At 38.2% G+C, this 144,179-nt stretch overlaps 2 protein-coding genes and 2 long non-coding RNA genes across 5 annotated transcripts in view; 3 read left to right on the top strand and 1 right to left on the bottom strand.

The window, feature by feature from the left end:
* Positions 1–2,404, top strand: part of LOC139147942 (mdm2-binding protein-like) — a 139,334-nt gene extending 136,930 nt beyond the window's left edge. The window contains exons 16-17 of the mRNA XM_070719176.1: positions 1,081–1,194; positions 1,848–2,404. Of these exons, the coding sequence (XP_070575277.1) occupies positions 1,081–1,194; positions 1,848–1,949 (216 nt within the window). The 3' untranslated portion in view covers positions 1,950–2,404. The remainder of the gene's footprint in view (positions 1–1,080; positions 1,195–1,847) is intronic.
* A 30,586-nt stretch (positions 2,405–32,990) lies between these two features.
* LOC139147940 (uncharacterized) lies at positions 32,991–38,641 on the bottom strand. Its single transcript, XR_011555840.1, has 3 exons — positions 38,412–38,641; positions 37,640–37,938; positions 32,991–34,182 (listed from the first exon to the last, which is right to left on the bottom strand). It is a non-coding gene; the product is annotated as an uncharacterized lncRNA (long non-coding RNA).
* Positions 38,642–47,771: 9,130 nt separating this feature from the next.
* LOC139147938 (uncharacterized) lies at positions 47,772–131,110 on the top strand. 2 transcript variants are annotated; one of them, XM_070719174.1, is made up of 10 exons: positions 47,772–48,143; positions 82,129–82,337; positions 105,305–105,409; positions 114,983–115,195; positions 115,916–119,544; positions 120,634–120,835; positions 121,679–121,754; positions 123,243–123,388; positions 126,000–126,155; positions 128,815–131,110. In XM_070719174.1, exons 1-10 carry the CDS (start codon positions 48,068–48,070, stop codon positions 128,878–128,880), a joined length of 4,878 nt encoding a protein of 1,625 aa, XP_070575275.1. In that variant the 5' UTR covers positions 47,772–48,067; the 3' UTR covers positions 128,881–131,110. The 2 variants fall into 2 exon arrangements, with proteins under 2 accessions (XP_070575275.1, XP_070575274.1); XM_070719173.1 differs by having other exon boundaries at positions 47,794–48,143; positions 121,679–121,889.
* LOC139147921 (uncharacterized) lies at positions 73,812–79,849 on the top strand. Its single transcript, XR_011555837.1, has 3 exons — positions 73,812–78,692; positions 79,248–79,299; positions 79,617–79,849. It is a non-coding gene; the product is annotated as an uncharacterized lncRNA (long non-coding RNA).
* Positions 131,111–144,179: the final 13,069 nt, after the last annotated feature.

Genomic DNA, 144,179 nt, shown 5'->3' with positions numbered 1-144,179 from the left:
CGCATTGAATTTTCGTACAGCGACTCGGGATGGAGTGTAATCCTAAACCTCAAATTTGTGCTTGGCAATATAACTCTAACGCTGAAAACATGGACAAAAGCCTTTTACCTCGACCCATGTCATCAGAAGGCGAGATTTTGTTAGCAGCATCGATGGGACACAGACTGTAAGCTACAGTGCATTGTACGTACCGTATACTATATTGATGGGATATAGCTTGGAGCACAGCCACTACTCTGCTTGGAGGTAGTAGCGGGTCCTTGCTTATACCAAACATTGAATGCAATGATACTTACTTGTCTGTTCTACAATGAAAAATTCTCATCAGTCGATATTTTTAGGTACAGATTTGCAGTAACAAAAGTCTACGACGTGTCCTTACAGACCATCATCAGACGCACATTTCGTTGTTTGCATTTTGGTATCATTCGCAGAAAATACAGGGTGTAACTTGCAAGACAGACAAGTCCCCGTTTTAAAAATTTGTTTCCCTAAAAATTCAATTTTCGATCCAACCATGATTTACATGTACCTAACCAGATTGTCAAAGGGTACTCTTATTACATAAATGTCACTACGGTATATACTATAGATGCACTCTGATATCCAAGCTGTCCATTATCACCAGTTATTATTTAAAAAGTGGATTGTCTTTTATGAAATAAATGAATATAAAATATAAATGAAAGATCAATTTTGTGTTGCTTACATATGACTGGTCACGAAGTTCAATGGTACACAGTGTGTAGTGTGTACTCCCTGGTAATGAAATAGTGGGCAATATGTCAATCATGTGTTGCTGCATATTTGCAGCAATAACCTGGTTTGCCGCAAATTTGCAGCAACTTAGTCGTTTACCGCAAATTTGCTGCAAACTGATTTAAGGGTTTGCAGGAGGGTCACAGCTAGCTGCAAACTTCTGCAACTCCTTCCTGCAAGCTATATGCTTGCTGCATATTTGCAGCAAATTTACGGCAAATTTGCAGTAGAAATAATTTTCGGTAAGGGGAATCTCAAAAATTGAGTCTGCCATGAATTGCATTCAACAATGACATATTTTTCATTTACTTTTTTCATCAGAGGTTACGTTACATTGTTGATCTCAACCTGAAGAAACATGGAATATCAAAAGACCATGAATACTATCAGCAGTGTTCAACACGATTATACACACTGAGCAAGAGCTTTCTGAAGGTCAGAGTTCTACTTTGTGAAATTGAGCCTTTTATTAGCTCACATGTTGTACTGATGTTTTTGTGTGTGGGCAAGACATCTCAAGAATGGCTTATTTACAGACAACTGCAACACATACTGAAACATGGGAGCATTTTCAGTTCATATCTGGTTGTCCACACTTCATATATGCTGTGTCTTTATTCTTGATTATTCAATAAGTAAGATTGTTGAATGAGGAGAATATTGGTTTTCATCACAAAAATTTGTCCTCGTTTGTGTTGTCCACTACACAATACACTTTTGAAGCTATTGCCATATGAATTTCATGCTGTTTGCCTTTATTCTGGCAATGTTGAAAGATTTAATTTTCTTTAACATCAGAGGAAGATAATATAGCTTCTTGGGAATGCATGATGTCATCAATTTACTTGGTGATCTTGTCTAATATGGCTGCCAGGCAGCCACCTTTCGTAAATTTCTGTCTCCAAAGTCACCCAACAGTCAAACCAAAGGAAATTTCTTTGATCATCCATTGAAATATGTAATGTGTTTTTCAAACAATCAAGCATGGCTATCAGTACCCATTTTGATGTAATCTTTTTTGGTCAGAGTGCAGTGCCTTTCCATGCCCTTTGGAATGGTCAAAAATATGTTTTGTCATTTTGTTTTAGGATCTGAAAACATCCCATGGACTAGAACAAGAAATGAAGAATGTCGTGGAATCAAATGCAGCACAAGTTGTAACATTTGAAATGAGAAGAGCCAAGCAATAGTAGTCCATTCAAATGACGGGCTTCACTGTCCAATTCTTTGCAATCAGCCTTAGCAGGAGAATTGTATCGAGCAAGTAAAGTAATGGTTGAAGGTTTTGAGAAATTTCACCATTTGTAAGTAGTCTGTCGACCAAAGAACATGGTCAAATAATGTCCATTAGGACAAGATCCAGCTCTTTGAAGAGATTTACAGAAGAGTTAGAAGTAATCAGGAACTTTGAACTTTCTCAATAAGTTGTCATGATCGAATGAAATGAACTCAGGGCGGATGAGAGGTGTTGATATGTTAAAAAGCACCCACAAGATTATGGTTTTCGATCCATTGAAGCTTCTCTTTTGAGTATTTGCAGACATTTTTGAAAAATGTAATTTTTGAAATACATAACAGGGCCTCTGATTTAGGGGTTCAAAGCGTGTCTTTTTTTCCAATAAATGTGAAGAAATGAGCAGATTAATCAAGTAGAACTGCATATTTTTGGATTAACAAAATGTCTATATTTTGTTAACCATATATATTATACCTCTACTGAATAAAATGTACATGTCTGTACAATGCAAGAACATGCTGCATTGCCAGACACAAATAACTTAAGTCATGTTTGACACTGATATACAAATGTATGTTATTAATTATTATCTGCACAGTGTTAAACATTTGTGACAGTACCTGGATTTAACATAGATGGAGACAGTTATGAAAGGCATAAGGGCCATTATAGAAAAAACTCAACTTTGTGATCGACATCCTTTCTACACCTCACTGTTTTTGTAAGACCAGACTGAGTGTAATGTCTGTACTGTGTGTGTAGTGTGTGCAAGAACACAGGGAGAGACACTGGTGCTAACTTGGTGACTAAACTAGAACTAATACAGCTTTGTTGTCTAAGAGTAAAGACTTAAATATATCACTTCATGGATACTAATCTCTGTACGTTGACTCAAGGATGCTTACTTGATAGAAGTGAGCAGATGTGAGATAGTGTTGAGACACTACATCCCTCCTTTAATTAAAATAGAATTATTTGTTCCAAACTGTTGAATGATCGGATGTTGATGTATTGACTGTTTGGTAAAGTTCATCATAGAGTTCAAATCGTTCATAGTTGATGAGTCAAAAGTCACTGGCTATAATTCTGTAAATAATATAAATAAAATTGATCCATTGCTTTTCTATTGTTTGAATGCATTCTAATTCTGTTTCTATTTTAGCTAAGAGATCAGCATGGACTATCCGGTCTCTTCATACATCTAGTCAGGAGATTATTCTGCTTCCTAACAGGACTACTGTATTTCAGACTGACTAAATCTTTTTCACTTAGTCACATAACCCTCGAGGTACTTTGGTACATGTCTTTCTTGTTTCGGATATCCCTTTTCCGCCACCTGGGTTGGTCTCAGTTCTGGTTTTGGCATGTTTTTCTTCTGTTTGCTTGTCCTTGTTCAGCGGTGCTGTATTTATTTGTAAATTCCTCTTCCTCTTCATTGTCAGTATTTTCTTCTTTGATGTTTCTCTTTTGGATTTTCTTTACTTGTGATGAGTTGCGAGTGATGCCTCTTTTGGGCTGATGTGCAGCGTCTTGGAAGCTGTTATACAATTTGGTGGCCAAATCTTACCGTTAAAATTGAATAATACAATCGACTCCTTAAGCTGCTGTAAATGGTACCATTCGACCAATCAGATAAAACCTTCCGAGCACACTGCGCATGAGCAGCCTCTTTTAACTGTAACCATACTTTCTTCTCAATTACTTCATACGGGTGTATTTTGTTCAGGGTTTCAAGCTTTCCTTTCTTGGTGTTTTTAATGAGAACAGTGTCGCCTTGTTCAATGTGACATGGTTTGGTGTTTCTGCATTTGTCAGCATATTTTATTAGTGAGCATGCGTGAGTGAGTGCTTCACGAACTCTACAGCGTGTGGAGCGGTCTCAGTCAGAAAAATGTAACAACTTAGCCGGCTATTGAACCACTCTTTTTGAGAGTGGGGATTTAGCCGAGCGGTTCTCTCTGTGGCCTCTCCGCTAGGCGACTGATGCCGTATGTTGTGGGTTCGAACCCGATAGAAAAATTACCGTATTTTCTACTCTGGGTTGGTAGCTCTGCTGGTGGACAGAATTGTCCCCGAGGTTATCGTTCGCCCGGTTAAAGCGATGTATTCGTTGCTTTGCTTCGATAAAGTTTGTATGTGCGATGTGTGAAAGTGAGCATGCGTGAGTGAGTGCTTCACGAACTCTACAACGTGTGGAGCGGTCTCAGTCAGAAAAATGTAACAACTTAGCCGGCTATTGAACCACTCTTTTTGAGAGTGGGAATTTAGCCGAGGGGTTCTCTCTGTGGCCTCTCCGCTAGGCGACTGATGCCGTATGTTGTGGGTTCGTACCCGATTGAAAACTAACCGTATTTTCATCTTATCTATGGCTTTCGTTTTTGTATTGTTGTAATTCCTGTTGAGGTTTTCGTTTGATGAAAGTTGGAATTTTGATGTTGATTGGTCACTGGAATATTTCTGTCAGTGGTGGTAAACCTGTTTGCTATGTGGTGTTGATCGATAATTTCTTAGAAATGTGTACAGTTCTGTTTTCCATGATTTATTTTTTGCTTGTGCTGTACGTAGTGCCTTTTCAACTGTATGCAATGAAGCATTTGCTTCTGGCCAATATGGTGTGATATTACGCTGTTTGAAACCAAGATAGCTTGCAAATTGCTTGAATTCATGACTGCTGAAAGGAGGTCCGTTATCTGATGTTGAGCCTTTTTGGTATGCTGTATGCGGAGATTCTTCGAGCTCTGGTATTTATTTACTGCTCTTGCTGATGTTGATTTTATTATTTCAACCACTGGATATCTGGAGTATTGGTCTATAATGACAAGTAAATAGTCACCTCAAAGAAATGATCCACACATGGTCCCTCTATCACGGTCCACAGAAGTCGATGCTTAATTCTTCCCAGGGATTGTCCGGTGTTTTTGTCATTAATAATGGTTCACGACTTTTACTGTGTGTTAGTGCTTGACATGGTAGACAGTTTTGTACTTTTTATTCTACCAGCTTGTTGATGTTCGGCAACCATATTTTTCTCCCTTGGTGTCCTTCATGAGCGAGTTCTATGGCTCTGTTTTGTTGAGATGCTGGAATCACGATTTGTATCCCACATAGAAGTCTTCTGTCGTTGTTAGATTCAGCAAGTCTCAAACTTTGTATAACGTTTGTATCGCTTTCCGGTCAATGTTTTCATCAGAGCTTGGGTCGATGACTTGTGACCTCTTGCCACCTACCAGTATTTCTGTTTCTGGCATTGACAGGACAGGGCTCGAAATTAGCGGTAGTCCCGCGTCCATAGACTACCAACTTTTCCCTGGGGCTACGAAAGTCCATGAAATGGTAGCCCACACGGACTACCAAAGACCGGGACATAAAATTCAGTCAGTACTTGGCGTGCCGGTATGCCATGTCCTGTCCGTCATCACTTTGGAACGAGCTAAATTGCGGTCAAACCTAGTTGGACACAGCTACCTGAGTAAGGCCAGACTATGACTTTGTTATGCAAATTACAAAGACAATCGTGCAGTGAAACTTTGCAACTAAGTATAAATATCTCAACTGATTATACCTGTTTCCGTTGGGTATTAGGTGTGCAAGTATTCACATCAAATGACTAGAAAATTAACTTCATGGACAGAATCTTGAAAATTGCTTTTTCTCGTCTGGTTAATGAAAAACAATAACCCTAAACTAATATATGCATGGGCTACCAGCCATTGTCACTGGGCTACCAACTTCAGAAAATGGTAGCCCAAGTGGACTACCAGGGAAATAAGTTAATTTCGAGCCCTGCAGGATATCATGTTGTACATCTTTACTGGCATAGTGGAAAAACAGAGCGCGTTTTCTCGTTTTCCATTATGTTGAAGCCTTCCATAAGATTCTGAAAACCTAACAACCTCTTCCTGTCTTGTTGCATTGGATCCAGCTTCAGCGTGGACTGAAAATGGTTCAGAGATAGGAATAGCTCTGGTTGCCATGATATCTTTGATTGTATGGATCATCTGAATCCACTGTACATGAATTTTCTTGAATCAGCTAATCCTCGTCTCCAATCCAATGTCTTTGTGTGTAGTGTGTGAGAAAACAGACACTGATGGTGCTAGCTTGGTGACTTAACTAGAACTAATACTTTATCGTCTAAGAGTAAAGACTGTAACATATCACATCATGGATACTAATCTCTGGAATGTGACTGTAAAGTCTGTATGTTGACTCAAGTATTTCCACAATTAAAGGAGACTTACCTGTAAGTTGACATTTGATTGGAATTCTACCGAGTGATGTAGTCAGGAAGAGATCACATGAGATTGCACAAATCTCCCAGAAGTCAGTTTTGAACATCCATTGAGTGAATACATTCAGCAAACCAAGTCATTACGTATAAATTAATACAACCAATGGTCAGGATGAGTGTCCCATTTTACTAAGAACGCAAACCCACAGTGGGTGGGAAAATTTCATTTGGGATGGGCATGTGATCTCTTCCTGACTACATCACTCGGTAGAATTCCAATCAAATGTCAACTTACAGGTAAGTCTCCTTTAATTGTGGAATTCTACCTCGTAATGACGTCAGTCCGAGATCCCATGAGATTTGAAAGAAATGTATTCACGAAATGCAATAAATCCCTAGTAACAACCATTTTAATATGACCAACTGATCAACATACAAAGTAGGACATACATGTTACTTGATCTTACAGTATTTCAGGCTGAAAAGCTGCTTAGAGTTCAGTATGCCTTGACATATCCATTCAGTGTCCTTTATTGGTAAAAGTAGCCAGAAGCCCTGAGGCATAATTGTCCTTTTTCTGGATTGGTTTATTGTAAAATTTAGCAAATGTGGATGAGTTAGTCCATCCACCCTTAGTCATAATATCCTCAATAGGAACTCCTCTTTCCTTTGCAGCAGAGGTAGATGCAGATCTAGTACTATGAGCTGAGAACCTCTTTAGGTCTATTCCTGCCCTGGATAAAACCAGTTTAATCCACCTAGCAATAGTGTCCTTTGACACTGCCTTGTATGGTTTGATAAAGCTGACAAGTAGTTGAGTTTCTTGTCCTCTCAGTGGCTTTGTTCTAAGTAAGTATTCTCTTAATACAAAAACTATGCATAAACGCCTATCCGGAGGAAAGGCTGTAAACACTAACTCTGAATTATGTGCTCCAACTCTTGAAGTTTTCAATAACTTGTCAATAACAAACTTGTAAGATGATTTACTAACAGTCATATTTTTAAATTTAACAGCTGTATGGTCTGTACCTTTGACCTGACAGTATAGCAATTAACATCACTAATTTCAATGTAAGATTCTTCAACGTCAACCTTTTACTGGGGATAATTTCCTCAGATAAAACAACACTGTATCGATGTCCCAAGTGACAACATATCTGGGCAGAGTTGGTCTACTCTGAAATACTCCTTTCATGAAACGCACCACTAAAGGGTGTGTGCCAAGTGACAACTAAATGGCAATTGTATCACATTTGATAGAGCTGATCTAGCTGTATTTATAGCGCTATAATGCAGCCCTTTCTGATATAGCTGTGTCAGAAACTCTAAAGCATGCTCTACATTTGTGTAAATGGGATCAATTTCCCTTTCACTACAGAAAACAATCCATCTCTGCAAATAGGGTTCATATTGTCTTTGAGTGGATTTTCGCCATGACGATATGATAATGGATATAGTGTCTGGTAAAATTCTCTGACTTTCAAGTCGTTTCCTGACAAGTGACATGCCAGTAAAGTTAGTCTGGGTAACAGCGGGTGAGGCTTGTGATCCTTTACTGTTGGGTTGATCAAAAGTCTCTGAGTCCTTGGAAGTACTAAAGGTGGCTCTGTCAACAGGCGCATTGCTTTGGCAAACCAACTCTGTGTTGGCCAATATGGAATGATGATAATCCCCTCTGCCTCCTCTATTTCCACTTTCTGGAGGACTGACCAATTATACTGAAAGGAGGGAAAGCGTAAATATCATATTAATCCATGAGATTGTAAAAGCATCTACTGCTTGTGCTTCTGGGTCAGGTCTCCATGAAATATATGGTCTTATTTGGTAATTTAATCTTGATGCAAACAAGTCCATGGTTGGAGTAACTAATTTATCAATTATGGATGTAAAAATATTCTTATCAAGCATCCATTCTGTTTCCCCTTGGAATTTTCGGGAACATTTGTCTGCCACTATATTCTCTGAACCTGGCAAATGAGCAGCTGATAGCCAAATGTGTCGGTCTATGCACCATAGCCATATTTCTCTTGCTAAATCATTGCATATTATTGAGTGAGTTCCCCCATGTGATTAATATATGCAACAGCAGTAGTATTGTCTATTTCTATTCTTATGTGAACTTTCCTACAACCTGAGCAAAAAGTTTTCAAGGCAAAGAACGCTGCCTTCAGTTCAAGAAGTTAATGTGTTCCAGTGACTCCTCATATGTCCACTGACCCCCTGAGCTGTTATTCTCTCTGACTGCCCCCCATCCTTTTTTGGAGGCATCAGATTGTAACCATATCTTAGGTTGTCCATGAGACACTGGCTTAGAAACTCTTGTAATATTGGCTATCCACCAATTTATATCATTTTTGTCGTTATCTGACAGTGATATGCCTGCATCATAATTACCATGTGCAGATTTCAATGCTTAGATTTGCTCATTTCTAAATTACGATAAAATAATGGCCCATATTGATTTCCTGGAAAGGATGATACCATCAAACCTATCACATGAGCTACATCTCTGATCGTTGGCTCTGTATTACTTAACAAGTTTTGGCAACTCTTTACTAATTTCTGAGCTTTCTCGTCTGTCAGTGAAATCTTCATCAAATGAGAGTCTAATAAGAAACCCAAAAATACTAAGATTTGTGTGGGTGTCATAATCGATTTCTCCTGATTTGGAGTAAATCCTAGCTCCGACAAAAGTTGATATGTGAAGTTTACGTTTTGAAGACACTCATGAAAATTGTCACCTTGCAAATAGGAGTCATCAATGTATGGTGCTGAAAGGTGTCCCATACTTCGTATATGTGAATAAACTGGCTTTAAAAGCTTTGTAAATAGTCTAGGTGCACAGGCCAAGCCATTTGGAAGGCAAGTGAAATGATATAATTGCCCTTTCCATACAAATTTCAAGTACTTCTGATGATGATAGGCTATGGGCACTGAGTAATAGGCATCTTTTAGATCTATAGAAGCCATATAACAATCCTTACTCATAAGAGTTACTACTGACAACAAGGACTCCATTTTAAAATGATGATATGTCACATACTCATTGAGATATTTCAAGTTTAGGATAAGTCTGTAATCGCCATTTTTCTTTGGCCTGATAAATATGGGTGAAATGAATTCCCCATCACAATGCCTAGATTTTACAATGACTTGCTTACTGCAAAGCTTTTGAATTTCCGTATCAATGATAACTTGCTCTTGTTCATTGAAGTTCATAACTCTAGTGACAGCCCGCTGCGGGGGTAAAGTATCAAATTCAATTTCACATCCTTTCACAATATTTAGAATTTCTCATCTGAAGTTATTTCTCTCCATTTGAGATATGTTTTTTCAGAGCACCTGCCACAAATGGCTTGTCTGCACTACACTTAGGATCATTTCTCCTACCTTTATCACTGACCTTATTCACATCTACTTGTGTTGCCCTTCTATCCCCTTCTTCCACTGGGCACTGTTCTGTGGTTTCTTGTGGAAGGGGTAGTAGTTTTTTCCCTTTGGCTGACTGTGGTAACTGTTTTATAACCACCTCGTCCATATCCTCCCCTGGAGTTGTGGAATTTCTGGTTTCCGGACAGTTTATAACCCACTCGATTTGTGGTATTGATGTCACTCACTTGTTTTGGCAAGTCATCACCGAATAAGAATGTTGTTATAGGTACTTGTCTAGAACATAACTGTCTGTATTGCTGATTCAAGTCTGGCCTTATTGCAGCTCTGCGTCGCTGGTTTATCTCCCAGCAGCCTTGCCCAAGGAATGCTAAAGCATCTGTTAGTTGTTTCACCAACTTTGGTGCATCAACTGTCACTGAAGGCTTTTTGGTTTCAGCAAATCATCAGTTATCAGAAGCATAGGAATCATTGCTTTTATCATGCATTTTTGTATTGACTGTAATTTAATATCCCGTGATCTAGTGTCGGGTTTCACTTTGTACCATATTTCCTCATTTACTTTTGCTACCACTACCTTGTCACAGTTTTCTGGAGCAAAGTATTGTTTAAATTTCTCCTTTAGAGTCTCTTTCCCGAGTGGCGTTGCCATCATCTTATTGGCTATTTCCGCCAACTTCGTACTGATAGGCGGTCCGACTTTCTGATCTTCTAGATCGAATTCCTGGGCCAGGTCATTTAGCCAGTCACTAGAGGTCAGTTCTGACCCCGTAGAATTCTGGTTATCAATTTCATTGTCCGAACTCACACAGCCCGGGGCTTGCGACTCCTGAGATGAGCGACTCTGCTCGTAGTCAAACAGGCCCGAAATGGCCTTGTCAATATCATTGACCTCGTCATTTGACCCCATATGCAACACTTCCGGTTCTTCGTTCGAGTGCTGAAAATTACGTGAAATTCGCTCCAATTCATGAGGATCGCCACTTATTGGTATTTTCAGTCTTTTTGGTAGTAAGTCTCTCTCATGAATCTCATTTTCTGCCTCTGCGGCGCGTTTTCGATCGATCCTCGTAATGGCGTCAGTCAACGCCTGACTCATACTGTTCGACATAACATGTGCGAACGACTGCATAGACTGTTGTTGCATGGCTGCAAATTGATCGAACACGGTGGTCAAATCCTGGGTTTTTGAATGGCTTTCAACCCTGGAAATATTCGGCGGAGAATCGCACACCGCTGGAAATGTTTCCTCGACTTGTCGACCAGTAACGACGGGTCGTTGAGCCTGTACAGCAACTGCGTTACGGTGTCTGACGAAGCGGTACGTTGCGTCTTGCTCTTAGGCCGTACCGATGTTGTTGGGTCATGCCCCTCTATCGGAGTGGATGACTTAGCACTACATCCCCGAAACACCAGTTTTGGCTCTTCAGATTTCGGTTTTTACCTCCTGTAACACCTCTTGTAGTACTTTTACTAACCCCTTGCTGTGATTTCTCCTTACTGCTGGGTGTAATTGTACTGGTGAGCTTAGGGTCCTCGGCATTAGCCATGTCGGACTCCGATCATAAATTCTTCACAGAAACGAGGGTCAAAATTATTTGACCTTACGTAGAAAAGTTGTTATCTGCAATGTTTCGCTAAGAAACTGCAAAAATTGAGCCCTTTTCCGAAATTTTTCGGGAGCTCAACGTGGATGCGTCTGACTTCTAACGGGTAGAAATTGCGCACTGACTTCTGGGAGATTTGTGCAATCTCATGGGATCTCGGACTGACGTCATTACGAGGTAGAATTGATGGAAGTGATTGAGCAGATGTGAGATAGTGTAGAGACACTACTGCCAGTACTCCAGTTATATTACTGAAGATCCCAGTAAACAGTCCTATGGTTATAAGCAGCTTACGTTATCTTTTGTTCCAAGTTTAATTTTTATTTCATGATATAAGCAGAAATTTCACCAAATAGTCACTTTTGTATCCAAGATTGTGTAATAAGTTTGATTTGATAAAATACTGTGTCAGTTAGGCACAGAAATCTTCGCTGAGTTTTGCTGTCTGCTGGCATGAGATGGTTAAATTATCAAATCTTGTCACTGGTCAATATCATTTTTTTGCCTTTGACAATTTCTTTGGATGTAAATAGATTTTGAAACCAATTTGAGTCGTGTTCAATGACCCTGCATAGATTAGCATAAATTAAGCATGTGCGGCAGAAAACTACGGTCTCTAGTTGCCCCTTCCTAGTATCACAGCAGTTTTATGTAGTCAAACTAGGGGGTTGTACTCAGATTAAAACAGTATGTTGGTGATTTGCCAGACTTTCTGGCCCACATAAACAACACAACTAATCCATCATCTACACTGCACATTACCACCTTGAAATCCCATTAAGGAACCTAAGAACAAGCAGGATGTGTCTTGTCTTCAATATTTTGGAATCTGATTGCTATCAGATACATTTCTGTTGTTATAGAATCAAATTTGTCATAAAGTCTGCAAATGATCAGTTTGAGAGTTGTTTGCATTGCATGGAAACACAAACAACTAATTTGAATACACATCAGGCAACAAGATCCATCTCACAAAACATGCGTAGGTGGTGATGGACAACACCTGTAGAGTAGACGATGAAGTTTGGTTGTGTTGATTATGAAAATCTGGGAATCACAAAGCCTATTCAGCTTTGTCTAGCCAACAATTGATTGGCAAACGATGTTTAGAATGAAAAGTTCACAACAAAAAAAGATTATGTTAATCTTTTGTTGATTAAACTTGGTATTACAATTAAATGAAATTAGTTTGAAGCACAACAAGAATGGCATTCGCGTTTGTACAATTTTGATACCGGACCTGATGTTTGATTGTGTCATGGTGACAATCATGACAGTCTATGTGAACTCTTACGAAAGTTTGACCACGCATTTGGATGACCATGCAATAAAAATTTCTCATGAAATGGAAAGAAACAGGTAAAGATTGAAGAATAAATTATATATCCAGTTTACTTCAGTACAAGAATATGGTATGCATATTGGAATATGTCTTGAGGTCAACAGTTTTGAACATGCAGTATTGTGCGTTTTGTGAACAAACTGTAGATTGGCTGTTATGATTGTCTCAAGGTTTACTTCACATCAATATACGCTTATTGATTGCCAATGGTTCAAAAATCAACAAATTAGATTTTGTGAAAATCCTTACAAATTTGCCCATCTTTAGTGTTTTTGATCAAGAAAACATAAATCACATGTCAGGCTTGATCTTGAGAGCTCATTGTTGCTGGTAAATGGGACACTCTGGGGTGGAGCCATTTGAACCTTTCAAACTTGATGACGTTTAACCGATCAGACAGTCTCCATTTTTCCATAAAATGTTTAAAAAAAATACCAAATTTTCCTTTTACTGTCGTATTGGCAAATAACTTTACAAAGAGTCATCCATCTTGTGTATGGAAAAACAGCAATTTTCAGAACATCTCTCACTTATGCATGGTGTAAATTGATTGAAAAATGGGAGCACACTGCCATTGAAGCTATTTTTATTATAGCTTGAAAATTTCACAATGAGACATAAAGTTCACTGTCCACAATTAGAAGAGGTGGTTGCAAAAGATGCACATCACACCGGTCAGCTATGCCTTAACTAATTTCTCTGGAAGGATCCTAAAAAGATGAATAGCGGATGTTGTACACTTGATCAAATATGAGTGTACAGTTTATAGTGAACTTTACAAGCGTATTCACAGATTTCCCTTGTGTACATGCAGACAGTTTGTTTAGAAGTGTGTTTTTAACAAAACATGACTGAAATTTGCATTTTTTAAACTTGATTTTCTATTCACAGAAAGTGAAGAGATGTCTTTTTGTACATGCAGATAAAAAAGAATTGTGAAATTTCAGTAGATACATGGATCAAACTGCTTTGCACCTTTTGTTGGTCAAGTAAACTTATTTCTCGTAATATTCTTTTACAGGACACGTTTCCGTTCGATGACTATTTTTTTTAATCTTTGTATTAAAATGTGCATAACGTCATTTATTATGCAATTGTGTTGCTATGGTGCTTGATTTGTGTTCTCGTCCAATATTGTCACTTCCAGAGCATGCAAGTATTTAGACATCTACACTGGTAAAGAATTGTCTTCTCTAGCATGTTTATTCATTCCTGAATTGTCTTTACAGAGCCAGCTTTTAGAGTTTGTTTCAACAAACTCTTGAAAGCTGGACAAAGAGGAAAATTTACCAATCTGCATACAATGTTGTATCCAGAACCATTGTGCACCTTGACATCTGTACATAAAGACATGATGTGCATTTGATTTGTGGTACAATCAAATTTGGCCACCACAGACAGTCATGTCGTTGTTCTTTTTCCATAAAAGCCATGATGCAGGTCAGTGTGAAGTTATGTCTTTTCAATGATTTAAAAGTCTTGATATTGACTATGCATCTGATATTCACATCGGTGTTATTTGTGATATCCAATGTTGATGTCAATATCCCCTTATGTATGAAAAATGACATACTTGTATGCTGAGCAAATATATGCACAGTGACCTAGATGCATAATGTGCAATCGGCTTCAAACGTAGACACACACACACACACACACTACATTTAAAAATGTCACTTAGATGACATTATTTTCCTGGATGCAAGGACATTTACTGTCCCTATCTGGCAAAATAATACAGTGGACGACTTTGACATTGAGTGGGGGACCATATGGTTGATATTTTCCAGGTACTTTTTTCAAATTTTATTGTCAAACGCTCAATGAAAAATACAGATGGTTATGTGTTTTGTGACTTTGAGCTAAAATTGCCATACATACATGTACAGAATCCAAATAATTTTCGTGCATGCTAGGTTCAAACTAAATAAAGTGCATCTAGTATTATTAACTAACCACATAAATTACGTAAGCTGCCATGCAGAGACATTGTGTTTTGAACATAGTAAGTTGACACAAAAGATTAGATCCAGTGCTGCCAGGCATGATGTAGTTGGCAACATGCCAACAATGCTTTATCCTACCGGTACAGCAATTATCATAAGACTAAACTCATGCCATCCAGCTGTTCTGTTTAATGCAGAGCATTAGATTCAATTACGTCCATACATGAGTGAAAGGGTTCAGCTATTTTTAGCAAATGCAATTTTAATTGTGGCCTATTTTGAATATCTTGTAATAAAATTTTATGGCATAGTCTGCATGGTTACATACTATGTCACTTAAAGCCATGCCATAGGGAATTTATGACATAGCTGGTAACATATTATGTCATTCAGATTTCATGCCATAAGGCACAGAAATGCTTTATGTAACCATCAAGAAAATCAGTCATCATTGAAATAATAAAGAGAAAAAGCAAAGGGTAAATTTGTAATGGAAAATAAATTGTGAGGAAACATAAATTAAAAATAATTCACAAAATATCACCATTTCTGATAAGCTTTGTACATGCTGTTGTGGCCTATATTGTCACCACAATTGCTTTAATCTTAGAGATATCTTGATGGCAATTCAGGAACTGATCATATAAACAGGAAGTCTGACATCGACAAGCGCAATGTATCCCTCAGACAGCAATCCCTATATGTTACATACCATTATTGTTTAGATATGTTGAGGCCAAAGGTTTATACAATATAAATATGTGTGGGTCTGTGTGTTAATTAGTCCCTACTGATCATGACGCAGTCCTGGGGACTTGTGGATTTGACTCCATGTGTCTGTCTACACTGGTATCTCAGATATGCTTGATGAGCCAATTCTTTTCAAATTTAGTACAAGGATAATACACTACGGCATACATACCGGTATGCACCTCCATTTTTAGGGATGTTGCACACATAATACGTTGTTTTCAAAAAAGAGTTCTGTTTCCAGAGAGACAGCAAAATTTGATGAAACTTTGTACAGATGTTGGTGTGACAGCACTCTAATAGTGCTCAACGACACATGGCAGTATTTTGTCAATTAACTGCTAATTTTGGATTTTTTATTGAATTTGTTAATTAAGATGGTATGTCAAGAAATACTGACTCAAATTTGATGACACTTGGTCCAAATCTTGATATACCAGAGATGTAAAAGTGTGCAAAGACATTAAGCAGTATTATGTCAATGAATTGCTAATTTGTAAGTAGACGCCACTACACATGAATTTTGTATATTTGATGAAATTTGATAGTTAAGGTGATATGTTTAGAAATGCTCCAGCAAATTTGATGACACGTCCTGCAGATGCTGATCTCTAAGTGTGCAATTTTAATCAGTATCGTGTCAATTAATTTCTAATTTGCATGTTTGTGAATTTTGGTAATTGGGATTATAGAAACGGCAGCAAATTTAATGAAAATTGGTACATACCGTATGTTGATCTAACAGTGTTGTCATAGCAGGCAATCTCATTTAGCTTCATCATGTCAATTTACTGCTAATTTGCATATTGAATGAGATGAAGATCTTTTCAGTGCTTTAATAGCGTATTACATTTAGTAATATCATGTCAGTAACTTGCTAATTTGCATATTTATGAACTTTCGTAATTACGCTGATATGTCCAGAAATACTGCAGCAAATACGATGAAACTTGGTACAGATGTGGTTTCACAGTGATAGAGAGCAATGACATTTAGCGGTATTGTATCTTTTAATTGCTAATTTGCATTTTTAATGAATTCTTGTATTTAGGTTTAATGTCCAGAAGCACTGCATCAAATTTTTATGAAACTTGATAAAAAATGATTATCTCACAGTTCTATGACAGCACGCAAAAACATTAAGCAACATCCTGTCAATTAATTACTGACATATTTAATGACCTTCATGTTTAGGGTGGCAGATCAGATTGGCTGTACATTTCCATCACCATGGTTTTGAGCAACCCAATGTTGTCAGTAGTAAAATGGACTTCTGAACAGGGAAAAAATGTTTGTAATCAGCGATCTATATCCTGGATCTATATCTGCTCAACATCCTTAATGACTGCACATAATCTGATGACTCTTGATGCAGACATGGATCATACAAAGATTTAAAAATCAAGAAAATCAGTTGGCAGTATCCATAGCTAATGTCTTTTCTGTAATGAACATGGGGGCATTTTTGGTTCACATCTGGCTTTCTGATTTTTCATGTTAAGAAACTATACTCGGACAAGCCTGGACCAGTTTCTTGCAGATTAGCTGAATTTTGACATTTCAAGAGCCAGTACATGACACATCTAATTCTGTCCAACTTGGACATAACCCTATGCAATTCATACTAATGTCTACTTGTTTACAATACAATCCAATATGGGCATCAGACACAGGCAGGTCTTTTGTACCCTCATTTCTTTTTCCATATGCATATGAACCTCAATTTAGTTACTTCCATTGACAAATTACCAATTACAAGTGGGAACTATGTCATTGTCAATGACTTGTATTTTGAGTAGCTAAAAGACAATCCACCATTATAATTACAGTGCTGGGAGCTACATATGTTTTCAAAGGATATTTTTACCATTGCACATGATAGGGACATGATCTGTTAATGATTTGCAGATGATTTATATTCTGTCAATTGGTTGATCATTAACATTATAGTTACTGTAATGTATTCATGTTTAGAGGCAAGAAATTTGATTGCATTTCAGGTAGCATTGATGCAGATGCAACATGGTGAAACTGCCATGGTCAGTTAACTCAATTTTTGAACATGTTTCATTCTGAAATACCTTTTAGGCCTCTTACAGACAATGAATAAATGTCTAGTTTGCTATTTGATATAAAATAGGGGTGGCATCCTAGGCCCAACCATCTTTATTCTCTCCTACAGACAACGTCTCAGTTTTTATCACATACTACTAAAATTCTTCTTTATCTAATTCTGGATTGGCCATTTCATCACATTTTAACATCTTACCTGTGAAAGGCAAAACACAATCAATGAAGGTGTAGAGATAAAATCGCTGCCCAAGCTAATATGTATGCAACTTCTTGCTTTCACAATACAGCTTGAAGCAGTGAGTGCAATTGAACTGGCCATGTTATAAAGAGATAATTGATTGCCTACATGAGTTTCAGGGATAAAAGGTCTCTAGTATGTGGCCAAATCAGATCATAGTAAACAAATAGTATGCAAAAAATGTGTAGATGGGGAAATTATCTCATGTTTAATCATTGTGAGCATGCCTGTCGTGTACCAGATATTTTCAGTACTCATGACACAATTGCAACATCACATTAAGTCAGTAAACCAATTGTTTTAGGGATTTTGATGTGCCATTTGGTAAACTGACAGTTCTAAGCAATAGGTTATGAAGGTCATTTGGGTAGAATGTAAATGATAACATACTGAGTTTTTTTAGGAATATTGCATCTAATTCAGAACATAAATTCATGAAATACATTGTACGTTTCCTTTTTAGCTTACATTCGGTAAACCAATGTGAGGTTATTGAATAAGCTGAAGTCAGTGGCGTCTGTATGTATGTGTGTATGTATGTATGTATATGTATGTATGTATGTACGTACGTACGAATAGTATATCAATCAACATCAAAGACTCGTGAACCGCTGTACTTTTTAGCTTGGTATTTGGTGTGTTGATGCACCCTGGGTTATAGATGGGATTTTGTTCAAATGGAGTTTGCATTGCCCGAATTATGCAAATGAGCTTTAAAATGTGAAAACGGTCAAAAATTGCTATGTTAAATTCAAGAATTGCTGTTTTGATTGCTTTGAAAATTAGTATGCAAGTACCTTAGGTGGACCTTATACATTTTAATGTATATCGTGTAGATATCTTGAATTTTGTATTTTTGCTGAATTTTTTCGTTATTTTCCTCATTTTAAGTAAAATTCTTCTTCTCTAAAACTGCCAGCCCAATTGCTCTCAAATTTTAGTTGGCTGTCTGCAAGGGTGTAACCCTTCTAATTTGTCGAAATTATGACAAAATTGGCAAAATATTACTGTTTTGGGGCAATTTTTGTTATTTTTGGTCAAAAATATTAGAAAATCGTTTTTCTTTAAAACCACTGGACAGATAGCTTTTGTATTTGGTATACAGATGCCCAGGGATGACAATAGTGGGATATTATGGAAATTGTTGTGAAATAGGGTATGCAAATTTGTATTTTTCAGACAATTTTGTCATTTTTTGTCAAGAAAACTTGTATTCAAAAACCACTTGTCTGATAGCTTTGTAATTTGGTATAAAAGTCCCAAGGGATGTTATTTGATAAATCTTCTACTGAAAGTGCTGGGAAACCCCCAAAATTGTATATTTTAGGTAATTTTCTTAGTCTGTGATGTTAAATGACCTATACCAACCAAGGATATGTTATGGGAAAGAGTTGAAGGCTGTGAACATAACTTATTGTCATATTTGGTATCAATTTGTAGTGAAATTTGATCCAGAAAACAAAGCTCACGTTAATTTTTTTCATTTCGCACCAACGTTTACAACTTTTCCATGTGAGACATACAAGAACTGATAAGAAATCTTATCCAGGATAATTCCAGGTGACACAATCACCCTCCATAGTGGAAGGCATTGACTATCTGTAACTAGCTTAACTGCTGTTTACATTCAAATGATAGCACTGATAACATTAATTAAAAAATCCCAGTATGGGACCAAGTGCAAGAATCATGTTTAAGGGTATTGCGGTTGTAAATAGTTCACATATTTCACATTTCCGGCCATTGGGCCATTGTAACTCTTTACAGGACTCCACAGACTACCAACTTTTCTCTGTGACTACCAAAATCTCTGAAATGGTAGCCCAGACAGACTATCAAGTCCTGAGACCTGAAATTCAGTCAGTATTTGGCATGCCATGCCCGGTCCGTCACTTTGCTATTAAAATGCAGTCAAACCATGTTGGACACAGAAAGGCCAGACTATGTGTGTGTTATGCAAATTACTAAGATGACCGGCCGTGCGGTGGAACTTCGAAACAAAGTTTCAATATCTGAACTTACGTCATGAATGACAGGCAAAGGAAATGATGGCCAATGAAAACGCATTTTTGTTGCATTTTGATCATAATGTATCAATCACAATTACACGGAAATTATGCCTATTTTTAGCCCTGCTACAGTATGTCTTGCTGCTGAGAAGGTCGAGTTATTGTCATGACGACTATAAAATTTGCATACAACTGTGAGTAAAACGGGTTGTCAATAGGTCACCAAACTTTTGAGTATCACTATCGTCCATCATACCTGTTTCCTTGGGTTTTAAAGGTGTGCAATATTGACATCAAATGACTAGAAAATTCACTTTATGGGAAGAATTTAGAAAAATAGCCTTTTCTTGTATGGATAACGAAAAAAGATATCCCTGAACTAAAATATGCATGGGCTACCAGCTATTGTCACTGGGCTACCAACTTCTGAAAATGGTAGCCCAAGTGGACTGCCAGGGAAAAAAGTTAATTTCGAGCCCTGCTTTATGTAAACATGGTCAATACCAAGGGATGGAACATTTGATATTTAGGGGGGTTCTAGAAGATGATGAGGTAGTATTATTAAATTACCTGATCCTTTGTACATTATTTTTCCCCACTCTCCCACCTTTTCTTTTTGTTATGCCTTCTCTGGCTGATTTCTTTTATTGACATTTGTTTATGTATGTAGGATCTGCTTGTCCTATTGCTATAGAAGTTAATACGCATGTTCCTAAAGTTGACCTCCAGTACCTAAATATGTTGCAGACCTTATTTGATTTTGTCATTCTTGTTTTTCTGGTTTAATATTTCCTGAAAGGACCAATTCAAATAGTGTGAGCACAGTATCCTTGACGCTATTTTTTGATGAAGCAATGATATATTCCTGCAAATCATTATTTCTTTACCAGCACATAAATGATGTTCAGACCTCAGTGTTCTACATGCTGTTTTTGGCTTTAAATATATGACAATGGTTGGATGCCAACATTTCTTCCCGCTGGCCATTGCCATCGAAACTGCATGCTCACATATGTTCCACAATGCAGCTCAGGGAAAGGGATGTGTTTTATGCAGTGATATGTCTTAGCGGAGGATACTGTTATAGTTCTCTTGGTTTATGTATACCTATTAACACATAATATCGGATGTACCTTTTATGAACATTTTAATGTATTCAAAATAAAATGATGCACCATTCACTGTGGATAGTAAATTGTGAACACTATATTTTGTATCCTGCATTGCAGGTAATTGTGTGTACCAGTTTATGAGGTTACCATTTAAGATCCAGGTTACTATATAGTGACTGGAAATAATATAATCACATGGTTAAATTGTATTGACATGAATGCCTTTCACAGGCACTGGATGATGCACAACATACTGCTCTTTGTCACACAGATCAATTATTCCCCCCTGAATAACCTACACATTTTACTGTTTGGGTGTTTCCCTGTCCGTCCATCGATAGCATACGCGTCAGTCTAGTTTGTCCATTTATCATAACATGCACTCAGATCTTCTGAATTATTCTTGAACTTCTCTTGACCTCAGCACAATCGATTATAACTGTGATGTGAACATGCCATTAAATTCTTTAGTTGCTCTGTCTGAAAAGACAGTGTTTTTCAGATAGAGTGACTATCAAACCTATGTTGTTTGTCATCTTTTTTCAATCAAATTTTCAACCTTGAGCTCCTCTGTCAATGACGCAGAGCTTATATCAAATAAACTGAATTTTCGTTATCCTCACCCGTCTGTAGTTTGTCAACAATTTCCTTCTCCTCTTGAACCAACCATTCCGATTGCTTTGAAATTTGATATGCACGTCACTTTGGGTGACCTCAGTTAGGTTTATTCAAATTGTGATGAAATTTGTATATATGTATTTTTGGGGCATTTTTTGCTGTTTTCAGTAAAAACATCTCTGAAGCCGCTTGTCCGATTGCTTTGAAATTGATATGCAGTTTACTTAGTGTTACCTCAGTTAGGTTTGTTCAAATGGGGTGAAATGTACAAATTTGTATTTTTAAAGCAATTTTTGTCATTTTTTGTCAAATAATATTTAAAAATCTTCAAAACTCCAGTTCATACAGCTTTGATATTTGCCATATTTGGGACATAGGTCTCTAGGGATGACCTTTTTCAGATTTGATGCAAATTTTTATTTTTAAGGCAATTTTTGGTCAAACATTTATTTCACCAAGCCACTTGTCTGACAGCTTTGATACTTGGTATACAGATTTACAGGGATGATCAAAATGTGAAATACTCAAATTATGATGAAATCTACAATTTTGTATTTTTGGGGCAATCTTTGTGGTTTTTGGTCAAATGCTTTATTTCTCATCTGATGGCTTTGATGTTTGGTAGACAGGTTCCTACAGACGAACCAAATGTGATGTATTGAAATAATGATGAAATCTGTAATTTTGTATTTTGGGGTCAAATTTTGCCATTTTTGGTCAAAACATTTGTTTCTGAAAAAGTGTTTGCGTTATAGCTTTGATATTAAATTTATACGTTCCTAAGGGTTAATCTTAACATGTGATGTATTGAAATAATGATGAAATCTGTAATTTTGTATTTTGGGGTCAAATTTTTTTCTCAAAAAACAAACTACTGATCTCAAAGCTTTGGTTGACATGTTTTCAGGGATGAACTTAATGTGATATGTTCAAATTATGCTGAAATCTTTAGTTGTGTATTTTTGCAGCTACTTTTGCCATTTTTGATCAGGCCATCCCGAAATGAGCTATCAAAGATGTCCACCTTCTTCATCAACTCAAGTGTTACAAATGGTTATTCTCTACAAACACAGCACACAGCTATATAAGCCATCAGGTCCCTTGTTCTCTGAAACCATAGGTCAGAAAAATGTCATACAATTAAGTCCCTAGTTGGATTTATTCAAATAATAACAAAATCTTTTGAAATTATCCTTCCCTCTGTGACTGAAGATCTGACAGTATTTACATTTTATATTTAGTTTCTTGATGGCTACTCTTATCCAAATTTGTTAAAATTTATGTGATCTTTGGGTAATAGATGCTCTGGAGAGGGCCTTACAGATTCATGTAAAGGACATTGATATTTTGGGGTCAATATTAAAAATGGTATACACTAATACACTTCTAATCACCAAATTCTGGTCATGTATATTTATCCTGCCAAGTCCATATTTCACCACCAGGTCAAGGTGGTTAAAATTAATGAAACACAACGTATTCCATATGATGTATTTTAACATAATACTGTACATTTGAAGGCTGTTGAAAACAAAATACTATAAAGTTGTTTTTTTTTGACAAAAGATGCTATAACATACCAAGCCAAGTGGGTGAAAATGCGTCATTTTTTGGCTCAATACCGCTTTTTACTGACCTGGCTGATGGGGAATTGATACAGTTATTACTGTCTGGCAGGAAAAGGGTTAAATCAATAGTCAAATTTTGTATGCATGATCTTCTAGTGACTTCAGTCAGATTTGTTAGCCCTACGGACATCGTCCGGGGGACTTATAGGTTTGGTCATGTCCGTCACGCAGATATCTCAGGTCAATTTCTTTCAAACTTTGCACAAGGATAGTACCCTACCCCATACAGATGCATGTCGATTTGTTTCACAATGCGATCAAATTTGGCCGTGTTAGAGGACTTTTTAGTTTACATCTCCATAGACTCCCATGTACTGGTATAAGTCACTTCTCCAAAGACTCCCATGTATAAGGCCAAGAAAAATAAAATTTAGTTTCTCATCGTAGTCATATTGCAAAAAGGATGCAGTGACACAGTTTTTAGTCCCCACGGATGAAGTCCAGGGGCTTATAGATTGGGTCATGTCTGTCCGTTCGTCCATCCCGTCGTCCATCAGTTCACGCAGATGTCTCAGATATTGTGATATGTCACGTGGCCTTGGTGACCTTTGACCTGAATATACATATTTGTCCATAACTCAGTACCCACAAGTGCTGCACCCTTCATGTATGGTATGATGGGACACCTATGACGCAACATATTGTACCTCATTAATTATGCACATATCTAATTTTGAGCGAGCCAAGAGAGCTAGAGGTCTGATTTTTGGTATATAGGGATAAGTTAGCAATACAATTTTTTGGACAAAATGTCACGTGACCTCGGTAACCTTTGATATATCAAATATACATATTTGTCCATAACTCAGTTACCACAAGTGGTACACCCTTCATATTTGGTATGATGGGAGACCTTATGACACCACATACTGTACCTCATTTATTATGCACATATCTAATTTTGAGCGAGCCAATAGAGCTAGAGGTCTGATTTTTGGCATATAGGGATAAGTTAGCAATACTATTTTTTTGGACAAAAAGTCATGTGACCTTGGTGACCTTTGACCTGAAATATACACATTTGTCGATAACTCAGTAACCACAAGTGGTACACCCTTTGTATTTGGTATGTTGGGAGACCTTATGACGCCACATACTTTACCTCATTAATTATGCGCATATCAAATTCTGAGCAAGCCAAAAGAGCTGGATGTCTAATTTTTGGTATATAGGGATAACTATAGGATAGAAGTTTTTGACAAAATGTCATGTGACCTCGATGACCTTTATGTAAAAAATACGTTTATGTCAATAAATAAGTAACCACAAGTGCTATGTCCTTTATATTTAGTAGGATGGAAGACCTTATGACAACGCTTTACCTCATTAATTATGCACACATCTAATTCTGGGCAAGTGAATAGAGCTAGAGGTCTGATTTTTGGCATATAGGGATTAATTAGCAATACAATTTTTTTCAAAATGTCACGTGACCTCGATGACCTTTGACCTTGATTATACATATATATGCATAACTCAGTTCTATACCCTCAAATTTTGATAGGATATTAGACCATAAGATGTCACATCTTATACCTCATTTATAATGCGCATATGTACTTCTTGGCTGGCCAATACAGCTAGAGGTCTGATCTTTTTTCCCGATTTAGAACCATAACTTAGACATGCCTCATGTGTTTCAAATTGGGAACAACGACATAGACCTATGTGCCCGTAGATCTCAACATATACACTCCAGTGATACTTCCCAATGACCACATTTCCCTGCCCATCAAGACTAATACTCCTATTACAAGTGGGGACTATGTCATTGTCAATGACTTGTTCAAATTATAATGAAATGGACTATATTATCTGATAAAACTACAGTTTGGACCCCTAGTCCTTTCCCATCACTCTACAATTAGACTCCTATGTTAGAATGTTAGACATTCTGGTCATGTATATTTTTATCAATAGTCAACTTGGTATGCATGTGTGATGATCTTCTAGTGACCAATCAGATGTGTTCTTCAAATTGTGGTGAAATGTGTATATTATGAGGTTATTACGAAAATACCGCAAAGGATGCACCGACATTGGCGCAGCGTATCGTCCGACGCAAAGCGGAGGGCGATGCGCAGCGCCAATGTCCGAGTGCATGATCCTTTGCGGTATTTTCATAATAATCTTATTAGTAACATCTTATATTCGTGACTGGGGCATCAAGTTGTCAGAGTAATGACCGTTTTCATGCAATGTGAACAATTTTCCTTCCGATTTTCAGCGCAAGTGTGCGCTCTCTGGGATGCACTTCTGCAAGTTCTGGATAGTATAGTGTGTGTGTGCACTACACACATACCGGTATGTTCAGAGCGCGTGCTAGACATATTCTGGCACTCGGCCATGTCCCTTGAAACCGTTCAGCAGTGAACACATAGATACAGCTGCAGGGATGGGGCGCCTTGAAACCGTACGTGTTACGGAACGGGCGTTCCGCACGGCTTTTTTAGCGCACGCTAAATTGTATTGTTCTCGATGGTAGATTTATAATATTATCCGATATTATGTGATAAAACTATAGGTGTAGCACCTGGTCCTATCGCATCACTCTGTTATTAGACCCTAGGTTAGAATTTAGACATTATTATCGATTTTATCTGATATTATCCAATAAAACTTTAGGTTCAGTACCTGGTCCTTTCCCATCATTCTAATATTAGACTCTAAGTTAGAATTTACATGATAATATAGATTTTATCTTACATTAACCACTGAATAATAGAATTTTCATTAATGAAGACAAACAAAAATTATCTGATGATGAAACTAGTGCCTATGTTGCGCCTTCATGCAAAAAAGGGGTGAACTAAGTGAGTTTGTTCAAATTGTGGTGAAATTTACATATTTGTATTTTCAGAGCATTTTTTCTCACTCTGGCATGCCACATCTAACCAAACATGAGCAAAGTATTATTGATGCTAACCAGGAAAATAGTGAAATTTGCATTTGCAAATTTTGGGGCTGGTTTTCCAATATTTGTCAAAATATGATCTTAGAGCTGTGAAATTCAATCTTGTTATTGGGCCTATGGATTAAATAGGCAGATTAATTTTAAGTAGGGATGGTTGTCCGTCATACATTTTAGTATTTATGTGCATGCCATTTTTCATTGGTGCACATGATATTTTACCTATGCCAGTAATTTCACCAACTGGTTAAAGTCAGTGGTGATGTTGTGGTAGTGAATTTTGTCTGCGGGCTGAATAGATGGCTGGATATAGATAGACAGATAGTGAATACTTAAGACATGTCCGTAAACCACATAAACACAAAACTTTGATCACTTGGGTTTTGAAAGCCAGTGAATATTTAGCTGAAAATGTGAAGATTAGGATTATTATTTTGCATATTTTTGTTAGTTGACAAGCTATGACAGTGTATAGGGAGAGGCGAAATGTGGCTGTAAACAGCATGTAGCGGGCCAAGCCCATTGGCTGGGCCCTATTGGTTTCATTCTTCTTCTTCATCTTCCCCCATCAATTCTTTGCCAGCCTAGATCTTGGAAACCTCTGCATGTACACTTCCCAATCTTGATACAGTGATCAGGGCCAGTAAGAGGTGGTGCACCTAACTTTTGAAGTTTTAATTAGTCACGTGACCTGGTGACCATATTGGATTTTATGAAAACCTAAATGTGGCTTTCCCTTGTGACCTAGGGGTCTGGTCAATTTGAAATTTGGTGTGTAGCAAGCATGTTCCCTTTCTTTAAAATTTGCTAATAAAATCGTTAAAGGTCACGTGATCGACCTTGGCCGCCATATTGGATTTTCAAAAAAGTCCAATTTAATCTAAAAAGGTCTTAAGGTAGCTACATACCTTTTAGACACTTTCAGATTTTTATTTTTTTTCTCAATTGAACACGTCCCAAACCCCAATAAAGTATACATTTTCTGAAAGCCCTGATATAGAGCTATCCGACCAAGCACAGTACACGGTCATTATTTGCATAGGAGTCACGTGACAAGCGTTTTGCTGAAGCTTCAAAAAAACGGTTTTTCCCGCCTTATGCGAACACGCTGCAAGATTTCCGGTTGGAATTTCTTCATTGACAAGCCTTGACAATATCCTTCAAAACCGTGTCTGGGATTTTCTTTATATGCCTTTGTTTTTTTTAAATGTGCTCTTAAAGGTGTTAGATGAAGGTGCTTTTCAAGGAATTTTAATTATCACGCCATATAATTTGAATGGAGCCTCCGGGAAAAAATCGCAGACACGGTTTTGAAGGATATGAAAGGATAAGAAAATGTATACTTTATTGGGGTTTGGGACGTGTTATATTGAGAAAAAAATAAAACTCTGAAAGTGTCTAAAAGGTATTTAGCTACCTTAAACTCCAGAACAAACTGACCCTTTGAATCGAAATTTTACACATGTCATTACTAGTAAGAGTACTATAAAGTGTGTGAAAGGCAATGGATCGGTCATGTGTTTTGCAGCCATATTGAATTTTCAAAAAATCCATTTAAATCTACAAAAATCTTAAACTCTTTTACCAGAACACTATCTTAGTTGCAATTTTGCTCATGTCTTAACTGGTGTAAGTACTATGTTTGTGAAGGCCCTAGGATCAGTCACGTGATTGGCCGCCATATTGGATATTAAAAAAATCCAATTTAATATTTAAAAATCTTAAACTCCAGTACCAGAACCCCATGTTAACTTGTTTGCAAAAGGCATTTGGATTGGTCACATGGCTGGGCTGCCATATTGGATTTTTGGTAAAATCAAATTGAATCTACAAAAATCTTAAAATCCAGAACCAACCCACCATTTGAACTGAAATGTTATTCATGTCATCACTAGTGCAAGTATCGAGTTTGAAAAAGGTATATGGATTAGTTACGTGATTTGGCGGCCATATTGGTTTTTGTGAAAAACATGGTACTCAGCAACTAATATTCAAAAGTCTTTTTCTCAAGCATCATTTGAAGTTAAACTTTACTCATATCATCCTTAGTGTGGGAACTTTCCAGTCTGCGAAAGACATATGGGGGTTACGTAGTTCAGCGGCCATATTTCTTTTCACAAAAAATCTACAATAACCAGGAGATGATATTCACAATTCTTCTTTATGAGAACAAAAAGACCATTTAAGCTCAAATTTTGCACATATTATCATCAGTGCAATTACTTTCGACCATGGCAACCGCTCGAGCCCTGCCAACGCTGCTTGCAGTGTTAATTAACCAATTGTTTGTCTTCATGTGATCTTCATACTGCATGATTGAAAGTACAAGAATTACCATATTCATTTGATAATGAGACCCCTTTAGTTTTTTTTGGCCTTCTGTTCACAAGACCTCTAAGATATTGTTGGTTTTTTTGGCCTTCTGTTCACAAGACCTGGAGCCATGAGCTACTTGCATCCTCCAAACAATGAATAGCGCTATATGCATGGGATTCCAACTTGACATTCAGAGTCACTGAAAATTTACATGTTGTAACCATGTGCCAAGGAGAATGCCAGTGACTCTTGCAATATCACTCTGGCATCCACCATAGCAGCTGCTTAAAAATGTACCATTTAATCCTATTTTTACCAGGCTACATAGACAAACCATAGAAATAAATACCACTTGGGAGAAAGAAGATTAAGGTAGCTACATACCTTTAAGACACTTTCAGATTTTTTTTTTTCTCAATTGAACACGTCCCAAACCCCAATAAAGTATACATTTTCTGAAAGCCCTGATATAGAGCTATCTGACCAAGCACAGTACTTAGTCATTATTAGCATAGGAGTCACGTGACAAGCGTTTTGCTGAAGCTTCCAAAAACCGGTTTTTCCCGCCTTATGCGAACACGCTGCAAGATTTCCGGTTGGAATTTCTTCATTGACAAGCCTTGATTATATCCTTCAAAACCGTGTCTGGGATTTTCTTTATATGCCTTTGTTTTTTTTTAATGCGCTCTTAAAGGTATTAGATGAAGGTGCTTTTCAAGGAATTTTAATTATCACGCCATATAATTTGAATGGAGCCTCCGGGAAAAAATCGCAGACACGGTTTTGAAGGATATTGTCAAGGTTTGTCAATGAAGAAATTCTAACCGGAAATCTTGCAGCGTGTTTGCATAAGGCGGGAAAAACCGGTTTTTTGAAGCTTCAGCAAAACGCTTGTCACGTGACTCTTATGCAAATAATGACCGTGTACTGTGCTTGGTCGGATAGCTCTATATCAGGCTTTCAGAAAATGTATACTTTATTGGGTTTGGGACGTGTTCAATTGAGAAAAAAATAAAAATCTGAAAGTGTCTAAAAGGTATGTAGCTACCTTAAGAGTCACCGCTCCTAGTGTAGTAGTGACACGTCACCATATTATGTCATATGCAGTTAGACCCTTTGACCCAGACAGGTGGCCCAGGCTGACGAGTTAAGGGCTCTAAGCTTGTACTATGCATGTTATGTCACATGCAGTTTGACCCTTTGATCCAGACAGGTGACCCAGGCTGGTGAGATATTAGGGCTCTCAGCATGCAGTTATTTAGTTCAAAGAGGTAGCTGTTTACCCATTTGTAGTTTTAAGCTTTCATTTGTCATTTATATGGCAGACAATTGGGAGCTCTTCTGTTTAGCTTGAAGGTGATGTATGTATGTATATACGTACGTACAGTACCTACGTATGTATGTATGTACGTATGTATGTATGTATGTATGTATGTACGTACGTCCATCAACCACAAAAACTTAGGAAATGCTGCATGTAGGACGTGTTTTTGGTCTGTATGTGTATCATGAGTTGTAGATGGTACAATGTGTTCAAATAAAGATGTCAACTGTAAATATATGCATTTTAGCTTCAAAAATGCGAAAATTGTCAGAAATCGAAAACTCTACCGGTCCAATTACTTTGATACTTGGTATCCAGTATAGTGATTATACAAGTCATGTTTGTTCATATTGTTATGAAATCTGTAATATTCAAATTGTTAGAAAATTTTGGCCAATTTTCCTAATTATAAGCATTATGGCATTTTTATGCACATCAAATCCTATGCTTGCTAATAAGGGATTGGGCTGGAAAATTTGTTTCCATATGGAAAATAGAGACAAAATGTTTCCAAATTTTTGAATGACCCCTTGAACTTTATCAGTGTATCTCAGCAACCACAACAGTTCTGGTATGTAGTAATGTGGTGCTCCTCTTTTAGGTCCTCTCCTTAATGACTAAAAAACCTGATTAATTATGTACATCTCTAATTTTAGACTGATAATATGGCTGGGGGTTTGTCTTTTTCTCACAAATGGACCAGTATGGGACTTTTATTTCCCTAAATATTTTGGTCATTTTCACACTGCAGTATCTACAACAGATACTTCCCTTGTAAAGACTTTTTCTTGCTTTTCCCTTGCATGTGGACCAGGATGGGAACAAAATATATTAACCCACATGCAAATCACATTTATTGCCATAAAAATGTGAATGGGCCAAAAATGGCCTGAATTCATAATGAGGCATCATTTCTCAATGACCCAGGCTTTACATGTTGCACAGCCAAGGGTAAGTCAGTTTGATGCTTGACCTATCAACCTGCCACAAATTTGGTAGGAATTTTGGAAATCAAGAAGCAGCAGTGGAGAAAGTATAAGTTATTTGAAGGCCTGTGCACTACTTTGATACTTAGAGTCGACCCTCTCCCTTATTATTCACTGTTTAGAGAGACTGCCCAAGCAATAATGTAATTGCACATCAAGTCTAACCGTGCAGTGTTACAGCTTTAACCATATTGACTATATTTCTGAGGTTCTGTAATACAATTGCGTGACTTTGGCATAAATACTGATCATCATTTATGATTCCACTGCAGTTGAGTAATTTTGCAAGTCTGCAACAATGACAGAAATATTAAAGTCTTATCAACATGTTCATCATCATAAATTTATTAATATCAGAGTCTGTACTACAACAGCGTGATTTTTGGCTTCCTGACTACAGCTATTTGCATCAGACATCCCTACTGCACTAAAAACAACTGCAAAATGGAATGATCCTGAGATTGACATTGAGAAATTGTAGCAGTTTTTGAATAGTATATATAATGGTTGGTTTATTCGGTATTTCAAGGCCATCGGCCCATATTACATTAACAGTATTGATAAAGGTAAACAAAAAGACACAGTACATTAAGTATTCAATTCATTTGCACGATTTCGGATATTGAAAGCATGAAACATAAAAGCAGCTATACGTTGTATTGTTTCTACATTTTCATGGGTAAGCAATTCAGTAAACTTAGCTTCTGATGGAGGATTATAATAATAATGATCAATATATTTTTTTCTGAAGTGTTCAATGAAAGAGCAAACCAATAAAAAGTGAAATTCATCTTCAACCTCATTAGCTTCACAAAATCTACATAGCCTTTGACTCTTTTCTATGCCATGTTTTCTGTCGGTTTCAATTTGTAAATTATGTGATGAGCACCTAAAGCGTGCAAGCATATGCATATGAATAGGTATTTTAACATGAAATAAATACTTTTCTGGTTCTAGAGACATCTTAAAAGAACGATATGAAACAAGCTTATCTAATGAACAAATTTCACTATGCCAATCTAGATACAAAACTCTCTTAAAATTAACAACAAACTTTTTCACAAAACCTTTTAAATCTTTCACTTCTTGATTTTCCCAGTAATCTTGTAAATCACACAAAAATAAAAGTTCTTTCACCTCATGTACCCAGGTTGTTTTTTCCTGACGCCAGATGTTTCAATATTAAGGAGCATATCATAACATTTCCTAGGATATCTATATTTTGGCATATTAATTAGTTTTGCCCAATATTTAATAAAACGCTTGGCCGTATAAAGAAATATGGGATATCTGCCACATTCCCCCAATACGGCCACGTTTGGGGCTTTACTTGAAACCCCTAAAAATACACGACATGCGAGAAGCTGTATTCTTTCTAAACAATTGTATTTTCTATAGCCCCAAATTTCAGCTCCATATGTTAAAATGGGCAAAACCGTGGTGTCAAAAATTTTAAAATAGGCATCGTAGGTCAGCATACCGGTCTTTTTCGTGGCCTTATATAAACCGAAAAACGATTTCCTTGCCTGGTTTGCAATTGTCTTTGTCGCCACAGACCACTGGAGACGACATGACAACATAACACCTAGATATTTATAATACGAAACCACTTCAACAAGTTTTCCTTTGTAGACCCATTTTTCTAATTTTGACAGTTTTCCACCAGCTTTGAAAACAATAACTTTGGTTTTTTCTAAATTAACAGATAATTTCCACTTGTCACAATATACACTTAAGCTATTTAGTAAACGTTGTAACCCTATTATCGTATCTGAAAAAAGTGCTACATCATCGGCAAACAAAAGGCAAAGAATTTCAACCAAATCAGGTGTTAATTGTATACCACGTAGCCCACCACTTTCAAGTTCATGTGGTAATTCATTAATGAAAAATGAAAATAGAAACGGGCTAAGCATACAACCCTGTCGCACTCCTAAAGGACATTCAAAATAATCTGTTAAAGTACAATCTGATCTAACGCATGCTTTCACATCCTGGTAAATCGCATGTAACATCCTGAACATTTTCCCACTAACACCTCCCTTAAGGAGAACATACCAAAGCCTTTGTCTCTCTACTGTATCGAAGGCCTTGGAAAAGTCAACGAAAACACAGTAAAATTTACCACGTTTTATCGTCAAATATTTCTGAACAACTGACTGAAGAATAAAGATATTATCAATAGTGGAATATCCACATCTAAAACCAGCTTGTGCCTCGTTGACCTTACCAAGAGCCTCCGACCAGTAAACTAAACGATTATTCAGAACAGAAGTAAAAATTTTACTGAACACGCTTAATAGAGAAATTCCTCTATAGTTCTTTGGTGAGTTCAAAGAGCCTTTTTTATGCAGAGGTACTATTATCGCTTTCGCCCATTGGCTTGGAAACTGACCATATAGTTAACAGGGCTCGAAATTAGCGGTAGTCCCGCGTCCACAGACTACCAACTTTTCTCTTGGGCTACCAAAATCCGTGAAATGGTAGTCCAGACGGACTACCAAAGCCTGGAATATAAAATTCAGTCAGTATTAGGCATGCCTTTTGTCCGGACCAATCTAAATACTAAATGCAGTCAAACCCAACTGGACACAGAATGAAAGGGGTTTTCAATACAATGATAGGTCACCAAACTTTTGAGTGTCACTGTTGTCAATTATACCAGTTTACTTTGGTTATTAGAGGTGTGCAAGTATTCACATCAAATGACTAGCAAATTCACTTCATTGGCAGAATCTTGAAAAATAGCATTTCTTCTCTGGTTAATGAAAAAAATCCCTAAACTAAATTATGCATGGGCTACCAGTCATTGTCACTGGGCTACCAACTTCACAAAACGGTAGCCCAAGTGGACTATCTGGGAAAAAAGTTAATTTCGAGCCCTGAATAAGGTAACAATAATTGCTCTGATGATTTGAAAAATTCACCCAACAGGTCGTCAGGGACGGCTGACTTTCCAGCCTTCAAATTATGTATTGCATTTGATATTTCCATATCTGTAATTGGTCCATTTAAAATGTCCCAATCAATTTCTGAAATAGGAGTCAATACGTCAACATCATTCATAAGGTCTTTCAAATCTTCTGACAAGGAAAAACTAAGATCAATAACTGTATTTATAGAAAAAAGACTACTAAAATAATCAAACCAATCACTCGAGCCAATGGTATTATCAGGTCGGCTCACCTGCGTTAAAGGTATACAGTCACCTGTAATCTAAATATGTCCATATATGGTCAAAGGGGCGTTCCTTGGTATTCAAAACGCCCATGTGATGGCGCTGTTTTTAAAAAGTGGCCACCCGCTTAAAATCTGTGATTGGTTAGATTTTCTCTTTCCATGGTTACTGCGGCATAATTGGAACAGGTGACAGTACACCTTAAACCGACACACGGTGGCTCAAAATTGCTTAGGCGCAGTAGAACACGTGTTTACTAAAATGTCCTTTTCTTTATCAAAATAGTCACGTTTTTTGGAACGACAAACTTGCTTGAATCTTTGTTTTGCTCTTTTATATTCTTGAAGTACTCTGTGATCATTTTCTCGACGAAAAGTATTCAACATGCTAAATTTCCTTTCTTTCAAATTTTCACACTCTTTGTCATACCAACGTGGTTGTCTCTTCATATTTCTCTCTGGACCAATTGTAATACATCTCTTCATGCCACATCTTTCCGCAGCAGACTTCAAGAAATCCTCGATCGTCTTAATAAAATTACAAACATCAATGCTGGGGTCAACAACTATAGAGTCAAGTTAGTCGACAATGTCACGTTTTTTTAAAAACTCTGTGTATGTATTTAACTTTTCTGTGTCCCAAACATATTTCACGGTCTTCCCCTTAATCTGCACATCTTCAGTATTGCTAGTGCTGATGCCCGAGTTAATTTCAAAATGCTTTGGAAAATGATCTGATTCTGTACGCAACATAATCGCAAAAGAAGAGATTTTCGAGTAAAGACGTGAAGAAACCAGAGTATAATCAACAACACTTGTTCCTGCATTTGCTATACAAGTAATTTCACCTTGATTTGCATCATCTCCTGCTCTTCCATTTAACATATGTAAATTAAAAGAACAACACAGGGAGAGCAGTGATCGACCGTAACTATTCACCTCTTTATCTTTCGATGTACGAGGCTCATTAAAATAATTATTATCATACAAAACATCATCGCTAACAACATACATTGTGTTATCATCAATAATGAAATCACATTCTTGACCGGTGCGAGCATTTAGGTCACCTGTTACAATAACATAAACATAAACTTCTGGTAACTTACTAAGGATGTTAAAGAGGCACTCCCACTTCGTAACATTTTAAAAACACATTTTTTAATGCCAACGGCCGATATTTGACGTGGCCACTGCGCGCGGATCGCGAGTTATCGATAAAAACATGTCATTTCCCGAGCGTATTTTTCACATCCCGAAGTTTTACGATCGTTTCTGATTTTGACCCGAAATCCTCCGAAGGTTTGTTGTTGTGCTGATTGACGATATTCTAGGGAGTCTACAATAAGTTCTAACGACGCAATTAATTTACTTCCCACTGCAAAGACTTTATACAGCATTATGCCTTTATACCTCAGGTAAGTTTATTAAACTTCTCCTTAGTTTTTGTCGTTTTCATTATTCTAAATCAGTTGTATTATATTTTTAACCAATACCACATAAACATCAGTTTTTAAGGTGTCAAATATTAGCCGCCTCCGATGGCTACATTTTGTCGTCTGCTACACAGTACGCCCGCGCGTGGTATGCGTCTATGCATACCACGCGGCGGCCGCTATGTATCGACCGCACGTAACTGTGCAAATCACCTGTGCGAATTCCGGTGGAATAAGCAAAAATTGTTTTTCGTTTTTACGCCTAGTCAGTGAGACTCAGCTTTCTCCCAGGGGGCATGACCGATCACCGACGCAAGTGGTACTGTGGCGTACAGCAGCGTAAGCGTAGACTCGTACTCCATAGCTTAGTTGACAATGGCCCCAGTGCCGAACGTTCGATGTTTGGAAGCTGAATTTAGGTGGGCCACCGGAATTCAAACTTTTACTTTTTTGAAGACATGTTTTTATCGATATCTCGCGATCCGCGCGCAGTAGCCACGTCAAATATCGACCGTTGGCATTAAAAAAATGTGCTTTAAAAATGTTACCAGGTGGGAGTGCCACTTTAATAAGCTCATTTTCGAGTAGTTCAATACCAGTTTTTGAATAGACGTTTTTTGTATTGTATCATAAGGGTTCAATTGTACTTTTATGGGTGCAGTGTGAGTAAGTGTGTCTGTGAGTTGTCTACGTCTTTCACATATTTTGCAGAGAAAGTGTAACATTGTGTCCTTCTTAGGGGCAGGTGGATTTGTCAGGATTTTTGCAGAGAAAGTGTAACATTCGATTTTGTCCTTCTGAGGCACAGGTGGGATTTGTCAGAATTTGCTGAGGAAAAGATCGAAAAAGGAAAAGAACTATAATAAAGAAAAGGTATCCTGTAACATCTTAATATTTATTTGTCACTGTTTTTGTGAGCTTCAACTCAAAAATAACCTTTTGTGAGTACTTAATGGGTGGCGGTTACCCTACCAAATTAATGTTCCAGGTGTACCACTGACAATTTACTCATTTTTAAGTATCAGAAAAGTCCGATACTTTCACATAGAGAAGGTTCTTGTAATATGACAGGGAAATTTGCTGAATCTTAGTACGAATCTGAATCCATTTTCGATAAGCCAATACATTGACAGATATATAATTAACAGCCCTGCATTTCCCTTTGTGCCCAGTATTTTCTAGTCAAGTCACTTTTTACTCTTGTGCTTGTAAACTGAGCTTCATACATTGCCACGTCAACAATTTAGAAAAATTTACACTGCCTACAAATATATTCCATGTGACAGACTTCTACATCTGTCCACCCATATCACAAACGAATTTTCAGACCTCATATAACCACATTGCAACCTTCAATCACACTCCCAACTTTTTTAGCTCCACTGTCAGCGACATTGAGCTTATCTAATAGGGTGATGTGAGGCATTGTCCATCGTTCATCAATTTTTTACATTGAAAGCTTTAACTTCAAAAGGGTCAGTTCGATTCCTTTCATATATGGAGCATAAATCCCCAGGGATGACCTTAATCAGATTTGCTCAAATTGTGGAGAACTTTGTAAATTCGTATTTTAAGGCTAATTCGGCCATTTTAGGCAAAAGTCTTCTCCTTTACAGTTGGTCAAACAGCTTTAATATTTGGTATACAGGTCCCTGGTGATGAAATATGCAAATTTGGATTTTGAAGGGAATTACTGTTATTTTTGGTCTAAACACCGTAAAAAAGCTGCAAACAACTGCTGGTCTGATAGCTTTGATATTTGGGATCTAGGGTAGGATGCGCTTACCATTTTCAAAACATCTGACATCACTTTTTGGTCTTTTTGCCGGAGGTCCATACATCTTTCTTTCACAGATTTATATTACTGTGTGTACCTGTACATTGCTATCCAATTTGTGCTGCTTTGTGTCTGTTTTTGTAGCAATTGACCATGTATTAATTTTTATCTATTGTTGTTGGATTTAGGTCCGGTATGATTGTGATTATTTCCGTAGGGATAACATATTTCAGATTTGTTCAAATTGTGCAGCAATATGCAAATTTGTATTTTTAAGGCAATTTTATCATAATTTTTGTTAATTTCTTTTCACTAAAACCATTTGTCTGATAGCTTTGGTATTTGTTAGACAGATTCATAGCGATGATCAAAATGTAATATATTCAAATTATGATGAACTCTGCAATTTCATATTTTAGGGTCATTTTTGCCATTTTGGTCAATTTGGAAAGAAACAGAAGCATCCTTTACTGCAGCTTACCCGTGTCGTATGTGTGTCTATCCCCTTACCCTCACTATCTCTGTGTAGTATTTCAAAGAAAACAGTCCGTGTTTGTTAATTATCCTCCTAAATCCGTCATGAACTTTATGAGCTGGGAAGGAGTTGTTTGGTCAGGGCGATAAGCCTCCGCGTTGGTGATCGGTAGAACTATAACAAATGAATGAAGGGGATTAGTGGGGGTAAAGCACTCAAAATTGCCACCAAACAACCCCATTTTAACATGTAAAATTCAAAATTTTCTGTATTAAGAGGGGGACATCTCCTACTCACCATCCCAAAGTAACTGGATTAATTGTGTGATTTCAGTATTCCACTCCTCTATGCATCAGTCTTTTAAATTCTTGGTCGGTTTGTGCCAAAAACATTTAGCCTACTTCCTGGCACAAAATTAATCACTAACAGTGATAGTTCTTGTGGTCTTCTTACAGATTGAGACCTCGATTATTTCTTGTCTGCTCTACGACTACGACGGTAATTCGAGCCCTGTGTCATATGTACCACAAAATCAGAGTAGCAAGGTTGGTACTTCGCACTTCACTCGCTGTCCTCCATTCATTAATAGACACTGTCTAGTGCAAATGGAAGAGATAACAATTGAATGGCAGGTTTAGAAGTTGACATCTTCAGGTGTCAGGAAATTCATAGCTGTTGTAGCTACAGTTAATTCATTACTTTCAAGTTCATTGTAGTAAAAATGCCGAACAATTGATTGTAATATCGCTATTCGTCCCCTTCTGTTGGGGCATCAAGTGAGATGTTTCTGACCAAACTCGTAGTACGTCATCTAGGAATTCATCATATAATTTGTATGGAGGAAATAAGGTCAATCATTCTGTTGGACGTTGTAAAAGCTTGAGATACCGCTACTCCAAAAAAATGAGACAAAGGGATACAACGGAAATCATGCCGCATTGTTTGATTTTACGAATCAACAGGCTTAATCATCAAGGTTACTATGACGTAAACAACCAGATACTGGCATCACAGAAGATAGGATAAAGTATTTCCAGTCAAACAGTATTATGCAAATGTTGAACCTTACCTAATTGGTGGCATTATATTCCCTAGTAATGTGGACCATGAAGATGTCATAACAGAAATGGGTTGAAAGATCTGTTGCACTCGAATTTAAACGTGATTCTTTCATATGTGTGTTTGTTCTTGCATCTTGATAAAGCTTAAAAGAATAAAAGTCGAACAATATCAATATGAATCCGTAATAAAACGTTGAAACAAGCTACGAAACATTAAAATTCATTTCACGTTTTGGAGACCAAGAACACTAACCAAAATGGGCAACAAGACGGGGAATAAAGGGTTCGCATACAACAATACAGACCCAGCTGTCACCGACGTGGTCATTCACAGTAAAAAGGGTCGCAAATTGTCATTAAGCACGTGGCATTGTCATGACATCGCCCGCAGCACTCACAATGGGGTATGCCTCCATTTTCTAATTTTGAATGTGGGTGCTATTATTCGTTATTAAAGTTCGCGCAATTTGCAAAATGGTTGCCCAGATTGTTTTTCTCGCAAGATTCAACCTTACAAGTAATAACGGTTTCGTGAACTTCGTGTCGGTATCTGTATGTCCTCAATTATTCTATCACGCGTGTGTCTTGAAGTTTGATATTCTAAACCAAATTTTGTGCAAATGTGTTGCTTGTTTCTATGAAAGTTTCACGGAGTCGCTATTGTGCAATAAATGTTACATTTTTTGGGATGAGTGTTATAAGCTGCAAGTGAGTGTGGACGTGTCATTCCGCTTATTAAAAATCTTGTTGTATGGCTGCATTTCGTTCTTAGTGTTGCCGGAGTTGCCTCACAACCTTGCACTTTTCCTTGATGTTAACCTCTCAGATGGTGATTCTGCGTTAACGCGAAACACGATACTTGCCTCGTGGGAGAGCCGAAACTATGACTTATTGTCCTCCCTTTACAGCAAAGCGTACTGTGCTTTCATTTACGCACCCAATCAAGGGCGCGTACGCTATACATGCGTGTGATCACGCGGAACACGTATTATCGCGCTCTTTTGTGTGCGGATTCAAGATTGAAAACGGCTGCACCTGCAGTTTTCGCGTACGGAGAAATCAGCCCGCATCGTTTCGCCATTAGTAAAAGAAAAGGGTTAAAGCACAATCGGCTGTAACTATTGATGTATTTTCCAGTATCTTCGCTCTGTTTATAAACGACGGTTTCTTGTTCTACTCCATCAACTTGTCGACACGGATTCATCGCACTGTTAATGTTTACGATTGGCTTTTAGATCTAAACTTTACTTGTCGAGGCACATTGCATAGTGTTCCTTTTGTTAGCAAGACTAATACTTTGAGTCGGAGTACAATACTGAGGAAGTTACGAAACGTAAGCTTACTTACCTCTCGAACAAAAGTTTGAAATTATGTTAAAAAATCACAGTCTTTGTTCATGTAAAATAGCACACAGTCACATGCTTATTATAAGCCTATAAGGCAATCGAAAGTGGTAAGAATTGATCCATTGATGCCTAGTTATTTTGATCGGGAAAAAAAGCATTTCAAGTGATACAGTTCCCACTCGAAAGCCTACCTCTCACTGTTTCATGAAAATACTATATATTATTGCCTGAATACTTGGGTTTACGTGCCCGAGAGAAGGTGACAATTTGCCCAACGCCAGGAGGGCAAATTGTTTAATTTCCTGCTGCGAGGGCACATAAACCCATGTATTCAGGCAATAATATTTTTATTACATGTCTCTTCACAGTTTACGCTATATGATATTTAGTTAGATGCGGGGCATTCGCAAATAATTTACCAATTATGGACATAATCAAACAGATTTTAACGAAAGTCAATATATAAGTGCGCAGATGAATATTTATATCTAGCATTAAGGGTCTACTTTGACGTCCAAAATGTCGAAGGGCTTCACTGAGTAACCATGGAAACCGGTCCGTACATCGTTCACTTGGCCCGATAACTCCCCGGGTGTTCCTATTCTAATCAATCCACTGATTTTCACTCACATAGAGGTATGTAATAAAATTTCCGCATCACTGGCCGTGTTGTCAAATTTTCGATCAGAGAACCTAATCCTGTAGAAAGGCTTTTTTCAGTGTAATGTCGGAAACCTACGTAGTGTGAAAACATGTTATATGTATACGTGCTTGTGTTCTAAAAGTTTACATCGCGAAGCTATTTGTTGGATCCGCTGTCTATGACATCAGTTGGTGAAAGCCGTTATTCGCAGATCATTCCCATTCCAAGCAATGGTTGTGAATTCTGCCATGAACCTCATAGCCCCGAAACCTATTTTTAGGAGTACACTTAATTTAGATGAACTTATCAATTGATATTGTGTTTCCCTTTAAATACAAATTCTTGAGATAGAAGTGTTCCATTTAAATTAATCGGTCTGCCATTTGACAAAATGTCCGCTGCAAATTTCGGGCGATTTTTTTCCCAATTTCGGCCCCTATCATCCGTAATAAGGATGGACAGGTTTACACGACAGATAATTTAATTGTCCTTAAATACAAGTGTCTTTCCCCTGACCCTTCCTATGCCTCTGGATTACTGTCCTTTAACACTTTTGTGATATGTACTGTTGTTGATAATGTTCCATCGCCCTATGGTAACGAGCTACGTCAATGAGACATATGTTAGTTAAAAGTTATCGATGAAACGTTATACGACACGACGTAACATAGGATAAACCTTTATTCGATTCGCTATATTCGATGTCTATTGCTCAACTATGGTTAATTATTGTTGACTGAATGATATTTCTCCGACAAAGCTGTAGAACACTGAAGTCCATCAAAGCCTTATCGGAAAGATGTAAGCTAATTACTTGTATAGTTTCGAAATTTAAAGATTGGGGCCCTTCCCCCTGATGTAGCATTACGAAGCTTAGAAAGTATACTGTCGAAATTGTAATCATAGCTGTTAGCTGAATCTTAGAATAACAGTATGTGTAATTCAAATGTAAATAAAATCAGAAATTAAAATAACATGGCTTTTTGACGTCCTTGTGCTCATATCATCGACGAAATGAAAATAATAGGTATTACACAAGTATACGATTACCGCTTACTGTCTCCCTTCGGGGAATAGCAAGCGAAAGATAACACTGTTTATGTCTTAAACATGGATGTTACATATTGCCAGCGTGTTGTCCCTTTTTCCTACTACCTCCTGCCTTCTTGTACATCCCTATAAGCTGTTTTCGTATTCGTAAAGACACCCATATACAATCTGTCCGATTATTATATACAAGTAAAATATATACTAATATCATCCTCTGTACATTTGGATATTAAGCGTGATCTGACCCCCTCACACTGCTACATCAATATCATTATCATTTTATGGTTTTATTTATGATTTCTTGACTTATTGGGGTCACTAGGCGAAAGGTAACAAATGTAGCTATTACGTAATAACAACAAAGTTGACGTCAAAGTGAATGACCTATTATGTGCAGTACCTATATTTGGCCCTGTTCATCTGAAAACACGGAAAGCGTGTTTCCCCAAAGTTCAGTAACTTATTAGTACTTATCTGCTGTCATTTATCGTAAGTGTGCAAATAGTACACTCAGTGCCAATACAATTTATTTCAGCTGTGAAAAAAATAAACATCTATATTCAGATGTCATATACGGCAATTCTGCCACTCGAATACGGTCATTTATACCCACTGCAACTTATTTATATTTACAAATGTTTACGACATACGACCAACAATCTAAACTGGAATCAAGGTAAAAATGCCTATTCATCACTCAGAATCGATAAACATGCTCACTGTTTGACACACACGGGATCTATGTCGTCCTGCTGTCTGTCTGTCCATCTGTATTTATATTTTCGTGCTTGTCTATTCTGGAGGGAGCAAAAGAAGGAATGATCAGCTGCAGCCTTTCATGTATAAGAAGGCTAATTTAGATAATAAATAGATTACCTTATATCTCAAGCAAAACAAACTGGCGTCAACTAAAATTTCATGCACATGTACAGCAGTGTAACTGGTTTGTGACTCGTTGATTTGGCAAGCATATTTGAGGACTAGGTACATAAATCATTATTTAAAAAATAGGATATTTATAATATTTCAAGAGCGTCAGCGTCAAACTTGACACAAATCGACAAATATGTATAAGGATATCATATCTATGGAAGAAATTTACACGAGTATGCAGTCTAATTTGCATATTAAACAAGCAGTTAATATTGAAAAAAGATTTATAAATTTACCCCCCCCCCCCAAAAAAAAAAAAAATAAAAAAAATTGCATAATTGCTTGGTTCTCCAAATAGTTTCAAATATGTAAGGAATCTTCAGAGTGATGTTTAAGTATGGTACGATTGAAATTAGCAATGTCATACAAATACATATCTCTAATTCACATACGTAGTGAACGCTCTTTTCTACCTTTTCGTGACGTCAAAATGTACAAAATGACGACGGTGTATAACTGCAGCAGTGTCACAAATTACCCATTTGCTGAATGCGAACGAACTATTTGGTTTGCGAGTTCTGACAAAGTTGATTCCGACTTGCTTTCTTACGCAAATAAACATTTCTACACCGTAAGGAAAAATTCTATTCTATTCTATCTGTATGAGAGGCACCGTCAATTAATATTTCATTGCTAAAGCTTGCGTGAGGTCGAAATTTTATGTAGCAATGTGTGTTCAACCATGCATGGCAACACTTGTGCATGGAACCTGAATTTTTTGTAAAGAGCGAAAATGTTTCTCTGAATGTTTAGTCTTGTCTGGATTCAAGCAAAGCTTAGCTTGTGCTCAGTTGACCAGTCTTTATAGTGGCCGAAAACAATACAATCCCTCTTCAAATTGTAATTTCCTCCTTCACAGTGTTTTGACCGGCAGCTCCAGAGACCACTGAGGACACAATTGTCAATCTGCTGTCTGAGGGTACATGGCAAAAATTTTTTACAGCCTTCCTTGAAGCAATTTTCCCCTGCCCATTGACTGATTGAACAGAACGCTTTCCCCCTATAAATGGCCAGCAACATTTTTTTTCCAAAACTCCGCCAATTACACCGCCCCCCCCCAATCAAATGGGCCACCCCTTATGGTTCATCGGTCATTGGAAATCCGGAAGTGAAACATGGCGGAAAATTGCGCTCAAGACTTGTGGTATGTGTAGGACTGATTACAATCAGTTCGGGGTCATTTTAACTGTGGTCATTTGTCAGATAAGGTCAGAAATATTTTGGACAGTCAAGAGAAAATCTGCAATTTACTAATGGCCGTCGGCATCCTGAATCATTGCCTAAATAAGGAAAATACGATTATTTTCGATAACGACCTCGGAAAATTTCACGTTCATGCCATTTCCAGCATATAGGACCACAAGGCATCATTGGTTATAACAAAGGTGTAGAAAACATATATAAATGTAATATTTCTGTCATTCTTGTATACTTATAAACGTATCTAACTGCACTGGAACCCTGAATGATTATAAGCATTTATGCCAAATTCAAGCAGATTTTATTAGCCCTGCTGTCAGCGACGCGGAGCTTATCAAATAGGTTGATTTTCCGTCGTCGTCCGTCGTCGTCGTCCGTCGTCAGTCAACAATTGTCTTCTCCTCTAAAACCGCAAGTCCGATTGCTTTGAAATTTTATATGCAGTTCACTTTGGGTGATCGTGACCTCACTTAAAGTTTGTTCAAATTGTGGTGAAATTTGCATATTTGTATTTTTGGGGCATTTTTTGGTGTTTTGGGTTAAAAAATCTTCTTCTCTGAAATCGCTTGCCCGATTGCTTTGAAATTTGATGTGCAGTTTACTTAGGGTGACTGTAGTCAGATTTTTTCAAATCGTGGTAAAATTTGCATATTTGTATTTTTAAGGCAATTTTTGTCGTTTTTGATAAAAAAATCTTTATAAATCTTCTTCTTCAAAACTACCAGTCAGATAGCTTTGATATTTGGTGCATATGTCCCTAGGGATGATCTATTTCAGATTTGTACAAATTGTGGAGAAATATGCAAATTTGCATTGTTAAGGCAATTTTTGCCATTTTTGGTCAAAACATGTATTTCTCAAAAAAGTACTGGTCTGATAGTTTTGAATTTTGATATACAGGTTTCTATAGATGAACTTAGTAATATATATTGAAATTATGATGGAATCTGTAATTTTTGTATTTTTGGGGCAATTTTTGCCATTCTTGGTCAAAAAATATGTATTTCCAAATCTACTCATCCGATAGCTTTGAAATTTGGTATACAGGTTCCTACAGATGAACTAAATGATATTTATTGAAATTATGATGAAATCTGCAATTTTGTATTTTGGTGGCAATGTTTGCCATTTTTGGTCAAAAAAACATGTATTTCAAAAACTCATCTGATAGCTTTGCAATTTGGTATACAGGTTTCTACAGATCACCTTAATGATATTTATTGAAATTATGATGCAATCTGCAATTTTGTAATTTTTGGGCAATTTTTTCCATTTCTGGTCAAAAAATGTGTTTCTCAAAAAGTACTGGTCTGATAGCTTTGAAATTTGGTATACAGGTTCCTACAGATGAGCTAAGTAATATATATTGAATTTCTGATGAAATCTGTAATTTTGTATTTTTGGGGCAATTTTGCCATTTTTGGGTCAAAAAATGTGTATTTCCAAAACTACTCATCTGATAGCTTTGAAATTTGGTATACAGGTTTCTATACATGAACTAAATGACATTTACTGAAATTATGATGAAATCTGCAATTTTGAATTTTTGGGGAAAGTTTTTCCATTTTTGGTCAAAAAATGTGTTTCTCATAAAGTACTGCTCTAACAGCTTTGAAATTTGGTATACAGGTTTCTATAGATGAACTAAATTTGATCTTTTGAAATTATGATGAAATCTGCAATTTTTATTTTGGGGAGCAATTGTTGCCATTTTTGGTCAGAAAATTTTATTCTCAAAAAACTACTCATCAGATAGCTTTGGTTGACATGTTCTTAGGGATGATCCGATGTGATGTATTCAAAGTATGATGAAATCTTCAATTGTGTATTTTTGCAGCTATTTTAGCAACTTTTTTTCTGGCCACTGCATTGAGCTCTCAAAGATTTCCACCTTCTTCATCAACATGTGTCAAAGATAGTTATTCCCTACATAAACACAGCGGAGCTATATCGGCCGCTAGGTCGCTTGTATATTATAGCCCAATCATGGGACTATGTGCCAAAGGTTAGGTGACCATTTGCCCAACCTAAGTAGAAGAAATGGTCTCCTGCCCTGAGAGTACATATTTCCATATTTGGGCTATAATGTTTTACTGCATGCCTCCCTTACAGTTTTGACTCAAAATATTTAGGTTTATTGGCAAATGATAATCAAATGCTTTATTTCCAGCTTAGACAAAAATCCATTCAAATGAAAGTTTCCATCATCAAATGGCGCTTTGATACATTTAAACTACTGTTATGGGGTTTATCAATTTTTTTCTGCAAAATTTCCCTAAACTGGATTTCCTATGCAATACATAAAATTTCAACATTTCAACAAAAGTTGCAAAGTTGAAAATAGTCCCGGTTCACTTTCTGTCAAGTCATGGCTGTGCGGCCTTGACGACATCGACAAGTTACCATTGAATCCTATGGGTGTGATGTTCGATATACGAGGCATGTAATAAAGGACACACCATAAGAAACAGGGCATATATAATTTGGGATAATTGGATAGTGAAGTAAGGTCGTTTTAACCTGCAAATGTAAGCTCATCTGCTTTTCTTTTTACGTTACACACTTGTTTTTACGAGTAATTTGTAATATTACAACATTCAGCTATATGGCATCTAACACTTTCAAGAAATTTGAAAAATATGTTAATCCAATTTACCCAAATTAGTTCTAATCGTGTTTGATGCTTTTATTTCAGCAACTGAAGCTGACTCACAAGTTGTTTTTTGTTGTAAGCACCATTTAAAATTTCTATTACAGGGTGGCTCACAGTCACTTGTGATCGATCTATTCAGCTTGGCGTCTATGACCCCATAGACGTGTGTACATATGCCTGGCATATGTACAGACGTCTATGGGGTCATAGACGCCGAGCGGAATAGACCGATCACAAGTGACTGTGGGTTGCTTTGTCATGATGTTCTAGGTCTGGATTCTCTTTCTACACTTTAGGCCTAGGCATATTGATGCATGTCACAATGTTTCATGATATGCCCGAAATATGATCATCAAGTGGTCAATTTGTTTCAATTTTTGTCTGTCCAGAGCCATTCCTGTGATACGATTTCAAGACTTGTGTATGACTGTACTTTAGTGTACTTTAATGAGTTTTTAGTGACTGTACTTTAGTGACTTTTTATTCGCATAAAATGTATCAAAAATGCGTATGTACATTAGTTATGTAGGAATCGGTATCTGAAGTGAGTTGGGCGGAGTGTTCTGTAGAATTTAGGGAAATTTTTCTTTTGATGCCCACACTCTATTGACTAAAAACAATAGCCGGGGGGGGGGGGGTGGGGGGGGGTGGGGGGGATGGGCTTCAATGTAGACATCACCGAGCTAACCCGTAACTGCCATAGAATAGGCACTACGTTTTCATGCCGTGATGATGCAGGACTCACATATATTTGTTGAGCAGCCTATGATGACTTCATGTTCAAGGAAAATACATTCTTACTACTGACTCAAAGTATTCAAAAGGTTAACAAAAAGCAAATGATGGTCAAGTCCAGTTGGACCTCAAGAATGCCACCCAACAGAGTCTAGCTTAAAATTGTCACCTGTAAACACTATCCAAATAACACATGAAAAGTAATCATGTTAACTGTATTGTACTGATACCAACATCGTAAACTTGATCAATTTGTGAATTTTTTGCCCCTGGAGAGTCATTGTCTGTACAGAACTTATTGACATAATGCTTTGTGATGATGATGATGAGATACAATAGGCCTATTGCATGCTGAAGTCTAACATGTTGCAATATCACTTATAAATATCACTTTGAAGCAGGTACTTATGTTCTATTTTTGTCCTGCATTGAACCACGTTCAGGCCATGTAGTCAGGGCCAAGTGCACTTGTGTTTGGGATGGGGGATTTCTTATAATTGCGTATTAGTTTACGCAGACATGATTATTTTTGCGTATTTCAAAACCATTTTCTGTAAAATATGAATTTGGTCGTCTGGTGGCCATTTTGTTTTAAATTCGGTCAGGCTGGAGCTGTAACTGGGAAGACGTACAGCTATGACTCTGGTGCATTATTTGACTTCAATTCGCTTACATCCGATAAAATCACCTAAATTATAGGTGGGGGACTGTGTCATTTATAATGACTTGTTTAATCACTTTACATGCAGCATTGTGGGTAAAGATTGACGAATGACCGCCGCGACTGTGCATTGTACGCATGCGTTCCAAACGTCACTGGGGCTTGTAATATTTTGTCACTTCCGGTAATTTCTTTTCGAAAAAGTGGCGAGAATTCGCCGCATCAAGGTGAGTCTTCAAGGATAGCGAGTGTGATAATTGCTGCCCGTATGTTTCCGACAGCGTTCCTGTAAGCATGTTTACCTTATGAACTATCAACACGACCTGAAAAGTCAGCTGGCGAAGAACGACGCGACGTTCGCTGCGTACTTCCGTTTGTAGAGTTGCTGGGGTTTGATCGGGAGAAGAGTTGGCCGCAGCTTTGCCGCCGAGCAGCCACCAATCATGGCAGATGTGTTTCAAGTACAGGGATGGATCTTGGACTACGCTTGCAAACATCGTATGGATAAAGTCATTCATCGTAAGTAAACGCTTTATTTTGTTATTATTTGTTAGTCAAGTACCGGTGTTGGAAAATGGTTTCAAGTTCAACACATCGTACGCGTTCGAACGCATAGCGTACTGCAGAGCAGACTGTACCGACACGACGCCGGTGAGGAGCGGACGGGAACATTTCATTGGCTGTGTGAGATGTACTCTTTCTACAACGACATATATATGCAATTTACAACTACCCTACACGAACGATATGGAATATAAGGTATTCGCTAATCGTGGCAGTTTTCTTGTAGAAACTGGCATTAAAAGTTGTGTACTATGGAAGTTGTACTTGCTGTGTTGACAGTCGTAAACAAAAGACATTGAGGGACAAAGACCATTCGAAGCACCAATGATAGCTGTGCTTTCTTGTGTACACACTCATATGTGACTACAAAAATCGTGGCACTTTAATGTATTGTTATTATTATTATTATTTTTATTATTATCCCGACGAATGGAAGTATTCAAGCCTAGAATGGCGTTAGTTTCCAAAAGCTACATTGAGAGGGTTCAATAACTGCTGCTGTAATACGAAATTGACCTTGCTTCGGTTTTGTTCAGTTCAAAGTATCCTTCTAGACTGGCAAGACAGTCAGAGTCTGTCTGCTAGCTCTCAGTTTCAGTTGCACTCATGTTGATTTTTTTTAACTTAAACAGGAACTTCCCCAATAAAAGCTGGATTATTGCATAAATCTATAAATGCAAATGTAAAAAAGCCATGGTCCTGATTGGATGTTCAGTGTTTGGTCCCACAATCCCATAATTTTGCCATGTTTCAGGTGTTCATTCTCATTGAGTCTTGCAAATGATGTCTGTGAATATGTAGCGACTAAACTTGAGTTGAAATTAAACTGAAATATGTTCCATTTTTGTCAGAGAATGAATATTTCAAAATGTGTTCTGTGCACCACCATTTGACCCCTATTTGCATATGTCATGAAAGTGCCCACCATGATTATTCAAATTTATTATACAGTCAAAGGAATGTTTACCCTAGCTGGTCGAAGCAAACATAGCGGACAGAGGTATCAGTAGACTTGGTTCAAGTCGGTGAATTTAAAAAAAATAAAATCATTTATAATAGTTTCTCTTGTGTGTCTCCTATTTCGTACGAACCTATCCGGAATTTGGCAGCTCACACCAGGTTTTCCCAGCGATTGAATGCGTCACGTTTGAGTCTGCGCAGTAGTGAGTTAGTTTCTGCCAGATTCACCGACTTGGACTTCTTGCAAAGTACAGGCGGTGAGACGGACTGTGTACACAGTGACGTAGAGCAAATACAAAATGATTGACAGCCCCCTCCATTATTCTGGCCAATAAGAAGAACGCATACTAATAAACCTCTTCATGCATTAAAACGTTTGTTGTCATCTCCGTGCAAAGCTAGACATCGAGTACGTTTTATATCTTGGCGAATAGGCCTAATGGCATCAAGTTCGTACATCAACCACGTTTTACAACTGATCGGTCAACCATCGCTAATCATGCGAGATTACCAAAGAAAGCTTGTTGAGAGTTACTTTGAGGGAAAAGCTTTGTTCGACAGCGCACCAACCACAGCGGAAAATCACCGACATATGAAGTCGCCCCAAATTGTTTTGATTTCCATCGCCTTGGGCACGTAAGAGAACAGGCTACAACTGTAAGGACGGTGTCTTTTTCCATCCTTGAATAAGCGGCGACGATTTTCGCATTTTTCGACATGGGCCCCCACAAACAACACCGATATTTTCATGCGTTTTCGGTGATACAACAGAGGTCCTGCTGAGTTTTGTGGGAGTGATCGCACTCGACATTTTGTCAACAACGCCATGTGAGTTTAAGGCACGTCTCGTAGGGTCAGTTGGTAACTCCTCCTAATGTGTAAAATTTAGTGATGTCATCTTATGAATAATATATGAGTAAAGAAAACGTCATCTCATGAATAATATATAGCAACGCAGATCGTGCAAGAAAGCCAAGTCTGTGATTCCGGGTGAAACTCCGCTAGAGCGTTCACTCCACTCATGGCGTTCACCCTACTCATCGCGTCCACTCACGCGCGCGTTTCACATGAAAGCAGAATACAAATCATTGCGTTCACTCCACTCAAACATTCACAAATCACAGACTTGAACCAAGTCTAAGGTATTAGCTAAAAAGGCTCCTAGCAAATTACCCATCTTTCTAAAGGCACAGATTTTTTCAGTGGTAACAAATGATGAAAATTACGTATGCCATTTCAGCGGAAGTATGTGTAAGCTATACAGTATACAGTGTTTCCGCTGCCTGCTCGCCAAATCACAAATGCGAGAATAAAGTAGTGTTTAGCGAGAAGATTTCGGCAAAAATTAGCCAAACTTGCGAATCAAAAATGGCACTATGACGTCATCATTTTGTCCGCGCGCTGTCCTGCATTCAACTTGAGACGTTAATGCTTTAAATCTTTGTGCATCTCTGACCTTATGCGTCAGGAGATCATAATATTTGTAACGCATACAGTAATGAATAAAATTGTAACGAAATAGCTCACAAACCAAAAGTACCGCATGTATACCATGACCATTTGATTTAAATGTTGCTAAGTTTTGGGTTGGACTACGCGCAATGTGTGCCTACAGATTACTTCGTGCAGTTACAGCCATATCGTCGTCAACAATGAAGGATCGTAGTGACGGTGAAACCATGTAGGTAGAAACTTTCTACCTCCATGGGGAAACAAAGCAAAAACGACAAACTTTCCTTTGCGAGTAAGGCACTCCTGAACAGCAAAAATGTTCGTGGTGTATTGCTGCCAACAAGAAAATATCTTTACTGAAGTTAGATTCTTGTGTGAATTGGCTTCCTTAAAGATTAATTCGCGAGAATTTTCAGTGTATTGTGACGTGACATCGTCAACAGATTTTCAGAGAAGGCGCTCGCTCGGGGCTTGTCCGCCAAGTCAACATACTTCGGCATTCATATCTTGCAAATACCCAATTCTTGTCGCGATATTTCAGCTTTTAACTTGATTGTCAGTATAACAAAAAGATGTTTCTCCATATCAAACCCATACATATTTTATATTTTACGGTTCTGTTTACGTAATAGACTTCAACATTTGGATTTATGATCCATGATTCCCGTGATCGGTAGCATGATTCAAGCTGGCCGTGTCTACACACTGACGTCTTTGGTGATGACCCCTGAACCACGCGTCATCGATGTGCTGTGCGCTGTCCGAGCATTACTTGCTAAATTCAAGCGTAAAGCAAATGTAGCGAAAGTCTTAAATGCACACATTTCTTAAGTCTGAGTGTATTTTACTTTGAACTGCTACGAGAATGGATATCTGATTTGTTTGAAAAACTAGTATGCTGAATCAGGTTTCGTGCCATTGTCTAAAGCACAATATGTACAGTACAGCACTGATAGCGATTTCAGGTTTGTTACTAAATATAGCTGCATATACGCCTAACTTTAGACAAGTATTGCTTGAAATTCGAACAAATTTCATGTTGTATTCGTGGCTGATGTTGGCACCTTGTAATCTGAACCATAAATTGGTGTGACTCTTAGTATCCATAGTAGCACTAACAGGGTTTATTTCCGTCATTCTTGCGGACAATGCAGACAAACTTTTTTTTTTACATATTAATAAGAAAGAAATGACATCATTTGCGATCAGTGGTATCGGCTTGGCTATTTGAATATCTGGTTTGGCGAATAATTTTTAGGGCTTCTAGCAAAATTTGCTATAAGATTTTGGAACCCGGGGGAAACACTGGTATACCCATACCGACGTGTACAGATCAAAGAAAGCTTAAAGTGAGGCATTGATCTTCTGATCATACCATACATGTACAGTACTGCCTGAGAAAATTCTATTGGAATATGTCTATTTCAGAGCCATGTTGCATTTCGTTTTACCAAAAGTGAACGATAGATGTGTCTGTTTGTGTATACTTCAGAACATTGACAATCGTTGAAATTCCTTGCTACATAACAGCCATTTTGTTTGTTTGCATTAATCACATTCACAGTCAGTTAATTTGTGACAAATATTACAAGCGATTGCTGATAAGTGGAGCGTGATACGTATGTGATTTTTCCTTTGTCGCAGTGTTAAAAGGCTATCAAATAGCCCTTAATTTTCGTAACTGGATAAGCAAGGACAAAACAGCACTAACAGACAAGTGTCTTTAACCCTTTTCCTGCCAAGTCGGTGAAAATCCGCTTGAAATTCAGTGTAGCCAGAATCTAAGCACTGGTGACGGTTATTCTACCAACCCGGTGGAAATCGGGCCCTTTTTGGGTACCCCCTTTCCTGCCAAGTCGACGGCACTACGTTTTGCTATCCCCTGTGCATTTAAGGGGTCATCCGAGGAGAGGTTTTCTGACAAGGAACGCCTTTTCCCCTCGAAATGGGTTCGCAGGGAGTCGATAGACAGGGAAAGGTGCAGAAACCTGTCCGCCAGTCCCCCACACCCGAGGGGGGCTGGGTTTTTTTTACCGCTTTTTAGCGGACTTGGCAGGATAGCATGGTGACGTTTTCTGGCGGAGTTGGGCGTACTTGGCTGCTTGGCACTATACAGATTGCTGCCGAACTTGACCAACTCGGCAATGCTAATCTAGAAGGCTACCTCTTGCAAACGACTTGGCAGATGGTGCCGATGGTGCAAGACGAAAGTCACTTATTCAGTTGTGCGTGACTGAAAATGAGAACGTATTTTTGACAGGACGGCTCGACTTGTTCCTCCGATGGAACGAATATGAACGACTCGGAAATACCATTACAAACTAGTGTCCGACGTACTAAGCTGGGCTTCAGCTCTGCAAGTTCAAGCCAGGCAACGTCCTTCACCGCCTTGGCCGTGCCATTCAATGGACGTGGTTTTGGATTTTTTATTTATTCCATCGTCTGAAGTATTGGCTCTGGTTTGCAGGCAAATGTATCCTCTTGCCGACGCATTGGTAACTATGTACGCTGTTTGCGTACAAAGAATTCAAAAGGTGACATGAGGTCAATGCTACGGGGATACCGCCTGCACTTAGCAGGGACTGCTTTTGTTATGCAAACCAGCTAGTAGTACAATGGCCGCCAGGCATGTGGACACGTCGATGGCTAGAACAATGGAAGCATATTGCGTTGTACCCGTGCATCGCATAAGTGAGACTGACGACTTGGGTGTAGTGACAGGTTATCACTGGTTAGCTGCAGCCAAAGCCATGACGGTAAAAACCCGTACCTGACTGAGGACCACTCGATTAAGTCGGTAATGAACGGTAACACTCGTAAGCCAACTCCCAAATGAGCTGGCTAAACTACGTGGAGCTGTGCTTCAATGGCTCAGCCATGTCGTTAATACAACGGCAAAAACGTAGTTTTTGTGCTACACTGCCAAGTCGTTGAAGGTACGTATTCAATTGACCCTACCCTGGGAAACATTACAGGTTTGCCGGTGCTGCCGCACCCGTAACATGACCCCCAGGGTCTCTGACAAACAGACGAGTGAGGTGATGTTTGTGCCTAGCGGACGTGCGCAATACTGAAGGAGTTTATTTCAGAAAAAATAAACATGAAACGGCAATAAAATGACGCACTCCCAGGGGCAAACAAAGCCGGTGACCTCAATTTTTTTCTGCAGTAACCCTTGAGCTCCTTCCCTGTCTACGGGCATGTAGAAATTATCGAAGTCTAACACGTATAAGTACGGCTAAAACTACCCTGAAAATGGGCGATTTCTGCCAAAATGCCTGGCAGGATTACGTGCAGGAGAGCCAATCTTTTGCACGCACATATTATGGGGCAATTTTTAGCGACGAAGTTACGTAACTGAGGAAGCTTATAGAGTTGGGAGAGGCAAAGTTGACGTCATTTCCGTCAACAACTTCCGTAAAACTATTTTGTCACACCACGTGATCAGTGTTATCTAACGACTAAAGCATACCATTCACGCTGCACTCTCACTATCAGCGAAAATAGTATCGTGTTGGATTGATTGACATTATAATTGAACTTAGAGTGTACGTGTGAGTGTATTGGCTTACATGAAAATGCGATAGACAATGATGCATTTACGTTAGAACGTCCATGCTCGATCAAATTGTTTTTGTTCTGTTCTGAGATTGGGGTAGCCTACTACCTCCATGGTCTGACATGCATGTCGTTTCGATCTCCTTTTTACTGTGCAGGGGAGAATGAATTACGTTCCTCATGGGTTTCAAATATGTAAAAAAAAATACGAAGTTTTGAGTGGATTTACGATTTCGTTTGCAAAATTACGAGCGAAAATTTAAGCTTCCCATTTCATCGGCGCGACCGTGCAAGAAACCTCAGTCTCCTACTACCTCCATGATCACATGTTGTACCACACGAACATGAAAGGCCTCTGAAACACTCAGTGTGTAAGCCTGTGGAAATTTTCGTAGTGTTTTTTCTCATTTAATTTGGCAAATTATCAGCAAAAACCTCAATAATTCAAGGTAACCCTTTCTTCTCAATCGCTTCCTGGAGTTTCAAAGTGATACCAACGAAAATGAGTGAAAAATTTCGGTGCAAAAATCGTGCATCGGCGAGAGTAGAGACTAAGAGTATTCATACAGAAATAGCCCATGATTCGAGCTTGGTTTTCGTTTGAATTTTGGCCAAATAGTCGCTTTTTAGCGGGTTTTGAAATTTTTAAAGCATCTAAAAACATTAAAATGACTTTTCATTAACAAACGAAATAAAAAACTGAGAAATTTAATTATTTATCTACAAAATAAAAATATTTTTGGCAAGTGAATCATGCAGCTAAAAAGTGAACAATCAATGTTTTGGACGAGTACGTAGTGTGAGCGATTTTCGTGGGGATTCCCCGACCGTTCGTTCATTGCTGTGGCGCTCGAATACGCAGTCAGTTTCTGTGAAACGGCAGGGCTCCCGATACCCGATCGCCAATTAGCCAAATGCTACAAAAAATTAAAAATGGCTACAAAAATTCCAGTTTGGCGAATGTAGTGGCGATTGATTTTCTAGACAGTGCCCCTCAACAGAAAACTACAGCAAACAATCGAAAGTTGTAAGATGTTGAAACATTTTACCCTCCTTCCTACAAAGTTGCAATGTATTGAAACAGTTTACTCTCATTTCTACAAAGTTACAAATTCCCTGGTACGTGAAGCAAACATTGTTGCTGTTCGATACTACAGGGTACAGTACACAGGCTTTGCTTTGGCATGTTTGCCGCTGTACTGTGAGCCCCGTCCATCCTGGAGTCTATCAAAAGTTTTACATACTTTGCTTGAATCAACGTTTGGCCTGCAACTACTCAGTTTGACAGTAAAAACCATAATTTCAAAGGAAACTTTCACAAACGGAGTCATAATACAAAGGAAAAGGAGAAAAACGAGGTTTTCTGAAAGGTCAAGTCAAGGTCATCTCATCATGTGATGTATTGGATGAAGACCCCTTAAGTACACAATTATGGTTCACAAGAAACCACCTAGGGTGGGCCAATAGCTGAAAGGTAATTTCTGTTGCCTTCCAATTGAAATGGCATTGAGCTTGACTGTCAGTTTTAAATTAAATTTTATTAAGAGTCATGGCAAAGGGAAATTGTCAACAGTAATTGCAGTAAGCATATCCATTTTCATATCATAAAGTTTGTGAATTAAAATTTTGCATGTTAACATTAAAGCAACAATTCAAAAGTAGAACTACTACAATTGTCCATTCGGCCTATTTCAAACTGTTATAACTTATACAAGAAATTATGTGATTCTGAATTATTTTAATATTTTTTGCAGATACCTCCAGTTTAATGATGTAGAAGTGAACATCAAACATTTCTTGATCATATCAAAATATGAAATGAAAATATATCTGAGCTAAAATGTTATCATAATCATTAAAACAATGAATACTCTCAAAGATTGAGTAATTTAAATGAACATATATATATCATTGTGTCATTGTGTCTTGTGTTTTACAAGAGTTGTGTTTGGCCCAACCCTTTTTGTCTCAAGAAAAATACATATACTCATGTATATGTGTACAAGCATGTGTACTTGGCTGGACCAATCAAGTTTCTGCAAAAAATCGTTTCACTGTCAATGACAAGCTAAAGTGACGTCTTTAATAAATGTGTCCATTCAATATCCAAAGAAAATCAAGGCTATCAATGACACGAAGAAAGTTTGTCAGTCCCCACGGACGAAGTCTGGGGGGACTTATAGATTGGGTCATGTCCGTCTATCCGTGCGTCCGTGCGTCCGTCCGTTCACGCAGACATGCCCTGGTCAATTTCTTTCAAACTTTGCACAAGGATAGTACCCTACCCCATACAGATGCACGTCGATTTGTTTCACAATGCAATCAAATTTGGCCGTGTTAGACTTGGAGGACTTTTTAGTTTACACCTCCATAGACTCCCATGTATAAGGCAGTTCTCCATAGACTCCCATGTATAAGTCAGTTCTCCCTAGACGCTCATGTATAAGGCCAAGAAAAATAAAAATTTAGTTTCTCATCGTATTCTAGTGCAAAAAGGATGCAGTGACACAGTTTTTAGTCCCCACGGATGAAGTCCAGGGGGCTTATAGATTGGGTCATGGTGTCCGGGTCATTGTGTCCGTTCGTCCATCCTTTCACACAGATATCTCAGACATTTTGACAAAATGTCACGTGACTTCGGTGACCTTTGACCTCAAATATACGTATTTGTCCATAACTCAGTAACCACAAGTGCTACACCCTTCATATATGGTATGATGGGATGATGCCACATATTATACCTCATTAATTATGCACATATCTAATTTTGAGCGAGCCAATAGAGCTAGAGGTCTGATTTTTGGTATATAGGGATAACTTAGCAAAACAATTTTTTTTGACAATATGTCACGTGACCTCAATGACCTTTGACCTCAAATATACATATTTGTCCATAACTCAGTAACCACAAGTGCCACACCCTTCATATCTGGTATGATGGGAGACCTTATGACGCCACATACTGTACCTCATTAATTATGTGCATATCTAATTCTGAGCAAGCCAATACAGCTGGATGTATGATTTTTCGTATATAGGGATAACTATAGGATAGAAAATTTTTGACAAAATGTCATGTGAACTTGATTTTTTACCTAAAATATACGTTTATGTCAATAAATAATTACCACAAGTGCTATGCCCTTTATATTTAGTAGGATGGGAGACCTTATGACAACACACGCTTTACCTCATTTATTATGCACATATCTAATTCTGGGCAAGCGAATAGAGGTAGAGGTCTAATTTTTGGCATATAGGGATTTATTAGCAATACATGTTTTTTTTCAAAATGTCATGTGACCTCAATGACCTTTGACCTTGATTATACATATATATGCATATCTCAGTAACCACAATTTCTATACCCTTCAATTTTGATAGGATATTAGACCTTAAAATGTCACATCTTGTACCTCATTTATTATGCGCATATGTATTTCTTGGCTGGCCAATACAGCTACAGGTCTGATCTTTTTTCCCAATTTAGAACCATAACTTAGACATGCCTCATGTGTTTCAAATTAGGAACAACGACATAGACCTATGTGCCCATAGATCTCAACATATCAATCCAGTGATACTTCTTAATGACCACATTTCCCTGCCCCATCAAGACTAATACTCCTATTACTATGTCATTGTCAATGACTTGTTTAGAATTATATTTTCGTTTTAAACTACAGTTCTTTGATGCAGTGTTGTCGTCTGGCAATCAATCATCACGGCAGATGTAGTGCATGCAATACACAGTCCACACTGTACGTCCAATCATGCGTGCATGTTTTCCTGTTATAATTCAATTGGGTCAGAATTTTGTAGCAAGGAACATACAAAATCTTGCAGATAAATCAATTTGGATGATCTATGTACATGTATGCAAATTCCAAGTTTGGTGGACATGTGAAAATTATGTTTTTTGCCTTCATGTACAAGATGGCATGTTTACCAAGCTGGACGCTCACTGCTAAAAAATCAATAAGTTTTATTACAGTTTCACATTTCAACCCTTTCTGTGCATCTTTCTCAGCAACATTCCCCAAACCTCTCTCCTTGCATCCCTACCGCTAAATGCACTGAGGAGCACAGTGTCATCATTGACGCTATTTTCTACTGACTTGGCAGGATAAAGGACAAGGGCGCTCGGCAGGAAAAGGGTTAAGACAGCTAGGCGCTGCTTCTTGTGTCACAGTGAGGTGAAAATTAATTTTCGAAATTCAAATTTGTCATCTACTTTGCCCTGATAGTGGCAAAGAATTTATACCCTACAGCTGGTAGACGCCATTATTTTCTATAGGACGTGAGTAATGTGTGCTGCCGAACAACAGACAGCGGTAAAAATGTAAAAATACAATAATTTAAGCAAATATTTAAAAATAAAAGCAATTGTAGAACAGCATCCAAAGATTATTGATTTTGATTTTTACATTCGTAGCTGATGAATTAAATATGTTGAAGCACGTGATTGGCACGACAGCGGCGATGAATTTGCAGCCGATAGATGCCATTGTTTATATATTGGGCGCAAGCAATGTGTGTTTTGTTAAACCACAGACGGTGGTACAAATGTAAAATCACAGTAATTTATGCAAATGTTTAAAAATCGAAAAACGATGCAATAGTACGGCATCTCAAGATCTCAAGTGTGAATTTTTGTATTTATGAACGAAGCACTAAAAAAATCAGGCCAGCTATCCTCAAGCTACCGATGACCCATGCAAAAACCATTGTTTACTATGGACATTTTTTGTACCATTCATCTGCACTTGCAATACCTAAAACTCACTGGTTCAATTTTTTCATTTTTCGCACAAAATGGAAGAGAAGAGATAGTCACTCACACGTTCATCGTAACCAAAAACGTATCATTTCGATTTTAAAATAAAGCCCTACCTTTCTTGTACGAATTGGTTTCTAGGCTTAACTAGCAGTAGTGCTGTAACGAGATTAGGACATAACCACTTGCCTGTGTCAGCATAATTTGGATAGACTTTACATAATTTCTTTCATGTATTAGTAAAATACTTACATATACGTTTTTATATGTGTACTATATATTGGGCGAATCTTTAGGACAATGCTAGTGTGAAACGGCAGCAATAGTGTTATATATTTCTGTTGGGTGTCAATATCTGGGAGACAGCGTGTCGCTGCTGTAGTGGGCTCATGAATAATTCATTATATATAGGATGTCTATGCTGGGAACAGTAGAAGGCCCAAAAAACCTGTAGTGTTTTAGTTACATTTACCGTATTCGTCCGAGTGTATATAAGCCCCCTACTGTATATAAGCCCCCTACTGAAACACCTGACATCACTTCTTGGTCTTCTGGCCAGAGGTCCATATATCTTTCTTTCATGAATGTGACTTTGTTTGTGTACCGTCTATTTACTGTCTGTTCTGTGCTGTGTTGTATCTATGTTTACAACTATTGTCTTCCGAATTCCGATCACTGTCATTGGATTATGGATTGGTATGATTGCGATTATTTTTCAGAGGATTTTAGAAAATGCATAATATCTGTTTATAAGCCCCTACTCTAGTGTAACTCAAATACAGAAAGGTTGGGAGAGTATATTTGGTCATTTAACTTTGTAAAATTACTTTTAGATAACAAAGAAACTATTAAAAGATGTTAAAACAATGGGAAACTGGAGTTCCCTTGACAGCATCGTAAGGAAAATGACACGTTTTTCCAGTACCCCTTTTCCTGCCAAATCGGTGAAAATCCGCTTGAAATTCGGTGTAGCCAGAATCTAAGCACTGGTGACCGTTATTCTCCCAACCCGGTGGAAATCGGGCCCTTTTTGGGTACCCCCTTTCCTGCCAAGTCGACGGCACTACGTTTTGCTATCCCCTGTGCGTTTAGGGATCATCCGAGGAGAGGTTTTCTGACAAGGAACGCCTTTTCCCCTTGAAATGGGTTCGCAGGAAGTCAATAGACAGGGAAAGGTGCAGAAACCTGTCCGCCAGTCCCCCACACCCGAGGGGGGCTGGGTTTTTTTTACCGCTTTTTAGCGGACTTGGCAGGATAGCATGGTGACGTTTTCTGGCGGAGTTGGACGTACTTGGCTGCCTGGCACTTTACAGATTGCTGCCGAACTTGACCAACTCGGCAATGCTAATCTAGAAGGCTACCTCTTGCAAACGACTTGGCAGATGGTGCCGATGGTGCGAGACGAAAGTCACTTATTCAGTTGTGCGTGACTGAAAATGAGAACGTATTTTGACGGGACGGCTCGACTTGTTCCTCCGATGGAATGGATATGAACGACTCGGAAATACCATTACAAACTGGTGTCCGACATACTAAGCTGGGCTTCAGCTCTGCAAGTTCAAGCCAGGCAACGACCTTCACCGCCTTGGCCGTGCCATTCAATGGACGTAGCTTTGGATTTTTTATTTATTCCATCGTCCGAAGTATTGGCTCTGGTTTGCAGGCAAACGTATCCTCTTGCCGACGCATTAGTAACTACGTACGCTGTTTGCGTACAGAGAATTCAAAAGGTGACATAAGGTCAATATGCTAAGGGGATACCGCCTGCATTTAGCAGGGACTGCTTTTGTTATGCAAACCAGCTAGCAGTACAATATGGCTGCCAGGCATGTGGACACGTCGATGGCTAGAACAATGGAAGCATATTGCGTTGCACCCGTGCATCGCAAAAGTGAACTGAAGACTTGGTGTAGTGACTGGTTATCACTGGTTAGCTGCAGCCCAAGCCATGTCGGTACAAACCCGTACCTGACTGAGGACCACTCGATTAAGTCAGTAATGAACGGTAACACTCGTAAGCCAACTCCCAACTGAGCTGGCTAAATACGTGGAGCTGTGCTTCAATGGCTCAGCCATGTCGTTAATACAACGGCAAAAACGTAGTTTTTGTGCTACACTGCCAAGTCGTTGGAGGTACGTATTCAATTGACCCTACCCTGGGGAAACAGGACAGGTTTGACGGTGCTGCTGCACCCCTAGCACGACCCTCAGGGTCTCTGACTAACAGACGAGTGAGGTGATGTTTGTGCCTAGCGGACGTGCGTAATACTGAAGGAGTTTATTTCCGAAAAAATAAACATGAAACGGCAATAAAATGACGCACTCCCAGGGGCAAACAAAGCCGGTGACCTCAATTTTTTTCTGCAGCAACCCTTGAGCTCCTTCCCCTGTCTACGGGCATGTAGAAATTATCGAAGTCTAACACGTATAAGTACGGCTAAAACTACCCTGAAAATGGGCGATTTCTGCCAAATGCCTGGCAGGATAACATGCAGGAGAGCCAATCTTTTGCAGGCACATATTATGGGACGGTTTTCTACTGACTAGGGAGGATAACGGACAAGGGCGCTCGGCAGGAAAAGGGGTACTATCTTGATTTTTTGACCCTGCTCACCCCCGTTGCCTAAATGGAATGGTTTCACTCATGTCTGCCATTGTTTATTTTCATTCACAGCCACAATCTTTTCATCCTTTAAAACATGCAGTGTCTTTGTTTGAAGCAATTATCATTTCATTTGTGAAGACTTTTCCTGGTGACTATTACAATTTTCACTGCTATGTTGTTGTTTTCACAATATGTGTAGACAGGTTGATACAGGAATATTGAGTTGCCTTTCCATGTAGGCAATACATGCCTGTTCAGAATCACATTACTGTTGATCAGCAGCATATATGACCTCTTTGTTTCAAGTTTGGGTTTTTTAGCTACTATAGACTATAGTCTATAGAAACTATTGGGATGGGTATCCGTCCGGCGTCCGGCGTCAGTCTGTATGTATGTATGTATGTATGTATGTATGTCCGTTTGTGAGGCGTCCGTCCACTCAAATATCTTGAGAACCGCAGTACTTACTGATTTGATATTTGTTGTGTAGATGAAAAATATGATTTTGAGAAACTGTTTTTTTTTAATTTTTTGATATTGTTGAAAATAGGCAAATTAATGCCAAAAAAGGCGTTTTTGGTAAACAATCTTCTTCTTCATAACCACTGGTCAGACAGCTTTGTTATTTGGTATACAGGTCCCTAGGGATAACCCAATTTAGATTTGTTCAAATTGTGATGAAATATGCAAATCTTTATTTTTAAGGAATTTTTTTGTCATTTTTGGTCAAAATTTGACTTACATTGTATGTAATTCTTGTACTGTTTAAACCCTATCAATTCACCCAGAAAAAATAATTGATATGATTTTAAATAATTGAATTAATTAGGAAATCATCAAAGCCAAAATAATTTTAGTGTAGAATTATCAGAAAGTTCAACTTTTTTTGACAGTTCATAGTGAAATGCTTACCATCTTGGAGGATTAAAACAACTTTCCTGAATCCCAACTTTGACATATTCTGAACCGTCATTTATTGTGCCCTGTATGGTATCTAAAAGAAATTGCTCATAATAGTTTGTCATGATAGGGTGGTCAAATAAATAGAGATAGAGAAAGTTCTAATTTCCATTTATGGTTGACTTGGTAAGGATAAAATAAAATTACTTTTTGAGGAAAAAAATAAAGTGGTCAATTAAAAGAGTGGTCAAAGTGATAGGGTTTTTATGGTAAAGCTGGGCTGTAAGATTCCTCATGTGCTATTTATAGCAATTATGCAATCTGTGTAAACAGTGCAATGAAAGTGTTACATGATGCTTTTGATGACCTTGAACTTCTCAAGTTTCAAACATTTGTCTCTTCAATGTGCTTTCTCTGAGTACCTACAGGCGCAACTTATTCAATAGAACTTACTTGCAATGTTAATTTGAAAGTTAAAATGTGCTTGGTTAATAGGATGAAAATACTGATAAAATAACTAGCTTAAGATTCTTTATAACCTGACAGATATGTTGTTTTTTTATGACGAAAATCTTGATTTAAGCAAGTCTTGTTTACTTTAATTAGAATGTAATTAACTCTCGTTTATTAGCTACTATAGACTAATATAGTCTATAGAAGCTACAGTATTGGGATGGGTATCTGTCCGGCGTGCACTGTCAGTATGTATGTATGTATGTATGTATGTATGTGTGTATGTATGTATGTATGTATGTACCCCGGTATGTATGTATGTATTATGTATCCGTTTGTGAGGCGTCCGTCCAGTGAAATATATAGAGAGCCGCAGTACTTACTGATTTGATATTTGTTGTGTGGATAAAATATATGATTTTGAGAAACTTTTTTTATTAATTTTTTGATATTGTTTAAAATATGCAAATTAGCTCCAAAAAAGGCGTAAAAGACAGCTTTGTTATTTGGTTTACAGGTCCCTAAGGATAACCCAACTTAGATATGTTAAAATTGTGATGAAATATGCAAATCTTTATTTTTACGGAATTTTTTTTTCCATCCTGAAATGAGCTATCAAAGATATCCACCTTCTTCATCAATACAGGTGTCACAAAAACTTATTCTCTACATAACACAGCAGATCTCTGTCAACTGTTGAGTCGCTTGTTTTTTCAAAACCGCTGGTCAGACAGCTTTAATATTTGGTTTACGGGTCCCTAGGATGACCTTAGTGAGATAATTTCATACAGTCAGGAAATACTTAATTTTTTATCCATGTCTATAGAAGCTTCAGGGACTTTGGCCCTATGTTTTTCGATGCTGAAATTTCACCAAAATGTCACTTCTGTATTCAGTGATTGTCCAATCAATTTCTTTGGATGTATAAGTCGATTTTGAAAGCGATAGAAAGATCGAGTGGTGTTGAAAAAAAATCATGTATAAAATTAGCATAAATTAAGCATCCATGGCAGATAACATGGGGTTGCTCAAGTATAAGCCCCTCCCCTAGTTTTACCGCCGTTTAGTGTTGCCGAACTGGGGGCTTATACTCATACGAGTACGGTAATTGGGAAAGCTTGTTTCAAATGTTCATGCTGAAGTCAGCAATGGTATCAAAAATATGAGACTCATATGAGACTCATACATGTCAGTGTTCTCCACAAATGAAAATTAAAGGCGGGCGGCTAATTAGCATATTTATTTGCATAATATTTGCATACAATTTACATATCACCAGGACTATTCACAAGGCATTCCAGTGATGAGATATACTTCTGACATTTTTGATATTTTTCTCCATTCAGCAGTGATAAATGGCAAGCTATACAATTTATTTTTAAATTTAAATCCTTTTTATTTACATTAAATAAATGATAAAACATCAAAAGTGAAAAAAAAATATTGAACAAATACAAACAATACACAATTTAGTAAATGTATTGCACAATACCAACATGAAAATTCAAAAGTAGGCATACATGAGAAGTAATCAGTGTTCGAAATAATCAGTGGCAAATGGTGGCACGATTGCGATTATTTTCATATGATCCTCTGTTACTATATGTTTGTCTGTAGCCAGATTGGTAAAGCCATGAACGTCTTTTTTATGTGCGGCGTCAATGAAAAGTTGATACGGGACTGAATATTTGCACTAAGTTACAATGCGGAGTCAGCGGAGCATGCCTGCAGAGAAACATACGTTGACTTTAAAACTATATTCATAATAAAGAGAGGCCCGAAAAAAAATGATACCAGGTATTTCCAAGAGAAATATTTGAAATTTTATCGACTCATAGTTCGGCAAACGTACAAAACTGACAACTGCGCGGCGTAGGCTGCCTGCCATGCATGTTTGTGTGGCGCTCTTGATCTCGATCACACGCGACCCTTGAACCATACAGTACAGAACCGTATGTACGTAGCTGCTGTATTCGGATGATCACACGAATGATGATTTTAGCTTGTGCAGTTTCTTTTTACTTCATTTCATTGTGCCTTTAATATTTTAAAACGGTCACGGATTTTGAAACTTGATCAAACGCAACTGCTTCTCAAAGTCAATAGAGTGAATCGCATGCAACTTACGAATGCGTGACAGGAAGAGACACACATGGCTTCAACGTCATGTGGACGTACACGGATCTCAAAATGGCTATCTCGGCTCGGATACACAACCACCTGAACACGCCAGGTACCATACTTTTTTGCATCTGATATTTGTGTCAACCAATCGTACGATTTTAGCCACATCTGATCGAAATCACTTTTCCTGACCTTCGGATCCTTACAAGTACGAGACATTGGCGGCAATGGTAGTTGCCTATAGTATAGATGCTTTGACTGAGTGCCCGCCGGCAAAAATGCAACGCCGAGCCTTGTACCATGTCCGTTGTATGAAAATGGACCGTGTCTGTATGGTACGGTCGGCAGCTTAACACATTTCAAGCTTTTTGAATTGAAGTCTTAGCCAATGTTCATCGGCACTATGGCCGTTTCACACTAAAAGCTCGCTGAAATAAAAGCGTGACAAAATCGCCGCTGAGATACAATAGGTCTTCAACCACATTTACTAAAGAGTATCAGCGGATATGAAAGAGGATCGGGCGAAAAAAATAAAGGATCGGGGCCGATCCCGTTAAACAGCCTGGGGAGAACATTGAGGATTGCATGCAGTCGCAAAACAAACCGACAGATGTGTGAACGGCCCCTCTTTATTACACGACGTTGTCAGTTGCTGTCATTTTTATACAATAGGCTTTCAGATATTGTTCGGATAACTGACTGTGAAAACAGTTTAGGCTACAGACAACAAAGGTGGGCGGGCGAGATAAAAGATGGGCGGGCGAGATAAAAGGTGGGTGGCGACAAAAAGAAGCCGGGCGCACCGCCCGTCAAAAACCCCTCGTGGAGAACACTGCATGTATGGTCAATAAAAAAGACCCAATGTATCAAAGATACAGTATGTTCAAAGCATTTGTAAAAAGGCAAGTATGCATACATATAAAATAAATCAGAATGACTTTCAAGCCCGGGTTCAAGTGTTCATTGTATCTAAGTAGAACATGAGAAATTTGTTAATAATTACTGTCATCATCTGAATTGAAGCATGTGGCAAGAATTTCAGCCGCTGAAGGCCTATGGTTGGACTTGGTGTCGGACAATGAGCTGTTGCAATATCGATCTTACACCGTTACTTCAAGTTGGTCTGCTACGCAATCTTGGCTGTTTCTTGGGTGTCAGCGCAGCAATAGAGGTGATCTTCAGAGCTGTCGAGAGCATTGCTGATACCAATGACCTTGAATGATTTCTCAACTGTATCAGGTTTGGCCTGCAGCAGTCTCCATGCTTGCGCTCTATTGTGACACACTCTTGTTTCAGTACAGATTTTGGTCGTTCCCTGGAGCTTGTCTCTGACAGATACTGTTGAATAAACAGGAGCCTCTCATTTCTCAGGTAATCTTTGTACGACTTGTTAATCACAACATAAGTGGTTTCAGTTTCACAGTACACCTGCCTGGTATAATGCTTCGTTCTGATTTGCTGGTTTGCCGACTGCGGGTAACTGAATCTTCAAGATGGCCTCTTAAAGTAGGTATACCACACGAACATGCTACGGCTTCTGAAAACGCTCAGTGTGTAAACGTGTGGGAATTTTCGAAGCATTTTTTCTCGTTTAATTTGGCAAATTATCAGCAAATACCTCAATACTTCAAGTTACCCCTTTCTTCTCAATCGTTTCCTGGAGTGTCAAAGTCATACGAACGAAAATGAGTGAAAAATTTCGATGCAAAAATCGTGCATCGCCGCGAGAGCGGCGGCCATGTTTTCAACGCACTATTTTTAGACCACTGAGCCTGTGTATACACAGCGTACTATCGCATTTGAGCCCAAGCGTATAGAGACTGAAAGTATTCATAGATAGATAGCCCATGATTCGACCTTTATTTTCATGTTTTTCGTTTGAATTTTGGCCAAATAGTCGCTTTTTTAGCGAGTTTTGAATTTTTTAAAGCCTCTAAAAACATTAAAATGACTTTTAATTAACAAACGAAATAAAAAAATAAGAAATTTAATTAATTATCTACAAAATAAAAATATTTTTGACAAGCTGAATCATGCAGCTCAAAAGCGAACAATCATCATTTTGGAGGAGTGTGAGCGATTTTTGCGGGGATTCCCCAGATCTGCCATTCATAGCTGCGGCGCTCGAAAACGCAGTCAGTTTCTGTGAAACGGGATGAAATTTTCTCTCAGCTAGGCGTTTCTAGTTACTCTTTAAAAACGTTACTTATCAGTTGTTGTTTTACCGTTTCATGACATTTTTTTTTTATTCAATCACTTGTTGACCTGAAAAACAACGATGTTTAGTACTCTTTTTCCACAGACTTTTTAGTGAGTAGCTGCCGGTACGGCTGTCAAAATACAATCGTTTTCAAAGAACATTTTGAGTGAACTTTGTAAATGAACATTCTGAACCATAGTGTAATGTTATGCTTGGAATTTTGTTGCTTTTGAGATTAATTCGTAAATATTTTTATAATGATTGTTTAAGTTATAGTTATTTTTTTTGTGTTCCTTTCCATTATCAAACATCGACAAGAATGAAACTACATGTAGCCCCAATCACTTAAATGAGAATTATGTGTTACTTTCTGGTTTTGTAATAGGTAAAGAAAAAAATAAGTTGATTTCTTTTGATCCTTTCTACATATTGGTATTTTTTCCTGGTTGAAAGTTACTAATATCCTCGATCCTTAGTCTCTACAATCTTAGGAAAAAATGAAATGATTGATTTAATAAAAGAAACTTTATTGTGACACAGTTCAGTCATTTTCATTACTCTGAAGTTTAAAATTCAGTGTGCTATACTCCTATCTTGGCAGTGCTGAACTCTTCTGTTGTAGTATCTGCAATTGAAGATTACTTCACAACAGTTTCAAATTCCATTTACTTTCAATTTGATTTTTTCCAACAACCAAAAAATATTGTGGATCATGGTAAGATTGAAACCTCACATATTCTAATGGTACAGTCATATCAAATTATATAATTGAGGCGTTAATAAAAAAACAAAAAATGCATGTTTAGGAAATTATGAAAATGTAAATCAGAGCTGTTGAAGATCATTTAATTTTCAGGGTGTTGCAAAATCATTTGTGTATAAGTATGTCCAGTGGCTGTTCTGAGATGAGCTGTCTTGGCATACAAAAGGAATTTGTTGATAACTGATAATTTAATTAAAAGAATGGTTGCCATGGCAACATTTGGTGTAGGTTATTTTTGCGAAAGTAGATATTCCTTCATCAAAATTTTGATATGAACTTCATAAACATTTCAAAACTTTAAATTTTCATAGCCAGTGATTAACTAACCATGCCATGGCATGCAGGTTCTCAGCATATCTACATATGTATACGCCACACTCATTCAAAGGAAGAAATTTGCATAAATGGGTTTTTCTGTCACATTTTTCCATCATTTAGAGTAGTTTTGTTGCTGAATGTTCATTGGTACTCATAACAAAGGGTTTTCTACAGATAAAAACCCAGAAAAGATGGTCTGACACTATGAAATATTCGCTCAGACTTCGCGTATACATTTGTACATGGTAACTTTTCATATTTTATCACCCAATGTGAATGTCTTTTTAGTCCCCACGGACACCGTCCGGGGGGACTTATAGGTTTGGTCATGTCCGTGCGTGCGTGCGTGCGTGCGTGCGTGCGTGCGTCCGTGCGTGCGTCCGTCCGTTCACGCAGATATCTCTGAGATGCCTGGAGCGATTTCATTCAAACTTGGTACAAGGATTACTTCATATGTCATACAGATGCACGTCAATTTGTTTTGTGATATGATCCAATATGGCCGCCAGGCGGCCATTTTATTACGATTTTTTCATGTACAGAGCCATTACTCAGGCATGTTTCAACGGATTTTATTCAGAGTTGGTACAAGGACATTGACCAATGTCATAGATATGCACGGCAATTTGTTTTGTGATACGATCCAATATGGCCACCAGGCGGCCATTTTATTACGATTTTTTCATGTACAGAGCCATTACTCAGGCATGTTTCAACCTATTTTATTCAAAGTTGGTACAAGCTTATTGACAAATGTCATGGCTGTGCACGGCAATTTGTTTTGTGATACGATCCAAAATGGCCGCTGTGCGGCCATTTTATTATGATTTTTTCATGTACAGAGCCATAACTCAGGCATATCTCAACCGATTTATTCAAAGTTGGTACAAGGACATTGACCTATGTCATACATATGCACGTTAATCTGTTTTGTGATACAATCCAATATGGCCGCCAGACGGCCATTTTATTACGATTTTTTCATGTACAGAGCCATTTCTCAGGCATATCCGCATGTTTCGACCAATTTTATTCAAAGTTGGTATAAGGACATCGACCAATGTCATAGCTACATGTATGCACATCAATTTGTTTTGTGATGCGATCCAATATGGCCACTGTGCGACCATTTTGTTACGATTTTTTCATGTCCTGAACTATAACTCAGACATGTATCAAGCCAATTCATTCAAAAGTATTTTTATCACCGACCTAATGAAGAGGCTTGTATCCTCTCTGAGGACCAGTAATCAAAATACCCATTAACAAGTGGGGACTGTGTCATCAACGATGACTTGTTTTGTACAAAAGTGACATTTTTGGTCAAAATTACAATGATCTGGGAAGAAAGTTTACCATATATCTATTTGAAACTTGTTGAAAAATTGTTTTTCTTTGCTGATAGGCTTTGTTTGTACTTTTTAAATGTCAATGTTCTTGACTAGATTTTGACAAACATGGCTAATTTTCATATTTTACCCTATTTTTGGTTGTCCGGCAAAGGCACATTTTGCAGTTAAGTCAAACTTCATTCTACATTTCTGACTATCTAATTACATTTCCTGCATGAACTTTCCTTTTTTTTAATTACACTACAGTAGTAGTGCATATAGATTAACAATGCTTTGTAAGTTCACCAATAATTTTGCATCAGAATGACTGTAAATCTGCCAAAATTTGTATTTTTCAGTCATTTTGTAATTTTTCTGCGATGCAGAATCAGACAAACTGTCATATTTGGATGCGTTTACGTCAAAGAGTAAATTTCCTTTGGTCAAAGATTTAATTATTTTGTAAAAAGAAGTTACTTTTAAATACTTTTAGCAACATATTTGTTACAGAGTCATGTATTTCAGGGAAAACAAGCCTATTAAAATCTATAATTTTAGCAATTTTAACTTTTTCAATACTGTGACCTTCGGCCGCGAGGTTTTACATACACAAAAATCTTCATAACTTTTGAATGACTGAACCGATTTTGACCAGATAAAAAGCATTTTTCATCATTTCCAAGCACTCTTTGGAAATTGCATTAAAAAAGCAATTTAGTGATTTTAAAATTTTCACTTGGAATACCTACTTAAAGAGTCGAACATGAGGAGAGACTGGTGTTTCTTTGTATGGGGAAGCCTATGCGCCGTAACCAGACTTTCATCACTTCTGCTTGACACCATCCTTTCTTCTGAATTTCAACCATCATCGCTACGGGTACCTGGAGATTAAGTTTTTGAACGCCTTTGAAAATAATCAGCGATGGTCATGGTCGCCAACCCCTTTATTTCGATGGAAGTTTTCAGTAACAGGTCAAAATACACCGGCGTTTCTTCCATGTTACCTGTGAGATTTAGAGGATAAATGGTCTTTCAGTGCTGTTCCACTTCAAACTAATGAAACACAGAAATCTTTGATGCTAAGTTATCCTGTAACCGCTAGGCAACAGATGTTCGGCGGCATCCTGTGAGAGAGTGTCTTCTCATAAACTGGCAGGTCCAGCCAACTGAGCCCTTGAATGAAGGATTGTGAATCTGTACCAGTTCTTTGGCTTTACCGCAAAGTATGTTTGTTGAAACAGGAATTTTGTGGTAGTACCAATTTCACCAACTCCTCGTCAACTTCATTTTTGTTGGTAAGTTTACTGCTGTTGCCAGGGATGTTGCCATACTGCAAGACAAGCTTAATATCAAGCTTACGGTTCTCCTCTTCATTCACCCATTGCTGTATACATGTTCTTGTGATCCATCAAAAATTTACATGCTGCTGCTCACTGACCATGTTGATTCGTGTACCGGACCACCTTCTTTTTTTTGAACAAGTTTGTATTTCTGTCAACATGCGGGCGGGTTAAGCTATAGCTTGCTTGTCAACGTCAGGACAGGTTGAACTTTGGCAGGCGGCATCTTTTCTGTATATCAGCTACATTGCTAGCTTTTTGTGTGGAGCGCTGACTGGCTTCTGAAAAATGGAGTATGTTGTCTTTTGTGGTGATAAGTTGGTCAAAAGTACTGTAGGATGGAGTTGGGTTTACTGCTGCTTGACTTTGCCATTTTTAGCATTGGTGTTACGTTTAAAAGTTTCGAATGAAGCATGTGGACCCAAAGAAATTGAGGGTATTTATTCACTTATATAAACAAAAGGAATAACAAATTTCAAAAGATTCCACAGCTTGGTAAATATCTTAGAGGGATACACTATTATTTTAATGGCTGGCATCACGACAGCACTTTGTATTTTGTAACAAACTTTAAAACGACAAACCAGTTTCACTTTGTCAGCACCAGGACGCCCCATTCATCATTCATTGAATGTGCCTGGTATGCGTGTCGCATTCAGGCGCAACCTACTGCATGGTCTAGGGGCTGGTCTTCGCTTGTATATAACAAAGACATGTGTACATGTATACAAATGGCAAGTGGTAGGCTCTGTCATGCTCCACTGCTATATTAACCCTTTTCCTGCCTGATGTGTTACACACCATCCCACCAAGTCGCGAAGAATTGGTGTCTGATTAGATGTATGTACATTACCAAGTAGAAGTTTGTGTACAGCACCATTTAAGCTGCCACATATTTTGCAGGAATATTGCAAGGAATTGGAAACTGGGTCACCACTATTTATTATGTGAGACTTGGTCAATGTTTAAATCCCTGTCCACATGCAAATGTTAACAACGTTTAGCAGAGAAGACAGGTCATATCGTCAGGGGCAAACTCCAAAACCCAGGCTTGGCCAATTCCTCTAGGTTAGCCATCGAAAAATAATGCTTTTTTGCCCTCAGGCATCAATCCATGAAAAACCCTCAGATGATGACAGCTTAGGAATGTTAATTAATTATGAATATTGATATTGTCCAGCACTTAGAGTGGGAAGATCCCTGTATGACTGCAGTGCACAAACGCTACACTCAACAGCTACATGTAGTTACATCAAGAGGGTAGCACTAGGATTGCACACTTGCACATTTCTGGTGGGTGGGGATTAGTAAAACTTGTACCCATGACTTGGCAGAGTTGCATAGTTTGAAGGTGATGTGATTTCACCATGTTTACTTCCCATTGAACATGAGTAGGCAATCCTAGTTGACATGGCTCTTATGGTATGGTGTGTATGTGCATTACTACAGGTGTTAGCCTGTCTTTAGGGAATCGATAGGTACATGTAGGATGGATACATGTAAATAACATGACATACATGTATTGCTGGGGCAGTGCTACAATAACTTTTTTTGAGTTCTGAGAAATCTCCTCATAGAAGCCTACCGGTACATATTCTCAACAGGATTCAGATCCTATAAAGAAAAATAAGCCATATACCCAGAATTAGCAATCTGTCATCTACTGGCAGAGGCAACTGAATGATGTTATGTGTAGATCATCTCATAGGCAGATTGTGGAGCAGTGTTAAATAATGATAACTGGCTCTTGATATATCAGGTCACTTAAATTCAGGGACAAGGTGAGTTTGTAGTGTACACAATATCTTTGCATTTGCATTGACTACATTTACAATTGTCCCTGATCAGACACGTGCACTTAATGAAATAAGGAAGTTCTACGTAACTATATATGAAACTCCTCACAATGCTCACCAGAGACACTGTCGGAGATTGCCAATGGCTCACCTCATTCCTTGCCTTTCATTCTTTGGTTGATCGGCTGGTGTGCTTCAGGTCGTTATCCTGGTAAAGGCAGTGACCATTTGGAAAATGGGTACAAAGAAATGTCAAGGGACCTTCCTGAAGAACACTTTGGTAGCCTTCACTACTCATACTGTTGGTGAAAATCGCAATGTCTGTGGCTTCATGTTGTGATATGCCTGCCCAGATGTGTAGCAGAAATAAAGTAAACAATTGTTATTTGTTCATGAAAACATTGACAACATTACTTGAAAAAAATGTTACCTTTTTATTTATTCCCTTCATAGTTCTGCAATATGCCACTTACCAAAAACGGGTGTTTTGGTTTCGGCTATTCGATATAAGGCTCATCAGTTTTCCTCCAAGCGGTCATTGTGTATTGCTGAAGGTCAACCTGATTTTCATCTGTATAAATGACGTTGTCAAACTGTTCTCTTGCTGCCAGTTGTTGCAACACCAGTCTTCACTTTGGCTTTGTTTACCTCTGATCAGCTGACAATACATTGTGTTCGCTCAAGTACCCAGCCAAGTTTGTGTCGCAACTTTGAAACGATGCTTGTAGACTGAATCTGTCATGAAACTTTTTCAAAAGGTCATCCTTGGTGATTTCACGATTAGCATAAGTCTGTTGGTCGATAAAATCTAGGTAAGCGAGATTGTACTTTTTGGGTCTGCCCATTCTATGGACGTCAATAACTGTACCGTGCTGGCGATATCTGTTGCAGTTGCAGAATAGTCTGTGTGGTTAAAAGACCGAGCCTCTTCAGCCTCATCACTCAATTACAAATGTCAACTCATAGCCTGCTTACTTTGCATTGAATTTGAGTTGCCATATTGTAGGACTGACTGCAAATAGTCAAATGTACTAGTATGACTCAAAACGAAATTACTCATGACATCACAAATAACATTATCTTGCTGAATCCAGTCATCTTTTGATGGGTATGGTATTGTTATTCATGTTTACACCAGACTGTATTTGCATAACTATTGTTTATGTTATGCAAATACCCACAGCCAGGCATGTGAACATGAGTGAGTGGACAATGCCATACCAATCAGAAGATGCTCCCTGCTATATCATGTGATGCAGTGTTTCATCTCGCAATTGTGCGATTCGTCCTCTTCTGAGTGCCGCTTGCTGCCAATTGCACGCAGAATTGCACGCATACCAATCAGAAGATGCTCCCTGCTATATCATGTGATGCAGTGTTTCATCTCGCGATTGTGCGATTCATCCTCTTCTTAGTGCCGCTTGCTGCCAATTGCACGCAGAAGGGGCGACTTGTCGCACACTGCACTGAGCCCAGGCTGGCATTTCAAATATCAATGGGTGTCACTCTTCGATGTGTTTGATCTGTTATTGGCACCTATTGGCAATGCAACCAGCATTGTTTAGTGTAAAAAGTACATTTAAATGAAAGGGACTAATTTTAGTTCAGTGTTTGACACTTTTTTGTTCTGTTCTTCTACTTGTGTTCATCCCTGTGAAATATGAAATTTGTTCACTTGACCTTGCATGTCTTCGTGCTTATTTTTAGGGGGGTTTAACGTAATGACAAAATGTGCACAGTCAAAGCCACCTGCTCATGGTACCTCTCTCTAAAATTGATGATTGTGGTGAAACAAATGGCTCTTTAAACCAAAGCAAAGTGCTAGGGATGGCTGGGGAACTGCACTGGTAGTGTTGATACAGAGAGACATTGTGAATCTGCACAGCGTTTACAAGAAGTCAAAGATCTACATTCAGAGCGAACATGGAAACTGCAGTTACCATTGTCATTACACGTAAACAAGACGCAGTAATAACAGCACTAAAAGCCGTATACTGGCCTGCAAAAGAAGCCATCTCAACTCATAAGTAAGCATCTTTACTGGCAGCTACTGCAGTTGTCCGGTTGTGAACAGATTGGTAGTCTGAGAGTCAGTGCAGATGCTACTTATCAGTCATCTGCTACCATGGAAGATCTGCAACAAGCGATCAGTGATGTGATCATGTCCGAGCGAGAGTGAGATTTTCAGTATTCTCACAGACGAGAGCACAGACATTTCTGTCACCGGTAGACATGTCTTGTATGTGAGGATGGTTACAAACCAATTTGAAGCAGAATTGCATTTTCTGGGAAATTTCCAACTCGTTGAAAAAAATACTGAGTCCATTTCAATGACACTTATTTCCGCAGTTCGCAACAAAAACCTGAATATTAGCAAAATGATGTGTCTCAGGAGCAATGGTGCATCTATGATGGTGGGGCAACGAGGTGGTGTCAGCACTATGCTAAAAAAATCGAACCTGTTTCTAATGAACATTCATTCTGGGCTCAGTGTTTAGCCATGTGCACTAGCCAAGCATCGGAGGGAGTGGAATACCTGAAGGAATACAAGGGAATTCTTACCAACCTGTTTTACTATTTCAAACATTCGTCACTCAGGTCATCGCGGTTGAAAGATGTTAAAAAGATGTTTGATTGTCCTGAACTCAAAATGATAGAAATACACGCAGTTTGCTGGTTGTCATTCTACTACCGGTACTTGTTGCAGACAGTCTACCACTCTTGGAATCCCATAGTAACATACTTCGACCAGTGCGGCCGCAGCAAGGACCCAAAAGCGCAAATTACTCAGTATAAATTCGTGGCAATGACGTGATTTCTCATGGACGTAATTCCGATCGTTACTAAACTTAACTTAGTATTTCAACACGATGTACTCGACATTGCTTCAGTCGAGCCTGTTGTGGATGCGACACTACAACAGTTGAAAGATGTCAAAGACATGTCCCTTCTTGGACATTATGAAATGCAGTTACGTGAACATCTGAACAATGGTAATGAACTTTTGGGACACAGGTTACAAGGCTGTCAGCATAAACCTTACGTGGAAAAGACAAAGGCAGAATTTCGCAGCGTTCTGATAGACAACATCCAGAGTCGATTATCCGACAACTGAACGAGTGTCGTGTTGGCTTTTGACGTACACGGCACGCAAGAGCTTTTATTCATTCAACCGCATGAGCTACCGATGTATGTAGAGGGTAAAATTGAAATGCTGGTTTGACACTAAAGGAATAGTAAACACGATGCAGGGATCGCCCCATGCCGGTCGGAGGTGGTCGGCGCCGACCGGCACTCTCAGTCGGCGACCATCACAGGAAGGCTGCAAACCACTTCCTCATTGTTTCAATTTTCCAGGTCACACCATCATTGCAGTGCGCGAGCACAAACGAAAACACATTTTAGAAGGAAAAACAATGTGAAGAAATTAAAGTCACAATAAAACCACCATTGTTTTCTTTTATTGTGTGATTATTTCAAGGGTTATACGAGGTGATAATCACGGTGTTCTGTCAGTGCTTGCCGTCAAATCTTCCCCCAGAGCCGGTCGCAAAGTTGTTTGCCGAAGTGGTAACGAGGTGTCACTCTTCACCCTTGGTATCGGCAAAATCAAATATGGTGGTTACTCATAAGATGATCGGCATAAGTTTTGCCAAAGTGAAGCAATCGAAACAATGACTTGTTTCATCGGTGCCGATTTCTAAAGACGATTTCTAAAAGATGCTGCTAGTTTACGAATAAAAACTTGCGAGCCTGATGTGGTACTACCTCTCTTTGTGATCTACCACAGTGCTATACAAATCGAGCTCGCTACCATTCAGCAAGTTACGTCGCCATCAGTTACAACGCAGCATTTTATAGCCATGTCTCTGTACCCGTTTATGACTCCCATAAAACGTAAGAAACCTGTCGATGAAAACCAAGATCCACTGCAGTCGTCTAAGAAAGCAAAGCCCGGTGACAGCGTTGCCAAGAGAAAACAAGCATGTGCCTACCGACACAAATGGGTACAGGGGCGTGAGATGTGGCTAGATATGGACAGGACGAAGGCATGTACTGCAAACTGTGCCAGAAGTATAAAAGCGTCCCTTTGATAGAGACACTTGGAACAAGACACCCTGTCGAAGACTTCGCCCAGGCAGTGTGAAAGAACACGAGCAGAGCACTGGTCACCTGGATGCCCTGAAACTCGAACTCTTATCCACCACCAGCCATAACATCGCCGAGGTAATTCAGCCGGAAGTTGGTCATGACGCGATCGCTTCAGCCTTCAAGTGTCTATACTTCTTGGCCAAACTTTGCATTCCCCATGTCGCAAACTTCGAGCCACTTTTAGACTTGCTGACTCAGCTGGGTTTAACAGTGGAAGACGACCTTTACGTTGCGAAGAAAGCTACATACTGCAGCGACCACTCCGTGACAGAGATGTTACACTTTCTCTCGTCAACGATGGAAGACGACACTATTCAGCAGGTACAGAAATCATACTTTTTTTCCATCATGTTAGATGAAACAACAGACGTCAGCGTAGAAGAACAGCTAACATTTAACTGTCGCTTTTTAGCTACTATAGACTATAGTCTATAGAAGCTATCGGGATGGGTATCCGTCCGGCGTCCGTCGTCAGTCTGTATGTATGTATGTATGTATGTATGTATGTATGTATGTCCGTTTGTGAGGCGTCCGTCCACTCAAATATCTTGAGAACTGCAGTACTTACTGATTTGATATTTGTTGTGTAGATGAAAAATATGATTTTGAGAAACTACTTTTTTAATTTTTTGATATTGTTGAAAATAGACAAATTAATGCCAAAAAAGGTGTTTTTGGTAAAAAATCTTCTTCTTCATAACCGCTGGTCAGACAGCTTTGTTATTTGGTATACAGGTCCCTAGGGGTAACCCAACTTAGATTTGTTCAAATTGTGATGAAATATGCAAATGTGTATTTTTAAGGAATTTTTTTGTCATTTTTGGTCAAAATTTGACTTACCGGTACATTGTATGTAATTCTTGTACTGTGTAAACCCTATCAATTCACCCAGAAAAAAATAATTAATATGATTTTAAATAATTGAATTAATTAGGAAATCATCAAAGCCAAAATAATTTTAGTGTAGAATTATCAGAAAGTTCAACTTTTTTTGACAGTTCATAGTGAAATGCTTACCATCTTGGAGGATTAAAACATGTAAAGGCAACTTTCCTGAATCCCAACTTTGACATATTCTGAACTGTCATTTATTGTGCCCTGTATGTTATCTAAAAGAAATTGCTCAAAATAGTCAATAGAGATAGAGATAGAGAGTGTTCTAATTTCCATTTATGGTTGACTTGGTAAGGATAAAATAAAATTACTTTTTGAGGAAAAAAAATGGAGTGGTCAATTAAAAGAGCTGTGTTTCCGCTGCCGCTCGTTTTTTAGTAAAAATACGATCATTTAAGGACTTTTACGAATTTTTTTCATCGGTAGTTCGTAAATATACGATCCTATCCAGCAGCGATATTTCGATCGTATTCATGAATCATGGTATTCAATCTCATGCTACGGACATGTTTAACATCGATAAGGAGCTATAGAAGGCCCCCCAGCTTCAAAACAATTATTTCAATCAAGACACGTGCTACATATTTTTACATTTGTAAAACACGGCCTGTGATTGGTGTATCTTCCACACTGGGATAGTTATTGACCAATGGTATATACCCAAACAAAGTCAGCATAACTCGACCATATTCAAGATGGCGAGCAAGCGTCCTTGTGAAGCAGGCGATGGCCTCTTTCGTTTCGGATTTTCTCAAAGCAAAGTGGCAATGTCAAATGTAGGACAGAGAAACGTAACCGAAGAAAAGAAGCAGAAAAACAGTAAAGAGTGCCACCAGAAGAAAACGAACAGGACAAAAGCTGCCTTCAACGAAACATGGAAGGTCAGTTTAATATCCCAGACAGTCACTCGACACGATGCAACGCCGGGCCTGTGTGTCACAACAAGAATAGAATCTGGTTGCGACACACAGATCTCGCATAGCGGCGTGTTGAGTGCCCGCGATCGGCGATGCGATGACACATGAATTTCAATCGTAGAATGTTTTTGTGTATTATGTATTTATTATTATGTTGTCACTATAGTCAGGGTTGAATCTCGTGGAAATTTGCTAGATTTTACGGTCATTCTAATTGGAATCAAAAATGTGGTGTCACCGACATTTAGGCCTATATTCTTGGAACGCGATCGGGAAGTTTTCAGATAGTACCAGGGGTTAATTGGAGCGATATCGATGAAATCTGCACTGGAAAATTGATCGGGCATTTGCCTTGTGACGGCACTGTCTCGGACAAGGTTATCAATCGGAGCTATAATCATTGCATTTGCAGCCAATATGCATATCGGAAAATGTGCCTTTATTAAATTAATAAGTATTGGATTTATTTCACAATAAACTTCAGCATGCATAATTTCCCATTTCAATTTTTTATTCCAGTGAGTCAGTGTGTTTACATTTGTGATTCTAGTCCATCCGGACTTGTGGAAAGGTAAATACTGAATTTTCTTTGTGGTGTGTCAAGTTACTAAATTGCTTTGCATGAATGCTGTAGTAGTCTAATGTATGCTAGTTTCAACTTGTAACAATCTTGGTGGTGGTAATGCTAGCTAATGTAGTAATGCAGTGGTCAAACCGAATTGTTTCCTTGTTAAATAATCTAACTCCTCTACACCAGTTCTGTTGTGATTTGCTATCTATAATTCCTGGCATAGTAGTTTAGACGATAAAGTTCATGCTCCTCACCTGTGTTGTAAATGTATATGTACATAGTTTGAGATGCTGAAATCATTTTATGTTTTGTTTCAGGCAACCTTTCCATGGTTGGATTATGACAGAGAAAGGTGTGTCATGCTATGTAAATGGTGTCTTAGGAGTGGAAAGTCAAATACCTTCACATCAGGGTGTAGCTACATCACTAAAAACAATTGTCGGAAACACACCAAAATAAAAGATCATCTTGCATCTTGTGAATCCATGGTATACAGATGGATATCACGGACAACTCAGTGATGAAAATAAAGAACTTTATTGTAAACAGACTAGTGTGTGTCTTTGTGTTGTTTTGAAAAAAACAAACTGAATTGAAAACAATATATATGTGTTAATTATAATAAATCAAAGATAAAAAAGCAGTTAATTGTTGCATTGTAACAGTAATGGCTTTATTTGGGAAACTTTTGCATTTACTAATAAATTTTGAAATTTACTAAAAGTTTTAAAACCCAATTCGTAAATTTGCTAAAATATTTCAGCAGCCAGAGGAACACAGAAGAGTGGTCAAATTGATAGGGTTTTTATGGTAAAGCTGGGCTGTAAGATTCCTCATGTGCTATTTATAGCAATTATGCAATCTGTGTAAACAGTGCAATGAAAGTTACATGATAACTTATAATGCCTTTGATGACCTTGAACTTCTTAAGTTTCAAACATTTGTCTCTTCAGTGTGCTTTCTCTGAGTATGTACAGTCTCAACTTATTCAACAGAACTCACTTACAATGTTAATCAAAGATATCCACCTTCTTCATCAATACATGTGTCACAAAAGGTTATTCTCTACATAACACAGCAGAGCTCTGTCAACTGTTGAGTTGCTTGTTCTTTCAAAACCGTTGATCAGACAGCTTTAATATTTGGTTTACAAGTCCCCAGGATGACCTAAGTGAGATAATTTCATACAGTCAGGAAATACTTAATTTTGTATCCATGTCTATAGTAGCTTCAGGGACTTTGGCCCTATGTTTAGATGAATCCGGCCAGCTTAGCGTGAAATTTCTGAAAATTATTCAGCCCTTGAACTCAAAGTCCAAGGATGAGCCAAATCACCCGCCGACTGTGTCACTGAACGCAGAAACCATTGCTCGCCATGTGACCTCGTACTTCGCGGAATATGGGCTCAATTTTGACAACTTGGTTGGTATCGGGACTGGCGGTGCTGCTGTTATGACTGGCAAACACAATGGTGTCGTGAAACGTCTACACCAGGTTGCAACTTCAGCGACTGGTATCCACTGCTGTGCTCATCGTTTTCAGTTACCGTCAATGCAAGCCGCAAGTTCATTTCCCTTCGTTAAGAAGTTCACCACGACCGTATGGCAGTTGTATGATTATTTCTACAACAGCGCAGTATGTATGGCCGGTCTACACGCAGTTCAGACAGCCCTTGACCAGCGCGTGCTGAATCCGATTGAGCCGTCATCGACAAGGTGGCTGAGTATGGAAGCGTCTGTCGGTTGGCTGAAAGATACTTTTGCCAGTGTGCTGATCAGCTTAGAAAGAGAAGGTGAAGAGCGTGGCAATGTGAAAGCCATCGGACTTTTCCATTTGATGTCGACGTACTGGTTCATCTCGACAATGCTGCTTTTGTGCGATTTGCTCCCTCATGTCAGCAATCTTTCAAAAGCGCTTCAGGCCAGCGATTTCGAGCACTACCTCGTCAAGCCCCTCGTCTCGTCAACAGTGCTGATGACAACGACTTCTTCACCGAACACGTCAAGGGCAAGTACATCGACCGCCTTATGAGTACCATCAAGCAACAGTTTCCAAGCGAAGATGTTGGCTTGCTGTCTCTTTTCGCCATATTCGACCCACATCATATTCAAGTAAACCAAACTGCAGACTACGGCCAGAAAGAAGTGAAGTCCCTCTCAGAACACTTTCTACAGAAGGCAGATCAACCCAACGTAACAGCCGATGCAGTCAACGACTGGACGAACTTTAGAAATTTCGCGAAATTGGATATTTTTAGTCCCTGCCCAAACCGACGAAGTCGGGCGGGACTTATAGATTGATTGGCATGCCACCTTACGTCCACAGTGATATTTCAGACATGCCTGGACTGATTTCTTTCAAACTTGGTACAAGGGTAATACGCTGTGGCGGACATATGCAAGTCAAATTGTTTTGGGATACAGTCCAATATGGCCGCCATGCAGCCATTGTTTCACGTCTGATATTTTAATCCTCTTTCTTTTGTTTATATTTACTCTAAATCTTCCCTCTAAAAATGGCTGAGAATATTGCAAGAAAGATTGAATGAAATAGACCAAAGATTTAGATAAATATTTAGCTGGTTTTTTTTTTCACTGCAAATATAATCAGACAATGAAAATTAATTGTTATAAAAATTGATAAACAATCATGACTACTTCCTTGGAAACACTGTTACTCAGGACATCCCAATTCAGGATGATCATGAGAACTTGATATACCGGTATGTTAATCTTTTTACAAATGTGTATTGGTTTGTGCATGTGTGTTGGCTATAACTAAGTTAATATTTATGTTTTATTTGTTTCTGTGTCATCTCTTTCTGAACAGTGCTGTCCAAGTACATTCCTAATGAATTCACTGACTTCAACGTTCCTCAAGTACGACTTTTGGCTGCATCAGCATGGAGCATTTTAAAGACAGAAAATGTTGAATATTTTGACAAACTGGTGGAACATCTCATGTACCTGTATGAAGCTGGTCCAGGGGTGTCAACATTCAGGCATTTTACAAAGATGATTGTTGGGCTGAAAATGAAGGTAAGGTCCTGGGTACTGTTCCTTTTGTGTTGTTTCGTCATTTACAGACATGTCATTTAGAGACTTTCCTTTGTAAATTTTACAGCGTGAAAATAGAATTAATGGATAAGGCATTTCAAAAAGCACTAGTGGGAATTTGCTGAGCTAAAAGGTAATGTAGAAGAATAAAATGGACAGTAGTAATGTTGAACTGTGAAATGTAATGTGGAATTATGAAACTGTGAAATGATGAAGAAGCAGGAAGATAAGTAGAATGTTCTGTGCAGTCCTCGCAGAACCTGTCATCGTGCCGGTAATTTGGGAGAACAGTGCTGGCACCTTCAAAGCATTATGCTAGAACAATAGAGTGTGAAGTTAAGAGTACTTTGGGAGGACTGTGCCAGCACAATACAAAAGGTGTCAGCACAGCTCGAGAGGGTTGAACTCGAGTTGAAAATATGTGCTCAGAGGCAGCAAAATCTGCTCATGCATGGGTCATGACTATTGATTCTTTCACGATTGTGATATATTGTGCAGGGCATTGGTTGACAGTTTGACTGGACATGGTTTATTGCCGAAATGTCAGCATTTTTTAGTCCCCACGGACGCCGTCCAGGGGAACTTATAGGTTTGGTCATGTCCATGCGTCCGGTGTCTGTCCGTTCACACAGATATCTCAGACATGCCCTGGTCAATTTCTTTCAATCTTTGCACAAGGATAGTACCCTACCCCATACAGATGCACGTCGATTTGTTTCACAATGCGATCAAATTTGGCCGTGTTAGAGGACTTTTTAGTTTAGACCTCCATACAGTACAGTCCACGCAGAACCTGTCATTGTGCTGGCATTTTGCGAGCACAATGCCAGCACTCTTAGCGCATTATGCCAGCACAATTGGGTGTGAAGTGCCAGCATTTTACGAGCACTGTGCGAGCACTTTACGAGCACTGTGCCCGCACTGAACAAAATGTGCCCGCACAATGCGGGTATTGAACTCAAAAACGGTAGTTGTCGGTGACAACATTGCTACACTTGCCTAACTGAAATTGCGGCGGCTGGGAGTAACTGAATAATCTTGAGTCCTAAAACCAGCTCCAAACTCTCTTTGTCTGCTTAAGGCAACTCTAAAATCCATAAAAAATCTCAGTCGTAGACAGGTCACAGTAAGATAATATCACATGCGTACAGTATGCGTAGAGCTCCGAAGAAATCTACCTCAAACTCTGCTGGACCTCGACACTAGACCTCTCACGGATCGTGGTCTAAGGTTGGAACACGGACGTGTAGACCGTGGTTAGACGTGCTTTGTGAAAAATTGCAACAAGTGAACATTATTGTGGCCATTTACAATAAATAAAGTTCATGATACGTATTAGTAATATCACAGGCACCACATTGTTATGCAATATGCCAGGGGAATTTTCTGAATGAATTCGTCAGTCATTTGCCGTAGAGTAGACATCGTACATGAACTAAAGCATGATTGCGAAACCTGAAGCACCAGATTGTAAACCATTTTATATTAGGGAGGGTGAAGAATAACAAGTTTTGAATTGTTGCCCGGTCAATTTGTTGTATTTGAAACAACGCATCCTTTTTACACAGGTAAGGAAACGAGAGCGCCCAGGAAATAACAACTAGCATCGAAATAAAATTTGTTTTTGAAATCAACAGCTTGTATTTTTGTCCTGAACTTTTTACGATTACACGAACGACTTTGCTCTGGATCCGACTGTCTATAGTAGACACTGCAGTTAGCAATATCGAGTCACTATCATACTGAAGTAAAGTCAGCGGTGATGTCGTAGGAAAATGCAAGTGTTTTCATTGGCTTAATGATTTTTCGTGCTAATTCTGCCGTGTTTGTCGCAAAAAAAATCGAACTGAAGTTTCGAAGGTAGCCGAATCGGCGAACCATTTTGCTGAGATGCCAAGTCCGAGTTTTGTAGAGGCACCGTGGTCCATGGATGTCACGTACAAAAATACATCCGCGGTCTGTCCGGTCATAGACCTTAACCCTTTCACCCCCAGTTCCCTGTATACAGGTCCAACTTTATCATAGAAAACAATGGATTTGAGACAAACCATGGTGGTGAAAGGGTTAAAAACCGTTTCTAAAGTCTATGGTCCGGTGCGTGTCCCTTTTCAAAAATATCTGAGCCATCACGCATGCACTGTGTTGAAAGAGGGTCAGTAGTACACTCTACGACTAAACCAGGCACTGAGATGCCAGAATGTGAAACGAGAAAACCCAGTTCCAAAATGACCTATAAGTCGCGAAAATATCCAGACTGCAAACTGCATGCCCTGTCCGATTGGGCATATCCAAGCAAATATGGCTACCGCTAAGCCCGAATCTGCCTCTGTAGTCATCGTGTAAAATACAATTCTAGGTTTCGGTGAATAAATTAAAGCAAGCGGCTTTATCCGACCGGGAAATATGACGATAGAAGTTCTAAACATTTATACAGGTCCTGTATTGTATTACGATGTACCGTCCCTCCACAGTTTGTAGAAAGTTAAAAGCATAACATTTTTTTTGAAAGTTATATCGATGCGATACATACTATTAAATCTGAGACTCTTTCTGTCAGTTTTGGGCTGCTGGTCTTCACAGCAACTTGCGTCTATCGGCTTTAAAAAACGTTCAAAATTTTCGGGGTAGACTTGAGTCGATACTGTCTCCTGCGTGAACGTCCTTGGACCAGAACTGCGACCTTTGTTTCATGACGAGTCAAACATACATTGAAATGTAAATGTACCAAAATTTACAAATTGAAGTGACTTGACTGAACTAATTTCGTGGTCAACATGTATTTGACGTTCAGAAGTGACAGATAAAAAACGTGAATAATTCCATTTTGTCGAATTGAAAGCCCTCTGTGGGACCGTGGTCCGACAAAGTCCCATGGGAGCATAATGCTTCGAGGAATTCGCCTGCTATTCTTGGAAACTGCTGGTTTCCATAGCGACCATGCGACGTGTAGACCATTGACTGTTGACCGATGCGGTCTTGTTCAATAAAACATTTTACATGCCGAACTTTCACTTTGAACCAAAGATTCGAATCATATAAAATGATGGAAATAGCAAAAAATACCTCAAAAGTTGTCATTGTCGGTGTAAAAACGCACCATACATTTTCCCATACATATCAAGGCTATATACTGTCAACGTAATTCAATTCTGCAAACTCAAAGACGACGAACATGTTCTTCAATAAATCGCATAACCCGTGGAGAATGTGTCATAAACAATACATTTCCAGAAGTTCTCCGAATGGTGAAAATTGGTGTCATACATCTCCGCGTTAGTGCCCCGACCAAAACTTTTTATTGCAGTTTTAATCAGGTGTAATATTCAGACAATCGCCGGTTCAGATTTTTTAATTTTTAGGGGGTGGAAATAAAAACATTATCTTTGAAATCCTTGTGTGAGTCTCATTTATTCCAAACTTTTACTCGTAATTCCTTCTTCAAATTTGGTGGCCCTTAAAAGGCCAACTTGTTATGTGGCACATTAACTTAATTCTCTTTATAGTTTTTGAATAGTCAAATGCATTGTCGACATTTAAAACTGCGTCAAACAACGATTTAATCGCAAGTATTTTTAAATCGTACCGACTGTAACACGAACCACAGTCCCTCCACAATGTGGAGGGACCGTGCACGAACCTCGGAAAGTTAGAGAATTTTTTGGTGCTGATCTATCCGTGGATCAAGGCTGATACTTCAAAAAACATCCAGTACGTTAGTGTTTCTACAAGTAGTGATACGTCTGCTTTACTTCAACACTAAAATGTCGCGTTCTTTGACACGTTGATGCGAGAAGCGACATCGTTCTTTTGTTACGACTACCCATTGCACTGAAGTTATGACTGACGTTGGCAGTGGGGAAAATGCCGCCAATGGTATTAGAGTACCCCTGTTTCAGCGTGGTTGAGTTCATCTAAACAATAACCCAGTTGCAGATTCGAAACGTTAAGTTTGTGGCTTTATGATTTCTTCAAAAAATTACGGAATTATTTTTGTAGAAAAATTATATTTATTCCTTTAAAAGTGTTTCCGAACTTGATAGTATACACCAGCAATGTGATCGCAATTATTTAAACAATCATGCCGACGCGAATCTTTACTGTAAATTGTTGCATACTTCGATGACCTTTGTGACCCATCGCCTGATTATGCTGATTTAGTGCGTAGACGCTATTGAATAGGCCGAGGACAATGTCTGCTCTGGGTGGCGATTGCAACCCACGTCAAGTCTTCAAGGTCATCTGGACGACAGTGTAGCAAAATTTGACGTGTTTCCCGGGCAACTCTTCCCGTTTCGGCCCCAAGCTTTTGTTCACAATGTAACCAGGAAAGTTCGTTCTTCTGGTACCTCAATGTATACTTATTCGATGTGGAGGGAATGTCGTCGCCCGAACGACTGTCACAAAATAAAACGACACTGAAGACCTGTGGTGACGTAATAGACTTCACTGTGATATACTAATAACGTTCAGAGTACGATTTAGAACACACTGCACCGCGCGAATTTTACAGAGTTTGATTTGATCAACGTAATTTCGTAAAACACGACATGAAAAAGACGTATTTTTCTGCAGCAAATAGTTGAGGGCGGGAAACATTTGAAATTCGGTTCGTCAGGTGTCGACTCGAATGGAAAATACAATCAGAAACTGGCAAAGTGTTTTAGTTTTCGTCACTAAAAAGTTTGGGTTGGAACAGTTTTTGAATATCGGACTTTTTTGGCATGGTATTGTCTGACATTATCACAAAAAAGACGTGATATTTTTTCAAGATTTTTGGCCCCGATTTCATTCGGAGTGGGAACAATTTGAATATTGGACCTTATCGGGTATTAGCTCATATGTAAAATATAAGCAGAAGCCGTATTTTTTAATTCGGTAATTTTTTCTTTTCAGATGGTCGTAATGACCAGGGAAACAAATTTTAATGTTGGACTTTATCGTGAAGCACCGGTGGCGATGAAAAATTACGCGGCGTCACCATAGTTTGTATGATTGCGTTGGCAGTATGATGATCATGACTTTCTCAACATCGACTACCATGTTGTCCATTTAATATTTTTCGTACGGAATATCCGAGGAACGTATCAAAACTTCATGGAGATTTTCCTACCGCAACTTAGATAATGGTTCGACCAACGTGTACTGTCGCGCAACCTTTCACCCTCTGTAAACATCGGCATGATCGGCAAGAAAACAAGTCGAGCGCTGTCGCCCAAAACGAATATTTTGTTTTCATGTCTGTGGAGAAAATTCAAGTTATTACTTACGAACATGGTCAGTTTACTCCACTCACATTATTCATTTTATTTGTGCCACTAATTGTGATAGTTGGCTAGAATATGCTGATAGAGACATTCGGCTTGTGAAATCATTGAAATTTACGAGGACAGGTTTACGAAGCAGAACCTCAATCGCGATTTTTGTGCTTCTCAGTTCAATCGTTCCGTACATCGAAGGGAAAAACTAAACCATATAAGAGTATGCGTCTTGTAGAATTTTGGTCTTTCCAGGCGTCACACTAAACAACCTCACCTGCATGTACATACCAGTAATATCATTGTGATAGAGGGACCGTGATTACTGTATATCGAGAAAGTATGACGCGCTACAGGGGAGTAAGCAACGAAACGTTATTTCTGACTTCCTTGCATTTAATTGCATGGCATAATAAACATGATAATGTGAACCGAAAATGAGTGTCACGATTACGATTAGGCATGAAAAAGAGGAAGAAAGCCGTGAAACTGTCACAGAAGTTCAGCATTTTTAGTTCTAAATCGTCTTTTTTGACAATTGAAAAAAAGAATATGAGCTCGTATAGACTAGAGTGATTCAAGTTCACAGGCATTCACTTTTGCCATGATAAATCGTCTTCCTGTTATAAAGTACACATTTTGAAAAATAGAAAACAGATCAAGAATTTTTATTGTTGTGTTGACTTGTCTTCTACGATGCGTTACGGTTATGGCAACAACTTACATGTACCTATCGCCACCATCACAGCCTCACTCAGTTTCTTCAACACCATGTCTCACGACCAGTGATGTCATCTTTATTTGAGAAATTCGATAATTTTCGATCGAACTCGATCTTCACAGCGCACCAAGTCAGAGAAACAATTTCACAGGAACAGATCATGCATTGTTGTACGTAAAGAGTTTTCACTTTACCCCAGGCCTAAAATCGTTCTAGTATTATTAAATGACACTAAACGTCGCAACTCCCACCCAATCAGCAATGGGTCAAAGTTTGGCTGAGCCGATGACAAAACCCAGCACTACAGTAGCCACTTGTACGTCCACTTGTTGCAATTTTTGTCCACAAGAATGAAACTCTTACAACTTACAACTTACATTCACATGCAACAGCGTTCAACTCAGCCATACATTCAAGGTCAAGGTGTGAATGTGCCTCACATTGCAACAATGCCCGCACAGTCACGATGCGCGAATTGTGCCCGCACACTGCTGGCACACTGCACTTTATCTGCCCGCATACTGCTGGCAATGATGCTCGTTTCGTGCGCGCACAATGCACTTTTTATGCGGGCATTGTTCCCGCACCAGTGACGGGTTCTGCGTGGACTGTACTGTAGACTCTCATGTATAAGGCAGTTCTCCATAGACTCCCATGTATAAGGCAGTTCTACATAGACTCCCATGTATAAGTCAGTTCTCCGTAGACTCCCATGTATAAGGCCAAGAAAAATAAAAATTTAGTTTCTCATCGTATTCATATTGCAAAAAGGATGCAGTGACACAGTTTTTAGTCCCCACGGATGAAGTCCAGGAGCCTTACAGATTGGGTCATAACCGTCCGTTCGTCCATCAGTTCACGCAGATATCTCAGATATTTTGACAAAATGTCATGTGACCTCGGTGAGTGAGCCAATAGAGCTAGAGGTCTGATTTTTGGTATATAGGGATAACTTAGCAATACATTTTTTTACAAAATGTCACGTGACCTCAATGACCTTTGACCTGAAATATACATATTTGTCCATTACTCAGTAACCACAAGTGCTACACCCTTCATGTATGGTATGATTGGACACCTTATGAAGCCACATATTGTACCTCATTAATTATGTGCATATCTAATTTTGAGCGAGCCAATAGAGCTAGAGGTCTAATTTTTGGTATATAGGGATAACTTAGCAATACAATTTTTTTGACAAAATGCCACGTGACCTCAATGACCTTTGACCTGAAATATACATATTTGTCCATAACTCAGTTACCACAAGTGGTACACTCTTCATATTTGGTATGATGGGAGACCTTATGACGCCACATACTGTAGATACCTCATTAATTATGCACATATCTAATTCTGAGCAAGCCAATAGAGCTGAATGTCTAATTTTTTTTGCTTACGTGTGACACACGTTAGCATATGTCGCAGCGATGTCTGTCTGTCTGTGTGTCTGTGTGTCTGTGTATGTGTCTGTCTGTTTGTCTGTCTGTGTACTCAATATCTCAAAAAACGGCTAATCAGATCAGTATCAATATAGTTTGCAAATGGCAAGAACTGATTAGTGTGGGCGTGGCTTGCTTACTTTTTGCTCATTTGCATAATTAATGATTTTAGAAAAAACTGATATATATTGACAACGACCGCACACAATTTGATGAGATTCGCTACAAATGTTGATCACACCAAGATATATCAGCTTTGAAAGATATTAAGGGGTGACGTGAAGGATAATTACTAATTTGCATGTTTAATGAAATTTCCTAATTAGGAGTATATATCTGAATTTACTCGATCAAAATTGACGAAACTTGGTATGCATATTGAAGATACTATGATTTAACCTTATTGAAAGTCATTAAGCATTTTTACTACATCCAAATCCCAATTTGCACATTCAGTGTTTTGCCCAGAGTGCGTTCTTGCGTCTTTTGACGCAAAATTAGCAACAATGTCCCGCAAAAATACCGGACATGGGTCACAGGGACGCACTAAAATCAGGGCTAGAATTGTAAGTCCAGCGTCCACAGAGAGACTACTTTTTTAGCTACCAAATTACATACTTGATAGCCTGTACAGTTATTTCTTCTCCTGTGAGACAATGAAACATTTAAAATTTAGTCTATTTTTTTCGTCACAATGTAAACACTATTGGAAAATCAGTTAGTCTGTTACAGTTAACGATTCAGGGTATGAGCAAGGCGATGTGCGTCCACTGAGCCCTGCAGCCTTGGGGACAGACTCAAATACCAGGCCACGTACGATCCCGATAACCAGGCAATGATTTTGGAAGCGGAAGGCATGTAAAGAACAACAAACTTTTCACAAAGCAAATTTTATTGACCACCAACTTTGAATGAAACTTTTACTTGTAAATACATGTAGTAATACAGTGAAGTACGGAGAATCAAATTTTCAGTCACTATACTAGCCCGGTCACATGGCATCAAACGGAATTGACTGTACGTGTATTTTGGTGTACTGGAAGCTCATGACTTCACCTAAAAATATCATCAGCCCCACAATTTCGTTGAAACACTATATCCCTGACTTTCAAAGTAGTAATTTGCCTTAAATTTCCCCAGAAGGAATCTCATACAACTCTCCGATCGTCTGCAGGCCAGAGAGATCGAGGTCACCATGCTGAATTCCTTATATAGTCAAGACCCCCTAGCTCGATTGTAGCTGATCTTAACAGAACCACCTAGCTTGTCAAAACAGCTTTATGGCAATGTGCTATTGCTATCATGAGGATCAAGGAGTTCTCTCAGATATTTTTGTCTTCAAACTTTATTTTTTGCAATTTTCAGGGAAAATTGTCAGTCATTGGAGCAATTATAAAAAGAAGAGAACTTTATAGCAGTAATGATAAAAACCCAGGTTACAATGTGCATTAAACTATTGTCTTCAACCACTTCTAGTTCTGGAGTCATAAGCGTAATGAAACATCTTCTTTATTTCTGTTAACACATGTAATGCAGTCACTGGCAAGAATCACCATAAAAGAAAAATACGCATGAATTGATTTTATTATGATGATGTCTTTTTTTACAATTCGAAACTGTAAATACAACCAGTTAAAATGACTTTGCCACAAACCATTATAGGAGACGTCCAGCAATCTTAATTTTAAAATGAATGTATGTATTTATGATATCAAATTTTCGATGGAAAACAACAGCCCTACATGTTTACAATACCTTTCTGCCTTGGTGACTTTACTTTGCTTTGCGTTCTTCGCTCACACATTGACCCCTATTGTAACTCAGTGTCCCCCTATTTTAACAATCATGGGACACTGTGTCCCACCTTTACAATTCCTGGGCAAAACACTGCACATTTAATAAATTTTGAAATTAAGGATATATATTTGAAGTTACATGACCAAAATTGATGAAACTTGCTATGTGCATTGAAGATACTATGATAGAACATTATTAAATATAATTCAGCATTTTTACATCAGCCAATTCCTAATTTGCATATTTTATGAACTTTCCTAATTAAGGGTATTTATCTGAATCGACGAGACCAAAGTTGATGAAACTGGCTATGCACATTAAAGATACTATGATAGAACATTTTTGAAAGTAACTAAGCATTTAAACTTTAGCCAATTCCTTATTTGCATATTTAATGAACTTTCATAATCAGGGATATTTATCTGTATTGACTAAACCAAAGTTGACAAAACTTGCTATGTACATTAAAGGTGCTACGATACGACATTATTGAAAGTCATTAAGCATTTTTACTTCATCCAGCTCCTAATTTGCATATTTAATGAATTTTTGAAATTAGGGATATATATTTGAATTTACATAACCAAAATTGATGAAACTTGCTATGTACATTAAAGATACTATTATGTAGGCTAACATTATTGAAAAGCATTAAGCATTTTTGCTTCAGCCAATTCCTAATGTGTGTATTTAATTAACTTTCCTAATTAGGGATATATACTTGGATTTATTTGATCAAAGTTGGCATAACATGCTATGTACATTGATGATTATACCTGGTTATACCAATATTGGAATCATTTCGCACTTAAGTTTTCATGTCAGCTAATTTATAGTTTGCATATCTAATAAGCTTTCAAAGTTTGGAATATATAGTTTGAAGGACTTGATCAAAGGCAATTAATTACACTTGCTATATATAAAGTGGTGATACAATGATAGCAGTCAAAGAAATCAATTATTTTAATTTCAGCTAATTACATATTTGAATACTTAATGACCTTCAGAGGTGAATCTGTGGTGAATATTGTTTATTATCTTGATCATAATTATTTCAACCAAGTTGCAAACATGTGGCAAAGGTTCAAATTTACACATAACTGCAATATAAAATGAAACACGTGAGCATTTACAGTTCATATCTGGTTAAATATAGGATAAATATAGAAGTTTTTTGACAAAATGTCATGTGACCTCGATGACCTTTTACCTGAAATATACGTTTATGTCGATAAATAAGTAACCACAAGTGCTATGTCCTTTATATTTAGTAGGATGGGCGACCTTATGACAACACACGCTTTACCTCATTAATTATGCACATATCTAATTCTGGGCAAGCGAATAGAGCTAGAGGTCTGATTTTTGGCATATAGGGATTAATTAGCAATACAATTTTTTTTTTCAAAATATCACATGACCTTGAGGACCTTCGACCTTGATTATACATATATATGCATAACTCAGTAACCACAAGTTCTATACCCTCCAATTTTGATAGGATATTAGACCTTAAGATGTCACATCTTGTACCTCATTTATTATGCGCTTGTGTATTTCATGGCTGGCCAATACAGCTAGAGGTCTGATCTTTTTTCCCGATTTAGAACCATAACTTAGACATGCCTCATGTGTTTCAAATTGGGACCAACGACATAGACCTATGTGCCCATAGATCTCAATATATACGCTCTAGTTATACTTCTTAATGACCACATTTCCCTGCCCAATCAAGACTAATACTCCTATTACAAGTTGGGACTATGTCATTGTCAATGACTTGTCTGACTTAGAGGCGAAAGAGGTTCAAGAGAAATACTCAATTGTTCAATGCCTGCAAGTCTATACATGACAGAAATGAGGTCTAAAGACACCCCCACGTGACAGACAGTATAAAATGCGTAACTTTTCAAAGTTGCACATTCCAATTACCATGCCAGAAATTGTCTTCAGGTTCCTGTAGTAGATATCTGGGCCGTTTTATGAATAGAAACCAAGTTGGATCTCATGCACCTGCGTGGGGATAAGATCAGCAAGGGATAAAATGACAGCACTGATATTTTCATTGGGTTTCTAATAAAAACTCCCATGCTCCAAATCTTGAGGCAAAGGATCAGATGTCCAAATTCCTCGTCTGAAATGCTTCCCAACAAAGAATGCTGCAGTGATCTTGTATGTACGTTTCACTTTGTACACAGGCTTAAATGAAAACTAACAGCTAAACACCAAGGGTGTAAATTATTTCAAGAGGCACTCTTGTCAGCGGTAGCAATGAAAATTTATGTGGTGTCCCTGAAGTCTGTATGATTACATTGTCGTTTACATTGTTTGCAGTACAATCGACTTTCTCTACTGTGAGTTCCATATTGGTCATTTACATGTAATATGTTTCGTATGGAATATCCAAGGGGTATATCAAAACTTCAGTGAGATTTTGTCAATCGTAACTTAGCCAAAAACGGGTCTTTTGACCTAAAAAATTCAATCAACTTGTACTGTTGCACAATCTTTCACCCTTCGAACTTTTATGTAAACTTGTAGCTATTGGTAACATAGCAAAAAGTCAGGCACTGCTGCCCAAAATGCAAAGTTATGTTTTGGTGGAGTTGGATATTTTGTTTTTGAACATGGTCAGTTAACACCACTCATATTATTCATTTTATTAGTGCCACTAACAGTGATGGCTGGGTTGAAAAAGAGCTAATAGAGACGCTCTGCGTGTGAAATTATTTAAATTTGGGGGGACATGCTCGGGAGGGACTGTGAATGGAGCAAGGCATATAAAGGCAGAACCTAAGTCACAATTTTTGTGCTTCAATCGTCCTGTATGAAAATTGTTTCAACCATCAAAAGAGGAAAAAGGATCATATGAGAGTGTGTGCGCCTTGTAGAATTATGGTACATAAATTACTGTCGTTGCAGATGTGACACCACCTCACCTAGATTATATCAAAAAGGGTTGATATGGTACAAGGGAGTAAAACGATGAAACGTCCTTTCTGACCTCCTTGCATGACATGTACCTCCCACCTCCCACCCAATTAGCAAATGGGTCAAAGTTTCGCTGAGCTGGTAAGGGCAAAACCCAGTCCTAGTCAAACCTTCACTTGTTGTAAGTTTTGTCCACAAGAAAGAAACTTTTGTCAACCCCAATAACCCAAACTTACATGCACATGCAACAGTGCTCCTCTCAGCCCTACATTCAAGGTCGAGGTATGAATGTGTTGCATCGTTGCAACAATGCCAGCACAGTGACGTTGCAAGGATGCCCAAAAGTGCGTTTTTTGTGCCTACATTGTACTGGCACAGATGAGTCTTTCAACTGCATATACCGTAAAATTCCCAATTGAGGCGGCACCTCTAATTGAAGCCGCACCCTGACTTTGAAACATTGTCTTGGCTCATTGTTTGCCCATTTTGGGTTTTTGAATTGTACCATTATAGAAGCCGCACCCCTTCTCTGAGCCCATCATGAAACAATGAATGCTGAAATTCACACCAGTTGGCTAACGTTGCCTCATTGACTTGTGCTAATGATTGACAGGTGTCTTTCTTACAGAAAAAATACCCAATAAAAAGTTCCTTTTTAACACTACTACCATTGTGCATTTTGTGATTGATAATAACATAAGTACAAACAATGCCACATGTATCGGCACGTTTGTGTGTATGTTTGAACACGGCCGAAGTTTTTGTCAGTGTGGTAAACACCGCCATAGTCAATTACCTGATGCACAACAATTTTGAAACAACGGTGTTTGTGTACAAGTTAATTTAGTTGAGAGATTGAGATACCATGTTTCAAATACGTAGTTTTCTTCAATACCCACGTACCCTTACCGATGCCTGACCTACAACAACACCACCTGCATCATATTGACATAATGAACTGCCTGGGCTATACTGTACTGTGGCTGCTGAATGACCATCGTGGGTGCATATAAGCTTGTACACGTTCCGTTTTTGATCATGAGAAATAAAATTTGACCACAAAACAGTTCACAAAAACATGCCAGTAAAGTTACCAAAGGTCATTCACTTGCCTTTATTGCACTATCCGAGTATGAGCCACCGGTTCGGCAACACAAGACAGCTGTAAATCAAGGGGACCCATCTGCCATGGACGCTTAATTTATGCTAATTTTATGCACGATTTTTTTCAAAACCATTTGATCTTCTATCGCTTTCAAAATCGACTTACACGTCCAAAGAAATTGATTGTACAATCTCTGAATACAGAAGTGACATTTTTGTGAAATTCCAGCGTCCAAAAACCCCAAAACATGAAACAAAGACATGTATGCATGTCATGCAGTCAACATGGCCGACCTTAGTGAGACTATTCTATTTAGGGGACGGGGGTCAGCAGGGTCAGAGAATCAAGAAAGTACTGGAAAAACGTGTCATTTTCCTTACGATGCTGTCAAGGGAACTCCAGTTCCCATTGTTTTAACATCTTTTAATAGTTTCCTTGTTATCTAAAAGGAATTTTACCAAGTTTAACGACCAAATACACTCTCCTAACGTTTCTATATTGGAGTTACACTAGGGTAGGGGCTTTTTATGTGGGTAATTTATTCACGCAGAATTCATTGGTACTAATTTGCATAACAATAGCGATTGCCCCTGCAGTGCTTGGTGAGCATTGAGAAAATATCGAAACACAGGAAATGTACGTAATTGAAGCCGCACCGGGACTTCAGTGCGTGATCCCAGGGTCTCTCAAAAATGTTTCTAATACAAGCCGCGGCTTCAATTGGGAATTTTACGGTAATGCTTTGTTAAGGCACGCATTGTTCCAGCACATGTGACGGGCTCTGTGGGGACTGCACTGTAAAATAGAATGCAGACAGAGACCCAGAAAGTTAAATTGAATATAAAATAGTAATACAGAAAATTCATTAATTTACTAACAATTGGGAAAGGCTGTCGGCTATAGTGAGAGCACAGAAGACGCCTCTGATTGATGAAACAAAGAATACAGCAAATTATTGGGATTGGAATGGCAAAGGTCATCAAACTGTTTACAAGAAAATTGAAGAATAAAGAAAGGTCATCGAACTATCTACACGTCTCTACGCCTGGGAAAACATCCAGATCGGCATGGCCAATTTTTACTCAGCATTGACTACCCTATGATTACCCCTATACGCTGAGCTATATGGTCTTATTGTTCAATGCGTTAGACTGCCGGGGTTTGTTTTGTTTTTCCATTTGACAGAAAATGAAATTCAAGTAAATTGTCAGCCTGTAACTCGCTGGCCGAGTCTGTTAAATAGCGCTGTTACCTACCGTGCATACCAGCGAAATCTGCACCAGCAATGGCTCCTGCTGGCAATTGGACAAGTATATAAGACCTATATTTTCCATTCATTTCACTACATTTGCACCATTTGCATACATTTATTTAACAAATTTACAACAAATATTACACAGAGTTCGCGTTTACGCAAAAAACGTGCGTATTTACGCATTGAAATTGACTCTCTACGCATTTTTTTCATTGTTATGCGTTTTCTATACGCAAAAGATAACAGTATAATGTTTCCGAAAGCACTCCCCGCGACTTTGCTTTGGCGACAACCAGACGAGATGAGTGCCCGCTTGACATTAAATTTGTTGCAACACATTTCTGTCAATCACTCATTTTGTGTGGAACGTTTCGGATTCTCTGGGCGTGGTCTGAAAAAATCGGCATCGTAGTTCAAAGGCACGTTATCATGTCAGCTGTGCCTATGAATTACATTGCTAATTTACAGGCGAGCGATAGTTTCTGAAACTTATGACACAACGTGAGTGATTGACAGAAATGTTGCAACAAATTAAATGCCAATGTGCTCTCTCATCGCGTCTCACTGTCCCCAAATTTGATCAAAGCACACATGCAGCATGGCGTCGAAGCAAACAACTCTGTTTTCTTTCAACTTTGCTCTACGAGTCCATGAAAAAATGATTCAGATCTAGAGGGTCAATCGAAAGACACTACTGGGCAACCCAACATGGAGAACACGGAGAAGCGCAGTGAAATTGAACCTGTGTCGGAATCCACGACGTATTGTCCTGTTGTCGCCGATACAACAACAGGGGATCAGCGCCATAGTGAAACCGTGAGCAGTGATGACTTATAATGTACCGGTTACCAAAAAATCCCGTCCACAACCACACGCAGGCTACCAAGAGCAGTGGAAGACTGAATATCCATGGTTACGTTTTGATGTAATCAACAACAAGACACTGCTGTACTGCCAATTATGTGAAAAAGATAGAAAGCGGAATGCATTTACCCGTGGTTCGGCTGATGTACAGAAATCCGCCGTCAAAAGGCATCTCAAAATCACAGAGATGCATCAGGGTCGCTACATTCACAAAAAGTACTACAGCGTTTCACAGAGAGGGCCCAGTCAGTCTCTGATGATAAAGAGAGTGCCGTTCTAAGAACCATGCCAGGGAGATTTTCATCGCTAGAGCTCGTCGGAATCCTGATAAATTTTGAACACTGCAGATTCGAACTGTCTGGATAAGCTGCCATAACTCTAACTTTTGGGTTGCCCGATGTGTTTTGACGGTCGCATGTATACCCTTTGCTGTTACGTTTCAGCATGTTTGAAACAAGCATGTTTGCCCAGTTGTTCAAGTTGTTCGTTGAACTGTTTTCATTAAAATGATCTTACATCGTACAATCCGAATATGTAGTATAGGTTTATTGAACGGCACATTGTATTTTGCAGTCAGTTTTTATCATCAATCGAGTGTGGAAATGAAATTACGCACTCAAATACAGCCAATACGCAATTTTAGCAGACGAATGCGTATGCCGTACGCAAGGAGAAAAAAGTCACCGCGAATATTACACATGCACACACTCCGCTAACATTAAGAAACGACAAGAATTCATTTTCCGTTTCTTTTTTTATTAATAAAGCAACAACCGTTGGGAATTTCTGTAGGCAGTGTCTGCACTTAAAAATTACAATTAAAAATCTTGAAAAAACTAAACAATATAAGGAGAATTTCTTTAAAAAAATTGCTGGCTACAGAAACGAAATAAAGTTCACTGTTGAATGTTGTCAGATGAATCTGATATCTTCTTGTCATGATAAATCAGCTCATTACGTAGCGCTGCGTTAATACTGCTAATACATCTCTTCCACGCCCTGTCCATTTCTGCTGGCGGTTCGCGATATTCATGGAAGACTGCTCGCTCCACCATTCCAACTCGTGTGGGACTCAATAGCATCTTTTGTCACATTCTTTCCCAGTCGCTCTTCTTTTGAAAAACCAGCAAAGACTAACCTCTTCACAAAATTTTCTCTGTGAAGAGTGACTGCACGCAAGGCGTCTCCAGTTTCTTTTGAAATTTTGCCATCCCGGAAAAGTTCAAGTTCACTTGGTTGATCTGTTGATCTGTTCGCTGGCGGTTTGATGAGAGGTGGCTGCACACGTTGAGGAAGCGGGACGACAGGGACTAGTTGTGGCTGGTCTAGGCCTTGTTGCGGCTGAACGGGAACTTGCTGCGGCTTGACGATGACTGGTTGCGGATGGACGGTGACTGGTGGCGGCTGGTCATGTGTTGGTGATGGTGCTGTGACTGCAGGTTGTTGTCTGGATACGGTGTCTTGTAGTTGTGTTATCTTCGTAGACATTTAAGTAACTTTGTCTTCTTCATTACTTCCATGTCAGCATCCCTTTTCGAACATGGCTCACAGCATTTTCCAATTTGCTGGTCGCCCACGTTCATCAAATCGTTGAACGCTATCAGCTGGCCGTCAGTGAGGTGTTCGCTATTGGTTTCTATGGCTGGTATATCCTCGGGTATCTCATCGGCATCAGGTTGAGCTGGCTCGCCGGAGGCTTCAATAGTTGCCTATGGAGAGAAACATGTAAAAGTTTTAACCATAAGTTGTTGTTTAAAATTACTCAATGAGGAAATGCCTGCACAAAAAAAAATTCAACGATGAAATCTCTGTTGGGGGAAAATGCACATGTTTTCTAGGATCCTCAGCAGCATGCATGTTTGATGAAAAAGCAATACACAAAAAGGGAAAACGTGAAAATATAACGATTCACCCTGACTTTATTGGCTATTTTTCATTTTTCGGGTCTGCTTTCTGCCGTTCCTGCAGTGTTTGTATTGGCGCTTTCTTCTAAGATGTATAAAATTTACTAACCTGTTCACGTGTCTTCTTTGGAGCTTTCTTTTTGTTCTTCTTGCCTTTTCTTTGTTTCTTGTTTTGTTGCGGATGAACAGGGACCAGTTGTGGCTGGGAGGTCTCTGGTTGCGGCTGGATGGGCACCTGTTGAGGCTGAACCTAAGGAGAGGAAGAGATACTTCCTTAAATGAACTGGTTTTCATAAATTACTACATGTACCGGTACCACATAATGTCCATGTTGTGTAATGCTTCCTCTAAGTGTGCATGTTCTGCAAAACGGAATAGAAAGTGTTAAACTTACCAGCTGCAATTTATTCAGTTCCATTATTAATATGTTTTAATGTGTTTATTCATGTATAGAGATGTAATAGATGATTCCTTTAGGTATTTACCTCTTCTGGGCTGCCATTTTCACTGACTTCTGGTTCTGCATTTTCCTGATCTTTGGCAAGCCTCACTTCTAATGCCTTAAAGCTTTCTCGTCATCAGATGTGGCAATGACACTTGCAGATAGTAACTCCCAGTTCTTGGCCCAGGACTCCTTCCATCTTACCATCACTTTCTTCCCTTGGGTTAAGTCCCCCCTCTTGGATTTTTCTTGATATTGTCACCATCGTCTTTTGATCAACATCAAAACATATAAGGGCATAGCCTGGTACTATACTGTAATATGAATTACCGACATGTAAGAGCACTTTCAATAGAATACATGAAAAGCGTAAAAAAATCACCTTTATTTTTTCATACACAAGAGATTCCAAGTTTGTCTATTGGCATCCGTGTAAACGGGACCCATATCCATTTCGACCCGAGTAATTCACACCCTCTTGTCGCTATTTGTAGTCACCTGGACCCAGATACCCTAGTCACTTCAACTTCGCAACTTCCCTCTTCTTTGATGACGTTTTAAATATCGAGTGTCTATTGCCACGCATGTGTCAATAGCTAGTTAGCTGTTGACACAAGTGTGACAACCTTGTTATTGACACGCTACGATTTTAGGAGGCAGATTTTGACTACTGATTGACTCAGACTGTTCCTAATTTGGGTTGACATTGCTGAAGAGAATTTTGTAATTCTTTCAGAGTTCATTTTGTGTTCGGGACGTTGTTCGATGGACCGGTAGTGAAGCGGTTTGGCAGTTGACCCTGCGATTCTATTCAAGCTGTGCGATAAACAGTGTACAGCAAGCTCAAGAATGCATCGTGACAAAAATATAATTAAAATAAACTTGTAAGAAAGCAACTCAAAATGTATTTATTTTCGCGCAAGAGAAAATGGCACTAACTCGAGACAATGAACTGCACTTTTCATATAACATTGCACCATGACCTAGACCATGTGACCTAGCCTGTCAGATTGGCGGCTTATTTCGTGCTACGATGTCCACGTCGGCACATTCTCATAATGGTGATATCTTTGTGTTAGGGACACCCCAGTCAATATATTTTTCTATGTTACATGTATATTGACAGCATTATTGAGGAAAGTTAAGGCAAAAGTACAGTGTTTCACTCTAGAGGGGCATACAAGTTATACCAGGAGGAAGCCATACTGTAACTCAGGAAGTGAATGCTCGGGCTTCAGGTTTGCAACGACACTAAAGACTAGTTCTAAATATTTGTTAATCGTTCTTGTTTTACCAAAAAAAATTGAATGCTCTTTGATCCACGTGAGGCAAAGATCGCTGATGACAAATTGGACGTGCCGATCGGCCATGTTGTACTTCTGCCGAGCAACACATTATACTTTATTTGGATCAGTGACCGAATTATCAGCAAAGGTATGAACTCAGACATGTTAGACGTTATCAGTCGAGACACGTTTACAAGTTTCCCTCCTGAATACTGTAGGGAAGGTTTATCAGTGGATCTAAATGACCACGACAGAAGGTCAAAATGGCTAGGGCTCTCAAAACCACGTAAACAAAAGCTTTTTACCCAATACTTTGCTCTTTTGGCACACTAAGGTGCTTGGTATGGATTAAAATGTAACTGAGCCAATTTCAAAGTAACCGGACAACAGTAGAAACAAGATGGGGGAAGGAGTTTTACAAAATCAGCTCGCACTTATTCTTGTATCTCGACATTGAGACTGTTTTTAATAAAACTGTAATTTATTCAGCCTATCAGCATCGAAATGCTCAGTTCTACGGCAAAATAACAAAGTCCGTAATGGTTTCTAGATGTTACGACACCTAGTCGTTTCAGCCACTCAAGTTCAGCCCAAAGTCGTTTCGGTAACGCGACCCAAGACGTTTCTGTACAGCTTTATTTTTCACAGGCTACCAGGGGGGAACTGGTGCCAAAGTTTAAGATTAAAGTTGTTACAAATCAAAGCACAAAGAAAGTACAGTGTAAACATTCACATCCTTGATACTTTGTGGGAACATGGAATATGAACCATTTCTTGCTTTCAATCTGAACTTCCAGTTACTGTTTGAATCTTTTGTTTTAATTGCCCTTTCACCACCATGGTTTGTCCCAAATCCATTGTTTTCTATGGTAAAGTTGGACCTGTATACAGGGAACTGGGGATGAAAGTTTTAATTGCAATTGTAATTACAATACTGTGGTGATTTATTTAAGTGTGTATTAAAGAGTTTCCATGATGTTCGAACTGCATACTTGTGTGTTACCATTGCATTTTGTTGCGAGTGTACATGTACGTGTGGGTGCATGTGCAAGCTTATGTCCATATGCAAATATAAATTAATGGATATGCAAATGATTATGCAAATTAGTTGTTATGCTTTGGCTTGATCCTGGGGAGAACACTGATGAGTATTTACTAATTATAACGCCAAACTATTATTGTTTCTAAACACAAAAATTGTTGTCTACAAACTTTCATTTCACTTTGATTCGGTGCTTGTTATCGTAAAATGGATGACATTACCGATAAAAACTACAACAGAGAAAATTGCATTTACGTATCGCAGTGTGAGGATGATTTTTATTAGTCCCCACGGACACCGTCCGGGGGGGACTTATAGGTTTGGTCATGTCCGTCCGTCCATGCATCCATGCGTCCGTCTGCTCACGCATATATCTCAGAGATGCCTGGAGCGATTTCATTCAAGCTTGGTACAAGGATTACTTCATATGTCATACATATGCGCGTCAATTTGTTTTGTGATACGATCCAATATTTCTGCCATGCGGCCATTTTATTACGATTTTTTCATGTACAGAGCCATAACTCAGGCATATCTCAACCGATTTTATTCAAAGCTTATAGATCGGGTCATGTCCGTGCGTGCGTGCGTCCGTCCGTTCACGCAGATATCTCAGACATGCCCTGATCAATTTCTTTCAAACTTTGCACAAGGATAGTACCCTACCCCATACAGATGCATGTCGATTTGTTTCACAATGCAATCAAATTTGGCCGTGTGTGAGGACTTTTTAGTTTACACCTCCATAGACTCCCATGTATTCGCCATAAGTCAGTTCTGCGTGAGGCCAAGTAAAATAAAAATTTAGTTTCTCATCGTAGTCATATTGCAAAAAGGATGCAGTGACACAGTTTTTAGCCCCACTGATGAAGTCCAGGGGACTTATAGATTTGGTCATGTCCCTGCGTTCACGCAGATATCTCAGACATTTTGACAAAATGTCACGTGACCTCGGTGACCTTTGACCTCAAATATACATATTTGTCCATAACTCAGTAACCACAAGTGCTACACCCTTTATATATGGTATGATGGGACACCTTATGACGCCACATATTGAACCTCATTTATTATGCACATATATAATTTTGAGCGAGCCAATAGAGCTGGAGGTCTGATTTTTGGTATATAGGGATAACTTAGCAATACAATTTTTTTGACAAAATGTCACTTGACCTTGGTGACCTTTTACCTCAAATATACATATTTATCCATAACTCAGTAACCAAAAGTGGTACACCCTTCATAAATGGTATGATTGGACACCTTATGACACCTCATATTGTACCTCATTAATTATGCACATATCTAATTTTGAGCAAGCCAATAGAGCTTGAGGTCTGATTTTTGGTATATAGGGATAACTTAGCAATACAATTTTTTTGACGAAATATCACGTGACGTCAGTGACCTTTGACCTCAAATATACATATTTGTCCATAACTCAGTAACCACAAGTGCTACACCCTTCATGTATAGTATTGTGGGACACCTTATAACGCCAAATATTGTACCTCATTAATTATGTGCATATCTGATTTTGAGCGAGGCATGTAGAGCTAGAGGTCTGATTTTTGGTGTATAGGGATAACTTAGCAATACAATTCTTTTGACAAGATGTCACGTGACCTCAATGACCTTTGACCTGAAATATACATATTTGTCCATAACTCAGTAACCACAAGTGGTACACCCTCCATATTTGGTATGATGGAAGACCTTATGATGCCACATACTGTACCTCATTAATTATGCACATATCTAATTCTGAGCAAGCCAATAGAGCTGGATTTCTGATTTTTGGTATATAGGGATAACTATAGGATAGAAATTTTTTGATCAAATGTCATGTGACCTCTATGACCTTTTACCTAAAATATACGTTTTTGTCAATAAACAAGTAACCACAAGTGCTATGTCCTGTATATTTAGTAGGATGGGCGACCTTATGACAACACACGCTTTACCTCATTAATTATGCACATGTCTATTTTTGGGCAAGCAAACAGAGCTAGAGGTCTGATTTTTGGCATATAGGGATTAATTAGCAATACAATTTTTTTTTCAAAATGTCACGTGACCTCGATGACCTTTGACCTTGATTATACATATATACGCATAACTCAAAACTCAGTAACCACAAGTTCTATACCCTCCAATTTTGATAGGATATTAGACCTTAAGATGTCACATCTTGTACCTCATTTATTATGCACATATGTATTTATTGGCTGGCCAATACAGCTGATCTTTTTTCCCGATTAAGAACCATAACTTAGACATGCCTCATGTGTTTCAATTTGGGAACAACGACATAGACCTATGTGCCCATAGATCTCAACATATACACTCCAGTGATACTTCTTAATGACCACATTTCCCTGCCCCATCAAGACTTATACTCCCCAATTACAAGTGGGGACTATGCCATTGTCAATGACTTGTTCAAAGGTGGTACAAGGACATTAACCTATGTCATTCATATGCATGTCAACTTGTTTCATGATATGATCCAATATGGCTGCAAATTTTTTAATTAGGCTGATATTGCGAGAAATGGTCCATCAAATTTCATGAAACTTGGTAAAGATGTTAAGCTAACATTGCTTTAACATTGAATAAAGACACTTTGTGGTGTCATATTAATTAATTTTCATTTTACATATGTAATGAACTTTCCTAATTAGAGTGATATGTCCAGAAACACTTCATCATATTTGATGATCAAAGTAACCATTAACAACTGGGGACTGTGTCATCAATGATGACTTGTTGGTTGTATGTTAAGATGGCAAGCTTATTGATAACAGATAATGCCTTTTCACTCTTCATGTCTGTGTGATGAACTACATGTTAACATCACTGCGTTGAGGTATCTAACAAGATGTGCTTATTTCTTCTACAGGCTCTGCTCCATGTCCTGTCGGAAAATTATGACTACACAGTAGCTCTTGCTAAACTGAATGCGTACTTTCCCAAATCAGGAATAAAGATAAAATGCGCACCAGAGGTGAGTTTACACTGTTGTGGTTTCTTTTATTTGTCAAGGAACATAATCCATTACGGTTGCTATATGATAGTTAATGCCAATTTATGTTTGACAATTAAGGAATCTTTATTCTTTGAATTAATTTTCCTAAGCAGTCTCTAAAAATACTCATAATTATAAGTGTAGAGTACAGTACAGCTCAGAACTTTGTTTCTGATGCATTAATGCAGTGCCAACATACAGTCGGGTCACCAGGGCACTAACGTCATGTTAGCACTTCACTAGTGCAGGAATTATGTATCAATTTGGTGATTCTGGCAAGGTTATTTCACTGTCAGCTCAGTTGTACCTTTGTACTCATCCAAATTCAACACTTTTCCTCCACTCTTGATATAAATAACACATGTCAGATTTTGCTAAATTAAAGCCTTGTTTTTTCTGTAAAATAAAATGCATGACATGATTGTAGCCTCACACATTTATCAAAACCAAAGCTCCAGTGTACTCAAATGTTCTGTGTCACTGTTTGCCCTGTGGATATTCTGTTATACTCTCTCCTATTGTTCAATGAACCAGGGGCTAACGTGAAGCTAAACTTCACTTTGCTAATGTAGTTGACAGGAATTCTCAGCTGTATGGGAGTTCAGTTGGTGTGATTATTGTATCCTTGCGCCAAAGGGTAAAAAATGCCAGTTTCATCATTGAATACACTTTATTCGTGTTATTGGTTAGTTCATACTTCAGTGAGAAAATTTACTTCCTTTTTTGACTTGACAAATTTCCTGACTAGTTCTCCCCAGGAATATCTGAAACAGCATCGTCACATTTGCATGACAATGCATATGTAAATTTTGTGCTAATTTTGTTATACACACATCAGTCGGTAGCATCAGAAAAGCACCCACACTCACAGGATAGTCTTTTTTATGCATTTTTATTTAAACATGGCTTAAGTGCGTCATATATTACGTGTATATCTTCATGACAAAATTTTTCCAGTTCTCTTTGGAGTCACAGTTCAAACCAACTGCCTTTCTGGAACCCACTGTTGCTACATGTAGCTTGGTAACACTCAGAGTCGGCATCGCATGCCTGCAAACAAAATTGACAGATACGCTATGTTGACTTTTAAATTCAGTATTGTAAAACTAATCATGGATTTTGAAACTAATCAACTGCAACTGTTTCCCAAAGCCAGTTGAACCAATCTATTCAAGTTGCATGACACACACGGCTTCAACGTTATGTAGATGAACATAGATCTCTGAAAATGGCTCACTTGGACATGCAACAACAATACCATACCTTTTCCATCCAATGTTTGCTTCAACCAATCATACAATTGCAGCAACTTCTGATCGTAGCTACTTTTCCTGACCTTCAGATCCTTACCACTACCAGACAACGGCAATGATGGCAGTTGTCTATGCTTTGACTTCGGGCCCATTGGCAAAGATGCGCAACACCAAGCATTTCGTTGAGTTCACTCCGCATCCTTTGTATAAAGTGAATGTCATGTGAACGAACAAATGGCAGCTGAACACACTTCGTAATATTAGAAATATCCTCCTATTATTATTTCACACCACATTTAACCACTTATTCTTTCCTTTGCATTATGGTAAAATCAGTTCACACTAGTGGGCAAGTGACCCTGGGGCCCCATGATGGCCGAGACTTAAACATCGGTGAATCAGGAAAGGAAATAATAAATCAACTATCCCAAATCTGAAGTTTTCTCTTGTAACAACTGAGAGGTACGGTAGTACGTGTTGCAGAACTTTATTTACCTCTATTAAATACTCAGTTTTTTAACGCCTACTTCTAAAGTCTTTTGATCAAAAACTTCTGAGAAGTAGCTGACGTCCATTAGCACTATGGCCGGCCCATTCATTCTCCTTGGCAAAGACAAGCACAACAACATTGAGTGCTTTGCACCCTACACCCAAGCCACATCGTGTAAAATACCAAAAGGAACAATATAAAAGGGGCAAAGTCTCACATTTAACACATTTTTAGCGATGGAATAAGCCCTTTAATTATCAGGCATGCCATGTTACTTCCCTTCTTTTCAGTTACATGAAAACCGTTTTACACTCAATATTAAAGGGAAACCTAAGTCCAGCGACATTGACCGTTTATCCCTTCCAAAATCACCCTTGAATAAAATGCAGCTCAAATTTGCAACATAATTGCACGCGCCGACGACTACGGAGCGACGAAAAGAGACATTGAAGTAGACGACATTTATGGAAATGAGCTCGGAATTCCATGGGCGCGAAAGGGCTCATGGGAGGAGCGTGCGTGACGTCATCGGCGATACAGACGATTGTAGCTTGCAGCTGAAGGAGTTCTGTAAACAGTTCAGCGCGTTGTAAGACGACTATGGAGAGTTCGGACAGCGATATTTCTGACATCGAGTAATATTTTTCCCCGACTGAAATCAAACCATACTAATTTGAACCAAGATATCATGAAAGCATCTCCACACATCGTTCATATTTGGTTGTTTGCGTTTTGTGTATGATTCCACGAAGGGAGTCACTGTGCTTGTACAGACCCCGAACTGAATTGGAGACACTGAGTGACCCTGCGATCCTTCAACGCTACGTTTCTAAAACATAGTTTTTCTTTACCAGTCGCTTAAAATTAATTTTTGGTTCGTGAATGATACGGAAGGATTGACTGATTGTATGTGTTACCATAGACCCTCGAGGGTCTATGGTGTTACCATGTAAGTCGAGCTTGGCCAGATCTTTAACCCTTTCACCGCCATGGTTTGTCCCAAATCCATTGTTTTCTATGGTAAAGTTGGACCTGTATACAGGGAACTGGGGGTGAAAGGGTTAGGTTGCGAAATCTCCGATATGTATCGGAAAATATTTATTCGCGATTCGACAAATCTATAGTGTCGTCTATTTTTCGAAGTTCGTTTCGAACTTAGGAAGTCGGGCTTACTCAGATCTACAAAGTGATGAAATCTCCGATATAGTGGATATTTGCCCGCTTTTTAAAAAAGACAGTATCGTCTATTGTTGTAAAGAATGTATTTCATACAAGACCAGCCAAAACTCCCGATGATGTCCGATATGTCCTCTGTTCAAGTCCCGATCGATCGCCAAGTAAAAATGTATTACCTGTACAGAATGTAATTCGTGCAAGGCCCTCCCAAACTGCACGGTGATATCCGATCGGCCCTCTCGACGAAGTCCCGATAGTAGTGTATGAAAGTTCGTGTGGACATTTAATGAACAAATGCTTTGCATGTAAAACATGTATTTCGTGCATGAATAAATCTAATAATGTAAAACATACAGTATTCTTGACTACCGGCCATGGATGCTATTTTTGAACTTACAGTCGGACAGAGGTAGTCGGATCTGTTAGGTGGTGAAATCTCCGATATACATCGGACATTTACCCTCAATTTGACAATGTATCGTCTAGTATCAGAGTTAAAGTCCTAAGTCGCCGATATTTATCGGATAAATACCTTATTTCGCAGACCCGGCGTGCCGACACCACACAGTGCAAGTAAATCTAGTGACAGTTTTCGGACAGGGTAGTGAATTTCGCTCAAAGCCGTTTCATAAATGACGAAACACTGCGAAATCTTATACCATATCCTTCGAAACTTATTGCGCTTATCCTCAAACTGTTAACAGACGGAAGTGTTATTTAGGGGTCAAAGTTGCCAAATTGTTGACTCCATGTTGAGTGCGTAGTAATTGGACTGCTATCGCAGTAATCGGACGTCGTATTTCGAATGTGATTATAGGGCTAAATATTGATATTTTGAAACTTCAAACCCCCGATTTTCAATTTCGATGTGTTTAGAAAACTGTTTGTAAAAATATGTGATAAATTAGTTACGTCTAATCCATGGACGACGCAACTATAAGCTTATTTCGACGTGTATGGCGCTTAAATATCGGACATGGGCTGTCTCTGTGTGTTGCGTTCGACACCTTGTATCGAACGGTGTGGCTAAGTTTGTAGCCCGAAATAGCTTCTACCGAAAAAATATCCGAAACGGGACAACAGCGTCACTTGACTTAATATACTGTCACATGACTTGTAAAACACTATCAATACAGAGCGAAGTGAGTACAACGAACAGCATGTCATTAAATGTCCGAAACCGAGGTCGTCCGAAAACAGCCACACTGAATCGTCTGCATTAGCCTAGGAGTCCCGGCGCAATTGATATTTATCGGGTAAATATAATATCGGCGATTTGTCAGACCCGCCGTGCCGAGACACAATAGGCGAGAAGTCATTCCAGTATATCTTGTTATATCAATATTACCAGATATAGTCCCGAAATTGCCTATATTTATTGGGTATATATCGGCGATTTCGCAGACCCGGGCTGTCGCGATAAGAGACGCTTTGTGTAGTTTCCGTCTTCGGATTTTAGAGTCCCGAAATCGCCAATATTAATATTTATCTGGTTAAAACCGGCGATAGTATAGGCTGACTCAGCATGTCAAGATACGAACCGCATTGTGTAGTATAGTCTTGTATCGGTATCAGAATCCCGAAATCCCTTATAAAACAATCATCATGAAAGAAGTAGAACATAACTTTTTATCTTTTAAAGATTTTAAAACTCGCCCGACTTTCTTTTAGCCACTGTCTTCGAAAAAGCTTTCTGTGGGACGACGATAAAAGCTGACTCAGTTTGTTCTTCCTTGAGTGATTTTTGCACTCAAGTGAACAACAGTAATCATTTTTTATGCTACTGAGCATAAAAGAGTCGTAACGTGCAGAACTGCACTGCTGCAGTCACAGACTCCAATGCTTTGGTAGCTGTTACACACGTTCGTGTATCGCCGATGACGTCACGCACGCTCCTCCCATGAGCCCTTTCGCGCCCATGGAATTCCGAGCTCATTTCCATAAATGTCGTCTACTTCAATGTCTCTTTTTCGTCGCTCCGTAGTCGTCGGCGCGTGCAATTATGTTGCAAATTTGAGCTGCATTTTATTCAAGGGTGATTTTGGAAGGGATAAACGGTCAATGTCGCTGGACTTAGGTTCCCTTTAAGCTCACTGTACAATGAAAATAACAAAATCGCCGCCGAGAAACAAAAGGCCTCTGGCCATATCAAAAGGATATTGGCAGATATGAAACAGGATCAGCAGGAAAAATAAAGGTTCTGGCAAAAAAAAATAAAGGATCGGGGCCTGATCCTCTTAAACGGCCTGGGGAGAACTCTAGTATGACACATTTTACAGTATTAATGATAAGGAATGTACAATGTAAAGCTCTATAACTTAGGATGTATGGTATATTCCATAGTTAATTTAGTTGTGTTTCTTGTTAAGCATTTGTTTTGTTAAGGGCAAAACTTATGAAAATTTTTACAGGGCTTCCAAGTCATGTTTCAAGGCTCCCCATCGAATATCAATGTAAGGCCATTTGGAAAAAAGAAATGATCATAGGTTTCCCACATTGCTTATCCATTACCCAAACCTCAGCAAATCACTGAGAACTGACAACTGCATGTGTGTAAATGTCTCTTGTTATTTTCTGTAGCCAGATTTTCACCAGGACAAAAATTCATATGTCAATAATAATTTAGGCTGTTTTACCAAAAGTTAAAGTTATTGCCTCTCTTGTATTATCAGTACCGTGACTTGTATTTTTAGTTCGTACCAGGACTTGTATTTTTAGTACCGGGACTCGTAAATACATATTCTGTAGTTGTACAGTCCACTTTTTTTTAAGGGCAATCGTGGCTGTTCCATACTATTTATAGTTCTTACGATGCAGTCATTAAAATCACAAATTCAGTTAAGTGAAACTCACTGTGATATAAATTACAAACGACCTCAAAAGAGGGATAAAACTGCAGCAGTTGAAAATGAATACAGTAAAATATTGGCCAACCAGCGAGAGCTAAAAGACTTGTTAAAAGGCAGAGGATAAAAAGTGCAACAAGATAAAACAAATACAGTAAAATACCGACCGACCAGCGGGAAATAAAACACTTGCAAATCACAGAGAATAAAAACGCAGACGTTTCGGGTCCAACCCTTCGTCAGTACTAAAACTCACTAGTCCGACTCTACCTGCCATAACGAACAGGCCACAATTTTTAAACTTGGAACATTGACACCAGCCGGAATGAATACATATTTTAATGCATTTGACCGGTCTCTTGTTGATTGGCTGTTTTAATTTTTTGTGTTTCCACGTTTTCCTAGCGAGTTTTAGTACTGACGAAGGGTTGCATATGAAACGTCTGCGTTTTAAGCTCATATTTGGTGTGTATATAAATACCAAAAAGAGCTTATATGGTGAGTCGGTGGCGTCTGTATATCTGTATGTATGTATGTGTGGATGTATGTCCGTCACATGCAAAAGCTCCCAAACCGCCGCACCTACCATCACAGTATTTGGTGTACAGGTAGACCTAGGGATTGAGATGTAACGTTGTTCAAATGAACATGTCAGTGTCAAAAATATGCAAATGAGGTAAGAAAAAGGGGAAATCCTGCAAATGTGCATGAGTGGTGACATTAACTGAAACAGCCCACACATCTGAGTTTGAGATTCTGTAATTTCTAGCATACCGTATTTGTAAGCAGTGTACCTATTATGTGTAGGAGTGGTGGCAGTGACTGAAACAGGCTACTCCACTGACCTTGAGTCATTTCCTGTCATTGTTCATGGACTGATACATATTGGCAGACCTGAACCCATGAAGGACTGTGTTGAAACATTCCTCTGCTAAGCCTGTTCCTAAAGTTGAGCTCTAGCTCCTTAAGTTTCAGACCTTATTTACTTTTGTCATTCTTGTTTTTCTGGTTTAAATATTTGGCCAATTTTTTACTCTATTCACTGTGATATATACCAGTAGTTGCACTATTGATTATTAACAAGATAACATTTTTAAATAAGTTAAAGCTCTGCTTGTTGTTAACTGTGTAATTCAACACTACAGAGGCCTTACAATGAGCTCTGTCAAATAGGTAGTTGACTAATCCTGTGTTATCAAAAGAACAGCCTTTTTTGAAATTACATGAGGCAAGCATTAAGTACCGGTACTGTCAGCACATGTCGACTGATACAGTTCCCTGATTTACATTCAAAAAATAAATTTAAAATGACAAACTGTATATCGATATGCTAGATAAGATATGTGATTAGGTAGGAAAATGTTTAAAAAGAACAAAAGAAGAAATCACCATTTGAATATTTTCCCAGTTCCTCAAACATTCTTTCATTTCTTGGCCGTATTCCACTAGAATCCTGAACACAGATTTATTTTAAATTTTGGTATTTTTTTGATTCAGAATAATAATAGAGTTGTAAATAGTGTAGAACTCTGTGGAATAGAACAGAATATGAGTCTCTGGTACCCACTTAAATTCTGATACCATGACCAAGACAGTTAGTTTCATATGAAGTTGCTATTCGAAAAGCTGCCAGAGTATATCCATTGTCACACATACATTGCAGAACAGAGCCCTCTAGGCTTTTTTACTAGATAATTCAGGTAACTGCACTGGAAACCTGATTGCATGAGTCATACTGTGACTGTCGTTTCCTATTGCATGCAGCATGTTAGGAAGTAATGAAATTCAAACCTTTTTCCTCATAACAAGTATGGAACTCTGACACTGACTCTAACACTTATTGATGATAACAGAAAGTGTTAGCTTGGTCACTCAAACTGAATTAGCATTGCAGTTCTGTTCAGAATTATTGTTCTACCCAGTACAGGTATTTGAAAATTTAGAGAAATAAACCAGAACGTTCACAGGCTATAGACAGACTACTTCACTCATTTAATTAATTCTTTGTTACTTTGTGTTATTGTAAGCCGGTACATTTTATCAGCACCAGCTACTTGTATGGCCAGGTTCCCATTGAGTATCAGCGCAATCATTTAAGGGAACAGCAGGCATGTCACATCAGATCTACAAACCATACCAATACTCAAAAAATTCGGAAAAATATAGAAAGGTGACTTAGGACAATACTGAGAGGTTATTTGCATTACCACTAAATTAGTTTGCATTCTTGCATTAGTTGGGATATATTTAAAATTCAACATTTTACCAGAACAATTAGACAAATTTTACCTGAAAATAAATACCACTTGCATTTTAGTACAGAATATAATCAATTTGTACTATAATAGCGTGTTCAGATACAGTGGTTGATTTCATACCAATAAAACAATATGAGGTGTAGGGTCATGTACAAGTAGTGAAAGTGCTATTAAGATCTCTGTGATATGATTTGTATCATGAAAAGTGGAAGTATTGCATTTAAATTACAAACTCAGATTTTCTCTGCTGTAAGGTTTTTCTAATTTTGTAATTTGATAACATGGTACTATTATCTACTTGCTGTACAAGCTCAATCATTCTTTGGCTGAGGGGGAAGATTGATGAACTGTTCAAAGAAGATGCAGCTTAAGGTTCCAAGACAAGAAATTGTTCATTTCAATCTAACAATTTTCTGGTGGCTATTAAGCTCAGCCCCGCCCTAAATTATACATTTTCTGAAAGCCTAGATATAGGGGAACAATTTGGTAATCATAGTGTCACCATTGTTTACATAACTATCACTTGACAGGTAATTTGCATAACCTTTCAAAAATCTGTTTTCCCTATGTTTTGTCTCAATACTTAAAAATATCTGATTCAAACTTGCTTGAATACAAGCTGTCACAACGCTCTTCTAAAGTGTGTCACAGATTTTTTATATCTTGCTGAAGTTTTTTTAGCACAATTTTAAAGAAATTAACTAGGGTTAAATTCACTGCCTTGGAAGTTTTTCTGGCATAAAAATTGTTTTTAAGAAGGTTTAAAAAATTCTGAGACACTTTTAAAGATCCCTGGGACAGCTTCCACTCACACAAATTTCAGCCATATATCTCAAAGCATTGAAACAAAAGATAGGGAAAACCGATTTTTGAAAGGTTATGCAAATTACCTATCACGTGATACTTATGTAAACAATGGTGACACTATGGTAACAAAAATGTTCCCCTATATCTAGGCTTTTGGAAAATACATAATTTATGGGGGTTCTGAGCTTATTAACCAATAGAGAATCGTTAGCTTTGAAAGGTCGATTTCTCGTCTTGGAACCTTAAACTTATATTTCTGTTTAGGTCAGCTACGAGTTTCCTACCCATTACAGCCAAAGGAAGTAAATTTATGTACTGTATTCTGATTCATTACAATTACACATTTATCTGCTTTGTATGATATTTCATTGTGATGGAAATGTCAAAAGTTAAGTTCATATCACACAACAGTGTTTTTATGTTGTTTGTGATTATGCTGTTGCTGTGTTAAGGACACTGACTGAATGATGTTCCATGATAAATATCAGTTGAGATTTATACATTTGAGTTACTGTGTAACAGTGACGTTGTAATCCGATCACATTTTTGACATCTTAACTTACTTACAACCAAGAGTAAGGAGTAGAGAGAAGGAGATCACATTTTATATGAATTGTTAAATGTCTTTGTTATTATCATCATATCTGTAAGGTACAACTCAAACCTAAAACTTTATCTTAGACCAAAATGGTACTGATTATTCTCAATTCTGTTTTGTGTAGAATAAGAAAGAGATGGCAAAACTCAACCAACAGCAGAAAAAGTTCAGACAGTTTATCATGAAGCTGTTAATGAATGATAGAGACAGAAAGAATTACCTTGCGGAGGAAATGAAGACAGAGTATGGACCAGCATTCATGCAATCCTTACAGCATTTGGTGAGAAGTTACCTGGAGAGGATGGAAAGGTACCTACCCAAGACAGCTGTTGAGCAGGTAGGGTTTCTGGGAAGTGCAAAATCTTAAAACTGGATTGACTCTGAAGCATTTTTGTCTCCTGTAGTCTTGTTTCTGTGCTTGTTAAAAAGTCAACTGCTCATCAGACTACTTTGTGCATCATTCTGCCTTCAAGCAGAGGGAGATTAGTACTCTGGTGGTTGTTCTTTTTTATATTGCTATTTGCTAATAAAATTGAAGAACACTAATTTGTAACTTAAACTGTGGTTCACACTGCACAGTTGCTGTGCCTGCTATTCGCTTGCTGGTATGTGTTCGTAGGGAGGATGAACTAATATAGGATACCAGAGACGCACGTACTGAACATCATAAAAACACTGATCACCCAATCTTCCCAGAAGATTTGGACATTGCAAGATATTTACATTGGGACTGCACAACATTTGTGTGTGAATCACTTCTGTATGGTTGTGACTTGTAGTAGAATACATAAGTAAGGAAGTATTGTGTATCAAAGAGTGTTAGCAGTGTGCTAATTAAAGTGATCTGTGCTGTGGGGCTGCTATTTTGCTAGAATCAAAGACTTCACTATTCCTGATGGTCATGTAAACCAGATAATGATATGCAATTGTGTGATACATCTGTACGCAGAACAACGGAGCTGGGCAGGAGGACACCAGAAGGTACTTCAGTGCTTTGCTCAAACCTGAATGTCATATCTCAGAAATGCGCGAGAGTGAACTTGTTCTTTCTTTGTAGTTTCTTTCAAGAGATCCAGACTCAAGTATTTCAACTGAAGCTACTTCAAGTCAGTCTTCAGCGGTCAGGAAATTAGTGACATTACTTGATTCCGGACCTCCGTCTCAAGAGGCTCTTGTTGATCTGCTCCAAGAAATTGTGAAAAGTGATAACTCCTCAAGGTATAATCTTGAAAGTGGGACATCTGATAGTGGTGAGGATAGCATTCAACTGGGTGATGGCAGCAACAATGTGTTTAGAAGAAGTAAGAGATTGGCCAACAACTGCCAACAAAATAAAGAGGTTGCTTCTAAAGGTAATGACAGTAAAAGCAGCAGCAAATGTAGAAGCACTCCCAATAAAACATCAATGCTTGGAACTGAGCCATTAATCATACCAGTAGATATTTCTAAAAGGACATGTGTTGCAAAGTCAAAGCCACTTGAATTTCAGCAAACGAGGAAAGCTTATGGGAAAGATTTTGAATGTCAAAGTGGACATTCTGCTGAAGTGTCTTCCATGACATTGAGGAGTAAAAGTTCTGACAGTTCTGAAAGTGAAAGGCTTCTTGCAAATATGAAAAGGACACGCAGAGTAGAACATGTCCCCGGTGTACAAAACTTGTCAAGTTCCAGTGAAATGTTTGCAAGTTCAAGTGAGGGTGTCACAGAGAGTGATAACAAACATGAAGAGCAAAGGATTGAAAAATCAAAACAAGAACATGAGAAAATAAGTTCTCATAATAACACCTTTCTTCCAAGTCAAGCAGAGCAGACAATATCTGAAAAAGATATTGTGGCCATCCCAGAGAGTCCAGTGAGTGATGAGGTGTCATTGAACAAGTGCCTTGACAGCGATGAGGAGGTTATCTTTAACATTAAAGAAAATAGTCACCTCACAAGTTCACAAACTTCTGAACATTTCATTAGAAATTCTGATGAAGCCTTTCTCAGTTCTCAGTCTGGAAAGGAAGCAGATATTGAAAGCCTCAGTGAATCTGAAATAGGCTCAGAATCTGCACCCAGAAGGAAGCGGAAGAGGCTCAGTGCAACCAATGAACCTACTAGGAAAAGCCGCAGGATAATGGAATGTAAAGAAGACCAAGAGAGTGTTGATGCCAGGGAAAGTGCAGATCCCCTTGATAACACAAGAGTTGGATCACATCAGAGTGAGCATGTCATTAGCACTTCCTCTTCCCCGGCAGAGGCTGTACAGGTTGAATCACAATCTGCTGTTAGCCATTTGGATGGAAAAAATGAGTGTGAAATGAATGAGTCACTCGAAAAGGAAACTGAAGATAACAGCTCTCCTGAAAATGACCATCTTCTAAATGATGTCACTGCAAGCACTGTCAAAGGAGCAGCTATGCGTGACATTCAAGAGCCTATGGAGGAAGAAGCAATGGACACACATGAAACAGACATTAGTAATGATGAGACAATGTTTGTACCTCTTGAGGAACCTGAAATATATGCAAGGCTACCTCTTGACCAGACAGACTCTGAGAATAGCAGTCTGGTAGAAATACTTCCTCAAAAACCTTCCCAGGAAAAAGAAGATTTAAGTGTCAAAGACAACATGCAATCACAAAGAAGAGATTTTGATCGTACAAAAACGCAGGTAGCCACAAGTAGTAAATCAAGAGTAGGACTGCCTTGGTTGGATTTGTTGCCATGCCATGATAGTGAGGAGGATTTTCAGCCAATGCATGGTAGAAGAAGTACTGCCAGCAAGTCAACTGTTGAGAAAACAAACTCTTCTGTTAGCACTAAGGCTATGAAGGAGAGACATGCTTATCAAGGGGATGGCAATACAAGACATGTTACAAAGGAAAACAGTGGTATGACACTGGTTGTTAACCAGGTGCAAGGGCTGTCAGATGAACTTAACACAGAATCACCATCTTCAAATGATGCAAACCTCTCTTCCTTGCATTGTGTAGCTAAAATCTCTGTTGTTGGGGAATCAAATGATCTTCATAATGATAGTCAGGAGCATGTAGTCTCAGAAAGGAAATCAAGCCAGGATGTTGGTAGTAATTTTACCTCTCCCCCACAAGATATGCAGCAAGATAAACTGCCAGTTATGGAAACCCCTGGAATTCTTCCATTTCCCAAGGTACTACCTCATCTCAATATGTGCTCTATGCCATCGCAAGAGGAGAGATATTGTGAAAACAGTGATAGTTCCCTCAACTTTTCTCCCCAACATCATAGTCAGGACTTCTATGAATATAGGGATGAATGGGTCGGAGCAAAAAATAAGATGCAATCTCAAAATGAAAAAGGCAAATCTGAAAGCAAACTTGATCAAGCGAGGACTTCTCACAAGCCCACTGATACTGAACAGAAGTGTCAGTTCACCACAGCCTCCAAGCGAGGTCTGTGGTGCAAAAATCTCCAGAGAGAGGAGGTAGATATGGCTGTTGCCTTTAGTTCTAACTCCAACCCACCTGCGGAGCAGACAAATTTACATACTACAAGCAGTCAAGACCTTTGCTCTGATGGAGGTGTCAGTACTGAGAGACAAACCAATGAAACTTGTGTCTCTTCTCAAAATGAGGATGTTAATGCTGGTAACAAAACATATCAGTTGTCACCACGATTAGCATCAACTGCTGAAACCTTGGGAGAAGATGCTGCAGCTGAGCCGTGTACTCCTAATAGATTTAGAGCATCCCTATCACCAAAGTTGCATTTACGTACTCTAGACAGTTCAAGTATCCTTGACTCATCGTCACCTTTCAGAACACCTCCAGAGTCTCCAACAGAATTGCCCATGGTAGCAGTTGATGATGAAATAAAAGGCATAAATGACAGAAAGGATAAGCAAAGCCTTATTCCTTTGCAGGAAGGACAGTTTAGATCACAATTGTCTCCAAAACTCCAAAGTCCAAAATCTCCAAAGAAATCTCCAAGGTGCAACAGTCTGTTATTTGACTTCTACAAGAAGAAGGCTGCAGAGTCTTCAGTAAAGAAGCATCTAGATAGACAAGGAATTCCTTATGCAGACTCTGAACCACTGTCCAAGAAATCTCTACTTATGTCAGCACTATCAGCAGAGCCTCAAAAAGATACAAAAAGGGTTGACAATGATATGCTGAGTTTAGTCCAAGATTCCAGTATTTGTACTCTTGAGAAAGAGACCACAGATCAGACAAGTTATATCAGGACAAAGGAAGCTGTTGGTGATGTACAGGCAATGCTGCCAAGCCCAAATCAGAAACAATCTATCCCAGTAATACAGCCAGTAGCTGCAAATACAGAGTCTTCAAAGGCATCACTATGCCCTACCTCAGCATCTCATCCAAAGGCAGTAGATCCAGGCAAGTCTGTCGATCTAAATTCAAATAAGAACATTAAAAAGGTTCATTTCATGAATTGTGTCAGACTTTGTAAGATGTCCACGAAAGCCAGAGAAAATGTTGAAAAGATTCGTTATAGAAATTCTCTTAAGAGACAATTGAGAGAAACAACAGAAAAGAAGAGAAACTCATGGAACTACCTCAACTTAAAACTTGTCGCGAGGTTGCATATAACCAGGATACCGAAAGATGCACTTACCGGAAATGTACCAGTCAAAAATGGAGACGGTTTAGTATATGTTTCCAAAAGAAGTGCTGAGGCCTTTTCCAAAGGATACACACTCAGGTAAAGAATGATTCTTTGTATGCTGTGTTGAAGCGTAGTATTGTAGCTGGTTTTCTTTTTTATTAGCTCTGCTAGGCTGACTTTCCATTGTCTCATCTGTCCATAATCCATAAACAATCGTCTTCTCCTCTAAAACCGCAAATCTGATTGTTTTGTATATGCAGTTCACTTCGGGTGACCTCACTTGAGTTTGTTCAAATTGTGGTGGAACTTGCATATTTATATTTTTGGTGCATTTTTGCTGTTTTTGGTAAACACTTCTTCTTTTGTGAAACAATTTGGTAAACAATCTTAAAAAATCTTCAAAATTAGAGGTGAGATAGCTTTGATATTAGGTATAATAGGTCCCTAGGGATGACCTATTTCAGCTTTGTTCAAATTGCAGAAATATGCAAATATGTATTTTTAAGGCAATTTTTGCCATTTTTGGTCAAAAATGTATTTCAACAAAACAACTTGTTTGACAGCTCTGATATCTGGTATATAGGTTCATAGGGATGAGCAAAATGTGATATATTTAAATAATATGGGACAGTTTTTGCAATTTTTGGTCAAAAAATGTGTTCCTCAAAAACTACTCATCTAATATAGCTTTGATATTTGGTCAACAGGTTCCTACAGGGTAACTTAATGTGATAAATAGAATTGATGATGAAATCTGCAATTTTGTATTGTTAGGGCAATTTTACATCAAAAAATTTGTTTTGCGAAAACTACTCATCTGATAGCTTTGATACTTGAAATACAGGTTCCCAGGGGTTACCTTAATATGATAAATTGAAATTATGATGAGATTGCAATTTTATATTTTAGGGGCAATTTTTGCCATATGTGGTCAAAAAAATTGTTTCTCAAAAACTTCTCAGCTCAAATCAAAATGGGAGCACAGTGTCATTGACACTGCTTTTAGTTTAATCTATGCTTCCTTGGCATACAAATTTGAAGCACAATCATCAAATTTGAGCGTAACAGTACCCGCACCCATAATATTCAATTTGTGATTGTACAGGTCAGATTCATGTACTGATGAAGCCCTAAGCAAGAATGTTACAATTGTGTAAAATGTTCTCTTCATTGAACATTTCGTAGATTATTTCCTGATGAAGTCAAGCAAACGAAGAAAAAGAAAAAGGAAGAGAGTATCACTGACTCTGCTAAAGATGCGTCCAAGAACTCTCATTTCAGGCAGATGTTATTACCATCCAGTCCGTCAAGTCTTCCATTGTCATCCTCCTACACAAACTCACAAGTGAGAGTGTTGCTGACAAATTTGCACTCACATCAAGGCCAAGTTAGTAAACGTTATACTTACATATAGTAGTAGTGAGAAAGGCTACTTTTAACTCATTAGTGCTATAGTGGGGTATTCCCTAGACTTCTTAGCTCTTTATGGTTTATTACCATGCATGATCATCAGTAAAGACTTTGACAGTGATTTTAACTCCGCTGTCAGCAATGTGGAGCTTATACGATAGAATGACTATCTATGGTTGTTCTTCACCAATTTAAGATGTCTTCTCTTAAATACACTGATCAGGAAATGTTCTTCTTTAATTACCAAGTCTCCGGGAAACTGCTTACCTAAATTTGTTCAACTGATGATAAAGTGAACATGATTTTTATGAAAACATCTTCTCTGATACTGCTGGTCCAGTAGTTTTCAAACTTTACATGAAGCCCACGCAGATTGTCCTAACATGGTTTTCTGCAAATTAGCATAAAATATGTACATGCAAATATTTTAGAATTCATTTTTAACTCGCAAGTGGTAGCTCATATATGTATATATTCAAAATAGATCTTAGTATTTGGTGTAAAGGTGCAACCAGGGGTGGAGATATGAATTCGTTCAGATGAATGTGTCAGTGTCTACAATATGCAAATGGGGTGTAAAAAGAGAAAATCCTGCAAATTGCTAAAACTCTGTAATGACAGGCCAGATTTGGTAGAAACTTGGTACAGGTTCTGTATTGTGATTTTAGTTTAGATGTGTTCAAATTTTGGCGAAATTTTTATGGTTGCATTTTTCTTTAGGAATGTTGTTTTGAAAGTGTTTTTCTGACAACAGCGTCATACCTTGCCTATCTTGGCAACATAAAATGTTTAATGATTTTTTATTGAATTACTCAATAAGGTATCGGAGCTTCTTCAGGCATCAAGCCCAGGAAGAAACAGCAGTGTATCCAGACAGTTTGGACAGGGTGTTGATGGTATGTTGCCCATGCATGAACTAGCAATCTCTCCAACTCTCACACCTGAAAGGAGGAAGCAGCCATCTCCAAGAAAAATTACTCCAACAAAGAGTTGCCAACTGAGCTGTTGTAACGTTCCTCAGCCTACCACTGGTAGTGTGTCATTTTATTTTTCTTTAGCCCTTTTGGACACCGTGGGCCGGTTTCTAATGTGGACACAATGTCCATTTGTGTGTGATGTGTGTGTGTGTGTCCGTTCATCTGTTTGCTAACAGATTTTGTTCCAGTCTTTACTTAAAAACAGTTGAGCAGAAAGTAATGCAATTTGGTACATAGCATTATCATCAGAAGATCTAGATCTGGTTAGAGTTAAGAGATGTGATCTGGATAATTAAGGGTAATTTGCATAGTTAATGAATTTGGGCAAAATAGATCAGATCTGAAGAATTACTGAACCAAATTAGATGTAACTTCTCATATACACATAGTGTTCTTGGATCTGACGTGACAAAAGTTTTATTGACATGGCTTAAGAATCATAAGCTCATTTGCATATCTAACAAATTTTTGTATATTAGGCCATATATCAAAAATTCAGTGCACTATATGTTATAGGATCACGATCCTATTGTGGTCACAATCAGGTCTAGTTTAGATAAACATTTAATGAGTGTCACATACTAATGATAAGCCTATTGGCATATTTAATTTATGTATGTAATTAGGCAATATATCCATACTGAATGCTCTCATTTCAACCTGACCTCAAAAATTCATTGATGTTATTTAAGTCTAGTGATACTGAAAGTTTGCTGAGAATGACATTCTGATTATCAGCTCATTTGTATACTGAATGAATTTATGTATTAAGGCCATATGGTGATACTGAGTGCTCTGATTTTGACCAGACCTCTAACATTCATTGGTTTTACTTAATATTGTTTATGCTTATAGTTTGAGATGAGCAGAACATACTACAATTTGTTCACTTGCACTCATTTACAACATCATGCAATTGGGCCTAACATTAAAGCTGAATGCAGTGAATTTGAACAAGTATGACTTTTAAGAATGACTAATGTTTACATCTAACATTATGATCATTATAAGAAACACAAAGGTATACAACATCAACAAACTAATATGAACACCAGTATTTAGTAATTTTTGCTTCTACTCTGTGTTCTTAATGCATTCATGTTAGCACATGGTGTCCGCTTTCGTCTTACTTTGATTTTCTGTAGTGTGGGAGCCAAAGACCTATTTTTCCGTAATGTGTATATGTACGTAACCAATATACTCTACCTTTGTACATCTATATACATCGCATTTACACCATACTGTATAATGTATTAGGTACCTTTCCTATGACATTAGATATTGCAACGTGTTTGCACCATGGTTTTTCTGGGCGTTATAGCAGTTGTTAAGGCAAGATAGTTAGAGTTTTGTCGGTAACCTTTTTTCAGACAAATTAAACTCTGTATTATTTGTCTATTTTTTCAGGGATCAGAAAGTTACCCTTCACAGAGAGCGTAACAAGCTATATGCCAGCAAATCTGTCTACATCATCAATGAATGCTCTTTCTGTCCGGTTAGACCATGACTACTCATTTGTTATCCCTGAATCAGTAACACCACAACATTCACCAGTAAGTATACAGTGGATTTCACTTCGGTGACACAACTCAGTGTATGAGACGGACACATTGTATTTACAAGACAAACGATTAGCTTGGGTATCATGACACATTTTGAAGTCGCTAGCGTATTGATTAATTACAAAAAACAAGCATGGAGCAACCGCTCTGTCTAGCCTAAGAAATAAAAAGTTGATTAAATGTGTTCTAAAAAGTAATTGTTTTTACAATGTCAGCAGAGAGTTGAAGAGCTGAAGGGATTTCTCAGTTGAAAATAAATAAAAACACATTGTTTTGTTTTAGCTTTCAAGTGAAACTGTAAAAAAGAGCTACATTGTAGATAAAGTGTAATCAACTGTTTAGCTCGTCACGTGGTCCACGGGCACTCTGTTGTTCTGAATTGATAGTTTGAATAAACTACCAGCTTATATGTAAATATGAACTTTGATGATAACTTTGATGATAACTATGTAAGAAAGTTATAACAGAATGCCGTTCAGATTGAAATTCCGACTTAGCTACAATACCTGATCAAGGTCTGACGCCAGACGGTGTCTACGTGAACGTCACTAGCGACCACATCGACCGCATTCTTTTGATGCTAAACGCCCCGGCGGAATGACGCACGCATATACGTGTATGTACGCTCGCGCGATATGTGCTGTATCGTTTTACATGGTGATATATATACACAAGGGTATGCAAATCATTCCGGACGATGTATTTTTACTGATGATGTGAGTCGAATTCCGTCGCGAAAACGACGTATGAAATTTGAAATGGTATCGCAGCACACGTCACGTTATGAAAATGACAGACCTGTAGTAGATATACGAAATACGACCGAGAATAAATGTGTCGCTAATCCTGACTATGTGCGTTACAAATTGCCGTTGTGCGGTATCGTCTTTGGATGTTCAAACGTCGCAAAATCCGCTAATATATAGTAAATGCCGTTCTGTGGTTTCATCATGCGCAGAAGAAAGGACATATTTTTTAAATTTTTATTTCTCTTCGTAGTAAAAACCTTCAAATGTAATATTCCAAAGAAGCACATTTAAGTCTTTTTTTTCCAGTTTTCGTAAAAGCCTTTCAATAGAACCCGAAAGATTTTTTTCAACTGTGCATTTCTTATTTACTCTATTTTTGTCGTACTGAACGTGAACAAGCCTGGCAGGTCAAGGGTTACATTTTCACATTTTTTTCTTTGTTTTCATTCTATATTTTACTTTCTATCGTCAGTGAGTTACATTGCAAAAATAAAAAATTTGTTTACCTATTGTAGACGTTTTAGAGGGTAATAGTATCTGTCCCCCCTGTCCCCCCTTTTTTGTAACGCACATCGTCAGGTTCCATGTTCATATGAGCATACCATTGTATATATGTATACATTTCTGAGGCCGGGACATGGACAGCAGACGACAGTTCAGAGGCGCTCGCGTGCATGGCTGTCGTCGCGTGCACGTTCCATTCCAGCCACTGCGCTCATTTACACGGCAGTCATAGCAACGTACCATCGTCATTCCACGCCGCGCCGCACTTCGAATACGCGCTTGTAATACGCGCTGGTAAGAACTCTGTCATGCATGCTGCGGCGGGAGTGAGAGAAAGAATAATCAATCGGGTGAACCAGCAAACTGTGACTGTTTCTATTCCCTTTTGTATCAATGATACCTCATTTTTGTCGACGCTATTATTTTTTTAAATCATGATGTAAGTTCTCAAGCGGCAACAGAAACTAAAATACGAAATCATATTTAAACGCTTATACACCATTTAAGAACAACAGGATGCCCGTGCGTGGTCCAGACTTAGCAGCTGCGCCATGCTAGCTGGTTTAACTGTCATTAATCAATGAGTGATACCTAAGCTAATCATTTATATCGTATGTACAGTGCGTCTGTCTCACATACTGAGTTTTGGCACCAATGTGAAATCCACTGTAAACTATCATTTATCTTCTTATTATATGAAGGAGACACTTGAAAATTGTTCTCTATTCTCACTGGGAGAATTAGACATCTAGAAAATGTTGCATGTGATGCATAAATGTGATTTGTGATATCATATTTTCTATCACTGTCTGTACTTCATCTCTTTCTTGTTGTCTGCCACAGTATCTTTCAGTATTTCAGGGCAAAGTTTTACCCTTCCTTATGATAACATTTCTCTGGAAATCAGAGCCAATATAATAAGCTATGGATACTCAAAAGATATCTTTGATTTAACCCTTCCACCGCCATAGTTTGGCCAAACCCCATTGTTATCAATGGCAATTGTGGACCTGTTTACAGGGAATTGGGGTGATCAGGTTAAGTAATGATCATTTTGATTACATTTATACAGAGCTGGTGCAAATTCTGAAATTTTACAAAGATGAAAGGTTCAGTGGTCAAGTGTCATATAATTTTCTCAGAAACCAGAATAAGCATTTAACACTTTACAATTCATTTCCCAAATTCAAACATGAGGGATACACAAAAGCCTGATAGTTTCAGGGTTGCTGTAGCTAACTGAAATAAATTTATAATAAATGCATTTTTGTCTCCAAAATGAAAACCATGTTTTCATTACAAAGTGTTACTTGAACGTTTCAGCCAGTTTCTTTTTTATTCTGTTCCAGACATCTATTAACATTGTTGAAAGCCCAATGTCACATTACAGTCCTGAAGCTGCGTCAATAGGATTATCCAGAAGACTAGCTTCTATACCTTCTATGACGGAGCATTTGGAAGGAAGTCTCACCAGACCCTGCCTTGTCAAAGTAAACAAGCTATCAGTGAGTGTTTTTTTCTGATGCATCCTTGACATTACTATTGCATTTGTACAGCCATCAAATCCAAGAGAATGTCCTTAAAATTCAAAGACTGAAGAATCGGTCAAATCTACGTTATGGAGATAATATGCTTGTCTTACGCCAGGTCTCATAGCAAGTGAACCATGATTTTAAAGGTCTGGTGAAATGCCCATGTTGCAAAATCACAGAAATACAGTTGATGGTCTATAAAACAGTTACATTCATTTCTTTTTTCGTTTAGCGCACGTGATTATGAAATATGGCAAAAGAAAAATGCAATGTGGGCGTGTCCCCCGAGCCTCTCCAGTCGACTTTTTTCGGCTTTCCGAAGTTTGCCCGACGCCGTATCTCATAACGGGAAGTAAAGTATTTCACACCTCCGTAAGCTCCCCACGGGGGTAACTTCTAGGGTTTCCGCTTACATGATCAGGACAGTGTCCTCCTTCACTATGGGAAGACGTTGTTCTTTTGGTGGCTGTGACAGCGGCAAGAACATGAACGGCTCAACTGTAAACTTTTCAAGTTCCCGTCAAGTGTTGAGTGTTTGAACCATAATGTGCTTGTCTCTTCTGGTTCGTACGATCGGCCACCTGAGCCTGCCTCGCTACTCGCTACACAGAAGGTTGGGACCGCAATGCAAATCAACTGCATCAATACCAACACTGAACGTTGTGACTGCCACTTATAAAATGCACTAGTCTACAACACGGAACGTCGGGACCGCAATGCAAATCGACAGTAACTTAAAACGTAAATGGGACCGTGATTAAAATGCACTACAACTACAACACGGAAGGTTGGGACCGCGATGCAAATCAGCTGCATGAACAGCAACACTGAACGTCACGGTTGAGACTACCATTAAAACAAACAACAACACGGAACGTAGAGATCGCGATACAAATCATGGAGGTAGAGTCCTCCATGATACAAATCGACAGCAACACGGAACGCGTCGTTGGGACGGCGATTAAATTGAGAACAAACGTTGTTCTTTTGGTGGCTGTGACAGCGGCAAGAACATGAACGGCTCAACTGTAAACTTTTTCAAGTTCCCGTCAAGTGTTGAGTGTTTGAACCATAATGTGCTTGTCTCTTCTGGTTCGTACGATCGGCCACCTGAGCCTGCCTCGCTACTCGCTACACAGAAGGTTGGGACCGCAATGCAAATCAACTGCATGAACACCAACACTGAACGTTGTGACTGCCACTTATAAAATGCACTAGTCTACAACACGGAACGTCGGGACCGCAATGCAAATCGACAGTAACTTAAAACCGTGATTAAAATGCACTACAACTACAACACGGAAGGTTGGGACCGCGATGCAAATCAGCTGCATGAACAGCAACACTGAACGTCACGGTTGAGACTACCATTAAAACAAACAACAACACGGAACGTAGAGATCGCGATACAAATCATGGAGGTAGAGTCCTCCATGATACAAATCGACAGCAACACGGAACGCGTCGTTGGGACGGCGATTAAATTGAAGAACAATGGGGAATAGGCTACCGGACCACGACATGAAGGACCGCCATGCAAATCGACCGCAATATGGAATGTTTAAGACCGTGATTAAAATGCACAACACAGAACATCTAGACCGCAATGTAAATATCAACTGCAACACCGAACCTTGTTGCTCGATTAAAATGCGTATGTCTGCTATGTATAGCAATAGTTTCAATTCTCGCGAGCGAGCGTTCCTATGCCAGCTGTACACAAGACAAAATGATGTCAAATTTATCGCGAGGGCTCGATTGCGTGTGTCAAGTTTCAATTCTCGCGAGAGCCATTTATGCATGCTGTAAACTAGATTAAATGATGTCAAATCTCTCGCGAGACTTGGCTCGATTGCAAATACGTACTACAGAAAGAACGCAATAATACGGAAGTAGACACAGTTTTTGCGAATCGCCGAGAGAAGCGCAGATTAAACTAAAGACTAAAAAACCCAGGTTTTTTTCTTTATTTTACCATATTTTTTAAACAAAAATCAGTTTCGCCACTGTGGCGAATTAGGATCAGGAACGTGGCGAATGGGCAGCGCGAACACTGGAACTTAGTGGATACCGGGCAGAGATAAGGCGGCGTTGGACCGCTATTCGATGTAAATGAACACACCTGTGACGTCACAGATGGCCAACCATGATCCCTGCTATGGGCATGACCTGAGTGTCGCAGAATAACCCCGATAGAAACCGCACATAGAAATATTAAAAAAAATAACACTTGCGCGTACTTTTATGTTGCAATTCTGTTGCGAGTGTAATAGTATTGACCCCTTGGAAGATATTCAGTCACACGAACGGGACCATTTCACCAGAACTTTAAGATTCAAGTCAGTTTATGATTGCACCAAGTTGAAACTCAAAATGGGAATTAACAACTCCAAAAAACATTTCATCCAGCAGGGACTATGTCATAAAGGTTGACTTGTCATGAAAGTAAACTCTTGCTATGTGCCAATGAGATGACCTGATTCAGACAAGGCATACTGAAATCTGAAACATTGCATTGTGTTTTAATGAGCCTGCAACTGAAATGTGCTATATTTGTTATTACAAATGTGTATGCATTAGACATATGTGTTTGACAAGTGTCTTCAACAGATCTCTTTCTTTTGATCTTCAGACAGAAGATGTGGTAAGGTTGGCAACACCCGTGAAGGCAAGAAGAAATCTAGAACAAAGACTATAAATTATTGTGTGTGTTGCTAGTTTTAATAGACTTGCAAACTAATTTTAAACTGTTTCAAATTTATAATGGATGTATTTATGAGTTAGATTGTTAGTTACGTAGTTGTTGATGCCGTTGCCAATTGTTTGTCATTGAGGGATAGCAAAATGTAAGGTTTCAAACAAACTTCCATGCAAAGCTTAACTTGCTACATACACAGGGTAAAACTCTACATTTTATATACAGTATCTTACATTTGTAACCTATTTATGGAGAAACTTTTCCATTACTTGTCCGTTAACCAGTCTTTTTTACAGTATGGTATTTGTTTCTCAAGTTTGTTTGACACGTCAGAGTTGTGTTACTTGTCAGTAACATTTTCCAATAGCAGTCACTGTGTAATAAAAGTGGTTAATTAGCTTTGCAATAATGGGGGCATTGTGCAAAATCAATAAAGAACGTTGGTTCTTTCGGCAGAGTTGGCAGTGGAATGGCTCATCAATCGTTTTGTTTTAAAGATGAAACATTCAATACTTAATGTTATAAATCGTAGCAGAGGAGTTTAGGCACTTACAAAAGCATTTCTCTGTGTATAGTCCACCTTGAATATTATGACTCAGAACAATAACAAACCTGTGGACCATGGCTGCTCCAAATTCAGCAAAGGGCTGAAAAGTATTTGATCTCAAGGGTCAGGCCATGGAAGTCAGCAGCCCTCTTCTTGTCTTGATTCTGCTGTATCCAGGCATAATTGTAGGTTCAGATATTTTCTATTGGCTCAAAAAAAAAAGAGTGTGAAAATCAAAGTTACATGAAGAATGCCAGATTAAAATTGGAGTCTCATCGTGGACCATGCTTAAATTAGTACCCCCTCGTGCAGGATAAAACCAATGAAGAAAGTGATGGCAGAATTACTAGCATCTATCAGGTACACATCTTATGAGTTAAATGGGTAATGCAATTGGCGTCACAGATTGTTATGATGAATGATGAAGTTCAAAGCTTGTTGTATCACACATTGACATGAGTTTAGTGCATGGTTAGGTGGGAGTACGTATTACAACTGTTTTGACCTTGTCCTTGTAAGTTTGTGATTTCTGGAGTGCCACTTTTGACATTCAGTTCAAAGTCATGTTTACTTGCTCTTTATCTTTATTTTAGTTTAAAAGTTGCATAGTGTGACAGTTTAGGGCTAATATGCAGATTCTGAGAGGCTTTTATCGGAATAGCTTATCCAATCAGCTACTCAATAACCCTACTGAGATGCTTTATATTGCTAGACAGTTCCTTGCATCATGCAGATAACATTTGGATCTCTCTGCATGAGTTACATCCAATTCACTAAGTGAAATAAGGATAAAAAAAATTTATAGTCATCTGGTCGCAAATACTTGTCCTTTTTAGGTCAGTGTTGTGTCGTACATTCATTACTAATATGAAGAAAACTCACCAAAAAGATACAAACATTTTTGTCAGGGTGTTAAGGGATCAGCTTGTTTATCGGCTTCATCTGTGAAAAAATTGATTAACTGAAGACAAGTTTCAGAGGAGAACAAAGGGCTGACATCACGAAAATGAATGCCAACAAGAATTAATATGAGAACCCGGGACTGAGGACTACTGCTTTAACTTTCAATTATTCTTGTGATACTTGTGCACAATTTTTAATGAATAAGAACCTGTTAAAAATACGTTTGACATTGCATTGAGGAGTCGGAAAACTGCAGTATTGTGGTAGCAACCACTGAACAGAAAACTGTGATAATTCAGTTGATTCAGTGGTTTAGAGATGGTTTTGAGTGCCAAAGACAAACTTTCAGCAATTCACACCTCAAAATTGAAACTTAAAACTTTTGTTTATGCTTTGTTCAAGGAAGCTTTAAACCATTCTCTTCATAATCAAAATGAAAATCACGGGTCAGAGAAGATATACAAATATTCAAAAACTGTCGTGATTCCATGTTGTGATGTAATTGTGATTTCCACAAAAAACAAGATGCTGAAAAGATCATATTCTGCTCAGGCTTAAAAATGAGATCGCAAGCACAAACAGCAGACCAGGAAAGTATTACAGAAATTTGGGAGACCAAACCCCCCATCCACCCCACCCCTGCCACACGCTATCATACACATGCAAAGGAATTAGAGCGGAAGAAATATTATTTATTGAACGTGTGAAGGATCTAGTTCATTATATTTAATCGTTCTAGTTTTCTTTAATTTTATAAACTGTTATGTATCTTGGATCTTGAAACAAAAAAATTTAAAAATATTTATAAATAAGTGAAAAATATGCACGTTGTTTAGTATTATTTGAAATGTTTTAAATGATGCAAATGTTTTAGCTTTTGACGACTGCTTAAAACTTGTCTTTATGTCTACATTCCACTTTCCAACACTGAAGTGGTGATATTTCATATGTGAATTTGAATGAAGCTGTAAATACAAGACCTTAAAAGTGTTATTGTTCTAATTTTATTTGTTTTCCATACAGCCATGTGTAAAGATTTGTTTAGCAAAATTCCATTTAATATGCATCTACTGTTTGTTACATCACTAAAAGAACTTGTTTCGAATTTTGTAGAGGTGCTGAATCAGTATTGACGCAGTTGTGAGTGCTTTGTACTGAATTGCATTGTGTTTGTTTGTGAAAGGAGGCAGAGAAAGAAGCCATTTTTTCCCGTTAAAAGAGTGACTTAAGGTAGAATGTGCCTCAGGGACAGATATTAAGACTCTCAAACTTTTCCAATTCTTTTCTGATCTACAATTTGTGGGGGATTATTTTAAAGCCCTGGAGGGAAGAAACTTTCAGAGTCTTAGTTTTTTGAAAATCGAAAATTTTATTTTTCTCCAAATAGTTAACAGAGAGATGGCGGCCATTTTGAATTTCAAATATTAGTAATTGTAATAATCTTTGGTAATTTGTTTCTCTAGTACTAATATTTTAACAATGACCCCTGATTGTTATTCTTAATTTTGAAAGAGAATGGTTGAAAGATTCCTTGAGGAAAATTTGAGCAAAAGTTTTAAGTCTTTCACTTTTGAGGCGCATACTACCTTAGTGGGACATACAGGGAGATATTTCATGACGTCATTGGTCTAATTCAAGAAGCTACCCACAATGCATTTCATATGGCTATATGAAGCCTGCCATCATGTTTTCTTCAGGTCAGCCCACAATGCATTTTGCCTGTGTTGGACTATGCCGGCATGGTGCTTTGTATAGGCAACAAGAAGAAAAAGCGGAAAAAAGCCTTGAACTTCCTGTATTTTGTCACAAATTTCCAATTCCTTATAAACCTTCCTTCCCAATATTTACATATATAACTTGTAAACAGTGGCAGCGTATGTACTGTGCAAATCCTATTTTACTTCATGCTGTGATTCCTACTGTCAATACCGGTAGTTTGTGTCACACTTGGGTGAATATCCCAATAAAATTATTATAACTTGAAATTAAGTAAACAATAACTTTTCTTATAAATAGTTTATTTACAGTAAATACATTTTATATTTAACCACTAGAATTACTTTATTATTTAATGATTTATGCTGATTTAAGCTTGTCTAACTATATACTTCCCTATTTGTGATACATTTCACTTAATTAATCTAATAGGACTTACTGATAATGAATTATTGCTTAGTCAATGATATTTTAATTAGTTTTCCTGCCATGTTAATGTTTTGAGATGGCAGGATGAATGAGAAATCTAATTTTGTGTTCAAATGATTTTGCCGAATAGAGTTTTGTGTGCGTGTTTTATTTTCTTTTGGCTTGTTTTGTCCTTGCAATACAATGATTAATCACCTGAGGTGTCAGACTCGCAGCTTTTTTAATCAATTTTATTTTCAGTGACACTTCTAAGCAATTTTTTCTCAGTGACCTTTCTGGTGTCAAATGTCATGGCATTATGTTTATTTCATATTCAACTAAATGCAATACATACCTGGAAGATGATTCTGGAGTTTCCATGTTCAATTTGGATCTTCGCCGTAGGCTCTTGATTTTAGATTCTTTAAAGGGAACAGCATGTATGTAATGTATGTATACAACCCTACATGTGTACAGTGGCATGGTAGTATACTGCCATACAATGCCAAAAATAGCATCAAAACTGTCAAATCTCATTGCACTCAAAGACACAGAAATGCCATGTATGCAAATGCTTAGACCATTCGCTGTACTTTCCTTCACACAGTTTCTGTACAGGATAATGCATTCCATCACATGTGCCTGCAGCTGTCAAAATTACATCAACTCAGGGGAAATCATGTTGATAAGAAATGTGGGTGTCAGAAACGAGCCATACGTACACCTTCATGACATTTTAACACCATAATTGTAAATCTTTCTCCGAATCTTCTTTTTCTACATTTTGTGTTCCTGCCTACCATTGTTGAGATCATAATCTGCTGCTCCTCCTGATTACTGATGTGTATAACTAGGTACCATACTTTTTGATGATCAAGTGAAAGAAATTTGTTCAAAGAGGAGTAGAATTTTGAATTGGTCATGAGTTTGTCACTAAAACAACGGTGCATGAAACTTCATCAGTTTATAAAGATAAAAGTAATAAATGAATGGTGATTCTTCAGCTGTTTTATGCAATTGTGTCAACCAATTTTCAAGTGCACAGGACCAAAAGTATGATGGAAAATTACAAGACTGCCCAAAACAATGGTTGAGAAAGTGTTAAAATATGCAGCTTCATCCAAAATTTTCACGTGCAAGTGCAGTTTTGAAATCATGTACATAGAATGCCCAAATGTTGTAGAGAATTTCACTATGGTAAACAAAACTGAATGAATTGTCACAGTTTGTATCTTAGATGTGTTGGTACTTTGAGTAATGTCAAATTTTGTGTTTATGACATTTGCTGTTTGTTTCCACGAGAGAAGAAGATGAAGATATAACAGTTTAACGACTCCATTGGGAACTTCTGAAAATTTTTTTGTGCAAACTTATTGCTGTGAGATTGAGTGCATCTGATAGACAGTATATTTTGCAGTGCACACGGCATTATGTGTCAACGATCTGAAATAAGCAGTTTTCTCCAAAATTAGTTCTTGTATCTTTTTAAAGACACACATAATTGATGGTTATTTGTCTTCATTTGTGTATCAACAACAGTATACAACAACTTGGTAAACCATTGTATTTTTCTGGTAAAGTTCAGCGTTTCATGACTGTGCATAATCAAGAATTACGTCGCATGATAAGGAAACCCAAATTTATTTGTATGATCATGCAAGGTGTATGCACATGTGTCAAGAACATATCTGGTAAATATAAAACTTATTTTAATACCCAGCCTACAGACCTAAAAGTATCAGTTGTACATCGTGTATGATGGTTAGATGGTTTGTTTTTGTAACAAACAATTTTTGTGCAAGAAAGGCATGCTGACAGTGTTTAGAAAAGTGTTCATTAAAGATAAAAAAATGAAAAACTACATTGTATATGAATAATAAGCTATGACACCAATCATGGACATTGCATTTATAAATTTTTTTAGAATGGGCAAACACTTATTGTCATATGTATGTTTATGTGGTTTTGAAAAGTGTACTTTCCTTAAGTGGCAGAAATTGCAGACCTAATCAGTTTTCAAGTGTTAAAAATCTCATTGATCTTGAAGTAATGAATGTTAATTGATAACCAAAGTTTGTGTTTTGATGCAATTTCATTTTTCAAAAGAGATGTCCTACAGTTTAGCAACCTGAAACCTCCTTAGGTGTCAGATCATTATGATGCTGTTTCTCAGTCCGTGGAAATTTGTAATTATTTTAATCTCAACAATTTTATCACCACATCTAAAAGATTAGAGCAGAAGATCTGTTGAGTTCCTTCCCAGTGAGAAAAACAATATTTGTTGTTGATTGCCAAGATGCAGTTAACCCATGCTTGTGGTAATTGACTTGTATTTTTGTCAACGTATTGCTAACAATCACGGGTTAACAAATGCTATAATGGTAATATGGCTACTATCTACAGCCACCGTACCCTCTGGGTACCAAACCCCAAGTTAAGTTGCTCATCTTTTCAAAACCGTAGAGGGAAGACTGATGGTAACACTATTAAAAGCAATAGTTTTGAGAAAGTAGCTTTGTCATGGTTAGCTTTCTTTGTAAGATCATGAAAGAGAAAATGAGTATAGTCTTTGGCCATATCATGATGTCTATTAAAAATAGCACAAGAACGGCTCACTGATGATTACTTCTCTTGCAAGTTTCATTCCGCGGCAATGTTTTGACAAATGTAATCAGAGTATAAGGGGGGGAAATTTTTTCCCCGTTAGTGGCTGAAGTCATAATTTAGAATGTGTCAGCATTTTGTCTTTAACAACCAACAAAATGAACAGTGTGACAAAACACATTATCTGATCATGTACTGCTGATTTAGTGTCGGGAGCAGCCTGAAGTCCTTGACGCTGAGGCTTGTATCAGATCTCTTCAACCACCACAAGGGACATGCATTTCTTAGATGATCTGATCCAAATAAGGTCAAGCTACTTCACAGTTTTTCAGTGTTTAAGTGTTAAAAAGGGTTGTAACTTCTGATGCGTTTGAAACTATTCTTGTTTGTAATGTCAACTATACAGATTCTTGTTCTACTGCCCAAAGCATGTTGAGATACACACAGCATTCATCTTTGACTGTGTATAGACTGTGTAGACTGCATTGTTATTGTTGACAAGTGAACACTGGTGAAGACTAGAATTCAAATGTAAATGACATTTTACTCATATGCACAGTGTTGACAAGCTGAAAACTGAAAAACATGCTTTTGGAAGCAGAACAAGACCTTCAAAATTGACATACAAAACAAAAAATAGGAAAAAAATCACCAAAAATTACAGCTACTGACCCCTTCAATAAATCAGTGTGAATGAGATATAAAAAAATGTACAAAGAGATTGCTGTTGATATGTGTGCTTCAAAGTTTGTTATTGTCATGTTTTGCTTTTTATCTCGATGAACAGGTTTTTCATAGCATTACAGGTATTTAGACGTTATCATGAGCAATATGTTATGAGTTTATCTACAAAGAGAAATACAACATGAAATTTCTACAGGAATGCAAAATTATTGCACAGTGTATTATTATTGGTAAACAATAGCCAACAGTGTATGATTTGGTGAAGTTGATTTATTTTTCAGTAAAACTTAGCCTTTTCTTGTTAACAACTCATTTTCTGTCTGTGTTTTATGTATCAGTATTTGCACAACTGCCGATGTATATGCAACGTTCATTTCAGAATAAAAACTTTTTTTCATCATGAGTCTCAAGTTCTTGGCATTGTAATGTTATACCGTAAAAACCCTATCAATTCGACTGCTCTATTTATTTGACCACCCTAGTTTTTTTCCTCAACATATAATTTTATTTTACCCTTATCATTTCGACCACCAATGGAAATTGGGACTTTCTCAATCTCTAATAATTTGACCAACCAATCAATACACTGTATTAATCATTTCGTTTTTGATAAAATACACAGAACAATACAATGTACAGTACAGAAAATGTCTAAGTTGGGACTTCAGGAAAGTTGCCTTTGTATGTTTTAATCATCCAAGATGGTAAGCGTATCACTTATGAACTGTCAAAAAAGTTGAAATCCCTAATAATCCCTAATAATAAAAACTATTTTAGTTTCATCAATTTTCTAATAATTCAAAAATTTAAAATCGTAATTATTTTTAGCTCACATTTGGTGTACTGATGTGATGTTATCATATAAGCTGAAGTCGATGGCGTCTGTATGTATGTATGTATGTACGTACGCACAGTATGTCCGTCAACATCAAAAACACGCAAACTGCTGCACATTTCAGCTTAGTATTTGGTGTGTTGGTGCATCCTGGGCTATAGATGGGATTTTGTTCAAATGAAGTCTGCATTGCCAAAATTATGCAAATAAGCTTACAAAATGTGTAAATGGTCAAGAATCGATAACTCAAGAACCGCTGTTTTGATTGCTTTGAAAATTTGTGTGCAAGTACCTTAGGTGAACCTTATACAGTTTTACGAATATTGTGAAGATGTCCTTAATTTTGTATTTTTGCTGAATTTTTTTGGTGATTTTTCTCATTTTCAGTAAAAATTATTCTCCTCTAAAACCTCTAGCCCAATCGCTCTCAAATTTGGGTTGGACGTTTGCAAGGGTGTTACTCTTCTAATTTGTTGAAATTATGACAAAATTGGGAAAATTACTATTTTGGAGCAATTTTTTCTTTTTTGGTCAAAAAATCTTAAACAGTATTTTCTTTTTAAAGCCCGTTGGACAGACAGCTTTTATATTTGGTACACAGACGTACAGAGATGACAATAGATATGGTGAAATTGTCCTGAAAGATACAAATTTGTATTTTTAAGACAATATTATCATTTTTGGTCAAGAGAACTTGTTCTCAAAATTACTTGTTTGATAGCTTTGTAATTTGGTATAAAAGTCCTGAGGGATGTTATTAGATAAATTTTCTGCTCAAAGTGTTGCAATGGGAAACCCCCACGTTTGTATATTTTAGGTAATTTTCTCAGTTTGTGACCTTAAATGACCTACACCAACCCAGGATATGTTGTGAGACAATTTCGAAGGCTGTGAACATAATATTTAGCTCCTCAGTTTTATATACTGAGGAGCTATTAGAATTGAAAACCAGGATGGCGGCGTCAACTTTTACTTCCTGCTGTCAAGATTTGGCGTCAACTTCCTTCTGTCAAGATTTGGCCAATTAATTTCCATCTGTGTGTCCATGTGTCATGTGATAAACTGGTGGTGGCCAATTACAGTGTAATTTGATCAAGCTGCAGAACTTCATTAACCAAGGTGTTGTTTTAATAGATGTGTATCAGCAATTTTTACGACATTAACACAGCAGGGTTTGTGTGGTCTTGTTTACATCTTTAATCAGCTACATGCTCTCAGTTACACAACACACCAGGGCCACGTCCATAAATGTCAGACAGAGAAACATAAGCAAATCAACACACTTTGCAATGTCATGTATCTTTCATTTTTATTTGTGATGAACAAGTGAGCATGAAAGTTCAGGTAGCTTTGGGAATTGACCGGCTAGACCAGCATCATATAACTTACATGTTCAAAATACATTTGTAAATGCATTCGTGGAGTTGCTGATGGTGCACGGCAAGAACCTTTCAACATAACGATTCTAATAAAACGTAAAAAAAGACAGTTTGTTACAAGTCATCCTTTTCACTGAAACACTTGCAAACATGATTATGATGTGTTCTATTACTTGTAGCTCATTTCATTTATACCATTTAGACAAATTTTTCACTATTATTTCTAGTTTTAGCTTTAACCCTTAAAGCGCCGCATCGGTTTATAAAACGACACGGCATTCTCGCTCTCAGCGCCACGTCGGTATATAAACCGACAGTGGTTGCGTTCTATGCTTATGACTAACTTAGCTATGCATTGCCGAACTCAGCCAGAAGGAGGGTATTCCTGACCCTTTGAACCCAGTTTAGTACCATATAAGGACTAAAATAATGACATCATGCAGCCTAACAATCGAAAATTCCAGCAATTTATGCGAACTTTCTTTAAAAGAGGTCAGCGGTTTTCATCAGGTCTGCAGTTTCACCCGTACGCGGATACGGCCACAGTGCATTGAACGAAACACGTACGTACGTTTTGAAAGCTTTGCCATGCCGTAGACACGGAAGACAACAATATTATGCCAAGCTACTGCCCCCTGGGTGATAGAAATGACAGATTTTACAGTTTTTTTGAGAGTATTTTACGGAAAATCGACGCGATTTGCTGACCAAATTGATCGCAATAGTGAACTTCGAACGTATCGGCGGCCAAGATGGCGGCACTGTGTGATGCCGAACTCTCGACATGGAACCCGAGGTTAAGGTTTTCGAGCCCAAAACATGCCAAATTGAGAAATTTGTAAGGATTTGGTTAAATTGAAGTGTATTTTGTCGATTTTCAAGCGTTGGACTGCCAATAAGCTCCTTTAAACTGTTGATATTTGACCTCCAGCCGGCCTGGAGCGAGACGGCCATGACAGCCGACCCGGTTTGTAAATGAAATGTAGCTGTTCCGAACTGTTGACATTGCAAGACATTTCCTACGTGTTACGCATTTTTTTAACTAAAATAAAACTTTTTTCTCGATACTTAGTGGTTTCATTCCATTTCGTGGCGGATTTTGTGGCGTGCTTGTCAAAATACGTGATCAAACTTGGCGAACGGATTGACTAGTATTGCATGGTAGTACGAGACTGTGACTCGATAAGCCACAGATAGTTACACACGCGTACGTGAATTAAACTAATGTAAGTTGGGTTAAACACCAAATTAATCGATAAAAGGTCAGTGAAATGTGTTTTTGTCTTCAACTCTTCATTATAATTATACTGGCGGTTCAAACTATACAGAGTCAGTTGAATATGCCCTATAGTTGTGTGCATGTGTTTCACAATAGTTACCCTCCATGTACAATATGGAACCTTGTTGTCTCTGTGTATGCAAATTATTTGTTTGTGTTTACTGGCAAACAAGACTATAATTGATTTCTTCTACCTTTGAAGACATTTTAAATAACAACAACAAGAAATCATATGATAGATAGTAAACTGATGACAAAGTGGATATGTACACAGAATTTTTCTCTGGAAAATCATTTCCAAAATATATAAACAAGCAAACAAACAAACAAACAAACAAATACAATAGATAAGTACTAGACAATGCTTAGGCAATGCAATCATGCCGATGCTCCATACACAGTAGCTGTCAATCTACATTTAGTGTACTGCATGTTTGTATTTTGTAGAGATGCATTTGCACAGGAAGCATTTGTATTATTTTGAAAGACACTAATTGTTTGTTTGTTTTTGTTTATTATTTACGTATGATGTAACATGATGCTGAAATCGTGTACCTGAATTTGTGTCTTTCGATAACACAAAAATTCTATTCAAGTTTGAAGGCCGTTGATGAATTTTATACATTTTTAGAAAACTTTTTATCATTTTCAGTGAATTTTGAACAAAAAACGAGCATTTTAGCCCAATTTTACACCTTCAGCGTGTAATTTGAAACTTTTCATTGTCATAGAGAGCTTCTTCATATCCTGCGCTTTTGAAATAATAGTGGGTTGTTTGGGTTTCTCATCACAGAAAATGAACTGCACCAGTCTGAAAAAAGCGTAACATGTTGAGAAGTTGGTTCAAAAAGTCCTTGGCCTGGCAGTTGCATTGCATAGAAAGTCTATGGCACTTTAAGGGTTAAGGTATTTTTAAAGTTGTAACAGCTCTAGTATTTTCTCTTTCATTCTGTTTTTGAGGTATACTGTGATGAGAATGTTCCCTCACAGTATTTCATGATTCGATTCATTTGTAAGAACTAGGATTGCAATGATTAGACCGTTGTAAGCAACAGATAACTTATCATTGTGTCCAATTGTCTGGAATTCCCAAAATTGTTTAATATGTAGATTCACTGAGACTGGACAAGCGAAAATTTCAAAACCTTCCTGAACTTTCAAGCTCATTTGTTCATCACGAATAAAAAAGATACATGACATTGCAAAGTGTAGTGATTTGTTCATGTTTCTTTGTCTGGCGTACAGTGGAGTGGCCCTGGTGTGATGTGTAACTGAGAGGTGTAGCTGTAAAGATATAAACAAGACCACATCAAGCCCAGCTGTTAATGTTGTAAAAATCGCTGATACACAATACCTAGGTTAATTAAGTTTTGCAGCTTGATCGGATTTCACTCTAACTGGCTGTCAACTTCAATGTGTTTTTGGTACATAGAGAAAACTATGGGAGCAAAGTTTGTCGACAAAATGTCACATGACCAGCTACTTCCTGTGTTTATTATGCATATACCTAATTCTGGGCTTAATAATAGAGCTATAGTTCTGATTTTTGGTATGTAGGGATAACTATGGGATACAATTTTTTTTTACAAAATATCACGTGACCTTGATGACCTTTGACCCCAAATATACATATATGTCCATAGCTCCGAGTCAGTAACCACAAGGGCTACACCCTTCATATTTGGTATGATGGGACACCTAATGATGACGCATCCTGTACCTCATTAATTATGCATGTATCTAATTTTGGGCAAGCCAATAGAGCTGGAGGTCTGATTTTTGGTATATAGGGATAACTATGGGATACAATTTTTTTTTGACAAAATGTCACATGACTTCGATGACCTTTGAGCTCGATTTCACAAATACTACTGTAGCCTTTCATCTTTTTTGCATATTTATTTCTCTATTGCCCCTGTGCAGACAGAAAGATGGTAAACATTTTGCAGAATTACTTAATCGTCTCAGAGTTGGCCAATATACTGGTACACAAGAAGATATAAACCTACTTAAGCAAAAGGCTGATGAATTTTCTGGTCAAGCAGATCAATGTGAAATGCAATTCACTTGTATACTACAAATTTAAATGTTGGAAAACACGATGAAGCAATTTTCACTAGAGTGCCGACAGAGAAATTACGGTGGCTCTCCTGCATTCCAATGCAGTAAATGGTGCTCACTCACTTCACTAGTCGCCTAATAATAAACCGCCACATACTCCATCAGGATAGATTGGTGTTAATGTATGCAACTTTTTATATTAATGCGCCAAATAATGCCGTATATACAATTAAGTGTATCTGACACAAATCTCATATATCCCATATCCCAACCCCGTGCCTCTAAGTCACTTACTGCTTACCAACAACCAATTACTTCAAGTAGCCTCACACTTGTGGAGCTTCAGTGTCCTTGACACTATTTTATCATATTTGGTATCAATTTGTAGGAAAATTGATCCAGAAAACAAAGCTGAGGTGAATTTTTTCATTGCAGACCAATTTTTGCAACTTTCTATGTAAGACGCACAAGAACTGATGAGAAATTTGGATCCAGGATAATTCAAGATGTTGTAATCACCCCGACAGTGGAAGGCATTTCACTATCTGTAACTAACTAAAGTGCTGTTTACATTAGAATGATAACACTCATCGCATTAATTAAAAAATCCCCAAGGTTGTAGATACATTTCCTGTCATCTGGCCTTATGTAATACCAAGGGGTGGAACGTTTGATATTCAGGAGGGGGTAGGGTCTAGAAGATTGATGAGGTAGCATTACTTTTTTACCAGATCCCTTGTACATTTTTTTGCGCACTCCCACCTTTTCTCTTTATCAAACCTTCTTTGTCTATTTTTTGTTGTTGACATTTGCTTTAATATGTATTTAGGATCTGCTTGTCCTATTTCTATAGAAGTTGATATGCATGTTCCTAAAGATGACCTCCAGTACTTAAGTTGGAGACCTTATTTGCTTTTGTCATTCTTATTTTTCCTGGTTTAAATATTTCTTGAATGGACCAACTCAAACCAAATGTGAGCACATTGTCCTTGACAGCATTTTTTTCTGGTTGAATTGATAGGTTATTGCAGTAAATACACAAAATAATTGTGCTTCTATCTTGAATTTCTCACAAAAGAATCTATCAAGAGCAGCCTATCCAAGTGAACATATTATACAGACTTGTTACCTAGTAAATTACCAAGAATGGACCTTCACTGCATCAGCAAGAATTCTGGTACTCAATAGCAGTTTGCTTGCTTGACTGGTGGTAATGTTTTATATAATTGATCACTAATGCCATGGTTTGTGGATGATAATCAGTCTATTAAAATGAAGTCGGGCCTCTTCCCTCTCTTCTAAACAGAAGTCTCTTTCTCTTTACTACAATAATTTTCTTCGTCTCAGTTTTGAAGCTTGTATCATATAATCAATGTGTTGCCATGTCCAGTTGCCATCCACATTGAGGGAAGAAACAAAATTTGAAGAGAATTGAGCAAAAAATTTGAATTCGCTAATTTTCTACTATAGGGACATAGGAACATCCCTAAAGGCTACATATCAGATTGGAAAGCTATCAAACTGGTGGTACCTGATGTTTGACCAAAACAGAGTAAACCATCCCCAGACATGTGAACATGCAAATTAAATCATGAATAAACCAAAGTACAGTTGTCATCAATGACTACATCTATGAAAGATTTTGTAAGCAGCAGTTTAGGAGAAGTGCAATAGTGATGACAGACAACACAAGGCTGCAGACGATGGATGACAACTATCCGTATAGGTCAGTCGCCAACAGCCGAGATTAAAAGAACCTCCCACACCAATGATAATGAACAGGTGTCAAATGGTCGATAGGGATGACCTTATCTCAGATTGTTTCAAGTTTTATCATACGTCTTAGGGATATTTCTGTCATGTATGGCGAAACGCTGCTGTTACCATCACAAATGCTATTTCAAGAAAATGGTATTCAAGATATTTGAGAGCCCCACTGATTGTTTGATTTAAAAACCATGTTGTATCCCATAGCAGATTACAGAAGTCTTCGTGTGTTTCTGTTTACAACTAAAACAACCTACACACATTTATTCATACAAGTTCAAAGTAAGGTTCTGTGGACAGATGAAATTTTGCTAGTCTAGCATCTCCCTGTAGTCTTTCAGCCTTCATCCATTGCCTGTTTTGTTGCGAGGTCCACTAAAGTGCCGTCAATAATAAATGCTGATGCACGACAAACGTAATTCTTTTGTTTAGGGGGAGGGGTAAATGCTTATTTTGTTTTGTGTGCGTCAAAACTACATAAGGATTTTCGTCTATTCTAAACCATGACCACTTGCGCTTGTGGGAAAAATGCAGAGCTGAATTTACTGCAGGATTGTGGGGTAAAAAGAGAGTTCAAACATGAATTACAAAAGAAAACACTGTCGCAATTTCATTTTTGAATTGAAATTGATGCTCTTTTCTGTATAGAGCTGCGCAGTGCAGTCAACTAACATTTTGAACATTTTGACATTTTGAACACAATACTACCTTCTCGTCCATCAAGAACAAAATAGGGGGACAAAAAAGACAACAAAAAGACATAAATGTGAAATAAAAACGTGTATGCTCTTTCACCGTGAAACATGTACGTGAAACATTTTCCTATGTGTGAAATACATTAAAATGTTCTCCGACTTAAAAAGTGAAACGCATAAAGTGGAGGTTTATTAATTAATGTGCACTTTCAGTATTTTTTCATGGACATGCGGATCAAAGAGGTGCGTGTGGGTTTGTCAGAAACGGCATCATTATACAAAATTGATTTCACATAAGAACTTTCGTTTTGAGGGAGGGAGGGGGTTTCAAGTAAAACGAAGGAATTACGTTTCCTGTGCGTTAACTTTTATTATCGATGGTCCCTAACACCGTAGAATGCAAAACTGTTCATTTATATGT

This window comes from Ptychodera flava, chromosome 13 (assembly GCF_041260155.1).
Source record: "Ptychodera flava strain L36383 chromosome 13, AS_Pfla_20210202, whole genome shotgun sequence".
Classification (NCBI taxonomy): Eukaryota; Metazoa; Hemichordata; class Enteropneusta; family Ptychoderidae; genus Ptychodera; species Ptychodera flava.
This window is presented reverse-complemented; position numbering and strand designations above follow the sequence as displayed.

Coding starts and splice junctions, on each gene's coding strand:
- LOC139147938 (XM_070719173.1), top strand. CDS start 48,068: ATGGCAGATGTGTTTCAAGTACAGGGATGGATCTTGGACTACGCTTGC. Junction 115,196..115,915: donor CCAAGACAGCTGTTGAGCAG/GTAGGGTTTCTG, acceptor CTTTCTTTGTAG/TTTCTTTCAAGAGATCCAGA. Junction 119,545..120,633: donor TCCAAAGGATACACACTCAG/GTAAAGAATGAT, acceptor AACATTTCGTAG/ATTATTTCCTGATGAAGTCA.